At 43.8% G+C, this 131757-nt stretch overlaps 3 protein-coding genes across 6 annotated transcripts; 1 reads left to right on the forward strand and 2 right to left on the reverse strand.

Moving 5' to 3' along the window:
• Positions 1-609: 609 nt before the first annotated feature.
• On the forward strand, positions 610-21979 carry MEP1A (meprin A subunit alpha). The gene is made up of 14 exons (XM_035110629.2): positions 610-678; positions 767-791; positions 908-955; positions 5730-5770; positions 5873-5948; positions 7284-7401; positions 8363-8538; positions 11162-11383; positions 11549-11695; positions 13789-14004; positions 14994-15467; positions 17734-17907; positions 18675-18867; positions 21394-21979. Exons 1-14 carry the CDS (start codon positions 610-612, stop codon positions 21536-21538), a joined length of 2124 nt encoding a protein of 707 aa, XP_034966520.1. The 3' UTR covers positions 21539-21979.
• A 917-nt stretch (positions 21980-22896) lies between these two features.
• ADGRF5 (adhesion G protein-coupled receptor F5) lies at positions 22897-66335 on the reverse strand. 4 transcript variants are annotated; one of them, XM_035110330.2, is made up of 23 exons: positions 66001-66335; positions 60831-60976; positions 57940-58105; positions 55063-55182; positions 54323-54383; positions 52751-52921; positions 52160-52336; positions 51269-51387; positions 49136-49194; positions 46135-46280; positions 44389-44592; positions 41803-42018; positions 40612-40776; positions 40205-40426; positions 39654-39872; positions 38708-38872; positions 37987-38180; positions 36379-36555; positions 33670-35040; positions 32503-32544; positions 32348-32407; positions 30344-30428; positions 22897-28722 (listed from the first exon to the last, which is right to left on the reverse strand). In XM_035110330.2, the coding sequence occupies exons 4-23, from the start codon at positions 55153-55155 to the stop codon at positions 28640-28642; spliced, it is 4029 nt and encodes a 1342-aa protein (XP_034966221.1). In that variant the 5' UTR covers positions 55156-55182; positions 57940-58105; positions 60831-60976; positions 66001-66335; the 3' UTR covers positions 22897-28639. The 4 variants fall into 4 exon arrangements, with proteins under 4 accessions (XP_034966221.1, XP_034966225.1, XP_034966222.1 ...); XM_035110334.2 differs by having other exon boundaries at positions 38708-38860; positions 66001-66334; XM_035110331.2 differs by lacking the exon at positions 60831-60976.
• Positions 66336-86401: 20066 nt separating this feature from the next.
• TNFRSF21 (TNF receptor superfamily member 21) lies at positions 86402-125293 on the reverse strand. Its single transcript, XM_035110335.2, has 6 exons — positions 124901-125293; positions 115326-115977; positions 110614-111093; positions 102429-102694; positions 88922-89135; positions 86402-87812 (listed from the first exon to the last, which is right to left on the reverse strand). Exons 1-6 carry the CDS (start codon positions 124940-124942, stop codon positions 87583-87585), a joined length of 1884 nt encoding a protein of 627 aa, XP_034966226.1. The 5' UTR covers positions 124943-125293; the 3' UTR covers positions 86402-87582.
• Between the last annotated feature and the right edge of the window lie 6464 nt (positions 125294-131757).

Genomic DNA, 131757 nt, shown 5'->3' on the forward strand with positions numbered 1-131757 from the left:
AGTTCAGATTTAATCTTATACCGTAGGCATAGGATTCTGTTTGCTTCTGTGTTGTAATTAAAATATTAATTGAATTTTGATTTTACAAGAATTTCAAAATGAAACAAGTAAAATGCACCAGACCGCCAAGAACATACATGCATCTAAAAGGTCCTCATTAACTGCTTTGAACTCACTATTACTTCCTAACATGGCTGAACTAGATGATCCTCAGGGTCCCTTCCAACTCTACGATTCTATGATTCTGTGAAAGGGGGCCACTTTAATCAGAGTCTTTTTGTAGAAGATTTAAATTCCATTAATTTTGTGGAATAGGGACTGACAGGCAGGGAGATGGCAGCAATAGTCAGAACATATTTTGGCTGCCTTCTTCAGGATGGATTCCAACTGAAGTCTGCTTGCTTTGAGCATCCCTCACAGAGGTTCTGCAAAGCAGCGCAGAGAAGCCTCAACATCTCAGCTGCTTTGCTGAGATGTTTCTGATGCTGGTTTTGTTAACGTTCAATGAGGAGTGGGAGGATAAGCTCCAAGCCTCATTTAAAAGTGTTTCTGCAACAAGCTGCTTTGTGCATTGACAAGAAGGGACTAGAAGGTCTGTTTCTTTCTGTCATGGCTACTAGTACAGCCTTCCAGTTTTTCAGTCTCACTGTGCTTTTTGCACATTGCACCTCATTTTCAGTAAGTTTCGATCCAGCAACACTCCTCCCTCTTCATTGCCTCTTTCTGTGATTGCTAAACACAGTGAATAATTTTCCTTCTTTTTTAGGTCGACCGCTTACTACAGGATGATGGTAAGATGCCGGAACTCATTAAGACGCCCAGAGTAAAATATTTATTATTTCATTTTCTCTTTGTGTGGTGGGATAAAGAAAGTCTGAAACTTAATATCATTGCTTGTATTGATTAGAGGCTGATGCTGGTGAACTGAGAAAGGACATCCCTGAAATAAATTCAGGTGGGTTGCACAGAGACGGTTACCCCTTAGATAAACATACTCCCAGCCCCCCAAAACTTTTCTTTTTCACATAAAAAGAATTTTTGTACTTTGCTCAGTTCCTTTATTTTCCATCAAGAACATTGCATTTTATGGTGTTGTGGGTCTGTGGTGTGCAGTTTGATGTGTGTGTTGGGGTAAGATGCCACCTATATATTATCTTCATCATGTTCTCTTTTATATTTGTACAGGCTGTAAATTTCCCTCCATAATTTGTCCCATTGCGTTCTGTATATTGGTCTTCCTAGATCTTGTGCCCATCTTATCATTGTACATTTCACTTCTTCGTCCTTCAACTCCCACTCTAACAAATGACTATATAATTTTGCTAATAATTTACTTTCATTATCTAATAATATCTCCTGTAATTTAGATTTGTTATCTATGAAACCAATTTCCCTATGTTTACTCAATAGACTCTGCATCTGATGATATTGCAGCCAGCTCGAACACTTATCCTTGATTTCATGATACGGTTTCAATATTAGTTTCCCATTTTCCTTTATTAATAATTCCTGATATGTTAGCCATTTCTTATCATAACTTCTGCTACTTAAGGCCGTCATCTCCAAAGGTGATGTCCACCAAGGCGTTTTCGGTTCCAACAGGTGTTTATAATCCATCCAAATCTTTAATAATGCTTTTTTAAAAACGTGATCTGAAAATTCTTTTAGGTTTCCTTTCTTTTTATTTAATAAATATGTATGCCAACCTGCTAAATTTCTAAACCGTTCCAAATCCAAAATTTCTTTATTTTCCAATTTTATCCAGTCCTTAACCCAGCATAAGCCTGCCGCAGCGTAATGAATTTTTAAATCTGGGACCCCCACCCCCCTCTTTCCTTAATGTCAGTAAGTAACCTAAATTGAATTCTAGCTTTCCCCCCCTCCCATATAAATTTGCTTAGATCCCTTCTCCAATTCTCGAAAACCTCTTTTTTATCTATAATAGGGAGCATTTGAAAAAGAAATAACATTTTGGGTAAAACTGACATTTTGATTGCCGCAATTTTCGCTGAAAATGATAATTTTAAATTTCCCCATCTTTCTAAATCTTTTTTAAATAGATTTCCAGATTTTAGCATAATTATTTTCGAATAAATTTATATTATTTGTTGTTATTTCAATTCCTAGATACTTTACTTTCTTTACGATTTCCCACTCTGTTATTGCTTTTATCTCCTCTTCATCTTTTCCTCTTATATTTTTAACCAATATTTTAGTTTTTTTCAATTTATCTTTAGTCCTGCCACCTCTCCGTATTTTAGTAGCGCCAATTTAAGGTTTTTTATTGAGTCTTTTGGATCTTCTACCATTGTTACTACATCATCAGCGAATGCTTTAATTTTTAACAAATTGTTTTTAACTTTAATCCATTTGATGTTCTCATCCTCCTTTATTACTTTTAACAAGCATTCTATTGTTAGCACAAACAGGAGAGGTGACAATGGGCACCCCTGGCATGTCCCCCTTGACACTTCAAATTCATCTGATAGTTCCCCGTTGATGATTAATTTCGCTACTTGCCTTTTGTTATGTATTAAGTTAACTGCAGTACTCCTTCTGGCCAACGTGGCTGCAGTTCTTACCCTGCCCACTGTGACTGCAGTTCTCACTCAGGTCCACAACATGCAAATGAAGGATTGAGAGTGCTGTTCACGGATTGGGTAGCTAGGGGAAGTTTGTTACTGTTGCAAGTTACTGAGTGCTATATAAGCCAGTTGGCTAAGCTACTGTTCAGTCTGGACTCAGAGCTGGAATAAAGAGCTGGTTGTTTTGAGAGCTGTGTCTTCATCCTTCTTACCCACTATTCTACACCTTTTATATATTGCGTTTATACCTTGGAAGAATTTTCCCTCTATTCCTACTTTCACCATCATTTTTTTCATATAATTCCAATTTACGTTATCAAAAGCTTTCTCTGCGTCCAGGAATATAAACACTGCTTTTTTCCCAGGGTTCCAATCCAAAAACTCTATAAGATCTAATAAAATTCTCACATTTCTGCTCATGTTCCTTTCTGGTAAGAAACCCTGCTGATCTGTTCCTATAATTCTGTTGAGAGTCCCTTTCAGGCGATTCTCAACAGAATTCAAGAAGTTTACCTAGTGGACGTTTTCTTTTAGCCGTGGGTTAACTCCTTTCAGCTCTCCTCTGAATGTGTTTCTTTTTTTTTTTAAACATAATTTTTATTGATTTTACAAATTACAAAAGACGATACATACATGAACACCTTTTCCACCTTCTTCCCACCCCCCTCCATGGGTCCTCCCCTGCCACAGAAGTATCCCACGTAGGTGAACAGTCAGAAATGGTCCATTTTATGATTGGATTTCTGTCCTCCTCCCCCTCCCCTGCCCCCAAAGCCCCCCCTGCCACCAGGGAGCTCCAGTAAACCAGGGCAGTACGCAGGAGGTCATCCATCCAACCATCTATTGTCATACCAAAAAAAGAATAAAAAAAGAGAAAAGAGAAAAAAGAGAAGAAAAAAGTGACAAAAAAGAAAAAAGACAATACAAAAAAAAACAAAAAAAAATCTTTATTCCATTCATAATTGTTAAACCATATTTTGTGGGCTTCCCCACCCTCCCCCCTTCCCCGGTTTTCCTCCCTTTTTTATCATCTTCAACAGTTTCTTATTTTATAAAATACACCTTTATACCTTATACTACTTTTAAATTAGCTATTATCATTTTCACCTAATGTCCAATCACTGAAAAATCAAACTCCCATTTTTTCTTCCCGTGCCTAATTTTTACCCCCTCTATAAGCCTCCATATTTTCACCTTTTTCCAAAATCAATTCACTTTTAAAACTATAACTATTCCCAATCTAACCTTACATCCCCGATTACCGGCTCCACCCCCCCAATCCAGCAAGTTCCGTAGTCAGCAGTCCAGTTATAATCCTGTTAATCCATCCTTATAATCACAACTTCACTTTCCCTTCACCCCACCCCCTGTTTACAGCCTTTTGCCATCCAGGCCTCCATACAAGACCCCTGAGCTTCTTCTCTTCTCTGCTTATTTTTTCCCTCTTCCCTGTGGGCATTCTGGAGTTTCAGTAAATCCAATCGTGCCCCCCTCGAAGGGGAGGCACTCCATCCGACTTTTTGTAGAGTAAAATCATCATTTTTTTCCTGGTGGGCTTCATTTTGTGTTATATTATCACAGTCCTCATCTTCATCTTTTCCTTCCAAATCACAGTCCCCATCATTGTCATTCTCACACTCGTCTTCTTCAGTTTCAATAGCTTCATCCTCTAAGAAGTCATATTCTGCCATCACCATCTGGAATTGTTGCTGTAACTCTTGCTGTTGTGTCTCCTCTTGACATAGTTCTATTCTTACTTCCCACATTAAGGTCAAAACAGTCCGCTGGAACTCAGGCGAATACCTTTTTGTTGACATAGTTCAATCCTGTCAAGGTCAAAACTTGTCACATGGGGTGGAATATGGTCACAGTTTATTTTCTCGACTCCATTTTAACAAGCTGGCTGCATTCTTCAAGTCTTATTAAAAATAAAGTTCGAACTCGCATTTCAAAAGCATATAAACCAAAAAGGAATTTCCAAAAAGTCCAGAAATAAAGATAGAAATAAAATTTGACTTATAAATCCTGATCAGCTCACTGGGTTGTCTGGGCTGCCGGCTCCCGAGGAAAAGAAAGGTCTTTCTTGGTCTTAACCTCTTTCTGCAGGGCACTCACAACCACAGTCTCTCTCCCCTTTTACCCTGCATTTAGGGGAGATTCTCTTTGATGCCTTTGAGGGATCCTTTTAAGTTGAGATCTTCTATTTACGGCTTCGGGTTTCTATTTACTGTCTCTTATGTTGCCGTGGGGGGGGTGGCTTCCTCTTTCCCCCCCTCTCTCCCAGGTCCAAATTGTTTTATAATCCAAATCGTGAGGTTACTTACAGTCTTATTTCCAATCGTTTTATTTTCAGAAGAATCCAGCGCTCTCCGCTTTCGGCTTGAAGCTTCTCACCGCTAGGATAACGTTACCGCTCAAAATGGCCCCCGCGACTTCTACCCTCCTCGCTCCGGAGCTCTTATTAGAGCTTGCCGGAGAGTTGGGGAGTCCGGATTGGGGCTCTGCCGAGCAAAATTCGCCCCCGGGATGCCCTTCCCGAGGTTCTAAGGGGCGCAGCGTCGCTCTCGCTGCCCTCCCCACTCCTAGCAGAGACGGGCCGTCTCGGAGACGAGGCGGGACGCCGCCGATCGGCGCTGGCGCTGAACCGGAAGCCCTGAATGTGTTTCTTTTCTCCCATTTAAAAACATTTCAGATATTTTTGAGCTTTTCAACAAAAGCTGTGTGTGTGTGTGTGTGTTTCCCACACCCCCTTCTTAAGCAAAATAAAAACAAAACAAAGCAAAACCACTTACCTTTGAAAGGAAGAGTGGTACTCTGAGTAGGAAATGAAGATTATGAACACGCACAGAAATGGCATTTCCAGTTAAGACCTTCTTTAGTCCTTTGGAAGGAAATGTGAAGCAGTCAGGACCTGGCAGGGAAGGTTGGCTAGGAAGGAGGAGAAGCGCTGTTAGAAGCTGTGTTGCTAAATGATATGGCCATGTTGCAGGTATTACTTTGGTGAGCTTTGAATAGAGGTGTTAGTCATGTTGTCAGTCTTTATAGTAAGCATATTCAAAGAGTGAACACATTATTTTAAATATCTGATGAATCATCTTTTGCATTTTGATTAGGCCAACTCTTTTTTTATTCTCTTCCTTCTAGCTGCTGGACTCACCCTCTTTCAGGGGGATATTGTACTGCCTGTAAGTGTAGTTGTTGTTGTTGTGTTAAGTCGTACATTTTTCTTCTTATTTGTGTGCCCAAAGGTAAAGCATCTGATCTTAACCTTTCTCCATTTTCAATAGAGAAGCCGTAGTGCACTCAAAGATGAGGCTTACCGATGGCAGTTCCCTATTCCATTCATTCTGGCTGACAGCCTTGGTAATACAACATTTGCATCACTACAATACTGCTGAGGTTAAAACTTCTGAAGAAGTGTGCATGCACACGAAAGCTCATACCAAAATATAAACTTAGTTGGTCTTTAAGGTGCTACTGAAGGGATTTTTTTATTTTACCTGATCCATTGTGATTCCTCTAGCTGTGCCTCCTGCATTTGCACAGGGGTTGGGACTAGATGAATCTTGGGGTCCTTTCCAACACTACAATCCTTTGATTCTATGACTCAGAAGATCCCTATACCTGCACAAATAAATAACCCAACCTGTTAAGCAGTTCCTCTAACCAGGCACGTCCAAAAGGTAGATCGTGATCCACCAGTAGATCACTGGACATCTATGGTAGATAACTGGTAGATCACTGGCTCCCCCCAAAGAAGCTAAATAACTTTGGCTCCCCGAAAAAAAGTGCTGCACCCCCCCCCCCCAAAATGGGGCTTTCCTCCTCCCTTAAAAAGCCCAACAACTTTGACCTGAACCCTCCAAAACAGGGCTTTCCTTCCTAAGAAAAGCTCAACAACTTTGACCTGAACCCCCCAAAAGGGGGTAGATCACTGCCAGTTTTTAACTCTGTGAGTAGATTGCAGTCTCTTGGGAGTTGGTCACTCCATTTCCCTGCCTTTTACTTAAAGGTAATCTGATGTCCCTCTTTAAGCTGCAGTAATCATAGGAACATGGGGAGCTGTCTTATATCCTAGGCCAGGGGTCGGCAATGGGTGGCCTATGGGCGAGAAGTGGCCCATGGAGGCTGTTTAACCAGCCCACAGGCAACCCCAGAACCAAGCCGCCAGCTCAGCGAGTCCCAGCTCGCTTCCACGGTGCCGGAAATCACGGGCACGTTCGCTCGCTCGTGCGTGCATGCACACGATCCAGCGCAATCCAGTCCACGGAGGGATCTCCGTGGGACCGATCTGGCCCAGGCAAGGTAAACCTTGCCGACCCCTGTCCTAGGCAGATCCTGGGTCCATTGAGCTCAGTATTGCACACTGACTGGCAGCAATGGCTCCCCCAGGTTTCAGGCAGTGGGCCTCATCCCCACCTGGGGAAGCCACTAGGGGTTGGGCCTGGGACCTTCTGCATTCCAAGCACATGCCCTGCTACTGAGCTAAGGCCATCCCTTCCAGTTTTCAGAAAGATAAAGCTAGTGTAGATTTGTCCTGGTCTGGTGCATTTTGTTTTGTAGCTGTGTGATTTGTGCTCATACTGTATTCTGATGGCCATTGGCTATAAACAATAAAAATGATTGATTGACTGACTGACTGATTGATTGATTGATAGTGGCAAAACTGATTTTTCATAAACTGCTTTTTTTTAAAAGATCTGAATGCCAAAGGGGTAATTCTTAAAACGCTTGAAGGATTCCAGTTAAAATCCTGTGTGGATTTCAAACCATATAATGGGGAGCAGTCGTATATAATATTTCAGAAGTTAGATGGGTAAGTAAAAACACATTGGTGCTTGGGGTTTTTCTTTTTTAATTTTTTTAATTAAAAACACATTTATTCAGAGGTTGCACTTCAGCGTGTTCCACTGCCGTAAGACCACAGAATGTTTGCCTTATTTTCCAGAGACATTTAGGTAAGGGGCAGTGAATCAAATTGTTCCAGTTTCTTCCAAAGAGATGGAAGCTTATGAAATATTGGCTGTGAATCATTGCTAAAGAATCATTCTCTAAAGGCAGGGTGGGTCTTGTGTGCTCACAACCTCACAGAAAAAGAAAAATGGAGAGGAACGATAAAAGGGCAGAGGCAGAAGGAGGGCCAGGGAGTGAGTGAGTTTGCAGAGGACATAAAGAGGTCTCTCCAGCCCTTCAGATAGTCTGATATGAAGGGGATGTGCGGATGGTGGGAGGAAGCATGGTCCAGAGGAAAAAGAGTCTGGCTGCTGGATTCAGCCAAACAGGACTCCGCCTGCCAGAGATTATTGAGCTACCGCATCTGTATTGCAGGGGGGTTGGTCTAGATGACCCTGGGACCCATGTCCTGCTCTACAATTCTATGCACATTAAGAAGTGTGCATGCACACGAAAGCTCATACCAAAATAAAAACTTAGTTGGTCTTTAAGGTGCTACTGAAGGAATTTTTTTTATTTTACAATTCTATGATTCAACAAAGCCAGATGACAGGAGTTGGCCTTGATACAACCCATCACTATTTGTTTTGTGCTTTTAAAAACAAACAAACCTGTATTTTACATGCAATTTGGCCCTATGAATGCTTAATACAAAAAGAAGAGGGAATGGAAAGGAAAATGCATAATTAAAATTAATTTAAAAGGTGTAGTCAAAAGTAGTTACAAATTGTTATTGATTTCCATGTATAAAGAGTGTTGTCCAGAATGAAAAGCTGAAAGTTTATCCCTGCCAAGCACCTTTACTTTTCATTTTTGTTTTTCAGATGTTGGTCTAAAATTGGAAATGTAAAGGGAGGCCAAAATGTTTCTGTTGGTGCAGGATGTGACACCAAAGGCATCATATCTCATGAGATCTCACATGCTTTGGGACGTATCCATGAGCAGACACGGGCAGACCGAGATGATTATGTCAAGATATGGTGGGATCATGTGCGTCCAGGTTGGTGCTCAGGCCCTTAAATGAATTGGGATATTGTTTCTCCTGAAGACATTAAATTCCTCCTGCAGATGCCAGGTGAAATGGGGTAAAGACACATACTTTGGAGAACAGATGGGGGGTTGATTTCACCTCTGGTGCTATATATTGTTCCTCTGCGTTGTATGAAACTCCAAACATTCATTCAAGAGAATATACATATGCATGCTCAGCAGTTAGAACAGGCATAGGCAAACTCGGTCCTCCAGATGTTTTAGGACTACAACTCCCATCATCCCTGACCACTGGTCCTGTCAGCTAGGGGTCATGGGAGTTGTAGTCCCAAAACATCTGGAAGGCCAAGTTTGCCTATGCCTAAGTTAGAACAATTGAAACGGTTTATTGTCAAGAATTTTGAAGCTACTGAAATGGCTTTCCAATTGTCTATCTTCCTAGGTGGTATTATTATTATCCAGGATGGGTTACAACAATGTAAAAGTATAATACTGTATGAGATATTTTGTAAATGCCTTTAATTACATATATTCCTAAATATACTGTAATATTCACACATTAAAAGGTAAAGGGTAAAGAGACCCCTAACCATTAGGTCCAGTCGCGGGTGACTCATTTCGCTCTACAGGCCGAGGGAGCCGGCGTTTGTCCGCAGACAGCTTCTGGGTCATGTGGCCAGCATGACTAAGCCACTTCTGGCGAACCAGAACAGCGCACAGAAACGCTGTTCACCTTCCCTCTGTAGCGGTCCCTATTTATCTACTTGCACTTTGATGTGCTTTTGAACTGCTAGGTGGGCAGGAGCTGGGACCGAGCAATGGGAGTTCACCCCATTGCGGGGATTCGAACCGCCGACCTTCCGATTAGCAAGCCCCAGGCTCTGTGGTTTAGACCACAGCGCCACCCGCATCACACATTATATACCCACAAAACCAGGGTTTCTCCTAAGCGTAACTCAACAGACAATCGCAATTCTCTGATTATTATATATGTATGATGCACATGTTTTCAAGAACTAATTTGTTACTTTCATGGTCATTTGTTTTTTTTTAAAGTTTAGTGATTAACCATAACCAACTACCAAAAATTAAATTAAAAACAAAATTGAATGGCCCTGGGATCTTCAGATGAAGTGGTATACAATTATTATTATTTGCAACATTTGCAACACAATTAATCCCTATTTAGCTTAATTAAAGTACATTCATGCCTTGGCTAGTGACAATTAAAAATGAGAACTTTTCATTATCCTGGAATCATTATAGAAAAGTAATTCCTGGTTATTGGCCACAAGGGGAGTTGTAGCCCACAGCAGCTGGAGGGTACCATGTTGGCTGTCCCTGTTTTAAAATACTGTTTATTTACACCTCACCTTTTTCCTTGTCAGGACTCAAGGTGGCTTACAGCTAAAAATAAGTAAAGAAAGTAAATAAATAAAAATATTTAACTAACTGACCAATTGTGTCACAGATAGCTTGGTTCTGCCCCCCCCCCCCGTATAAATCTTGACTTTGCCCATGCCTCTATCTGAATAGACAGGCATTTAAACCTGGTTTGTATTTGAGCAAGGTGTGCAAGGGAACATATTTTATAGATCAAAATGAAGGCTTGTTTTCTCCTGCTCTGGAGGGTAGGACAAAAAACAATGGCTTCCAGTTACAAGGAAGGAGATTCTGACTAGATATCAGGAAGAACTTTCTGGCAGTAAGAGCTCTTGGACAGTGGGAGATTGTGGACTCCTGTTCCTTGGAGACTTTTGAGCAGAGGTTGGATGGCTATCTGTCATGGATGCTTTAGCTGAGACTCCGCCATTTCTGGGGGGCTGGACTAGATGACCCTCAAGGTCCCTTCCAACTCTACTGTTTTTATGATTCTATAAGAACTGGACTCAAATATTCATGGGGGCAGGGCGAAATGTCTTGTCCCCTGACAATGGAATTGATCTTTGGGTAGTCAAAATTCTCAGATCTTTTGAGCATGCCCAGTTGTGGGAGGGTCTTTCTAAATTGCCCAAGAGTTTGGTTGTTTGTGGCAATGAACATTCAGTTACAAGTGGCCTTGGACTGCTGAAGGGAGCCAAGATTTGTAGAAGGAGAAGTTTGGCTCCTTTCAGCAGTCCAAGGCCACTTGTAACTGAATGTTCATTGCCACAAACAACCAAACCCTTGGGCAATTTAGAAAGATTTGGAAAAACCCTAAACCTTGGTAAAAATATAGGCTGATGTGTATTAGATTCCTGCTTATAGGTTTTTCTTGTAAAAGCCATGTGCACTTTTTTAAACATTCTGGTGTGACATTCTCATGCCTATTCCTCTGCACTTGAAAAACAGTGCTTTCTCGTAAGAGGTAACAGCAGTGAGTTGATGGTTGATGAGAGATTGGAAACTGTGAACTCAAGCAACATAGTTCATGCTCTTAAGTAGCACACATTAGTTGAGGTCATAATTTTTCTACATATATTTGTTCAGAGGGTGACCCCCCCCCCGTCATCTTACAAGTCGAAGGTGGCAGCCATGGCCCTGATGAAATCATGGCATCCTGTTCCATAATCAAGTCACCTGGCAGAGCATGGATTGCAAGTCCTTTGAGCGCAACCAGAAAGTTAACTGTGTGGTGTTTATTCTGCATGCAGATCAAAAGTACAACTTTAAGAAAAGGGATGAGGACGATATCACAGACTTGAATACTCCATATGATTATGAATCCATCATGCACTATGGCCCATCTTCATTTAGTAAAAATGAAAGCTTAAAAACAATTACTACGAAAATACCAGAATTTAATAACATTATTGGCCAACGCTTGGATTTCAGCACTTCTGACCTAGAAAGACTCAATCAAATGTACAACTGCAGTAAGTCATGATGAGACAGTGAAGTTGAATTTGCAGAGTGAAACTGAATACATTGCCTTTGAGTAAAACTGATTAAATGCCTTTGTTAAATGGAAATGGGAAAGGCGCTTCTCTTTTGTTTCTAAATATTTCTTTCTGTATTTTTACTCTCCCCTCCTGCCCCAGCGAGAAGTGTCACCCTTTTGGACCAGTGTGATTTTGAGTCAGCTGATATATGTGGCCTGGTTGAGAAAACCAGTGGAGATACCAACTGGATTCATAAGAAGAGCAGCCCCAGAGAACAAGACCATACCCTCTCTGGACGCTGCAAAGGTAAACTGGGGACAACCCCATCCTTCTTTTATGGGACCAGTTCTGTGCTCCTTGATTTGATCACTGTATTATCTCCTGTTGACTCAGTGGAAAGTACGTCCAGTTCTGGGCACCACAGTTCAAGAAGGATACTGACAAGCTGGAACGTGTCCAGAGGAGGGCAACCAAAATGGTCAAAGGCCTGGAAACAATGCCTTATGAGGAACGGCTTAGGGAGCTGGGCATGTTTAGCCTGGAGAAGAGAAGGTTAAGGGGTGATACGATAGCCATGTTCAAATATATAAAAGGATGTCATATAGAGGAGGGTGAAAGGTTGTATTTTGCTGCTCCAGAGAAGTAGACATGGAGCAATGGATTCAAACTACAAGAAAGAAGATTCCACCTAAACATTAGGAAGAACTTCCTGACAGTAAGAGCTGTTTGACAGTGGAATTTGCTGCCAAGGAGTGTGGTGGAGTCTCCTTCTTTGGAGGTTTTTAAGCGGAGGCTTGACAGCCATCTGTCAGGAATGCTTTGATGGTGTTTCCTGCTTGGCAGGGGGGTTGGACTGGATGGCCCTTGTGGTCTCTTCCAACTCTATGATTCTATGATTCTGCGTCACAACTCTTGGCTTTGCCATTTTCCCGAGCTTCCGATCATCATGGCCCAAAGTGAAGTGGAAGACATGCCAAATGAGCCCTTAATCTGGACAGCGGTTCCGGTAGTTACATTTTATACTTCCTAAGAATAGCCTGAGACTAGTCAATTAAAGTGTGCAAAACTAACGTAAGGAGCATTTGCAACAGGAGCAATTGCTTCCAGCTCTGCACTTCTATGTTGTGTTCATCATTCAAGCGAAAAGGAATTGAACGAGGCCACTTAAGGAGCTGGAGTCCTGCAGCTTTAATGCAGCGTCTCCCTGTGAAGTTTTTGTGGTGTTGGAGAAGGACCACATTTGTGTCAGCAGCAGGGTGTCCTGTTCATTCCCCAAGTGAAAGAATTGGACTTCTTGATGCCAAATTTGCATCAATTTATTGTTTTGCATAGAACCTGTGTGCAAAAGAATAAAAGGACAGAAACCTGACTCCACAAAGGAGAAGCAAGGGAGAGAATAGTCTTGCAGGAGGAGGACTCCATTCTGGGTGATACTGGGAGAAGGGAATACAGGGAAGCTTCCTGGCGGCTCTTTGTCTGCCTCCTCCCTTTGATAGAATTCACTGAACTTCAGATCTGTGGGGCTACTTCCACTTCCAGAGCCTAGCCAGTGGCTTAAGCCCTACCAGTGGTGAGGTGGGGGTGGGGGCCTTTAGTCACCTGTCTCCCAGTTCGCCCCCCTCACATTGCAGCCAGTAGGGCAGAACTGACCACATCTGCTTGAGGGATGGCATAGTTGAGGAACCATTTAGCAAGGGTGGCAGGGGGACGAGGATTCTGTAGATTCTCTACTATTCCACACACACACACACACACACACACACACACACCCAACCTGACCTTGACCATGGCCAAGTCACTGCCTCTCTGTCAGCAAAGCAGCCCTTTTGTCACATCCAAGAGCCCTTGGATGGCTTTAGGGCTGCAGCCTTCATTGCATACAATTTAAGAAGAAGGAAAAAACACAGAACTTGCCAATATTTGTTGCATTCCTTTTGATAGTTAACTGAAGTGAATGAGGGTCTTGGAAGCCTTAGTTTGGTAAGAAGAATCTAACAGAGACCCTTAGCCCCTCAAAGAGCCATAGTACCCAGGACTCTTTGGAAAGCCAATGACTGCTCAGCCATTTTAATACCACGAAGCAGATATGCCCCTAAGTGGCCAGTTTTTTCAATTTTTTGGAACCCAGCTATAATAAAATTCTCAGAATTTGTAAGTGATAAAAAATTACAGACATTGTGATTCAGGTTGTACATAGCTCATTCAGTAGAGCATGAGAATCTTAATCTCAGGGTCACTGGTTCAAACCCCACATTGGGCAAAAGATTCCTGTATTGCAGGGGGTTGGACTAGATGATCCTTGTGGTCCCTTCCAGTTCTATGATTCTATGGTTCTAAGAGGTAGCATATGCATAGTAATGCATGATGCGCCTTCAGTAGCGCTAGCTTCTTCTCCACAGATGCCGGCTATTTCATGTACTTTAACACCAGTTTTGGGAAGAGAGGCGAAACAGCGATCTTACAATCCCGCATTCTGTACCCAAAGAGGAGAAACCAGTGTCTCCAGTTCTTCTTCAAAATGACAGGAAGCCTCTGGGACAGGCTTTTCATCCAGGTGATCAAGGATGATGGCACCGGAAATGTCCGTAAGCTGGTTAAAGTCAAAACATTTCAAGGTAATGTTGAAAACCAGTGAAAGATTTTTGGAGTGTTCTCAGCATACAGTGGTACCTCGGGTTAAGAACTTAATTCGTTCTGGAGGTCCGTTCTTAACCTGAAATGGTTCTTAACCTAAGGCGTGCTTTCGCTAATGGGGCCTCCCGCTGCCACTGCGCTGCTGGCGTGCGATTTCCATTCTTGTTGTTGTTTAGTCGTGTCCGACTCTTCGTGTCCGACTCCATTCTTATCCTGGGGCAAAGTTCTTAACCTGGAGCAACCACTTCCTGGTTAGTGGAGTTTGTAACCCGAAGCATCTGTAACCCGAGGTACCACTGTACCTTGTTTTAAGACCACAGCAAGATTTTATATCCTTTTGGCAGTGACTGCAATGGCCAAGGACTTTGGTGGGCATATATTTGGAGCAGATTCTCACTCACGAATAACTCCTGCACAGGAAAAAGATGTAGGAAATATGAGCAACATCCTTCATAAAGACTGTGCAAGTGTCTGTTTCACCAGATTTTCCAGGGTTTTGAAATGCACAGAAAAGGGTCCCTGCTTCAGACAACCACCTTCCATTTGGCCACAGAGGCAAACTGCTTCTTCCTGCTCTCCCCTCATCAGTTTACTGCCTCTGTTAGTGGCATCTGAAGAGAACTAACGTGTGTGAATTATTCTAGATTAATACAGCATTACTAAGAGCTGGAGTCAAGCAGCAATGGGTTCTAGGAAATAACTTGTGTTTTTGCAATTAATAGCAATTTTGCTATCAGCAAATACAGTAGGTTTTAGGGATAAATGATTCAGATAATTTCTGGTTCATTCCACTTCTGCATATTTTGGGGGGCAGGAGTCTCTTTTGGCCAATTTCAGCAATAATGTGCAGGTGTTTAGTTTTTGTTTTTTTAAGACGAATTCCACACCAATCTGTGATATGAGCGCCAACATGGTCATCTTTCTCATATGCCAACACAGAAGTCACAGTGTCTGTCTTTCCTTCCCATAGGAGACAGCGACCATAACTGGAAAATTGCCCATGTGACTCTGAAAAATAATAAAAAGTTCCGGTATCTCTTCCATGGCCTAAAAGGCAATCCTGATGACTCATCTGGAGGAATTTTCATTGATGACCTCACCCTGAGTGAAACCCAGTGCCCCAGTGCGGTCTGGCTTATTCGCAACTTCTCTCATCTTCTTAGAACTGCCCCCGAAGGCTATGCCATGTTCAGCCCCCGGTTTTACAGCTCTGAAGGCTATGGTTATGGCCTAACATTGTATCCCAGAGGCCAGAGTGATTCTGCTTTGGCAAACTATACACGGATTTCTTTTCACCTGGCCAGTGGAGAAAACGATGGTGTTCTCGAGTGGCCAGCTCTGAACAGGCAGGTGACCATCAAGGTGCTAGACCAGCATCCCAATGTCAAGGAAAGCAGGTCCATTGAAAGGAGTTTCACAACAGATGAATCACAGGTCCTGCCAGGTAGGTAGCTTCTGCCTGATAAGGCAAGAGGGCAGTGACTGGTTCAATGTTTTCCCCTCCCTGAGATGCTGGAATACAAAATGCCGGAGCTTTTGCTCAAGATTACAAGCAAATGTCACAGAAGATGCTGAGAGTAAAATTCTTTATTTGTGTGCTGTTAATTCAGCAAAGGATGAATTTGCTCTTTAACAATCCAGGGAGACAGGGAATGAAGCATAAACTGTGATTTAAAAAAACCTCATGGAAACAAGTTTGTAACTGGAACAAATCTTTGGTGTAAAATGCTTCCTTTAAGGCACATTGATACCTTCAGGTAATAATAATACTATGACATTTGAAGGACATAAAGCAACTGAAAGCAATATAATGATAATGATAATTAAGAATAAGAATAAGAATAAAAAGAATAATAATAATAATTTATTTATACCCCGCCCTCCCCAGTGAGAGCCAGGCTCAGGGCAGCTGACATCAATAAAGTTACAATAAAACGTAAAAGAAAGAAAGAAATTGATTAAAATGCAGATTAAAATACAATTTAGATTTTAAAATTGTTTTAAAATGCAGCCTCATTTTAAAATGGCCCAAATCAAAACCCAAAGGCCAGGCGGAACAGCTCCGTCTTGCAGGCCCTGTGGAAAGATGTCAAATCCCGCAGAGCCCTGGTCTCCAGTGAGAGTGCGTTCCACCAAGTCGGGGCCAATACTGAAAAGGCCCTGGCTCTAGTTGAGGCCAATCTAGCCAACTTATGGCTCGGGATCTCCAAAATATTGTTATTTGTGGACATTAAGGTCCTCCATGGGGCATACCAGGAGAGGTGGTCCAGGCTGCTGACAAATCTAAAAGAATCAGCAGTCACGACCCACCTCGATCCAGCTGTCTACGGAGCTCATCTGTTAGGGCGACCAGAGCTGTCTCAGTCCCATGACCAGGGCGAAAGCCGGACTGAAATGGATCTAGAGCAGATGTTTCATCCAGAAATCTACCCAGCTGTTCGGCAACCGCTCTCTCAATTACCTTACCCAGGTATGGAAGATTTGAAACCGGGAGGTAATTGGAAAAATCTAAAGGATCTAGAGATGTTTTCTTTAAGAGCGGATGCACCACTGCTTCCTTCAACTCGCCTGGGAAAGTCCCCGTGCCAAGGGACAAGTTAATGATCTCACCCAGGAGGGCCCGTACCTCATCTGGACACACTATGATCAGCCAAGATGGGCACGGGTCAAGGGAGCAAGTGGTGGGCCTTCCAGCTCGGAGGAATCTGACTACATCAGCAGGGAGTATCCGATCGAAGTGGTCCAATACTGGACTCAAAGACAGTCAAGGGGCCTCCAGTTCTGTTACTGTATCCAAATTGGCAGGGAGGTCACGGCAGAGCAGCAAGACTTTCTCTGCAAAAAAGCTCGCAAATGCCTCACAGCTATGGGTCGAATTCATATTTTAATTTGGCTGTTCATCTCAAGTTGTTAGAGATCTAATTATTCTAAAAAGTTACCAGACGTCCCCGTTTCCCAGGGATAGTCCCCAGATTTACAAATCAATCCCCTGACAAAAAAAACCCATCTATTTAGTAGGAAGTTGAAAAGTGTCCCTGGATTCATTGGAAAAAAATCTGGTCACCTTAGGGTATGAGCCTGCGAAGATGGGAAGGCAGGACAGCTCTGCTTTGAAAAACTGTCCGTGGTTGGCATGCGTTTCCTTTTGAAAGTGAGCTGGCTTCTGGTGTCACAGGGAAGACACTCAAACGGAAGGCCCACCAAATTTCTGGTGTCATGGGGACTCGTGACAAAGCCTCAAGTATCCAGGTCCCAGATTACTTTGGGGTTTTAAGTGTCAAAGGCAGCACTTCCAAGTCAGCCTAGAATCTAAATTGATTGCAATCCTTGCAGCTCCTCGCCGAGTGGATCACAGACCAGTGTCTGTCAGCCATCGGGGCTGATGCCTCCTGGACCGACTGAAGTTTCTGAATGCCCTTCAAGGGCAGCCCTACACAGGCAACATTGCAGTAGTCCAAAGTAGGGTATGTGCACATTGGCAGCTGAAAAGGCAGAGGTTGCTTTCCCCACTGCGTTTCAAGTCACATTTGATAGGAAACCTCCGAGGGAGCAAGTATGCCGGAAAGCCTGGGGAGGGCAATTTCCCATGGCTCCTGGTGCTCCTGGACACAATCACCACGACTATAGTCAGTAATAGGATTACCGACTTAATTTAGAATTTGTGTACAGAGAGCAAACAATGTTACTGCATAATTTGTACTATTTTGTAGAAAAAAACGATTCTTCCCGATGGGGAAAGCCTTCTCTTCTGGGAAAATTTGATCCTTCATGCAAATGCAGCCGGAGCAGAGATCGAGGATGGAGCAAATTTGTGTCCCATGCACAGCTAAGAAGAAGGAATTATCTGAAAAATGATGATCTTATTATCTTTGCAGAGTTTGAAGGTATGGAAACAGACTCTATTAGAAGATGGAAAGCAGAGTCTTTTCAGTTTTGACTTATTAAAAACAAAGAACAGGAAGTTATTCTTTCTAAAGTAAGGAACAGGAAATAACAGTAAAGTATTTGGGGGGCTCCATTAGAGCTAAGATTCAACAGAACCTAGTTTTCAGTTCCTGGGATCTACTCTGAAGAGTAATAGTAAAAAAAAAGTATAAGTGAACAGGTACATAATGTTTTTCATTCATCACTGAGTAGCCACATATCTGGGATTAGCAGAAAGAACCTCCAGGGAAGGGATATGAATTTCAGGTAGCTCCTTACAAGTCTCATTTTTAGAAATTAAGCAATGTGCATCACTGTTCTCATTTATATACATAGATTTTTATCCAATAGAGTGTGTATTATATATAACAAATGGCTCCAGCTTCTCTCTATGTTTGGGCTTCTCTCCCCCCACCCTCCACAATTGAGGACTAGGATTCTTACAAACAGCCAGCTAGTGTTTTATGAGAAAATTACGATTGTGTATAAAGGTTATTTACTTCTTTTCAACATTTAACAAAGACATTTAATTTTAGTCTGCATTGCTCAGCCTAGTTACAATTTTCATTTCATATCATTTTAACCTAACCTATGCATGCTGGGGGTTTTTTGCTGCTACTTTAAATAAAATTAAATAAATTAGTAGGTGTAAGTTTTCATTTAAATTTTGGTTGAAAAATATGTGCCATGTTTGTTTGGACCAGTCCTTTCTCTCTTTCTGAATAAGATCTAACACATCTCAAGAAGACGGAACACATTTTCCCAGAAATATGGCCTATGGATCAGAATGTCTCCCTGGAACGGAAAAAAAGATCAGCCTCTCTGGAAGACTGGCAGTCCTACCTGAGAGAACAGTGTGACCCAAATCCGTGCCAAAATGATGGCACTTGTGTAAAACTAAAAGGAAAAACAAGCTGCAGGTATCCCATGCTTTCATGACATTTCTTTCTTTCTCATTTATGTGCCACATGATTAGATCACAACACCAACAACAATTTCATAGGTCGACTGCACCATGGGAGCAGGGCCGGGGTGGGGGAGTGCTAGAGTCCTGTCTACTCAAGTTACATGGGACCAATTCCAATCTGTTACCTCCAGGGATGTGGACAGGCTGCTTGGACGAGTCACGAGTGAAACCAACCACCTGTCTCCTTGATCCTTGCCCATCCTGGCTCATAAAAGCGAGCCCTCTGTGAGGGAGCCTTTCCAGACCTGCTGAAAGAGGTGGTTATTAAACGCTTCTTTAAAAACCATCTTTAGATGCGGCCAATATGGCCAACTATCGCCCAGTCTCAAATCTTCCATTCATGGGCAAGGTGATTGAGCGAGTGGTTGCTGAACAACTCCAGGCACGCCTGGAGGATGCAGACCATTTGGATCCCTTCCAGTCAGGATTCAGGCCTCATCATGGGACTGAAACTGCCTTGGTCACGCTGGTCAATGATCTCTGGCAGGCTAGGGACAAAGGCGAAAGCTGTTTCCTAGTTCTGCTAGATCTCAAAGCGGCCTTTGATACCATCAACCATGACATCCTTCTGGACCATCTAGAGGGGTTGGGAGCTGGGGGCACTGTTACACAGTGGTTCCTCTCCTTCCTCCTGGGTTGTGTCCAGAAAGTGGTGTTGGGAGATGAGTGTTCAGACCCCTGGGCTCTCACTTGTGGGGTGCTTCAGGGTTCCATCCTCTCCCCCATGCTTTTTAACATCTACATGCAGCCGCTGGGAGAACTCATCAGGGGGTTTGGGCTGGGTGTTCATCAGTATGCAGATGATACCCAGCTCTACCTCTCTTTCAAATCAGAACCAGTGAAGGTGGTGAAGGTCCTGTGTGAGTTTCTGGAGGCGGTTGGAAGATGGATGGCGGCTAACAGATTGAGGTTGAATCTTGACAATATAGAAGTACTGTTTTGGGGGGACAGGAGGTGGGCAGGTGTGGAGGACTCCCTGGTCCTGAATAGGTTAACTGTGCCCCTGAAGGACCAGGTGCACAGCCTGGGAGTCATTTTGGACTCACAGCTGTCCATGGAGGCGCAGGTCAATTCTGTGTCCAGGGCAGCTGTCTATCAGCTCCATCTAGTACGCAGGCTGAGACCCTACCTGCCCGCAGACTGTCTCGCCAGAGTGGTGCATGCTCTAGTTATCTCCCACTTGGATTACTCCAATGCGCCCTACATGTGGCTACCTTTGAAGGTGACCCAGAAAGTACAGCTAATCCAGAATGCGGCAGCCAGACTTGTGACTGGGACTGGCTGCCGAGACCACATAACAGCCAGATGAACAGGGTATAAATAATATTATATCATCATCATCATCATCATCATCATCCTCATTTTTGCCTTTGCTTTTCTTGCAAAAATTCCAGCCCATTGATGTTGCACTTGGATAGGGAAGGGGCTTTCTTCAGCTGAGGGCTGCACTAAGCCATGGTCCTCTCTCCGAGAGCTGCATGCCAAGTGGGCATAGCCAAAGTATAAAAGAAATGTATATTATTATTATTATTATTATTATTATTATTATTATTATTATTAATTGGACAGATGTGGGCAGAAAATTTGGGCACAAAAGCCTTTTGTACTGCAGCAGGGGATGCATGGTCAGTAAAAAGCAGCAATTATTTTTATTTTTATTTTTTATTAAGGAACAAAGGAAGTGTCCCAAAACACTTTTTAGTATCACAAAGGGGATCTATTGGAGCAGTCTGTTAAAAAAAATTGCAGGGACCATGGGGGTGGCACATAAAACCTTGTGGCATCACAGGAGCAGTCAATAATTTAAGGGGGTTTCTTAATTACAAATTTATATGGGTCTTTCCAAACACACAAAAAGCCTTGGCCCATGGGGTGCCAGTTAGCCCCCCCCCCATGCAGAGGAAGGCTGCTCCGTGTGCGCTTTAGAAGCATAGGTACAGCTTTCTCCATGAAGCAGTGTCACCAGAAGCTACACCTGTTGAATTTTCTCCTACCTGAGATCTACAGATGAAGGGCGGTATATAAATTTAATAAATTATAACAGTAATAAATAGCATGCAGCTATTAAAGGCCCCAGGCCACCACCCTTCAGGCTCTTAATTTAGCATTTACCTCTGTCCCTAAAACCTTGACAGTCTTTGAAGCAGGTCAACATAGGCAATGGCAGTTGCTCTGGTTGCTCTGAACATGGAGACATGCATTAGGTCACAGCTCCTATTGGGATTGTGGTGGTGACACATTTTCTGGGCTGGGCTTTAAGACTAATAAGGGGCAGGGAGGCTAACCTTTCCTTGAGGCAACGCAGCAGCTCCAAATGCTCTTCCACTGGGAATTCCTGAGCTCACATCCATGTTGTCCCTGAAGAGTCTTCAAAGAAGCCTCCTGATTACACTGTTCATTTGCACTTCAGCTGCTCTAAATTGTCATGGGGAGAAAATCCAAGCTCCAAAATGGACATTTCCCCTTCTTCTTTTTACAGGTGTGCTACAAGCTACCTCTTCTTCTACACAGGAGTGAGATGCCAGGTGACACATGTCCATTGGAACACCCTTGGTCTGTTAGCTGCTGGAGCTATAGCACTAACCATAGTTATGGTTTCCTTATTACCGGTAGTTAGGCAATAGTCTTCCTTTTTTCAAGAGTCTGGTTTTACAGTGATTTCATACTTTCTGTGAATTTTGTTGTAATTCCAACTCACCAGGACTCAATCATCTGAATTATGTGAAAGTGATAACATGATAACCTCCTGTCACCTCAGCCATGTGCTCCAAAGCTGGAGGCCAAACAGGGAGGTGATAGAAGGTCCCAATTCCGTGTCTTGGTTTACCTTGACATAACAGATAACTGCCTTTAGAATCTCAATGCAGCATGAAACATGACTATGGCCTCTGTTGGAGCTCTGTTGATTTCCTTGTGCAAGCAGAGTCTCTGGAGATGCGAGACAGATATTAGGTGCCTGGTTTAGAAGCCGGAGGAGACCTCTCCAAAGTTGGCTTTGCATTCTTAGAGCGTTTGCACTGCACAGTTCTATTCCAGGCATAGGAATGTTGCCCACTTCCGGCCACTGCCAGCGCTGAAATCGGCGGGGTTTGCCTTGAGCTCCGAGGCAACCTGGCTCCGCGAGGGGGGGGAGGTGCGATAGCGACGCACCTCCCCAAAAGAGCCCCAGGTTGTGTGTCCTGGGGACGAAAGGCTCAGCGGCGCCCCGATTCTGCGACTCCTAAACTCCCCGGTAAGCCTTAGAGCCCCAGAGAGAGTTTGAGTGGTAGTCGCGGGGGGCCATTTTGAGAGTAATCGTCACCCTCGTGAAGTGAAACTACGTGCCGGCAGCGGAGAGCGGTGGATTCCTCGCCTTTTCTAAAAACAAAGGATTTGGGACCCGTGAGTAATTTATGTAAAACAATTTGGACTTGTAATGATTTGGCCACGGAGGAGGTGTAAAAGGGAAGTCGACCTCTTCTATTGAGAGACAGGTGAAACAGTAACCTGACCCCTGCCGGGAAGGTGAAAGGAAACATCTAATTTGCCATCAATTAGACTTAAAAGCTCTCTCCCTGAAGCAGGGGGGGGGGAGTGAAGAGTGAAGTAATATTCAAATTCCCTGCAAGTTTAAAGAAGTGTATTTAAAGGAAGTCCCCGAAGAAGCCTGTTCTGGGTCCCTGGAAGGATTAGCGAATGGACCATAGAAATGAAGTGAGGATTACAAATTTTATTTGCTTTGACTTGGACTTGGTTAAAAAGTAAAGAATTTCAATCATGGAAGAGAATTAAGAAGAGAAAAGATTCCCATATTGGGTTTAAAATGGAGTACTAACTATCCAAACCACATCCCTGTCATTTCCTGCCCTGCACTCTGCTGTTTTCCCACGGGATGGAAAGTGATAAGATGGCTGTAGTCTCAACATCCGACAAAGAGGGACTCTGGCTAAGGATCTCTAAAATACTTTTGGACATTAAAAAGGAACTGAACCTGAACGCAAACCCAACAAATAAGAAAATATTTGGACAATAGATCTGGAGAGGCGTTAGAGGATTAAGAGGATTTATTAACAATGAATATGGAAACAGAGCAGCAGACTGATTTGTACACTGAAGAAGAGGAGGAAAATGAAGAGAATGTTCCAAAGTGAGAGATGTGGAACAGAGGAAGGACTTGTTACAAGAACCACTCAAGGGAAAATTAGGATGGGCTTTTGCCCTCCCAGTGAGAGGGGGAGGACAGGGCATATTTGGGGAAAACCTTAAAGAAGTTAGAGGGTGTTGGGAGGCAGATAGAGGGAGGGAGAAACAGAAGGAGTGGTGTAAAAAAGCGGGTATGAGGATATGGAAAAGGGTGGGGATGGGTTAAAGGAATTATATGATGAATTAATGGATGGATGATATGGAAGACCCGATACTGGTCTGAATAATGGAATTTGCTAAAAATTTCCAGAGAATCTGGAATTGGTGGAAGGAGGGATGAAATTTTAATATTGTTATAAATGTATTGAGATATAAGAGTTAATAATTGAAGGATGATTCATTGTCAGCAAAAAATGAAGGTGAGGGGAAGTTATAGATTATAGATTTAAAGGAAAATAGAAATGATAGATTGGAATTATTGGATAAAAGGAGATAAAAGTAGAATCGAGATATGGGATATTATATAAAAGGTTTAGAAAATATCATAAATAGTTTGATGGAATATAGTGAATATATTGAATACTGTTAATTTAGCTGTGATAATGGACCCAATATGGAGAGAGTCGGGGAAGTCTTAAAAGGAAGTTATAATAAGATTTGATTGCTAGGATTTTCTTTTTCTTTTTACTTGTGTTGTTTTGTATTTTCTTTTTTTCTTTTTTTGTATTCTCTGTTGTTTGAGAAAATCTTTAATAAATATATTTATAAAAAAGGAATGTTGCAGTATCCTTTCTCCTTTCCTCCTAAAATGCTTTGCTGTTGGTGTTTATGGGTGTGTAGTCCTCAGCACCAAAGACAATGGGGAAAGGTTACTTGTGAATTATTGTTAACTCCACAACGAAGTTGTGACACAACGTGTGGTACAATAGTTACCTATAGAATGCCAAAGGAATGAAACTGAGTTTCAAACTGAGTACTAGGGATGAAAAGGGGGCCTAGCTCAGCGGTAGAACATCTGCTCTGCATGTAGAAGGCTTCATCGCCACAGCATCTCTAAGCAGAGCAAGGTGAGACCCTTGCCTGAAACCCTGGAGAGCCGCTGCTGGTCCATGTAGACGGCACTGGGCAGTACGGACCAGTGGTCTGACTCATTAGAAGGCAGCTTCCTATCATTACAGAAATGGATTCATAAGTTAACGGCACCTTTACTTTTTTAGGTTTTCATCCTTTAAAAAGCTTGTTTTGTGTCTGGTTTAGTTTGCACACTCTCTGCTTCTCAAAACAAGGCCTCTTCTCAAACCTTAACCTTTGTGACGTGGGTGTGACCCTCTTAGAAATAAACTGCCCGAGAAGCTGTCGTGGACATTCTGGCGTGAGAAAAGTTCACAAGGAGGTAGAAGTCACACAGTGTTTCCAGTACGCCTCCAGTTTGGATCAGGAATAGAGAATAGAATAAGAATGTTTTCTGGACTCCTACTACTCCGTCTCGTCTAGTGCCAGTTAAGAGCTGCCTCTGAATTTATCTGTGGAACTGGCTGTTCTGGCATGTAGAACGGAACCATCTGAAGCAGCTCCTCCTGTGAACTGCTGGCATGAAACAAAAGCTGGCAAGTAGTAATTCAGCAGCTATCTATAGTTGCTGTTTGAAAAGAAATGGTTAACGGAGGGCAAGGTGTTTGTTTAAACACAGTGCAAGCACCTTTTATTAAGTATGACCATAAATAAATATATATTTACATGTTTACAGAAAAGTTAGAAATTTCCCCTTCATTTTAGTAAAGCAATGATAGTCCTATTACTCTTTCTTAAGCAGGAGTCCTGCTTCATTCAACTTCACTCTTTCCTGCACAGGTCAGTGTAGCCTTGTCTCCAGGTGTCCCGTCGGCCCTTGTGGGCGCCACGAGAACCCCCTCCCTTGCCCCTTCAAGGCCTCCTGTCCACCTGCTATGTTTTGCTCGGCCTTGGGCTGCTCCTGGAAGCGGAGCCCCCCAGCAGCCTGCAGGAGACAGAGCCTGTGCTGCCCAGCGCCTGGGCCTTTGGGCAGTGCCAGGTGCCCCTTTGGAAACCGGAGGGAGTGAAGAGAGAGGAGATGAGCTGGGGAGGGGAAGAGGGGAAGCCACAGAGCCTCCCTATAAAATGCTACTGCAGGGGGCTCTACGCCATGTGGTGGTGGGTGCTTAATGGTACAGTAGTGCGAATACAATCCAGATTGAGACTCCAATAGGCAGCAAAAGGTGAAAACACATTATGAGGGGCCTGATGCAGATCAACCCCTTGGGCCTGCCATTTAGTGTTAAAAACAGCCCCATTCATTTCAGCCAGAACGTGTTTCGCATTTTGCAATTGGCTGTTGCAATGCAAATTGCTGGGGTTTGTCTGTGGTGTGCATATCTGAGCATCAGTTTTCTTCCAGTGAAGTTGGTATTTTATTGTGCTTTGTGAGAACAATTGCATTGTCTGGCTCAAGCTTAAACTGTGTTTGCTTCTTGAGCAATTTACTTGTGCTTTGTACTAGCAAGGTCCTCACAACCACCATTTTGTAGGAGGGTCCACAACAGTTTTTCTGATTTTTCAGGTGTGCCTATATGTACATATGAAAAGTTTGGGAGGTCCGGCTTCAAACATTGCAAAAAACACAAAAACAAACCCACCCAGAAATGCTACAATCCAGCAAGGAACTCGTTTGAGGTGCCTGTTGTATCTCTTTTGGAAATGCAGATTTCCAAAAAATACCAAGGAGAATCACAGAATCATAAAGTTGGAAGAGACCGCAAGGGCCATCCAGTCCAACCCCCTGCCAAGCAGGAAACACCATCAAAGCATTCCTGACAGATGGCTGTCAAGCCTCTGCTTAAAGACCTCCAAAGAAGGAGACTCCACCACACTCCTTGACAGCAAATTCCACTGTCGAACAGCTCTTACTGTCAGGAAGTTCTTCCTAATGTTTATTTCCCATGCTCTGTGCATTAGTATACAGACATTGAAGACCACTGATCACCCCCCTAGGCTCTTATTTAAGGATTTTCTCCTCCCACCACTAGGTTTGCGTGCTATTTGCTCCATTTGGTCCTTGACATTTGGATGATCATCTTCAGCATTTGATAGACTCCTACTTCAGGACCACTGTCTCCCTCCCCCACATAAGTCAGTTTAAAGCCCTCCTGATGAGGTTTTTTAGATTCTTGGCAAAAACATTCCCCCCAACCTTTCTGAGGTGCAGCCCATCACTTGCCAGAAGTCCATCTTCAAGAAACTGCAGACCATGGTCTAATAATCCAAACCGTTCCTGTTTGCACCATTTGCGAAGCCAGTTGTTCACTTCCCCTATTTTTCCCTCTCTCCCTGTGCCACGTCGTTCAACTGGGAGGACAGATGAGATGACAATTTATGCATTTAATTGCTTCAACTTCCTGCCCAGAGACTCATAATCACTTTTGATCTTCTGGAGGCTATGGCTTGCAGTGTCATTGGTTCCCACATGGACCAAAAGGAAACAGTATTTGTCAGTGGGTTTTATGATTCCTTGCAGCCGTTCTGTTACATCTTGGATCTTGGCCCCGGGGAGACAGCACACCTCTCGAGACGTCTTGTCAGGCCCACAGATCACTGCTTCTGTACCCCTCAGTAGGGAATCCCCTATCACCACTACACGCCTCCTAATAGGCTTGGTCATGATTCTTCCATGTGCTGTCCCTTCCAAAGTCACCTGCATATTCCCGAAGGACTGACTTTGCTGCTCGTCTTCATATTTCTGATCAACTGTGATGGGAGAGATCTTCAAATGGAGTCTGTTCTTCATCTTCCATGTTAAGGGAGAGCACTTCGAATCGAGTGTGTAGTTCTAAACCCTCAGAGTGATCCCTGGGCCTTCTGCTTCTATGAGTCACATTCCTCCATACATCTGGCTCCTGTGTTGGGGAACTGACCTCCTCCTCAGGGATGTCCCCTGTCTCCTCCTTGGTGCAGAAGATGTGCTCTGCTGCATCCAAGAAAAGCTCCAGCTCTTTAATTCTCTGGAACGTAGATACACAGGCCTGAAGTTGCTGGACCTTGTCTTCTAGTAGGGCAACCAACTTGCAATTGCTGCAGGTGTAGCTGCCTACATCCTTTGGCAAGAATACAAAAATTGTGCAGGAATTGCAGGTGACTGCAGTTGTTCTCTCACCCTCCATCTTGAAAAGCTTGAGGTCAGGACAAAAAAGAAGCCTAGGGCTCCCCCAATAAATGTTTGAGACTAACTCCCCTAAATCTAAAAAATGGCTTAAACAGAAGCCCCGCCCCCTCGGACCATGTGCTCAGGGAGAGCACACTTCCAAGGTCACCTGCAAGGTCACCGGCCAGAAACAAACACACACACAAGCCTGGACAGTCACACAAATCCAAGAGGCAGAAGCCTTGTGCTCCCTCCTCAGTCGCTGGAGAGACAAGAGGGCCTTCTTAAATGAGCAATGCAAAGAAATAGAGGAAAACAACAGAATGGGGAAAACCAGAGATCTGTTCAAGAAAATTGGAGATATGAAAGGAACATTTCGTACAAAGATTACCATAATAAAGGACAACAGTTGAAAGGACCTAACAGAAGCAGAAGACATCAGGAAGAGGTGGCAAGAATACACATAGGAATTATACCAGAAAGATAGGGAGGTCTCGTACACCCCAGGTAGTGTGCTTGCTGACATCCTGGAGAGTGAGCCAGACATCCTGGAGAGTGAAGTCAAATGGGCCTTAATAACAAGGCCAGTGGAAGTGATGACATTCCAGCTGAACTATTTAAAATTTTAAAAGAGGATAGTGTTAAGGTGCTACACTCAATATGCCAACAAGTTTGGGAAACTCAGCAGTGGCCAGAGGATTGGAGAAGATCAGTCTACATCCCAATCCCAAAGAAGGGCAGTGCCAAAGAATGCTCCAACTACCGCACAATTGCGCTCATTTCACACGCTAGCAAGGTTATGCTTAAAATTCTACAAGGCAGTATGTGGGCCGAGAACTCCCAGAAGTGCAAGCTGGATTTCGAAGGGGCAGAGGAACCAGAGACCAAATTGCAAACATGTGCTGGATTATGGAGAAAGCTAGAGAGTTTCAGAAAAATATCTACTTCTGCTTCAATGGCTATGCAAAAGCATTTGACTGTGTTGATCACAGCAAACTATGGGAAGTTCTTAAAGAAATGGGAGTGCCTGATCATCTCATCTGTCTCCTGAGAAATCTCTATGTGGGACAAGAAGCTACAGTTAGAACTGGATATGGAATAACTGATTGGTTCAAAACTGGGAAAGGAGTACGACAAGGCTGTATATTGTCTCCCTGCTTATTTAACTTATATGCAGAATTCATCATGCGAAAGGCTGGACTGGATGAATCCCAAGCTGGAATCAGCTTCTTACGGCATTGGGACCCGCATCACTGAATTTCTTCTAGCATCGAGCAGATATTAGAATTAACTTTCCAGAGAGTGCATGGTATACCAAAGAAATATTATGTTAAACTATTACACCGCAGTTCTTTACAGCCTATACAAAGTCCATGCTTCCATTATTCACCAATTCTTTCCATCCTTATTGCAACATCAGGGGAAACAGCTCCGATGTCTTCCAAGCTTCTCAGTTTAGCAAAGAATATGCCTTTGAAGTGCTTTCAGAAGCTGAAGAAGATGTTGGTTCTGTAGAAGAGACTTGATATTTTCCTGCAGCACACAAAGGCAAAATAATGTTCAAAAAATGCTGTTTCATTTTTAGGCATGTAAAGCACACACACCATAGCTGCCAAGTCTCCCGTTTTCCCCAGGAAACCCCCGTTTTTAAAGGTGTTTCCCGTTGTCATCCTGAATGGCGAAATATCCCGTTATTCCCCCGGATTTCTTCCGGTGCCACTCTGCCCATGTCTGGGCACCGGAAACCGGGCAGCGCCGGCACCGGAAGTTGCTTCTACACATGTCTGGACATGCGTAGAAGCGACTTCCGGTGCCGGCGCTGCTGATCCTGTATTTTTCTAACCGGGACTTGGCAGCTATGACACACACAAACCTCTGCTCTGCCACTGCCAATATGGCTGATAGAAACCAAATATAACAGAAACAAATATACCATGAAATTCCCTGAAACGAGAGGTAATCGGATAAAATAAAAATATTTAAGGAGCTAAGGATATCAGAAAACTAATAGTAACGACTGATATAGAAATAATTAACGAAAATAATCAAAGCCTTAACGGGATGCCAGCTACAACCTCGTTTCACTGCGATTAACAGTTTCCTCAGAAGGAAATTGAAAGGGCTGTATTTTCAATAAACATCATTCAAAAATAAAGAGTAAGGAAACACTAATTTTGCATATTCAAGGCCTAAGACGCAGGCAAAAAGGGGGTTTCAAATTAAGCTATAAACTGGTAGCTTTCTTTAAAAAACTCAAAGTCTGGGCTGCAAGAGCTCCATGATCTAATGTTTGGCAGAGATCATGGAGCTCTTGCAGCCCAGAATTTGAGTTTTTTGGAAAGTAGGGTGCTGGACTAGCTGGCCAGGGCCGCATCCAGCAGGCTCCCACTTTATACCTGACTGAAGGGTGGCTTCAATTAAGGCAGAGCTGTCCCTCTGCTCAGCTCTCCCAGCTACACCCAAGCTGCCCGCAGCTCCATGGACACACACCTCCTTCTCCTGGTAGCAGTGCTGACCACAGGAAGACCCTGAAATGGGTGTGTGTGTGTGTCTTGGGGTAGAGAGAGGATGGCGCTGATTGCAAGTCTGTCTCGCTGCTGTTGAGCGGCATACATTTGACCTGCTCTGTGCCCAGTTACTGCACCAGACTCAAGCTCATGCGGCCATCAGGGTCTGTTTGGAGCCCAGGCATTCTCCCCTTCCTCACTGTCTGCTGCCACTGCAGATACAGTGGTACCCTCTAAGGGTGGGAGTTTGGATTGCACCCTTATTCTGGCAACAGGGGTTGGGCTGAGCTGTTGAAGACCATCCAAGATAATGTTGTACATGGGTCTCCATTGCTGAAGTGCAGCATTTTGGGCACTGTTATCGCAGAGGCCCCCAACTACTTTTGGAGGCTGATGGTAACCATGCTTGGAAAGCGCCTTCCCCTCATAATGAACTGATGTGGTTACAGTCAGCCTGAACCATCAGGGCATCGCTTCCAGCAAGCAATGCTTTGCACATCTGGCTTCTACGGCATATCTGGCTTCTTGTTGTGTTAGCACAGCAATTGGCCTTGCAGTGCATTGAAATGGCATGAATCTGAAGGCCCAACATACAGAAGAACATTTGAAATTGTACAAGGAAGTTGGTGGCTGATTACATACTGTACCTGTTTTGCCAAACAAGTTGTTTAAAGTTTTTGAGAATGGAGAACTGATGGAAAGCATAGGAGCCGACATGCCTTGGGATGTTGACTGTAAGACACAAGCACATATTAGTGAAGAGCAAGCAGCATTTTCTATAGGACAGGCTTTTATTTAGTCTTAGCTTTAATCTGGCAATTGTAGAAAACCTCATACTTAAAACTAAGTTAACTAACTTAAAACTAAGGATTGTCAAAATCACAAGGGGGCCCTTGCACAGTCCTAGTGCAAACCATAAACACAGATAGGAAAGTGTTGGAGATAGCAAACATGTCCCTTGCACCAGAGTATGCATGGCAGAACCATATGGACCATGGAGAGCAGCTGCACTTTTAGCCCCACCCCAAATGTATCATTACAGAAAGTCCAAGACTTGAACTGCGCACACAGCCAAGGGTCCTGATCCCATGGAGCCCCCGCACACAAACAGGAATTTGCACACAGAGCTTTCTATACAACCAAAGAACGCCTGGACCATAGCACGCCAGGCACTCCTGTCTTCCTCTGCCTCCCGCAGTTTGGTCAAACTCATGTTCGTAGCTTCAAGAACACTGTCCAGCCATCTCGTCCTCTGTCGTCCCCTTCTCCTTGTGTCCTCAATCTTTCCCAACATCAGGGTCTTTTCCAGGGAGTCTTCTCTTCTCATGAGGTGGCCAAAGTATTGGAGCCTCAGCTTCATGATCTGTCCTTCCAGTGAGCACTCAGGGCTGATTTCCTTAAGAATGGATAGGTTTGATCTTCTTGCAGTCCATGGGACTCTCAAGAGTCTCCTCCAGCACCATAGTTCAAAAGCATCAATTCTTCGGCGATCAGCCTTCTTTATGGTCCAGCTCTCACTTCCATACATCACTACTGGGAAAACCATAGTTTAACTATACGGACCTTTGTCAGCAAGGTGATGTCTCTGCTTTTTAAGATGATGCCTAGGTTTGTCATTGCTTTTCTTGCTCGCGTATGAAATGAGCGCAATTGTGCGGTAGTTGGAGCATTCTTTGGCACTGCCCTTCTTTGGGATTGGGATGTAGACCGATCTTCTCCAATCCTCTGGCCACTGCTGAGTTTCCCAAACTTGTTGGCATATGAAGTGTAGCACCTTGACAGCATCATCTTTTAAAATTTTAAATAGTTCAGCTGGAATGTCATCACTTCCGCTGGCCTTGTTATTAGCAGTGCTTTCTAATGCCCATTTGACTTCACTCTCCAGGATGTCTGGCTCAAGGTCAGCAACCACACTACCTGGGGTGTACGAGACCTCCATATCTTTCTGGTATAATTCCTCTGTGTATTCTTGCCACCTCTTCTTGATGTCTTCTGCTTCTGTTAGGTCCTGCTATGCAGGAGCTAAATTAAGAATTCACTATGTAGGTAACTCACAGTGCTTTGGCATTCATGTTTACTCAGAGATGCTGAATAGTAGCCTAGCCTTTGGTTTAGGGTTAGCATGGGGGGAATTGGGTTCTTATGCTTTTAGCAGCTGTATGACAGGCAGAAATTCAACAGATCAAGCCGTTTCTAGTATGGAAATACAATTATGAGAAAAGTTTTGCCATGACAGTGCTCTCTCTTATCGTGTGTTATGCCATGCCTGCACAGGCCGCCATCCAAATGTTGCCACTGATTCTAAAAGGTTGGCAGCCCCTGCTGTAAACCATTATGCCTTAAACATAAGAAAGACAGTCCGTTACAAAATCCTGTCTGATGAGGATGATAGTGATGGTGATATGTTTTTTCCATTCCCCCATTCCCTCCCTTTTCCTTATTGTGAACAGTTTCAAACACATACTGTTTATAAAGGTTGATAAAATAAAGGTTTTCTCATTCATTGCTGAGGGATTAAAATTAGAGAGAGTCTATTACAAATTAGACAGTGCAAGATTTAAAACCATGCTTCCATTAGCAGTGGATTTCTTCTGCGTTTAGAAGAGCACCTTTGGCTCCAACCCACTATTTATTCTTGGGAATAATATTACCTTTGTGTGTTGTGAACTCCAGCTGGAGAGGGAACACTTATTCCACAGAGCTTCCCGTACCTGCACATTTGAAACAAAGGAAAGCCAATATCAAATAATCTCTGCAATTCAATAGAATAAAATAAAGCTCTAATATTTTAAAATTCATTTCCTACCTTCCTATCTGAGAGGATTCCAAGCAGCAGAATGAATAATCCCTGCAAAATATTTTCATATTAATATTATACACATTTGTAAAATGCCTGAATCTAAAGGCCAAAGGATCTGTCTTATGTACGGTAATTCCAAAGGAAGAACAGCATTTCTGAACACCGATTGCCAAAGTGTATGGGGGGAAACATGGATAATGGATTTGTGAGCCTAGGAGAAAAATAAGTGAGAAGTTTTGGATAACATTCTGGGGATTACAAACTAATCCCGATGACAAGCTTTAAAAGGTCAACAAGCAATATACTGGGGAAAGAGACCTCACATTGCAATCCTATGCATTTCCTATTGAGTTCAGTGAGACTTAGTCCCTGTTAAGTAGGATCAGAATTGTAGTATAACAGACCCTCCAAGTACCCCTATTTTCCAGGGACAGTCCCAGTTTCTGATTTGATCCTGGAATGAGACCCCCGGGTATAGGGCAGTATATAAAATAAATAAATAAATGAGCGCATATATAATGGAACAAGGAATCTTTCACAAACATTTGCTCCGCTTGCAATTCTGGATTCAATCTAGAGGTGACTTTGAACTCACAGTCACAGGTGTTAATGTGGGGATCAGTGCTCAATTTGGGGACTACAGTGCTTTAATCTCAGCATTTCTCAGGTGAGGAAATAAATACTTATAGTAGGTTTAATAGCAGTAAAGGAGAAACAGGCCTAGGTCATGGGTCATGTGATGGCACAGGCTCTAGGAAAGAAGACTGCAGCCTCTTCACTCCTCCTGGGTTGTATGAACAGGAGTGTGTGAATCTGCACTTATGTTGCTAGCAAAGTCTATTCAAACTCCTGAATTGGGGGGGGGGGCACCAAGGAAGAGGGGGTAGCAATCTAAGACATACCTGTAGAGCAAACAAAGATAGGGCCAGGTTCAGTTAATAGTTCACTATCACAGTATTCCACCAGATTTTAGCCATTTCCTCTCTAGGATGGGCAAGGGGAGAACAGGGCCAGGCTTAGCACAGAAGTCCAAATTCAGTGACATCGCTAGATTCTTACCACATGAAAAATAACAATATGAATCACCTTCTCGTGTGGAGTCCCAAGAAAGTGTTGACAATATTTTTTTATCAGTTAAGCATAGCAAACGGCTAGTATCTTTGATCTACTTACCTGAAAAGCATTGAAGAGAGTAAATAAGTAGTGGAATGCTCTAGGGCTTCCAGGGATGACTGTAGCAAGACCAAATAACCAGGTGAAGCCTAAGAGTGATGTCAGAACACCGATACACTTGGTGATGCGATGCAATGAGCTCCTTTCTTCGTTGATTGATTTTTCACCAATGGAACGTCTTTGTATTTTCGCTATGACCACAATGGTAACAATCACATTGACAGCGACAATGATCATGGCAGGAATGACTAAAGCCAAGAGAGCTCTACTCTCATCCCAGTTGAGTAAACAGACCTTTTTTCTTGTGTAATGGGGGTGGGTGCTGCTTACGGTGATAGCAGATATAACTAGTGGGCAAAAGTATCCCAAGCAGAAGCCGAGAGCTTTCATGATGGTCTTGCCTGCATTATGTAAGATAAAGACCACGTGGTAGAACACCATGAGGCCCAATGTTAGCATCCAAAAGAAGACACAGAGGTAGAAAAACTGAACAAAGAATGCTGCTGCTATGCAGAGCCAGGCCTGGTCCATTTCTGTGTTTGTGTCATACATTACTGCTACCACAAGGAACCAGATGTCTGCAATGAGGAGAGAAATCACTATGTTCAGTATGCAAACATGGCGCATGTAGGATATTCTTGCTTTGGTCACTGATTTCCACACGGCAAATTCTATGCCAATGCAGGCCACCAGGCTCAATATAGAAATGCTCACACCAATGTAAGACATGTAATCCAACGTGTCCCATGGATCATGACCGGGAGACATCAAAATGGAGAATGAAGTCAAGTGATTACAGGAGCAAGTGACATTGTCCCCTTTCTCTATGCTTTCACAGCCAGTATTGTCCCAACCTCCACCATCCTCTGAAAAGCTGAAATTCCAAAATACACATCGAGGATTTTTCAGGGTCTTGTTATCCTTCGAAAATGTCATAATGATCCTGAAATCTTGACTTAGTCTGCTGCTGGCATTGATTAGCGTTGTCATCACCAAACCATTTACTATGAATTCATCCATCTTTTTATACTGTGGAATAATAGGCCCCAAAGTTGAGTAAGCCACACTGATAATGGTGGAGATGGAGTCTTCAGTTTTAATTTTTGCTTCGTTAATTAGCACACTACCACTGAGGTTTGAGGGCTTGGAGAATGTAAAGCTCTCATCGTAGTCTGAAACCTTGCTTTTGTCAATGACCACACCTTTGAGCTGGAGGTTGTCATAGCTGATGGAAGGAATAGAATTGTTAATAGGTTGAAGGGAATCAGAAAATTGTTCCACTGAAGCCAGTAATTGAGAAGTCCCATTCTCAAAATCCTTCCAAGTTTTTGTTGGACTGCTGATAACCATGTCTACTGTGGATAAAAAATTCTGCAATAATAAGAGAATAAAGAGAGATTACTGAAGTCCAGTAACAAAATTATCAGCGTGCATTAGAAATTCCAATCCCTTTTCATTTAACCCTAATCCAACTACCAACTTTTCATATCATTTATTATTTATTTATTGAATTTATATATGACCCTTCATTCAAAGTTCACAGGGCAGTTTACAATATAAAAATCAAAAAATTCATAGTATGAGAACAAGCAAAACAATAACCCCCACCCACCCACCCTGTTTTAAAGGCCATAGATTGTTTCATTAGCCATTTGGAAGGTCAGATGGTTGAAAGCTCAAGCGCCTCTCATATTTCAAATACATTATTAGATGCAGATACCTATTTTATCATATTGTGATGCTGTCATATCCAACAGTCGATCAACCTATAACATCCACAGCAAGCCAGGAGGCTGTGCTGTAGACAGTCTGAGGTCCTGCACAGGTATTTGTTTCATGGTAAAAACTGAAACTTTGCCTCTGTTTGCTCATTATTATTTAGGAAAAGTATAGCTCTTGATTTAACTTCTGTAAGAATTATTGGAACAAACTCTTGACATTTCCACGTTGATCCTGATGCTTTCTCCTTTTCTTCTTTCCTGAGCTACTCTGTCATGCTCTTGTGAATAGGTGGGTGAATCTGAACTTATTCCTATGGTTTATCTAATAGCATTCAAATGAAAGCTTGACATAACTGAAATATGACATGAGATTCTCCACCATGAACCTTCCTTGACCTTGGTACAAACCTGAGACCAGCCTCATCTCAAAACATGATGTCCTAAAGGCACTCTGAGAAACATCCTCAAACCTTGCATAAATCGAGCTGCCAGGTCCAGTCTATTCAACTCCTGAACGGGAGTCATCAATATAACAGTAAGGCAAAGAGCAGACAAAAGATCGCCAGTTCAGCCACAGCCCACTAAGAAGACTTTTATGCAAACATTTTATTTGCAAGATGGGCAAGGTGAGAAGCAGGCAGAAATTCTGGGATAAATTCAAATGCACAACAAAACTAGCTGAATAATAATTGAATAATAATAATATAAGAAGAATTTATTATTTATATCCCACCCATCTGGCTGGGTTTCCCCAGCCGCTCTGGGCGGCTTCCCACAAAATATTAAAATACAATAGCCTGTTAAACATTAAAAGCTTCCCTAAACAGGGCTGCCTGAAGGAGAAAACAAGCTTTCGTCATCTTTCACGTGGCAGCCCTTGAGATATTTGAAGATGGCTCTGTCTCCTCTTTTCCAGGCTAAGCATATCCAACTAGTGCAGATGAAAAGAAAGGAGTTCTCAACTTCTGCAAAGTCTTCTGTAACTTACTTCCATTGTTGCCCGCTCAGCTGCTACCGGCACGACTGAAATCATATTCAAAATTTCCACAACAGCTTTCAGGTTTGCAACAGCTTTCATACTTTGCTGCTGTTGCTTGACGGTACGGTTCAGGTGGCTGAGGAATTCAGGCAAATTCTTCTTTTGCTCAGGACTAGACACCAAAGACTAGAATTGAAGTTAAATGCGTTAAACACAGAGTAAATTGCGCTTAAGGCTTGTTATTAAATAGAAAGCCCACAGATTCTCTTCAGCCAGCTGGAAGAGGCACAGAATGTTGTGCAATTAATTCTAGAAGGGAATCTTGCGTCACAAAAATGCAATTTCCTGATTTCCCGGGTGACTGGGATTTTTGTTTGAAAAGCTTTGGATGCCCTGGGTACAGAGAGGTGGAAACACTAATCAGCAGTATGCAACTTGGGGCACATCTACACTTGTGTTTTTAATGTTAGGAAAGGTTAAGGAAGAGTTGCGATAACGCAGAGGGACAAATGACTTGTTGCTTTTAACATTCTTAATGTGTTATTAAAATGTGACACCAGAGGGCGCTGCAGAGAAAGTGTTTTGACGAAAATAAACCAATTTTAAGTACAGTGCAGTACAGTGTAAGTATGCCCTGGGACATTTTAGAACAATAGATCTAGTATCATTCTAATAACGTTAAAACCGGTCAGAGTAGATACAGCTCCAGTGCCAAATTCATTTCCATAACATCCATAGCTGGATATCACATCAGGTGTGACCCAGAAATTACAATTAATGCAGAATGCGGCAGCTAGACTGGTGACTGGGAGTGGCCACCGAGACCATATAACACTGGTCCTGTAAGACCTACATTCACTCTCAGTATGTTTCCAAGCAAAATTCAAAGTGTTGGTGCTGACCTTTAAAGCCCTAAATGGCCTCAGTCCTGTATACCTGAAGGAGCGTCTCCACCCCCATCATTCAACCCGGACACTGAGGTCCAGCGCAGAGGGCCTCCTGGCAGTTCCCTCACTGTGAGACGTGTGGTTACAGGGAACCAGACAGAGGGCCTTCTTGGTAGTGGCTCCCTTTTCATCAGATGTCAAAGAAATAAACAACTATCAGACTTTTAGAAGACATCTGAAGGCAGCCCTGTTTAGGGAAGTTTTTAATGTTTGATGTTTTATCGCTTTATTATTATTATTATTATTATTATTATTATTATTATTATTATCCTATGTGCCTCACTTTTGGGCAAGTGCTGTATCCTAGCTAGATAAATATTGTGAATCTGTTCCCTCCAAATGAATGATTCGTACTTTGTGCCCTCTTTGTCACCATTTTAAAAGCTCTTAAACCTGCTGATATATCCCAGCAATGTTCTGCTTACATATGTGCTCAACTCGTTTTGCACAAGGCTGCTAATTTGAGTTGTTGCAGTGTATAATGTTTAGTTTTAAAAATCTATTTCGCTGAATAGTCTGGAGGCAACCTGTGCTACCTATCGCCCAATCCTAAGTGTTTTTACTTGCACATGACTTGGAAGGCAACTGGCTTCAGTTGAGCTGACTTCCAGGCAACGCAGCCCAAGTCTCTAAGAAGAGATAGAGGGCCCACACAAAGGGATGCTTTTACCTCTGCAGAACTGAGAAGGTCATCCACTGGGACAGCTAGGCAGCTCTTTCCCACTATTTCCCACAAATTATTTTTGCACTTATAGGTGATACTTCCTTTGACAGGGTGGTTTTTCTCATTCAAGCAAGGCCTTGTGAGCTCAGCTCCATCCTCTCCAGTGCCAATCTCTGAAGAATTGCATGCTACCTTCTTTGCTATGAAAGAAAGGAAAAGAGATTGTTTTATCTCTTGAAACATCAGGACACCATACAGTGTAGACAAGTATAATGTATGGGCAAGTATAAGGACATTTGGATCACATTTATACAAAATATAGTAAGCTGCAAATAAACACACACACACAAATAATAATAATAAGATGTGCATGTATACGTAGCAATAGATTATACCTTCCTCTGCACTTTTTATTTTATTGCTACTTCTTTTGTTCAATTGAAATACAAAATTAATACCAAAAAAGGACACCAGCCATTTACAAATGCAAAGTGTCTCTCTTCCGTTTTCCATTTTTATTGATGTGAGACACTTCGAGAGACAATACTTGTCTGAAGAGTGGGATAGAAATACAGTACAGTAAATAAATAAAATTAACTGACAGAAAATGCCCAAATTAACATACTTTATTTGCATCATTAGTAAACATTTTGCACAATTTGCAAATATAACTGGGCTATGGCAACTCTAGAGATATCATATGCCATTGCCCACATTTTCTCCTTACCTGGTAAAAGTTTTAGGACCATTGGTGAACTTTGAACACGCCCATCAATTTGGTTAGTGAACTCACAATACACTTGTAATAAATGCTCTGTAGAATTGCAGCGAGCTTCTGTGAAATTTACTGTGTGTTGGTAGCAGTCTTTTCCTCTTCTTTCTGTAGGAAAAGCTTTTGTATAGAATGAGGTAAATTCAGACAGCAAGTAGAATTAGTGAGAGCCGACTTGTGTGTCGGAAATGTACGTACCGGTAACTGTTTTTTGTCTGTGAACTGCTTTGAGAGCTTTGAATGAGGAGCTGCCACTAAATATTGTAAACATAAATAGAGCCATTGGCAGCTTGATTTACGTTTTGAATGGTGCAGGGTAAAACTAAGGTTGTGTGAGCACAAGTGACGCTGAGGTGGTCCATTTAAAATAATATAAAATTACCTTCTCCCTCATGCACACGTAGCACGTGCTCTAACTACTGTAGTTCTTTCTGTGCTCAAGGCAGGGCACTAATTCAAAAAGGATCATCACTGAGCTGAGTGAAGGATGGTTTAAGGGAGCTCCTGCTGAAAATCCAAGTTGCCATTTCTCAGGTAAACTCCTGCTCAGAAGCTGAAATGCAAAGAAACTGGAGGCAGCTGCTGCCTGCTATTGTCGCCTCCTGTTTTTTCATTGCCTTCCAGCAGAATTCAGTAGGTCAAAGAGTTTTTCTGCGCTACGAAAAACGTAACGCCGCTCTATGTTAGCCCATAACCCACATTAAACCTCTGAGCAAGTTGGTCTCTAAGCTCTTCATCGACTGTCTTGAAAAGTTAAGTCTGGATTGAAGAGAAAACGTTAAAATAATTTTAGCTTCACAGCCTCTGCCGTTCACTGGCACCTCTGTCCAGAGCACACACTCCACTGCCATTTCGGTTGCCACACACCTGCTTCTCTCCCACCCGGCCAGTGGTTGCTTACCTGCCTGAACAAAGGGAGGCCTTTGTTGAAGAGAGAACTTCACAGTGTAATTTCCCTTCTTGCTTGTACAGCACCTTAGAACCCGAGTCCCTGGACAAGGAACGGATGCATTTATGGGATCCCTTATAATGTCTTTTTTCAGTGGCAAAGGAAACACGTTGATTTGCATGTGTGCAGAGCTGTTCAGAAATCTTTGGGAAAAGGTGCAGGTATAGTTGCCTAAAAACAATCAAACCAGATGCTCTTTAGCCAACAGCAGAAGCAAGCAAGTAACTAGATCTTTCTAAATTAGCGCATTTAAGGAAGTTTTTAATGTTTGAAGTTTTATTCTGTTTTTAGTCTTCTGTTGGGAGCCACCCAGAGTGGTTGGGGAAACCCAGCCAGATGGGCAGGGTATGAATAAATAAATACAGTAAATAAATATTATTATCATTATCATTATTATTATTAAACACAATACAGGAACACACATGGTGGAAATTGTATTGCGAAGGTGGTTTCCATTGCTTTATTTGTTTTTGGTTCTGACGGTGGGGATGCACTTCACTCACCAGCCCAGTCCAGATTAGCGCTGTCGACTGTCAGCACAGAAGTTGCCCCCTTTCCCTTCTGCCTGGTGCTGTGCCACACGCTGTCAACCTGCTTAGTGGAGCTTCCACTTTGGATTTGCCAGGTGACGCTGTCAAAGTTGCTCACATCACTGTTGCAGCTTAGAGAGAAACGGTGTCCCTCGGAAATCTTGCCATTTGTTCTAGAAGATATGCTCACATTTGCTGGTGAAACATAAACATTGGGGATTTGATTGTGAGTTCATTATTTTGTTTATTTAGGTAGATTGTCTCCCACTTTGCACATTGTCTCAACATGGCTTACGGTAAAATAGCAGAAACATAAACATCGGAATAGCATACACACATACAAATAAAAGGAGAAATGTCCTTCTCAAAGAGATGCTTACCCACTCGAAAGTATGTAACACTGATAACTTTGTGTTTGCGGGCACCATTGGTCGTGTTCAGCTCACATGTGTAATCCGTCTTGGTTGCAGACTTGTCTGCTGGGCATTGAGATTCATTAGCCTGAAGGAGGTACTTGGTACAGTTGTGAGTGGCAGTGGTGGTCCCTGCAAGGAAGGGAAATGAGTTACAATCAGGTCAAAGCACTACCTGCAACTGATGCTGAAACTGGTCAACCCCTCGACTCAAAGCAAAGCTGAAGAGTTGCTTCAGTGTCAGTGTCTCTGGGTGGTCAGAGTACGATGTCACCCCCATTTAGAAGTTGGCCAGGATGTTATCAGCTCCTACTCCCAGTAGAGACTTTGGGTCTAACATGTCCTACAAACTTATCCAAAGCTACCTGTTTTAATTCCAGAGGGATATTTTCAGGGATACGCCAGACAATTGCTCCCTGGGCCGTCTTAAGCATATCTAGTAAGGTCAGGTGCAGGGCCGTTTTAAGCATATCCGGTGCCAGGGTACAAAGATCCCTTCTGCCCCCCCCCCCCCATTTCCCACATCATACATTCAATACATTCAATACACATTTAAAGCACATGATTTCCCCCATAGAATCCTGGAAACTGTAGCTTCCCACTCACAGAGCTACAGTTCCCAGGATTCTCTGGAGCAGGCATGTCCAACAGGTACATCGTGATCTACCGGTAGATCACTGGATGTCTGCAGTAGATTATGAAGGGACCACGGGTCTCTAACACCCAGACAGACAGTAGTTCCCACTGTTCTTTTGCTAACCTTACGCCTAGCAAACAAACAAAAATCCTTAAAGTGTTTTACAAGGACTCACAAGGAATGCTGTGCCTGCAATCTGAGGTGGATTTTGGGGAACATGAGCAGTTCACCTGCACTGGGAGCTGAGCAATGGAAGGTGAGTGGCCAGGGTGGGGGTGCTACTGGAATTTTAAAGCCCAAAGTCCACCACTGCTGTGATTCACCACTCTGTGGAGCTGGCAATGGCGGTGGAGAAACAGGGCAGTGCAGGAGGAGCCTGACTCTCGGCAAATGTACAACTTCCAAGACAATAACACCAGAGAATGAGAGGGCGAGAGTGAGAGAGATGCATGTGTGGAGTTGGGCAAAGAAAAAGGTTTTAGGCGCACTTGGGAGCCAAGAGAGATTCTTGCGCTTCATACCTGAAATATTTATTGCTCCATTTGTTTTCCAGTAATAAGTGAAGAACTGCATATCTCTGTCTGTGCAGCAACTCAGTTCTTTAGTGCCCCCATTGCATACAATCACAACATCCTCTGAGGGCACAATTTTGATGGGAGAGACTGTTATATTAGTCCCAGCAACATGTATGACTGACACATTGTGAGTCCATTCCATAAAGCTGCAACGGTAATAACCTGCAAAAAAGACAAAAATCTTGTATTTAGCTCCATAAAGCAATGTGCTCGAACATTTCCAGATCCAAATGTGAACCTTCCAGCTTGTCTCATCTCCATGATAAAATTAACTCAATTGAATCAAAGCATTAAATGAGTGGCAAAACTTTTACATTTACATCCGTCATCTGAATGTCCAAAGGATCTGAAGTCAGCCATGTTGTATGTGGAGCAGCTCCCCAAAAGGCCAATTTTAGACTGTATTAATGGTTTCCAAGCTTTGGTTTCTCTCTAGTCTGCTTTGGTCTGTTCTGCTCTGGGAAACTGCCTTCTGTTCTGGGCGTTTTCCTTTAAGGAGGAGATAGACCAGCGGCTCTCAGTGGACAACCTGAAAATGGCTGGTGGTCTTGGTGGACCATTTAAGGGGTTTTCTGCTTGTTGCACAATTGTAATGTGCTGTGCTAGATGCTACATTTTAAATGATATTTTATTACTTCTTTTATTTCTTATACAGTAAGACTGCAAGGTACTCACGTTTTCCTTGTGCCCATTCAGCTTTATGCGTTTGGCAAAATAAAATAAAATAAAATAAAATAAAATGGGGCCGGCCTGGCCACATACCCCATAGCACTCCATGTTTTGACTATATGTTTTGGCTGAGGGCACAATCCCCATAAGGTAAGTTGTGGGTAAGTTGTGGGTGTACGGTATTATATTTTGATGCATTGCAATTTACCTTCCACGGTCACCTGGTGCTATGGAGATGACGCCCACTTTCCATTAATCTAGGTGCTAATATCTGTACAACTGCAGTGTTTAAAGGTCCACAAGGATCCTTTGCAAGGGAGGAAGATGGGATAATACCTCATCTTCTTGCCCCCCCCCCATAGCACTGTCCTCCTTTCTAATCCACCCCCGCAGGTGTAATGGGCACCAGATGCCTCTGCCTGGAGGGGTGGCAGGCTCTCCCTTGCTGGAGATTTTCAAGCCAAGGCTGGGAAGCCATCTGTGGAAGAGGTTCAAGCTCTGGATTTCCTGCATCCCATGGTTGGGCCACACCGACTTGCATGTCCCTCTCCAACTCTTAGGATTCGATCAAGTGAGGTTGCTCCGTAAATGGAAAAGCCAATTCTGAAGCTACCCCACTCGCTTCACCACATGAGTTAACCAGCAAAAAACCCACAGTTCCTTCCACAGAATGGAGATTATAGGTAACATATAGGTAAAGGTAAAGGGACCCCTGACCGTTTAGTCCAGTCGTGGACGACTCTGGGATTGCGACACTCATCTTGCTTTACAGGCCAAGGTAGCCGGCGTTTGTCCGCAGACAGTTTTTCCAGGTCATGTGGCCAGCATGACTAAGCCGCTTCTGGCGAACCAGAGCAGGGCACAGAAATGCTGTTTACCTTCCCGCTGGAGCAGTACCTATTTATCTACTTGGACTTTGACGTGCTTTCGAACTGCTAGGTGGGTAGGAGCTGGGACCGAGCAACGGGAGCTCACGCCGTCACGGGGATTCGAACCGCCAACCTTCTGATTGGCAAGCCCAAGAGGCTCAGTGGTTTAGACCAGGGGTCCCCAAACTAAGGCCCGGGGGCCGGATGCGGCTCAATCACCTTCTCAATCTGGCCCACGGACGGTCCAGGATTCAGCATGTTTTTACATGAGTAGAATATGTCCTTTTCTTTAAAATGCATCTCTGGGTTATTTGCGGGGCATAGGAATTTGTTCTTTTTAAATATATATATATATATATATATATAGTCTGGCCCTACACAAGGTCTGAGGGACAGTGGACTGGCCCCCTGCTGAAAAAGTTTGCTGACCCCTGGTTTAGACCACAGCGCCACCCGCGTCCCTAACATAAATACTGCTAACTCACTAAAGAAACATTAACTAATCATGAGAGATCAGGTCGCATGGCCCCTCCTGGTACACCTGAAACCATGGGGGGGGGACAACTATTTTATGGCCAGATAACTAGATGTGCATGACTCTTGGGAAGGGCAAGAACACCTGCAGAATTGATTTAACAAGACACAGAGAAAGCTGTGGAGCCCCAGTCACGGCTACCTCCCTTCTCTGAATCTAGGTTTCGATTGCATGTCACTCTGTATGTTACAATCCTAGAATATTATGGTCATTGTTGTTGGAGGGAGGAAACTGCAGGACATCCAATTCACTACCAGCCTTGTTTGATACAGAATATTGCAGTGTTTGCTTGGTGTGGTTTTATTCTTTGGAGGATTGTCTTACAGAGGGTAATAATCTGTATTTGTTCCCCATGTTCCTAGTGTACAGACTACTTCCCCTGTCCTCACTTTGGTAGGAGGTCTGACTCAGAATAGCAATTCTTACACTCGACTTAAAAACTTTTCTATTTAGAATTACCGGCATCTTCCAATTTAATGTTTGTAATTTTCAGTGTTGATGTTGACTTTCCATCTATAGTGTCATTTTTAAGAAGCTCCCTGCCACGGATAAAAGTTTCTGGGAAGTGCCAAGTTGCACCCGAAGAAGAATTTGACTCGCATGTCATTGTTACCGTATCACCCTCAAAAATGTCTTCAGGAGAAATCGAGATGTTTGTTCCACCTGCAAGGCAAAAAGAGAAGTTCTCAAAACCAACAGAAAGAAACCACTGCCACTCACCTAATGCATCAACTATTCATTTCACAGCTCCACTTACTGTTGTTCTGAATGCAGCCAGGAAAGCTTTGGAAAATTAGTTTGCAGAGTCTGGAAAAGGCCTTGACCAAAGGTGGTTGCAGCAAAAGTGAGCATGTCTTCCTTCCTTCAGGACTGTCATGGAGTTTTATAAGTGGGATTTTGCAAAGTGACCAATGGCCGTTTAGCTGAGTGGGTTTAAACTCTCCATGTCTGGAATGAAAGCAGCACCAATGGGCAGGTGCTTCCCACCTTCCAGGGCAAATGAGGAATCTCGATTCCCATTTTTCACTGGCAGAGCATCAGCTGTGATTGCAACCCAAATACATATTCCTGATGTGATACATTGACAATCATGTATGATGTCTTCCGTTTGGGGCGCCGTAGAAGATGGCTGAAAATAACATCTCTCCGGCTCCCACAGGGTAATGAGAGGCTGTAATGGGAGTAAGCAGCCTCCCGAAATCTTCCTGGGGGGGTACAGGAAGATGCAGTCTCATCCGCAGATGCCCATCAACCAGCTTTGACTTCGGAAGGAAGGAGGGGCTGGGGGCACTGGATGGAAAGCCCCCGTGGGAGTCTGGATCTCCTGGACGCTGATTCTATGAGAAAACACCCCTCCCAATTTGGTGTCATCTGCAAACTTGCTCAGGATGCCCTCAAGCCCATCATCCAAGTCATTGATAAAGATGTTGAATAAGACTGGGCTCAGGACAGAACCCTGTGGCACCCCACTAGTCTCTACTCTCCAGGATGAGGAGGAGCCATTGATGAGCACCCTTTGGGTTCGGTCAGTAAGCCAGTTACAAATCCACTGAATGGTAGCATTGTCTAGCCCGCATTTTACCAGCTTCTTTACAAGAATATCATGGGGCACCTTGTCAAAGGCCTTGCTGAAATCAAGATAGGCTACATCCACAGTGTTCCCTTCATCTACCAGGCTTGTAATTCTGTCAAAATATGAGATCAGATTAGTCTGACATGACCTATTTTTCAGAAACCCATGCTGACTTTTAGTGATCACAGTGTTCCTTTCTAGCTGATCACAGAGCTCTGTAAAACCAGAACATAAAGCTTCCATCAAAAAGTTCCTAAGACACTCTGCGGCATGCCCAGAGGCTACTGAGCCCCCGTGACACAGGCTGTGCACATGCTGTAACTTTAAAATACACTTTCCCCTCAGAAAATTCTGAGCAGTGGAGCTTACTCCTCACAGAACTATGGTTACCAGCAACTCTTTAGCAGACTGCAGGGATCAAAAGTCTTTGAGGGAAAGAATGTGCTTTGAATGTGCTTTAAAGGCAGGGTGTACACAGCCACAGAAGTGCAAGGGGGCTCAGCTTCTCCCTCCATAATCAAAATGGGGTGGTCTGGAGTGTGTTTTATATGTGTATTTATTGTAGGAGAAGAATGGCATTTCTACCATTAAAATGATAATATACATCTCAATAAGCAGGCTTTTGACATTACCATGCACTTCCATTGAAGACATCTCAAATGATGTGGGTACAATATTGTAGGAACGATCTAAGGCGTCAGCTGCATCTCTATTTGCACTTTCTGATAGCACATTCACTGCTGATGTTAATTCATATTGAACCACGACGCTTCCAGGTCTATGCAAAAAGGATATCATACATGATTATTTCAGATTCATTATTAGTATATGGGTATAAATTGTAAGATAAGAGTGGGAAAACAACAGTGACCTTACTGTGGGGGTCTGCTATAGACTGCCAAGCCAGACTGAAGACTTAGATGATGCCTTCCTAGAGCAGATTACCAACATTCAAAAAAGGAGAGATACAGTAGTCATGGGAGACTAAAACTATCCAAATATCTGTTAGAACTCAAACTCTGCCAATAATGTAAGGTCCAACGAATCCCTCCATTCCTTGCTGACAATTTCATTTCTCAGAAGGTGGAAGAAGCAACAAGGGGAGCATCTATCTTGGACCTGGTCCTCACCAATAGGGAGGAACTGATTGACCAAGTGGAAGTACTCTGAAACTTGGGAGGAAGTGATTCTGTCCTCTTGGGTTTCATGTTACATAGGCAAGAGAACAGTGAGTGTAGTAGGACATGCACTCTGAACTTTAAGAAGACCGGTTTCAAAAAGCTTAAGCATCACTGTGTGAGAGATCCCATGGTCAGAAATACTCAAAAAGATGGGAGTTTCTTAAAGGAGAAATATTGGAAGGCCCCAATGCAGACAATACCAACAAGAAAGAAAAGTGGGAGGCATCTAAGGCAACCAGTGTGGCTGCATAAGGAGCTACAGATGAGCTGAGTTGTAAGAAGGGCATGCATAAGAAATAGAAGAAAGGGGAAATCACAAAGGAGGAGTAGACATGTGAAGCCAACAGTTGCAGGGAGAAGGTCAGGTGGGCTAAAGCTCAGAATGAGCACAGGCTTGTGATAGAGGTGAAAAATCCTTTTTAAAAGGTTTCTTTGGCTATGCTTGAAGCAAGAGGAAGAACAAGCAAGTGGCAGGTCCTCTGCATGGAGAAGACAGAGAAATACTATTGGGTGACAGGGAGAAGGCAGAACGGATCAACTTTGCATCTGTCTTCATGCAATGCAGGGGGTTGAACTAGATGACCCTCAGGTCCCTTCCAACTCTACAATTCTATGATTCTATGTAATACATAATGAACAATTTCATGATGTTTTTAACATTTTAAAAAGATTTTTATAGATATTGGGAAGTAAAAGGGGAAACTAGTTTCAACTACAGCTTCTTTGCCACCTTATCTACCAGCTTAACACATCTGCTACAAGACAGCGACTCTAGCAGAACACTGCTAGTAGCAAGATATTTGGTTACAGTTCTCTCATACAAAAGGAAAAATGGTTTACTTCATGATTACTGAAAATCTGTTCTATTACCCGATTTATAGCGGAAACTTGTTGAAACAAACGTACTGTTCCATCTATTTTAGCCAAGGAATTCTTGCAAATTATATCTGTTTATATGTATTGAATTTTTAAGTCCTTTTTTAACTTTATTTACTCTTGCTTTATTTTATCCTGTCTTGCCCAGTGTTTTTGTAAATTGTGTTGCATAAGATTATATTGTGGGCCTTTGGCCGTAATAAAGATTTCATTCATTCTTATCTACCAGGCCAATGGAGAGGAAAGCAAAATATTAAAATCATAAAAGTCTTTAAAACTGAAATAAAATTGTCCCTATCCTATTTTAAATGCTAGTGAATATTCACATTTTTTTATTGATACTGATGATGGGCAAGTTGCAGCCCCTGCCAAAAGTTATTTTAATTAGCCTCTGGCGTCCCAACCTCATGCTAACCATGATGTGGAATAAAATTTGTAGGTGCTGAGGTTATTCTACACTCAAATAAATATTACATTTTGCTTTGGCTTGCCCTACAGTGGTACCTCTGGTTATGAACTTAATTCGTTCCGGAGGTCTGTTCTTAACCTGAAACCGTTCTTAACCTGAGGTACCACTTTAGCTAACTGGGCCTCCCATTGCCCCCGCACCACTAGCACGCAATTTCTGTTCTCATCCTGAAGTAAGTTTGTAACGCTTCAGGTTACAAACTCCGCTAACCCAGAAATAGTACCTCCGGTTAAGAACTTTGCTTCAGGATGAGAACAGAAATTGTGCTCTGGCGGCGCGGCGGCAGCAGGAGGCCCCCCTTAGCTAAAGTGGTGCTTCAGGTTAAGAACAGTCTCAGGTGAAGAACGGACCTCCAGAATAATAGTAGTAATAATAATAATGAATTAAGTTCTTAACCAGAGGTACCACTGTATTCAAGCTGAAAACAGCAGGAAACAGAGTGGCTGCTCAGAGCAGCAGAGCGGTCTCTGCCTTCACACGAGAGAAGTCTTCAGCAGTCCTTTGCTCCCTGACACAGGATATTCCCCCAGGACTGTTTGCTTTAGAGCAGGAACAGATTTCGCTTTCCAGCTGGTGACAATAGATATTAATCTATAATTATGACTGTTTGCATTACATTTCCTCCTGCTCATTAGAAGGCACAAGGTCCATATTTTATTATATGTTTTCTGCTGGCCCACTCTATGCTATACAGTCGTACCTCGGGTTACGACCACCTCGGTTTGCGAACAGTTCGGGTTACGAACTGCGCAAACCCGGAAGTGTTTTCGCCGTGCGCGCGTGCGCAGAAGCGGCGCACACGCGATCGCGCGATCTGCGCATGCGCAAAGTGCGGAAATCGCGCTTTGCGCATGCGCAAAATGGCGGCGCCCATTGCGTTCGGTTTACGAACTATTCGGGTTACGAACTGCGTTCCGGAACGGATCACGTTCGTAACCCAAGGTATTACTGTATAATGATTTCAGGCTATTTACTTTTTTCTCATGGTTTTGTATATGCTTAGTATTCAATAATTTGACTAAAGTACAAAGATCAAAGCATTTTTTAAAAAAATTCTCCTGTAATCCATGTGAGTGCAAAGGGAAAGAAGGTGAATGTTTTCTATACCTGAATCCTGCAACTTTTACACTTCTGAAGCCTGGCAATGATTTGTATCCCTTGGTAAACTGGGGAAAAAAACAATATAAATTATGACATCTTTATGAGACAATTAAAACCTCATAGGAAACTGGACAGTTTTATTTATGAGACAATTAAAACCTCATAGGAAACTGGACAGTGTTATTTCACTACTTTATTACCCTGTTACTGATTTTATTAATCTGTTTATGGATGGCCCACCTGCACCCAATTTGAAATGATCCATTAAAGATTAAAAATACTTTCACTGAGCATCTTCAATTAGAATTTTTTTTTGAATAAATCATTTCCAAATCGGCAAGGCCACCAGGCCATATCAGGATCCCAAGGTCACCATCAGGAGTGTGTTGGGGGCTCAATAGTTTTTGGACCCTTTCCGAACCATTTTGAAATGGATAACCTTCACCCACCTCAACTCACTAAATGCGCCCCGTTTAAGATCCTCATCCTAAACACCCTCAGGATCAGTGCAGTTGGCACAGGGCTGCTGTAACATGATAATAGCTCCCAGTCAATAATATGGCAGCTGCGTTTTGCACTAATCAGTTTTTGAGCAGTCTTCCAAAGCAGCCCATGTAAAGATCCCTTATGATATTTTTTGAAGATATTAAATCTATCTTCAGCAGATAGCTTTTAGAATCATCTCAGCAGGTATGTTGCACTATAGCATGTACCATGAAGTTTTGACCTATGAAAACCTCAGGACTGCCATACCTCAAGGATCACCTTGTAGAAGGTGTTTCAAGAGCTGGGAGAGGATATATGAATTGCAATTTACCTCTCCAGGTCTCACATGCATGGGCTGAACAGAGTTTTAGACGTCCCATCCTTGGCAGCAACAAGGAGGCCTGTCAGAATAGGCAATGAGTGCTGCCTTCTTTTAATTAATTCCAGCCACAAATCAAGCTGGCTTTCCCCCTTTCACTGCTTAACATTTAATTGGACAACTGGAAAGTAAGCTCAAAATATGATTTATTTACTCAATAGTCTTGCATTGGTTTTCAGCTACAGCATCAGTAAAAACTATACAGGGAAAATACTTATATTTACAGTAAAAACAGTCTCAGGCTTGTGCCTGGAACTGGAGCAAGTGCAGGACACGTCTGTCCTCATGGCTGGGGGAGGAGAAAGGAGGGAGGGGTGGGAACAGGAGAAGAGAGGAAATGACATCACACAGAGCCCTCTCTGCCATTTACATTGTCCGTAGTCTGAGTAACTGCCTATCAGCTGAAAACCAATGCAAGTCCAGTTGTGAATGACTCTGGAGTTGCACGTTCATCTCGCTTTACAGGCCGAGGGAGCCAACGTTTGTCTGCAGACAGTTTTTCCGGGTCATGTGGCCAGCATGACTAAGCCACTTCTGGCAAACCAGAGCAGCGCACAGAAATGCTGTTTACCTTCCCGCCAGAGCGGTACCTATTTATCTACTTGCACTTTGACGTGTTTTCGAACTGCTAGGTTGGCAGGAGCTGGGACCGAGCAACGGGAGCTCATCCCGTCGTGGGGATTCGAACCGCCGACCTTCTGATCGGCAAGCCCAAGAGGCTCCATGGTTTAGACTACAGTGCCATCCCGCGTGCAACTCCAGAGTCATTCACAACTGGACTTAACTGTCAGGGGTCCTTTACCTTATGCTAACTGGCAAGAATATGTGTTTGTTAACTGCTAATCTTGCACATGCATCTCCTCAGATGAACCAACCCAGACCCTGCAGTCATTGGCTGTGGCCCTTCTTTGTGTGGCTCCTCTGTGAGATGCCCAGAGGGTGGCAAGACAAGAACAGGCTTTTCTGTGGTGGCTCCCCATTTGTGGGATGCTCTCCCCAGGGGGGCTCTCCAGGCACCATCATCACATACTTCAAGGCACCAGACAAAATCATTTCTCTTCTCCCAGGCCTCTGACTAATTAAACAATCTATGGCCATTTTAATGGTGGCGGGGAAGGGGCATCATTTTGTTTGCAACAATGTATTTTTGGAGTTTTATATTGTAAACTGCCCTGTGATCTTTGGAAGAAGGGCAGTATATAAATGTAATAATAGTAGAAATGCAATATATCTCTGCCAAATGGGAATGATTTGCAGAACCAGATCAAACATACCGCTTTCTCCAAATCACTTTTGTACCGCTTAAACATGCTGGAGGACAGATTTCTCAGATCATCTTCAAAGTCTTTGTTAAGCCGGACAGACATTTTTAGAATGTATATAAACGGAACACCTAGTGCAGAAAAGAAGCGGAAAAGTAGTATTACTAGTAGTAGCAACTACTGCTGCTTACTACACATCGATAAATATTTTTTTAAAAAAAATTAACCATAAAATTCATCTGTCCTCAAATCTTAAATATCTGTTCGTGTCTCATTGTTTTGCACACAGTAAAGAAGAGAGACCCTAGACTAAACGGCAGGACTGGAAGCCCATGTAATTGCATGTAGAGGGAGAGCAGCTTGGCTGCAGGAATAAGATTGGAAATGAAATTGGGGAGAAGGCTTCAGAGAGTGTAGCAATAAGAATAAAAGAGGGCAGGGAAAAGGAGAGGCAAGTCCTGCGGAAGACCTCTCTTAGTTAGGAGTTCCATAATACTGTACATGGTGCAGGCAAGAGAGACCATTGTGGTTGTTGTGCCATCCTTAAGAAGCAAGTTCCACTGAATTCAGGGTTTACTCCTGGTAAGCGAGTATAGGATTGCAGTCAACCTTAGAGATAATTCACATGGTAAATCAGTGACAAGTCAGAGGCTCAAATGTTACAAAGAGCACTGGGAAGCAGATTAGATTCTAAAGTTTGAGTTCTAAAGCTGAAATGAAATTTCATGAAATGGCCCTGCCCTGAGGGAAAGGGATAAAAGTGTTTTCAATGAAATGTCAAAATCCAGCAAATTTCAAATTCTGCTGATGTCAAAATCAGATGTCATAATGTGGAATACTACTTTTTTCCTAGCTGCCACATATGATTGCCCTCATTTACTGTCCATCACCCCCTCCTCCTACCTGCAGATTGCGGTCGACAGTAGGTCCCCCGAGGAGGCCGCTGTGCAAGGCAGGTGCAGCTCTCGCCCGCCGGTGTAGCACTGGCACAGGTTGGAGTAGCTCTGCATGTCCTGGCAGGCCATTCATAGCCAGACTCACAAGAACAGTGGGGGCCCTTAGGGCCATCTGAGCTGCACACTAAGGTGAAAAACAAGAAGGCTGCAGGTGAGACAGAGTATCTTGCCGAGCAACGTCTACTTCCTCATTATAATTTACTCTGTGCATGACACTCACACTGCACAAATAGTTCTTTGAAGGTTGTCAACATTATTTGACCAGGCAGTTGGACAGTTTCTTTAATATTGGTGAGATATGGCTAAAACTATAGTTGCAGAGCTCACCATCTCTTTTTACAATGTAGAAAACTCTACAGTACAGCTGTAAATTACTCTGGAAATATCACAAAATGCCAGCTACATTTAGTCTAATTCAGATATTTTTTTAAATCTAGCCTCTTCTCATTGGATTCCCCCCCTTTCTTAAAAACAAAACAAAAACCTAAAACCAGAGAAAGCCAATAGAAAATGTGGAAACTAGTGACGTATAACCCACCTGTGGTAAAATCAATGCTTGAAATGTTCACAGCTGAATCGGAAGCATTTACTGAGATTGGGAAGCTAAGGCTGTTTAAATAACTTCTGAGGGCCTCCAGGAGGGAGGAATCGGGAAGACTTATCTCAACAGCAATCGTGTATTCTACAGGTGAGATGCCTAATGTCACATCTGGAAAACAATTTGATAAGTTAGGCATGTTATAATTAATCGGAAACTCCCTGTTTCCTTCTCACAAATAGTTTATATCTCTCTATACATAAGACAGCCTCAGGATCAGGATCAAGGAGGCCTCGCCTGAGAATACATTTGTGGACCAAACCCCACTGGCTCTTTGTCCAGGAGGCTGCTGGCTTTCTCCTTGTGCCAACAAATTTCCAAGATTTTGAGCCTGAATGTGTTTATTCCCATTCCCATTCTCCCTCTCCCTCTCCCTCTCCCTCTCCCTCTCCCTCTCCCTCTCTCTCATGTGGGATGAGCCCAAGATCCTTCAGCCCTTTGATGAAGATTTTTAAAATGATTATTCAAATGAGGGAGGCATAAAAATCCCATAAAAGCCCCATAAAAATAATGGCTGCAGAGGCGCAGGATAGCAGTTTAGAGAGGCCAAAATACCTCTGGCCAAAGACACGGTATGCTAATGCTAGACAACGCTGAGCCAAGATGGGTGAACTGGAGTGCTTGGTCTTAGAGGATGAAATTGGCCTAGTGGACATAATGGAAAATGGAGACAACCAGTAGGACACCGTTATCTCTGGATATAAGCGCTATAGGAAGGACAGAGAAGGACGTATCTCTCTGCATGTCAAAGAGGACATTGAGTCCCGCAAGCCAGGAATCCCCCAAAGGCAGACTCCATCACAGAATCAATTTGGGTGATAATAATTTAGTAACGAGGACATGCTATCATCCTCTTGATGAAAATGCTAAGGGAGATATTGAGATGATAAATGAAAATGTCCAAAGGAGGAAATGTTGTGGTATTGGGTGGTGTTAACTATCCTCACAGAGACTGGCTACAGAGGTGTTCCTGTCGGAGAAATGTGTAAAGGCTTCAGCTACCTGTACTTGCTGGTTGAGGTTGTGTCACATTGACTTGCAATGCCTACATACCGTTAAATGTCCTTTTGACTGACAGTTGGAGTGTGGATCCTATTAGCTGTCCAGCCTGAACTACAGTAGGGGGTTGGGTATTGAACCCCACTTTTCCCCCAACAATCCAGTCATGACAAAGCGATGACAGTTCTAGATGTGGAAAGTTGCCAATGGAACACCTTTTTATTTTTATTTTTAAGGGATCCAGAGGTGATCCTGGAAATTACAAGTCAGTCAGCTTAGTGTCTGTTTGCAGGAAAGTATAGTTAAAGTTAAAATAACCATGCATAAACCTGTTCATCTTTGATGCTTCCATTCTTCCTCCTGAATTGTACTGTGCTCTTAGCAAACAGTTCATCTGAATACCTTCATGATGAAAAGGATGTCTTGTGTTCAGGCCAGAGTACCCTGACTGCATATCTAAGAATAAAGATTCTACCCGCAAGCAAAACACGCTGTTGAGAAGTATTAACGTACCCATCCGTTTCTGCCTGTGCAACTCTCTCTGTTCCTCTCCTCCGTTACCTTTGCTGTAAATCTGAAAGAGATGCATCCACAACATCACAACATTAGGAAAATTGGTTAAGAGCAATACAATGGGGGGGAGGGGTTCCAAGAAGAACTAAAGCCACTCATCCTAGTAAACCGATAGTCTCAAAAGTCAGAGTGTGCTCAGAAAGAAGCAACATCTGAAGAAATGTGGGACTCTGCCTTTTCAGAGCTCTCTGAAGGAGGAGTCAGAAAGCCACGGATGGTGAATAAGGGGTGGCCACTTCAAGTCCTGATACGGTTTCCGCAGGGGCTCTTCCCTTCCTTCCCACTGTGGTATGGCTGGCTTCAGCAGTGTAGCCACAGGAGGAAAGCTCTGGCCAACCCTGCCATGCTTTCCAGAGTCTTTCTGCATTGAAAGAACAGCCATGTGCTCATAGATAACTGTAAGCTCCTGTGGCTCAGTCCCAGCTCCTGCCAACCTAGCAGTTTGAAAGCACGTCAAAGTGCAAGTAGATAAATAGGTACCGCTCCAGCGGGAAGGTAAATGGCATTTCTGTGTGCTGCTCTGGTTCACAAGAAGCGGCTTTGGTGGCCACATGACCTGGAAGCTGTACACCGGCTTCCTCGGCCAATAACACGAGATGAGCGCCGCAACCCCAGTCGGTCACGACTGGACCTAATGGTCAGAGTTCCCTTTACCTTTACAAACAGTAAACATTACTCACAGGTGAATGGATGAATGAGCCAAAATTAAAATTTTGGGAAGCTGTGCTGACAACTATGAGGGTGCAGAACATGGTTATCTTCCAAGGCAGCATTTTCCCTGTGTTTTGTTGCTGTAGAACCTACAAGGAAATCAAAATATGGTATTTTTTTATTATTTTTAAATAAAATTAACATAGTTTCCCTTCTAAAGAGTCAGTCCTATGAAGAATAGGCTGTAGAGAAAGTTAGCATGTTTTGTTTTTTTTTAAAATCCTATATACACACTGTTCCTTCATTATGCCGCTGCTGCTGTTCTGTGGCAAATTCCTTTTTCTTATTTTACAATCTTCCTGTTTGTAATCCTTCTTCCCTTTAAAGCCTTCCAACATGGGGGACAGGATCCCATAGCATTAACTCAAGGCACCCCACAGCCACCTTCTGGATCCCATCAGCCCAGGGAGAAACAGCCCCCCTGCAACTCACTGCTCCCAGCCCCCGAGAGCCAGTCGAGCAGAAGAACATGGTCAATGGTATCGAAAGCCACCAAGAGGTCCAGAAGAACTAACAGGGACACTGCCCCTTGTCTGGTGTAAGCCATCCATCGGAGCAGCCGGTGCTGTTTGATGCCAAGATGCCAAAACCAGGCCAGAAACCAGACTGAAGTGGCTCTAGAAAACGAGTGTGATGCAAGAGGAGAGGGCAAAGGAAGCCAGTCAGTGGAAGAGACCAGTGGTGCCCCATATCTCTCTCTGCAAAGGAGCCTGACAGTGGTGGACCTTGAGCTCTCACATTTCAGCAGCGCCCTGGACAACACCAAAATGCAGCGCGCCCGCCCCTACCTCCCATTCTACAACATAGTTTACCGCCTGTGAAGCTCTGCACCCAGTGAGACCAAACAGTTCACGCTCCTCTACATCCACCTCTGAGCCTCACTGACATGTTGCGTGGAGCTGCAGCATGTGCTTAACTGTCATTGTTGCAATACAGGAGCTAATTGGTGCTTGTGGGACACCTGTGGCTCCTCCCTGGTAACACTCAGGGCTCTTCCAGACATCCTTTTGTGCCATGTTTCTAGGCACAGGTCCATGCTTTAAATCTCTGCTTCTGATCACTTGCCCACAGTGCTTTCCCTGCAAAATCCTGCTTTTTACCACTGAAAACAATTCCACAGAAACCCTGAATTGCTGTTTGTCCCAATTCAGCATTAAAGGGTGGGGAAAACAGGGTGGGACAGGAAGCAGGGGTGTAGCTAGCTGCTCTGGCAACAGGTGTGGTGGGGGCGGGGCAATCCACCCATGGGGCAGCGCAATATGCACATGGGGGCGCCGTGGCGATCCACACATGGGAGCAGGGTGGTGATCCATTTTGGGCAGTGCGGGGGCCCGATCGACTGCATCACTCCCAGGAGAGACATGTGGCTTGGGAGCACTGGAGGCCAGGCCCAACAGTAACTTCCGTCACCCCCTCTCAAGGATGACACCAGGGGCAGACCGCACCCCCCTTCCTACACCCCTGGCAGGAAGCGCTCAAACACAGGCTGGGGAAGTGTGGAGCTGTGCCTAGGAAACACGGGGCAAAAGGTCAGTGTGGATGAGGCCTCAGTAAGTAAGAATCTGGACTCAAGTGATGCCCAAAGCACAGGAGGCAGATCTGATTTGGGGGGGGGAGACTTTGACCGGAAACCCCTCTCCTCCAGTCCAGAAGCCCTTTTGCTCTCCCTTGCTGCAATATTGCAGGGCACCTAAGCTCTTGGGAGGAATGTCAAAGCTTGCTGCTGCCGCTGCTGCCACCTACTGCCACAGATTATATTACCACACTCTTGATTTCTGGCACACTTGATAGAACATTTATGCTACTCAAGTTGCTCATTGTGGTGTTATGTTGGTCACAAGAAATGGTGCACTTAAAAAAAAATCAGGTAACATCTTATCATATTTGCTTAAGGTTATGAATCTCAAATAAAATTAAAACATGTGAATTTTTCTTTTCATTCGTTGGCAGAGGAGGTACATTTTTTTGTGACCAATGTAACAGGTGCGCCCAACATAAATTTTGTTATCTGAAGGTCTTCTTATTCTGCTCCTAGAATAAAAATTATTGTCAGTTCACCAAATGAGAAATATTATCAAAACACTAAAGTGTCATTAACCTATTATCTGTTTTCTTGGAAAGGTCTTTAACTGAACTTTAGAAAACAATTAGAGAAGTTCTGAGTTATCTTGCATGTCATGCTTCTGATTGTTTTACTCATGTGTAAATTGCCATTTTGAAAATATGTTGCCATTTCCCCCCCCTTTAAAATGATACACAACACTTTAACTATATATGAAAAAGAAAATTGGGTCTGTAGATAGATGTTTTCATGGAATTAACGTTGGCCTTTTCCCTTTCCCCCAAAACATACCATTCAAAGCAGTGCCTCTTCTCCAAAAACTGTCCTTGCTGTGTCTTCAAAGTTGGATTTGGATTCATTCATGGAGAAAGACAAGACTATTGCTCCTTCTTAATGTAGCTCTTCTTCTAAAGCAAAAGAACCCCTCATACTCTCAGAGCAACTCTATGCTTGGCTGCCCAGACAAGTCCCATTAAGTTCAGTGAGACTTATTCCAGGAGTGCCTGGCGTGCTCTGGTCCATGGGGTCACAAAGAGTTGGACATGACTAAACGACTAAACAACAACAACAAAGTTCATTTGTAGTAGATTTCAGACTCCGTGACCTGGGGCTGAGAAATGGTTCCCAATGAGCAAATACTCTATTTAGACACTAGTCAGACTTTTCACCTTTCCTCCTGGAGTGAGCCTAGTAAAGTGATGCTATAGCTATCTCTTAGGTTTCCATCAATCTGATGTCTTTCCTCCTTCCCAAGGCACATAAGATACATTCCTGCTTTTCTTACCTGGTCAGCTTTCTCTGGACGCAGCCCTTCTATGCAGATCTGGGATCTGTGGATATTTCTTTCCCTGTGCAGTCCGAGGCTCTTGCTTTGCTGGTTACCGAAAGGAAGTTATGCCCAAGGCAGCAAGTTAAAGAAAGTGAGCTGCGCGTTGCTGCGCAGGCAAGATCTGGGCAAGGGAGGAAGTTGAATTTCACTCTCTGTTCAGTGAGATTTTCAAAGTTATTTCCTGATGCCATTCACCTGATCTAAGCCTTTCGGTTTATTTTATCTGAGGAAGCAGGTGAACATGTTCCACAGGCCTTTTACCTCTGAGAGATGCATTTGTCATGTTTGTTTGTTTGTTTGTTTGGGTTTTTTGCACTAATGAAATGGATGAGAAAACGCAAAGAGAGAAGCTTCAGCCTTGCCTTGCCTCTAAGCCTCCTAAGGGGGACTTCTATTGCCAGATTTGCTACTAACCATTACGGCAAATATTTAAATTAAGAACTAATATATTGTTGGCATAGTTTAATTCTCTCACAGCAACAGGGAAGGCACAATAATATATAGCAGCATTTCTTTTTCAAAGTTGCTGTTAAAGCCCTGCCTTTTAGTGGGACGCAGAGAGCAAAGCAGGAAGCCGGACTGAACACTCAGGTCCCATTAGCCAAGCACTTGCTAGACGAAAAGTGCCTTATCCAAACACAAGGAAGTAGCACCCAAACCTCACCTTGCACACCACAGATTCAGCTATCCAAAAAGTCAGGGGTGTGTGTAGTACTGTAAAAAAAAAACCACCCAAAAAAACAAGCAGGCTTAAACAAGCCTTACTTTTTATGTTGTAGTCATCCGTGACAGCTGTTTTGCCAGAAACTGGGGGTGGGGGAAGAGATTGGACAAATGTTTTTTTTCCCCTTCTTTATTTGCCTTCTACAAGGTTTCAGGGGTTTTTCCTGGGGTTTTCTGGGCAGGGCTTCTATCCTTTGAGGTCAAAAATCCATGGTGAGGAACGCATTAGAAACTTCCCCATAGGAATGAATGGAAATCATTGACTAGTTATGTGAATGCTCGCCTAACAAACCATTTCCTGAGAACACATTGCGGAGAGAGAGAGAGAGAGAGAGAGAACCCCACAAGCAGAGAGGGAGAGGACCCCACAAGCAGAGAGTCACTGCAGAAAAGGCCCCCTTCTCGTGTTGCCACCCAAAGAAGGGTCTCAGAGGTTTCTATGGGGAGAGGCAGTCCTTGAGGTCTTGTGGTCCTGAGCCACTTGGAAGGCAAGGGACGGGGCTGTTTCCTGGCTTCCCACTTTTCTGTGGCACTTGCAGCTGGTTATCAGGCATCTGTGAGTCCAATGCAGGACCCCCTAAAGCAGGGGGCTCTGAGGGGCAGGCCGAGGGCAGGGCCCCCCTAGGCAGGAGGAAAGGGGAGGCAGAGAGGAGTGGAAGGAGTCTTGATTTAAAAATAAATGCTTTGTGCATCCACATCTAATCTTGCCCCTTTCTAAACGTTGCTTGGTGTGTGTTTTTCTTTTTTTTCAATCTACCAAAGAATAAAATAAAATAAAATTGGGATTATGGGTTTTTCTCAGGATGGTGGAGGGCCTGTGTGCTGTGTCCCGTTGATGTCGGGATGGGGGCACAAAAATAGGGGGTTGAAGAGGATCATGTCCCCATTTTCATCTGAGGAATGTTGGAGGGTATGATACAGCTTATTATGACTTGTAAGAAACAAAGCAATAATCAAGGGGAGGAGCTGTGAGAATGAGAGTCAATCTCCACTGACCTTTACAGAGAAAGCAGCTTAATATAAACAGCAACAACAAAAAATATTAAGTATCGAAGTGTCAACTTTGCAGTGATAAGGATTTAGAGATTAAAAAGCAGGCATTGACGTATTTCCTGCTTCAATGTGCTAGAACAAGAGAGCAGTTGTCAGTGGGTCACTCCACCATAGGGCGACTCCCTGGTAGTTTGGGGCTGGCATCGCCTTCCCAGGTAGGATGCCAGGGGTCTCCGCCTACCCAAGCCCAGCGTCCAATCCTGCCTGGGGAGGTGTTGCCAGGGGATGGCCAGGTAAGGGGAGGGACTGTCCGGCTCACACATGAGAATTTGAATCTTACCTCCAAGCACCAGTCGGTTCCAGAGATTCTCCCACCCTCCACACCCTTCATTCGTGTTCTTTTGCAGGTTAACCTTTTCTCTACAGGTTCACAGGCGTTGCTACGTCAAGGCCGCTGTTGAAGGGTTGGAAAGGAATTTTCCTGCATTGGCAGGTTTCGCCTTTCCTGTAGCAATATGTCACAACTTTGGCAGTGTCAAGCCTTGGACGGAATTATTTGGCAATTTTCCTAGAGGGAGGGGCGTGAGGTGGAGACCTCACCCCCTTTGCGGTAACAAGAGTATTGGGGGAAGCCTTGACCATGCCAGTAGGCGTCATCGCTTCCCCCTTCCAGCGGCGGCGAACGGGGGGCAGGCTCTCTCTGCTTGAACATATGTTCTCCAGAGCCAGCCCCAACCCCCATACATGTGGATAACCCCGAAGCCTCCCAGATCCCCGGCTTGGGACTGGGAAGGATAACGCCCAATGCCTGAGCCAAGGTCTCCCTACATCTGAATCTTAATAAAGTTGTGGCCAATTTGAATCCCATAGCATGTTGTCTTGCGTCTTTATTCCGCTCAGGGGTTACATGGGGTTTGGGGGACTCCGCCTGTCCACGCAAAAAGCAGCTCAGTGGTTCTGCCCTTTGCATGGGGCACAGCAGTGACCTTTCTGCACATGGCCTGAGTTGCTTTAGCTTGGGGCTTTTACACACACACACAATTAGGAGTGCAATTTCAGATTTAAAGGGAATGCCCAGTGCCTGATACACACACACACACACACACACACACACACACACACACACCTACCTGCAAACTTTTCTGACTGCCCCAAACTCCAGAGCAAACAGCAAAGACACAGTGCTTGGAGAGGGAGGTTTAGATGAAGACACAAGGAAGTCCCTCCCTGCTCATCAGATCTGGCTTTGGATGAGTGGAGAGGAGGCTGGCTGGATCTAGACACATCAAGGAAGCATTTCAGTTAATCATGTTGCAAACTTTGTACAGTATGAGAAATTGGGTTGGCAAAAATGGAACTCCACAGCGCCATATTGTGTCATAGTGTTAGAATGCATAAACGACGCCTATAAAGCGGCTTTTCTTTGCTAATGTAGCTGAGTCCGCTATAAGCTCTTCCCTTCTTCACCTCATACTTGCACACATCATTTATGGGGAGGGGGGAGCTGGTGCTCACTATTTGCGATTCAAAAACTGACCAGTTGGGCAGAGGTGCCTTGATGAGGCTGCCTGCCACTGGTAAGACCGGCCCTTGTCCAGTTAAGGATGCCAGGAAATATTTGGCACTTCGCCCACCTGGGGATGGCCCCTTCCTAGTTCATGAGGATGGGTTGCACATCATCAAAGAGTGTCCACCAGGTTCTTAGGGCAAGTGAAATACTTGGCTAAGCACCGGAGCCCTAGAAAGTCCAATGGCAGGATGCTTCCTACTCATTGCAGCTCATTAACCTTTCGAAAACCCTTTTCCTGTTATTGTCGGCAAAGTTGCTGAAAAGACATCAAGGCAGCCAAGCCCGGCAAGCCTTGGAGGAAGCAGCGGAGAGGGTCGTGCAGGTATAGATTGTTCCACATTTACATACAGCAGAGACTGAAGCAGTTTCCTCGACAAAACATTAATTCTGCCACACCTAGAAACCACATTATCTGAGAACAAATTAGCATGCAGTTCCTGACAAGTAATGATGGTCAGGCCTGAGTTAATGGGGCTTACTGCCAGGCAAACATAGGATTACTGCAGTTTATTGCAACAAGGGCAGGGGAGACCTCCAAATAAAACTGTCCAGCTTAGACAGCCTTTTAGAAAGCTTGTATAAGCATAAGCATCATAAACAGTTGGCCCTGGTTTGCAGGCCATTTATACAACAACCCTAGGGACAATAGTAACTAGACCTAAACAGTGGGGACTCATCCACCCTTCCTCTCATCCTGCTGTTTTCCCTCGAGGAAAGCCTCTCTTTAGTGCTCAATCGGAGCAAAGAGCAATTTGGGTTTCCTCTGGATTGACCTTTGTTCTGATTTAGCACTAAAGTGTGGGTTTTCCCTGGGAAAGCAGTGGGGCAAGGGGAAAACTGGTCAGACCCACACTTTCTATGCACAGGACAAGTGGCAGTGTTAGTCAATCCGGAGAAAACCCAAATGGCTGTTTGCTCTGATTGAGTGCTCAAGAGCTGTTTCCCCAGGGGGAAAGCAGAGGAAGAGGAGGAAGTGTGGCTAAGAAGAGGCCCATTGAAAAGAATGGGACAAGTCTCCTCAGTGAGTCTCCTCTCAGCATGACTCTGAATCCAACCCAATGAAATGGCAATTCAGTTATTCTGCTGTGGACGTGCCTGTTGGTCCTGCTCCCAAGGAATACCCGCCTTTCACCCTAGCACGGGGAATGTTTTGGCAATCATTCTATGTTTGTTTTTATTGTTTCATTTGAGTTGTGGCGGTGTATCGTCCTGTCCGTGGGATGAGAGTGATGCACCCTCTAGTGTGGACGGGGCTGAAGAAGAATTTTAGCCCACCTCAGACACCAAGCGCACAGTAAGTGCAGCAGAATGAGAGACCCAGAGGTCCGTGCCTGGCCTCTGCTTCGCCTGTGTGTGGCGGCTGCTGCGGCAGCTTCTGGCAGAGTGGGCCATTGCTAAAGGTAAGGTCCGAGTGGAGGGAGCAGCATAGCTGCCAAGTTTTCCCTTTTCTCGCGAGGAAGCCTATTCAGCATAAGGGGAAATCCCTTTAAAAAAGGGATAACTTGGCAGCTATGGGGAGCAGAGAGACGCTCAGAAGGCAGAGTGGAATTCTCTCAAGGGCAGGAGACAAGCTGACTCTGGAGGCCTGTGTCCAAACCCCTTCTATTTGGCCAGGGGTCTATTCACTGGCCCCTTCCTTCAGGCGATTCTTAAGATGATGCCAATATATTTCCATGATCTGAATCCTACGGAGATATGGAAACAGCCTCCAGACAAGAAAATTAGATTCCGGATATCCTGCCGAGAGATTGGTGATAGACAAGCTGAGCTCCTTCCATCTGTTGAATTCTGTATCCCAGTGGGAGGAAGGATTTGGGCAGGCAGGGATAAGCAGTACACAGCCAGAAGGGGATTTATCAGAGGCATGGGAATCGCCATCCTCCACAAACATGGTCACATCACACAGTCTGCATTCATTCGAGCATTTAAAAGTGGCCTCATGCTGCTTTGAAATTATCAAATAATGTGAAGCTGAGCACATTCATTTTGAAAAGTAAACACAGGGAACCCTGTGTTAAATGTGGACTTCTATATACCACGTTTCTTAAATATTGTTTTTTAAAACATTTTTTTTAAATGAGGTTTTTGTCTCAATTAATTTTTCCTGATATATTCATAAAATATAAAAAGTAGATCCAGAGGAAAAAATCAGTAACAAAGCCAAGCCACTATTGAAAAAACAATAGATTAAAAATATTAATAATGAACTATGCATATATCTCCAAAATTGGATTATATTCTACACTATTCAACAGCTCATGCTTTTTACCTGTTACAATATGCATTATATACAGAACACATCCATTTGCACTTTCTCTGAACCTTTTAGCCTCCTAGCTTTGCTCATGAAATCTTCTCACTGACTCCTTATATGCCGCTCCTGGACCTTGATTTGTAATTTCTCTAACAAAAATGTTTTTCTGCACCCCAAAGCAGCCGTGATGCTGGGGCCTGTTTTTCCAATCTAGATGAATGGGTTAAAGAGAGACAGGAACTTGACTGCGGTTCCAGCCTTTTCCTTTGTGCTTTAACAATCAAAGGAAGCTCAGCCTTATTTGAGGAATTTCCCATGCCTCTACTTCAGACATTAGAAAATGGCTTTGTTAAACTCATATCAGATATGTTTACAGAAAGAGACAAACAAGTGGGGGGGGATACTGGACAGGATAACTATCTGTATACATAACAACTATTTGAACAGTTAAAAAAATAAAAAAATAAAAATGATAAGCCATGGAACAGTTTGGGTGCTACAGGTGCCCAACCATCTTCACGGAGAAATAAGTAGGCAAACCTCCCCTTCTGTCATTGTTTTATAGGATGCCCAAGGGGAGATGCCACCATTTAATACTAAGAGGCTGAAAATGCTTAATGACGATTAACTGCACTACAAGAATGATGCAACCTTAAACAAAAGCTCCTTCTTTTCACTCAGCAATGAGATCTGGTTACCTGCATAATCTAAAATGTTATTTTTGCAAAGACAGTGAGAAGTATCACTTACAGGTTTCCCATAGGCATTTAGTAAGAACGGTTTGACTGTGCCACAGGCTCCCTCAGGAGATTACGGACTCCTTCCTTGGGGGTTTTCAGCAGAGGTTGGATGGCCATCTATCATGGATGCCCAAGCTGAGATTCCTGCCTTGTAGGGGGTTGGACTAGATGACCCTGGGGGGTCTCCCTTCCAACTCTATGATTCTATGATCTGGGTGGCCACTGTGAGAACAGGATGCTGGACTAGGTGGGCAAGTTCTTCTTCTTGTTGCCAGCCACCCCAATCTCTGAGCCGTGTGAGAGGCCAGGGCTTCTAAGCGCTTCCGCAGGGTTTGTGTTTCCTTTGGGAATGAGGCACAGCAGAGACTGTGATGTCCTTATGGCTTATTGACACATATATACAACCTGAGCCTACAATGGAGTGCACGGCATCAGCACCCCAAAGGTGCAGCCTTGGAGTCACACAGAAATCACGCCTTGATCTCTGCTTGCTGCTTTGCTTTTAGGTCACATCGCTGCAAACCCTGCTCTAAAACTCAGGCTTTGTTTTTCAAACTATCTGAGAGTTAAAGGGGGGACCCCACCCATTTGGCATCTGGCACACATGTAGGGCTGCCCTATCTGGAAGAGCAGGGAGCCAACTTGGGCCCCAGGCTATGGGTGCCTCGGAACCTGACTTCCGGTGGCATTGCAAATCGGGTTCCGAGACCTCTGAAAGCATCTCTGGACGTTGCGGTGGGGGCCCTGCAGTATGGGTGATGAGCACCCACAGCAACATTTTTGTGGATGCTCGGGCACCCAGAGCCCCCTATAGTTGGCGCCCCTGTTGAAGAGCAAAAAGGGGGACAGGCTAAGTCACTGCCAGCCCAAGCACCCATGCCCTTCTTTCCCTGGCTCGGGCTGGCAGCGGCTGCAGTGTGCAGAGCAGCCCAAGCCCACCAACTCCAAAACCTGGACATTTCCTTAAAAATGTAAAAATCTGCCCAGGTGGGCATGTTGACTCCCCAAAAGAGGACCTGTCTGGGTATTCCTGGACACATGGCAACCCCACACAGAAGCCCCTTTGTTCTCTTCAGAGCCCATCACCCAAGCAATCACTTCAGCAGGAAACCAGCCTTGCTGGATCCCGGGGTTCAGGAAGCCAGCCTGGCTTGATTAGCTTTTAACACTTGCTGGATCCAGAGAAGAGTGGAGTCTGGCACCCACAAACTCGGGACAAGTGTCCATGACTCCACCCCAGGGGGAGGGGATTAGTCAGTCTACTCAGCCTAAGGGCCTTCCCCTTTGGGTCACACCCCAAAGATCTTGCCACATAAGAGTATGTGCAGAGGACTTTATTTTGCCCCAAAGAAACCACATCCTGTTTCTAAACAACCAGATTTGGAGTGGGGGGGGGGTGAGGACCACATCAGCAGATCTTGCCTTGTGCCACATGAGATTCTCACTCAGTACTTCCAAGACACTAACCTGGCCTGTAGGGAACAACAAAAAGAACAATGTGTCCCAGCCCATGTACAGAGAGTCTTGTTGGCATTATCTGTTCTCAGCTATAAAAATAGAAGAGGGAAGGAAAGGAGAAGCGGGAGTGCTGGCCTCTCTTCCTTTAAAATTGGATTCATCAAGGATTAACCTAGAACAATTAGCTGATAGTGGGACATTTCTAGGTCTTTTGGAGAGTTGCCTCCTTTTATCGTGATTTGAATGATATTTACAGTTGTTTCTCCATTAATCCTTACCTGAAAGAAATGCCACGGCAGCTTTCACGGAGGTCCCAGCTAATGGATCTCTACTCCTTCTTTTGCAGGCTGTAGGACATTCATGCCGCTGTGCATCTACCGGCTCTGTGTGCTATCTGGTTTCCCCCACCTTCCCTTCAAAAACCCCTGAAATCAACAAGGTACATCGGATTCTCTTCTGCGTTCTATACAGGTCCAGGGAAAAGGGTCAAATATTTTGAAAGCTGTGATCAGAGAGCAAAGCTTCAAGTTTTCAAGTGTGCAAAACATAAAACATTCAACAGAACAAAGGACCACTTCCTAACCCCACCGCCCTTTCCTGTGGTCAGCAGGAATCTCACTCGTGAAATGCTGTAAACAAAGCCAATGAAACTGGGAGGCTAAGAATCCCTAAAGTGCCCACAGGAACAGCTCAGGAGTTCACCACCCACCTTAATTCAGGTTCCAGCTTGCAACAGCAAGGGGCAGATCCAGGGTGCCCATTATGGTTCCCTGTTACTGCAGTGACAGGAAAATTAGGCAAAAAGTTGGCCTTTAAAAAAAGAAAAAATATACAATTCTGGAGAACTCATAAAAGCTAATTTATGACATTTATGTGGATCTTAACACAGCTATTCTCCTAATTGGGGAAAATTAGTCAGCTATAAATGACAAAAAATAACTTATTTTATTTGTTGGTTCCTGCAGCCAACAAAAGGGAAATAATTTCGTGTGTTATTGGTTTTATAGCATCCCATAAGTGTTCTTTAGGGAAATGTTCTTTAGGGAACACATGCATTTTTATTATGAAATGGCAGCAAGATCAAATAATGATGGGTGAAATGTCATCACGGAGCTTTCATATCTTCCCAAACCCAGTTCCTGTTCAGAAGAGCTTGCTTCAGGGGCTGGGGCAGGTCTGGGCTGGCTCTTTGACAAGCCAAAGGACAAAAGCCCCATGACTGCACCAAACCAATCGCAAGACTTCAGGTAACTGAATCCATAGATTGTCCTGTACTGTCATATTGTTCTGTCCGTGCAAGCTTTTCAGCATTCCAGAGGGAATGGGCTCCTCTCCCCTCACAACCCCACCAGAGCCAATGTCAGGGGGTACAGGAGCCCCCTTATGCTAGCGGAAGTCCTTGTGTGGGCTCCCACTAGTGAGACTTATCAGTTGAATCCCACCCAGAATGACAAAAGCCCCCCAGCAATATAGCATATGATGCTACTAGCCCATTAAGAATTGCATTGCTGTTGTGTGAAGTGTACTTTGTGTCCCATGCTTATGTCAAGCGCAAAGGAGAGGCCAAAGGGCCTTTGGGATGCTGGCCCTGGATCCCAAAATCTGTTCTTCCTTACCCTTTAATTATGTCTGCTGGCTTTCTGAAAATAGTGTCATATTTCTGGTTGAATGGAGTATAAAGAGAGGGTCTCATTCAGCAGCATAAACCTTAAAACAATTGGCAGAAGAGATAATCCCAAAGGGAAGGAAACAAGAAAAGGAATTTACATGTCAACATACCTATACACCTTCCCCACACGAACACCCACAAAGTGACTTGACTTCCAGCCTTTCTTGTTATGCTACTTTATTTTTCCAATTGGCTTAAACGCATTTCATTATTTCTTTAATCTCTTCTTCTATCTTAACTTTACTCTCCTTTCACTCTAATCATTTTCTGGACTCATGCAATAAAAGTTCTACTTTTTCCACATAGCTTTTGATGTGTTCCTTAAAGATAGCCCACTCCTTATTCACTTTTGTACCACACCTCCTCTTATCCTCCCTGTTAATTCGGCAATATGAAAGTATTCCATCATTTTAGATAGCCAGTCTGTTAGTTGGGACAAACTAAAACTATTAGTTGGCAATTAATAACCTTGCTGCCGTAGTCGCATACATAAATATTGGTCTGATCATTTTTTTTATTTCCTCTGACATGATACCTAGGACATGAATAATCTAAAAATGGCAGTACCATTTTATTTTATTTTCACATTAAGTCCTTGTGTTCCTGTCAGGGAAAAAGGTGGGTTAATGATGATGGTGGTGATGATGTAGAAATGGTACTACTGTTTTTAGAGGTTGTGGGAATGGTTTTATTGTTTTCAGAATCTGTCTTTTTGTATTTTATCTCATTTCTATCTTATTGTGGACTATTTCAATGTTTAAGCCTGTGAAACAAGCAAGCAAACAAACAAATCTTTCCACTGCCCTATGGATATTGCATGAGAAATGTCAGGGCTACATCAGAGGCCAAGAAGCAAGTTGGTGGCTGATGTCAAAACAAGAATTGATTAAACTTATTTAAACTTCTTAATAACTGATTTCATTACTTTCTAATGTTGTTTTATGATTGCAAGTTAATGTTGTGTGCTTAGTAGGATATGTTTTATACAGAGAAATAAAAAATTTAAAATAGCATTACCTGACCTTTTCAGAAGGGAAACTTAAAATTATTTGGTTTTATGAAAGCCGTTTATGTGCTTTTTAATCAATCATAGATTTGCCAAGCTAAATATTGTCCAATCTCAAAAATAATAGCAGATTTGAATTTCTCACACCCCAAACCATCTTTTAAAGACCTCTCACTAAATAAATTTGCATGAACTAAATTTCACCCCCTAAAATGACACGCCCTCTAGGTGCAAATGGTGACTTTCAGTTTTGGTTACAGGAACAGTATTACAAGGACTGTTGAGAGGCCAGGACCATCACGCCAGAATCTGAAGGGGAGGAATGTGTCACCTAGATGTTTACACAATGTCAAGAATTTGCCATTCCACATTCCAGACATGCACTCCTATGTGAATGCTACAACTGGCTCTTTATTATTTCTGAGAGCTCTTCCTGTTATAGGAAAACCTGCATCCTCTGCTTCCATGGAATTAACTGTTGTCTGTTTCCGACCAGACTGGATTTTTTTCCATTCCTTTCCAGGCCCGGTTATTACATTAAAGAAGGTAAATGATTTTGCAGCTTGGATGAGTACAACGGGGCCCATTCAGAATATATCGGTTGCTTCGCAGTTGAGGAAATCAAAGGAGTTCTCTCCAGGCATTTGTCCTCCATTGGCTTCCTGCTGCCCTTAGGGATCCTCAAGATTCAGCCTTAAGATTCAGCTTTTTAAAGACCAGCAAGGGTTTTGACAAGACTCTTGTTTCCAAAATTGACTTCAGTTCTCCACTTGGGTGAGAGGCACAGGCTTCCTGTGAAAAGAAGAGGCTTTGCTTGTTTCAGGCACAATATCCTCTGCAGTTAGATTTGGACCTGAAAGACTAAGGAGAAGTGCAAGGCCAACAAGTTATACTGCACTGCAGAATCACATCAGCCAATAGGAACTTTTTTCCCCCATGCCCATAGATTGCAGGTTTTAGCCTTTAAAAAAACTATAAGAGCTAGAGTGATTATTTATTTCCCCCTTCTTAGCAACTGACTGAGTAACTATTAAGAACACCCTGGATTCTGAAATTGAGCACCCACAAAAATCCAATATACTGTACTGGAGATGAAACTCATTCTGTTACTTTTAATTAAGTTTTATATACACTTGGTACCCAACATTTAGCAAACAAGTGACAGTTTCATTTCCTTTGACATGGGTTTGTCCCACAGAGCATTCCTTTTCCTTGCATTTCATTCATCAGACTGACTCCCTTTTGCCAGGGAGACTTTAAAGATGCTTTGTGTTGGCTACATGGTGCTCATATTTTCCTGTTCAATTCAGATGCTCCAGGGGTTTAGAGAACTGCTCATCCACTCAGGGTACTGCTGAGGGCACACCACTACCCTGTGCTCCCTTGGAATCGTTGATAGAATCTACACACATATAAGAACCATATAAAAATACATTGAATTTGGACTAGCTCACTGTTGCCATCTAGTGTCACATTTGTATATTGCACTTTCTTCTTCTTTGGTGATAACTCATAGTGAGATTGTCTTTCATGGACACAGTTTTAACAGTGAGTCTGTAAGTGACTGTAGTGGCCAATTCTGGATCCACATGTCCTTCCACAGTGGGGACATAGGTTTCCAGACGGGAGTTGATCATGGTGTGGATTTGCCAAGCGTGCCTTCCTCTTAGCACATTTCTCCCTTTTTGTCCTGAGTTCGAGCATCTTCAAAACCCAGGGGTCAGCAAACTTTTTCAGCAGGGGGCCGGTCCACTGTACCTCAGACCTTGTGGGGGGCCAGATTATATTTTGGGGGAAAAAATGAATGAATTCCTATGCCCCACAAATAACCCAGAGATGCATTTTAAATAAAATGACACATTCTACTCATGTTAAAACATGCTGATTCCTGGACCACTCCTTAGGCGTGTCTGATAGGATGGTATCCAGCTGAGAGTAATTTTTTTCTTTAATGTCTTCATCAGCATCCAGTGTTCATCCATAAGCCTGTTGACTTTTGGTGAGTTTTATTGGAAGGGTTAAGAGTCACTCATTAATGCCAGTAGGGACTTCTGACAAGAGCTTCACAAGATCATTTTTGATAGCAAAGCCTACTCCATGTATTCGACGTTCTTGTTCACATTAAAAACCTTTTATTTGCAGCTGTATATCTGAGTCCTCTCAGGATTGGGTGGCCACCTCTGTAATTTCCTACAGGGCTCAGTAGCAATGCCATTTTGCTGAGGGGCACGGCAACCATTTATGATGGAGCCCTGCCATGGCTGTCCTCCTCCTCTCTTGCAGGGAATCCACACAAGCCCCCTGGGCCTGGACAGAAGGAAAGGAGAAAGGGGGCTTTGTGCTGGCATGGGGGATCAGTGAGGCCCATAGCTGGTCAGAGGCCAGTACAGCTGAAAAGAGCTACCCCCCTGCCCACTTTTTATGCAGCCATTGGCTAAAACCAGACTTTTCCCAGGACGAGACACCAGAGAGGTGCTAATGCTCTAGATTTGCTACGTGGCCACCACCTACTGGTGCAAAGTGTCCACTGTAAATAATTTGAACCGCAGAAGGTTTATACAGAATGTTATGATCCCTTCCATATTTTTAGGCTCTGCAGGCTACCCTGCTGCTCATGCCGTTGAATCCACAGTGTGATAAACAAATGGCCACTACAGTGGTACCTTGGGTTGCGTACTCAATCCGTTTTGGGGTGCCATTCGCACCCCAAAAAGTACGCAGCCCGAGCGGTGCTTCCGCGCACATGCAAAGTGCCGATAGAGCGCTTCTGTGCACGCGTGAAGCACGCAGAACACTTTTGTGCATGCACGCGCAGCGGAACCCAGAAGTAAACATTCTTAAGCATTCTTAAGCCGAAAGTACGCAACCCACAGCGTACTCAATCTGAGGTATGATTGTATTAGAAAGGGACAACTAGTCCTTTCCAAGTCTTTCCACGTGAATTTGTTTTTTGTGGAAAAGGGACATTTGTTCCAGATTAAGTCCCTATATTTTCTTTAAGTCTGGTGTCAGTGCAATGTTTTCTTGATAAGAAACTACCTACTTCTCCCAAATCCATTCCTGTGGTACTTTTTGTGAACTTCCATTTAATTGTTTACAAGCTTAAAAAATTCTCTGCTGTAGCCCTCCACTGTGCAACCCCAAGGCTGGAACAGGCTCAATATTTCCCTTGCTGTTGTTAATGTGTTTCTAATTCTCATAAAGTTATTTTATCAATAATCAGTAAAATATTTAAATGTGTGGGTGTGTACAAAATAATCTCTCTAGTTTGGAAAACTCAGCAGTGGCCAGAGGATTGGAGAAGATCAGTCTACAGCCCAATCCCAAAGAAGGGCAGTGCCAAAGAATGCTCCAACTATCGCACAATTGCACTCATTTCACACGCTAGCAAGGTTATGCTTAAAATTCTACAAGGCAGGTGTTATGTACTGAGCTGAATCCTAGAACAATAGGATTCAGAATCAGCGGGAGCTACCCAATCCAACTCCAGGTGGAAGTGAATCCGCAACCTGATTGGCCTGCTGGAGCAGCCAATCAGGCGGCTGGCAGAAGTGAATCTGCTACCTGATTGGCCTGTAGGAGCAGCCAATCAGGCTGCAGGCAAAAGTCAATCCACAATATAATTGGCCCACAGGTGTAGCCCTGAAGTAGCCAATCACGCAAGGCCCATTGTGTAAATAATGTATATAAGCAGATGGTTTTGGGAAAAGAGCCATTCGTCTTCTCTTCTCCTCCTCGATGACTATGAGCTGAATAAAGAGCATGAAATTCACTCTTGACTCCGAGTATATTTCAGCAGGCTTAGGCAGTATGTGGACCGAGAACTCCCAGAAGTGCAAGCTGGATTTCGAAGGGGCAGAGGAACCAGAGACCAAATTGCAAACATGCGCTGGATTATGGAGAAAGCTAGAGAGTTCCAGAAAACATCTACTTCTGCTTCATTGACTACACAAAAGCATTTGACTGTGTCGACCACAGCAAACTATGGCAAGTTCTTAAAGAAATGGGAGTGCCTGATCATCTCGTATGTCTCCTGAGAAATCTCTATGTGGGACGAGAAGCTACAGTTAGAACTGGATGTGGAATAACTGATTGGTTCAAAATTGGGAAAGGAGTACAACAGGGCTGTATATTGTCTCCCTGCTTTTTTAACTTATATGCAGAATTCATCATGTGAAAGGCTGGACTGGATGAATCCCAAACTGGAATTAAGATTGCTGGAAGAAATATCAGCAACCTCAGATATGCAGATGACACAACCTTGATGGCAGAAAGTGAGGAGGAATTAAAGAACCTTGTAATAAGGGTGAAAGAGGAGAGCACAAAATATGGTCTGAAGCTCAACATCAAAAAAACCAAGATCATGGCCACTGGTCCCATAACCTCCTGGCAAATAGAAGGGGAAGAAATGGAGGCAGTGAGAAATTTTACTTTCTTGGGTTCCATGATCACTGCAGATGGTGACAGCAGTCCCGAAATTAAAAGACGCCTGCTTCTTGGGAGAAAAGCAATGACACGCCTAGACAGCATCTTAAAAGCAGAGACATCACCTTGCTGACAAAGATTTGTATAGTTAAAGCTATGGTCCGTATAGTTAAAGCTATGGAAGTGAGAGCTGGACCATAAAGAAGGCTGATCGCCGAAGAATTGATGCTTTTGAATTATGGTGCTGGAGGAGACTCTTGAGAGTCCCATGGACTGCAAGAAGATCAAACCTATCCATTCTGAAGGAAATCAGCCATGAGTGCTCCCTGGAAGGACAGATCGTGAAGCTGAGGCTCCAATACTTTGGCCACCTCATGAGAAGAGAAGAATCCTTGGAAAAGACCTTGATGTTGGGAAAGATGGAGGGCACTAGGAGAAGGGGACGACAGAGGACGAGATGGTTGGACAGTGTTCTCGAAGCTACGAACATGAGTTTGACCAAACTGCGGGAGGCAGTGGAAGACAGGAGTGCCTGGCGTGCTCTGGTCCATAGGGTCACAAAGAGTTGGACACGGCTAAACGACTAAACAACAACATACTATATTTGCACTAGTCTGTCATTGCACTGCTTTTATTGACTGTTTCCCAAGATCCTAAATGCTGGAGGGGGAGAGGAGGGGGGGGCAGGAGGAAAGAGGAGGGCTCTCTTGTTTGCAGTAGATGACTTGGGTGGTAAGGGGGGGGATTCACTTTATTGGTGGAATTTATTACACCAATATATTATAAACATGCTCCCTTTTTTCTAGTTATAGAGTTGTCTTCCCTCAGGTGCACATCTCAGGGTTCTGCTTACAAAATGCATGCCATTTTGAAGTCCTGAGAGTTTTTAAGCAATTTCCGAGCAATTCACAGGAGTCTCATCATCACCCATTGCAAGCTCTGCTTCACTGAACCGAGAATCAAAAATAAACAGGAAATAAACTGAAATGTAGGATATGATAATAAAAGAATACTGTATTACATTTCAGGGTTTGTTTCTGTGTTTACATTGATATCACAATGGAGCTGGCTGACCTTTTTGTTCCGTGTTTTTGCTGTTTGAGGCTGCCTCCAGATGGGGATAGAAGCCAAGGAGACAGAGAGCGAGGCACTGTTGGTATCTTTCCTCTGGGCACTGCATCAGTCAGAAAATATAAAATAATATATCACTACTTGGTGCTAAATTTTCAATAAACATTTTCTGTGACTAATGTGGAACGCCTGTGAAGAGAACAGAGAGTGCCTCGTCTAGTAGAGGAGAAAAACGGAGGCAGCTGGGCAGCTCAAAACAGATTTACTTTTCCTTCCCTGGATGAACCCTGAAATTTGTTGAATGCACCAGTGTCCATCCAGCTACAATTCTGTTCCTACTCCCTGGGAAGTTAGCAGGACGGAACAGGACAGAACCAAAACGTTTGTGAATCATGCATATTAGCGGGCAGCACTGTCAAGCTGTGTGACTGGCATACCGTAGAATTCTGTCTGTATAGACATGCACGCACACACACACACACACACACACACACACACACACACACACTTGATAACTTGAGGGAGGTAGCATTCACAGTATAGATTAAATGAATATAATGAAAAAGTATCTGTCTCCTTGCCACATCAATATACTAACATGCTTTCCTTCATAGCAGTGTAAATATAGAACCTGTTGTGACGTGGGGTTTGTGATTTCAGCTCTCTTGACATAACATGCTGGAGACAGTTCTCTAGTAACAGCTCTTTATTAAAGTGAACAAGACTGACTGTGAGGGCAGGAAGGCTACATTTATAGGGACAGGGAACTAGCTAGAAAGGGATACATTTTGGAGGCAATCACAGTGCTGCCTTTTGGAGGAAACCAATAAGATAGAGGATCCAAATACAGCAGATTAAATGAACCAATAGTAGCTGTACCCTCTGGAACCAAAAGGCAGTTACTTTATCCTAATGCAAATACAGACAATAATAATACAGATATAAAATCCTTTGAATCAATACACAACATAACCCTTTGCAGCAAAAGTTCATTTGCTTCCTAGGCTCCTCTGAGGTTATCAATGAATGGGATATCACCTTCACTGTTTGTTCTACCAAGGGGTACTGGGGGGGGGTCCCCTCATTCCTCTGCTTAACTGATTTATATTTAGAACCATTTTTAACAGGAAGAAAAAAAGATTAGGACAGAAGATGGAAGACCAAGAAATCAAGATCTGTGGCGGTAACATTGATTAATGCAGAATAATTTTTTTAAACTGAAGGGTTTTAAACCCTGTCTGAAGGGTTTCGGAAGAATTGATAATATTGGATTAATGTAAAGAAAACTGATTAATAATTTGTATAGATCATACTTAGAAATAAAATGACTGGTAGGAATATCTAGATTTCAGATTAGCTATAAAATATTTGAGGATAGTACTTTTCATTAAAGATGAAGTACTACAACAGCTGAAATGAGAGATTCATTTCATATAAGATTAAGGCAAAATTGTAGCTTTTAAGATGGAACTATTAACTAGAATTATTTTTCCTTTGCAATATATACTTATAGCAGCAACAGAAAAAAGAATGAATGTATGGCAGTGACTAATTGATCATTTTGTTTGATATAACAAGAAGCTGAGGTTAAAATCAAATATGATGAGGAAAATAATATCTTCATGGAAGAATAGGCAGGATTTAATAGTAAATTCTCTACTTTTCATGGTTTTGTGCTGAAGGGCATAAAGAGATGGATGTCTGCAGCATTTGGGGATTTGAAACCTTGCTTTTGATGCATTGATCATGTTTATTATATGAATGATAAAAACAATCTTTTCTATAGCAACCAGAGGGTTGCTATAATGCCTTACTAAATGCATATGGTATAGTCCTCTTGTTTGCTTTTTAATAAGGATATCATGATAGTCCTACAGACCTTTTTGGGTACCAAGATAGACAGAGGGGGTCCTCTTGGTAGTTTCTCCCCCCCCCCCCCGTGGAGGCTGGGGGATGGCCCTGGAGAGGGCCTTCTCTGTGGTGGCTCCTAAATTGTGGAACTCACTCTCCACAGAGGTCTGTGTAGCATCTTCACTATATAGCTCCCAGGAAATGCTGAAGACACACCTCTGTACCCTGGTCTTTGGCACACGAGAAGAAAAGGCTAAGGATCTGGAGTGCAGTCCCTAAGGCAGTTGGGTGGTGCCTTATATGCCCCCTTCCAGCAACTCCTGCAGCCAAGCGGGTGCCAAACGTCTTGCTCTGCTTTGCAAGGCCAAGAGGCTTGTCTTCTGGGCAGCCCAGGACCTCCAGACACAGGGCCCAGCCTGGCGCCCCAGAGAAGTCACTGCAGTGCAAAAACAACACTGGAGGCAGCAGTTATGTGTTGCCAGTCTCTACAGCCGCAGCGGGTGCTGTGATTCTCTGGCGGTTTGACTTCGCCCTGGGAGGGGCGCCCCATCGTCCCTCAAGACAGATGGATGTTGCCAGAAAAAAGTTGTTTTAAAATGTTTTTAGTATTGTGCTTTGATTGTAATCCATCTTGGGACATCTGGTTGAAGGTCGGGTAAATACAGTGGTGCCTCGCTAGACGAATTTAATTCGTTCCACGGGTCAATTCTTATAATGAAAAATTCGTCTAGTGAATCCCATAGTAATGCATTGAATATATATATATATTTGCCCATAGGAACGCATTAATTGAATTTCAATGCATTCCTATGGGAAACCGCGATTCGCTAGACGAATTTTTCGTAAATCGAATTCGTCTAGCGAGGCAACCTCCGCTAGAAAAATCCTTTCGTTAAGCGAAAATTTCATCTTACAGGGCATTTGTTAAGCGAGGCACCACTGTAATAAGATTGAAAAGAGCTGTTACCTTCTTAATAACACTAGTCAAGGCATGTTTGGAATTTTATAAGATCAGTGTAAGAATTCTGTTGGAGATACTTGGTTATTTCACTTACGTTGCTTTTATTTTTATGGGCTTAGTTATGAAAACTAAAAATGGAAACTGGCATAATGGAATTTTAAATTTGGGCGTGCAACTGGTTGTGTTGTATTTAGTATTTTATTCATTGAGTCAACTATTGGTTTAAACTCAGTTGGACTTTAGTGATGCTCAGTTCATTTTGTTTTATTTCTCATGTCATTCTTTAAGATCAGCAGATTTTGGTGCCCTCAGAATTGTGTGGTGCTGGCAGCCCAGGAGGGACCTTCTCTTTCAGCAGTGCTGAAGAGACACCTGTCTGTCCTGTTTTCAGGACCCACCCTAGGCCTGTAATTTGCTTTAAACAGTTTTAATACTGGAATTTAAATGGTTGTAACCTGTCCTGGGAAAACAACAACAACATATTTATTATTTATTAAATACATTTGTATACTGCCTAGATTTGTATACACCTAGATCTCAGGGCATTTCACTGCATTAAAATACATAATGAAAACAAGAACATATAATGCTCAGTTCCCTTATTTTGTCTTGTGAGTAGATATCTTATTGGTGCTTCCACACATGGAATTAAACAAGTACTTGCTAACTTGGCATTAATTGTCCTTTCCATACCGAGTGAAAGCCATCCACTCAGATTTGGTTAGACCTATTTTAGAACCTGCTATACAGTAGTTCCATTTTTTTAAGCAATTCGGGTAGCCTCAATTTCGTACTTGCTCCACAATAAGCAGTGCTTGCAGTCCTCGCAGTGCTCCAGACTGCTGTGAGAAGTTGTTGCAGGAGTTTAATATGTTCAGGGAAGTTGTGTCCCTTCTTGGCAACAGAGCACTGGTGAAATGTCACAGTTGCTGCCAGTGCAAATGCAACTTCGCCCTGCGCAGGGGAATCAAGTTAAAGGAGCTTTGTGAATGACTTGCCCGCTGTCTGTGTGGCCTTTTCCTGTCAGTGCCATTCTAGAGCCATTAATATTTTGGACAATGGCCCAAGCCAAAAATGTCAGGGTCAAATTCTAATATTGTAGATGTCTGGTCCATAAATCTCTCTCTGATAGTTTAAGGTCAGCTTCCAGTCCAGATCACCATGACCCACATTCTATTTCTGGAGACATCAGATTCTAAGATAGCAAAGGCTTGGCTACTGAGCCAAAATCTTCAGCATTGAGTTAGATGCAAGTCAATGCCATCTTGTAGAGGACACGTTCCTTCTTTTTCATAATTTTTTAATTAAAAAGGAGAAAGGGAAAGAAAGGCAGAAAAAGAAAAAGTCAGAAAGACAGAAAGAGAAAAGCAAAGCAGCTTTATCCCTGTCCTAAATATTCTTCTCTAAAGTGACATGGCTGGCTGTGTGCCTGCTCTTCATTTAGCTGTTGCCAGGCCTGGCTGGATGCTGAGGCAGAGCCAGAGCTACAGGGGAACCAGCCAGGTTTTTGCCCCAGGTGAAGCCCCCAAGGGGTGCCATTGGGGCTCCCACACTGTGTGTATGCTCCCACAATGCGTGTGCAGGGGTCTTTGACCCAGTTTCGCCCCTGCACTGAGGAGTCATGCCTGGATACTGAGGAGTGGGCACTACAAGAAGGTGGGGGTCAGGACCGGCTTGGAAGTGAACTGGGCAGGAGAAGCTGCAGGATTGGAGAGTGAGGAACAGGGGCAGGAGGAGGGCGAGATGGGTCTGTGACTGGAGAGTCAGGGACTTCCCCACCTCCTCCTTCCCTGCTCCCACCTCTCCTGCTCTACTGCCTCCAAGGGCCAGGTGAGGATGGAAGCAGGTGACTCACAGGTGGAGTCTGCACTGCTTGCACACAGCTCGGATGGGGGAGATGCACAAACCGAGGTCGGGGGCAAGAGAGAGGCCTCTCTGTTGCGGCCACTGCCTCACCAGGTGCACATCTAGGAGTAGCTGAGAGACAGAGGACTGATGGACATGCCTTTCCCTAACTTGTATGTTCACTTTCCACAATGAAGAGTTGGTTCCTCCCTCTGGACATTTCTTACTTGTCAGGGCCATGACTACTCTATATGCATTTCAGTCATCAACTGCATATTCTTTCTCACATTCACAGCAAAAGTGTGCTTTTAGAACTGCCTGAAAGTAACTCATGCCTAACTCACATATAGGATTGCACTCTAAAACACAAATATTTTGGTAAATATGTTAGGATTTAGGCAATATCTACGATGTATTTGACAATAGCATTAGTTTGGAGGAAAATCTTTAGGAGCAAAATTAAACTAGCTCTGTCTAATCCAGTGACACCCTGGCACCTTTCAAGCCCTCTAGATTCAGGTTTATTTATATATTGGATGTGTATCCAACTCTTCCTCCAAAGAACTTGAGGTCCAAAAGGTAACTCGCATGACTAACTCACCACACCCTTCATTTTGTTCTTCAGGATATACAGACCTCATCCAGACCTTTTGCACCTTATCCCGTGTCCTCTGTGCTCATTTCACAATGTTAAGATCAGTTTTGCAAATTTCAGATTCTGAGGTACAAGGAGAACCAGGCCGCCTGAGTTGTGTCAATTCAATACCTTACATTAGCCATCCACATTTCAAACTTTCATCGGTATGTCAACATGTCCTCATTTATTTTAGATCACTTCGTCAGGATCTCTCCATCAGAAGCAAACAGGATGCTTTTTGTGAGGCAATGACCATGGAAAAATATTGCTGGCAGGTGAAGGCAGCCTTGTTACTTGGCACCAGCTGGGCCTGCAAACAAGAGTTTTCACTTTCCGAGCACTGCCTTATTTACTGAGAGCTGAACAGTCACTTCCTCAATCAGAAAGTTGTATTTTTAATTCCTCCGGGCTGCTTTTTACTAGCAATCTGCTAGTTATCATATGCTTCCACATGTACAGTGCAAAGACTCCAGCTGCCCCAGTAAATATTAGCATTACTGGCAGACTCCATAATTAGGTCAAAGTCTGACTAGCTTAGGAGAAAGAAGCCAGGCCTTGTTCCTAGAGGGGGTCCCTTTGGACCAAAGGGGGGAAACCATCATCAAGAGGGGGGCAGAACTCAGTCAGCACTGATTCTACGCAACCCGTATGTGGTTGACTTGAGCTGCTTGTAAGTTCCATAGAAGACACAATGCAGTTTCATGTGGCCCACAGGGATCCATGGGCTGAATCAAACCATTGAGCATAAACAACATACATGCTAAGAATGGATTTTGCATTGACCTGGGCAGGATTCTTCCCATCATAGCTGCCAAGTTATCCCCTTTTTTAAGGGAAATTCCCTTATGCTGAATAGGCTTCCTCGTGAGAAAAGGGAAAACTTGGCAGCTATGCTTCCCATGAGCCCAGGATGGAGCAAGAAGGAGACTCCACCACACTCCTTGGCCGCAAATTCCACTGTCAAACAGCTCTTACTGTCAGGAAGTTATTCCTAATGTTCTTGTAATCAAGTAATCAAGTTATTAGAACTTGTAATCAAGTAATCAAATTATTAGAAATATATTCACTCTCCTAGGGGCCAAATGTTTCTCTTTTAATTAAAGTATTTTCTTCTCTTTATTCTAGTAAACTTTGTGACCTTTTCAATATTAATGCTCAGTAAGCTGTTTTGAGAAGCAGTGATTGGAGACTTCCGGTTGATCGCGGAGCTGCCATCAGTCAAAGGTCCGTTCAGTGGAGCGGACCTTGGTGCGTCAGGGACGGGGGACACCGCTCCAGCGCAGCGGACCCCTCAAGAACCACAAATTGAGCTTTTGGGGGGCATGGTCATCTGACAGGCGCAAAATGTGGGCTTCTCCCTCCCCGGTAAGGTTCTGTTTTGAGCCCCCAAGAGTGAGGGAGTCGGAGCCCCGGCGCATTGGATAAAGACGCTTCCTCTGACAGCGCGAAGCTGCAAGACTGAGTGGAACCAGCGGTCAATTCTTCCAAAGCAATCTTTAAATTTAAGGATTACACGTGAGTACTCTATAAAAAATTGAAGGATTAGGCTACGGGTGGAGATTTAAATACGGAAGTCGATCTTCCCCCACTGAGAGAAGTGAGAAGCAGTTACCTTTCCTGAAGCCAGAAAGATTTTTAGGAAGTATTAAATTTCCAAAGATTGGACTTAAATTCTCCCCTTGAGGGGAGAAGGGCTAAACTTAAGTAAAATCCCTGTAAATATTTATTTTGGACTGGGGAAAGCCCCCTTGTACGCTGGAGTCGGTACTCTGGAGGGATCAGCGAGCCACCATTATGACATCACAAAAGATCAAGTTGATGTAAAACAGCATCGAAAACCAGTATGGAACATTGCTCTCCCAGTGAGAGAGGAAGAACAGGATCCATACTTGGGTCAGAATCTAAGGGAAATAAAAATTGTCAAAGGATTGAAAAATGGCAATTCTAGTGGTTGGCATTGTGTAGCATTTAGAGAATTAGGGGGGCAGCAGGGGGGGAAGAAGGAAGTGTGGCTGTTAAGTTGTGACAGAGTGTGAGTGGGGTGAGAAAGAAAAATGGATATTATTTTCTGATTGGTAAAGATGGACCAAAACTGGATTGCTCTATGGAACTTGCTGAACCGTCTGGGAGATTCTGAGTCCAGGGGAGGTGGGGTAGAATTAGATGTAAGTGCTTAAATGTTATTAGGATATAAGAAGTAATGTTTGAATTTATGGATATTTTTGGGAATGAGTTTTAGGCTAAGGGGTGAAATAGAAGATAGATTGTTGGGAAATTAAGTGATAATGAAGAGGAAAATGTTAATGAAATAGAGGAAGATGAAAATGTATAAGTTTTGGGAAATGGTTTAAGATACAATATGAAAATTGCTAAAGAGGGATTAAAAATGGACCCCGTGAGGGGGGAATCGAAGTCCATATAACAATGTTAAGTATGTTAAATGTTGTTGTTGTTGTTGTTGTTGTTGTTTTGGTTTTCTTCTTTTCTTTTTTCTTTTTCTTTTTTTGTATTTTGTATTTTTTTCATTCTTAAATATAGAGACATTTTGTGGGAAGATGGAGACCAAATTAAAATCAAATCTTATGAACAGCTGAAAGATAAAGTTGATGATTGCTTACAATATTATCAGATTAATGAAGTGTTTAAAATGGATAGGAAAGTTGGTTTTCAATTAGAAAAATCCAAATTGAAAACGGAATTGTTAGATTCAAAATCAAAGAAACTTTCTAAAATGTATAAATTGTTGTTGGAGTGGCACACGAAAGACAAACAAATGAAGTTGGTGATGATAGACTGGGCAAAGGATGTGGGGCATAATATTATGATGGAGGATTGGGAAAAAGTGTGGAAAAAGAATATTAAGTTTACAGCATGTAATGTTTTGAAAGAAAATATGATGAAAATGATGTACAGATGGTATTTAACACCGGTTAATTTAGCAAGAATTTATCATACACATGATAATAAATGCTGGAAATGTAAAACTGTAGAAGGAAGTTTTTACCACATGTGGTAGACTTGCCCCATAGTAAAAGACTTCTGGGAAAAGATTTATAATGAGCTAAAGAAAGTGTTGAAAAACACATTAAGAAACCAGAAGCCTTCTTATTGGGCATAGTCGGGGGGGAAATTCCCAAGAAAGATGTTACTTTCTTTTTGTATGTCATGACAGCAGCAAGAATCTTGATGGCCAAGAATTGGAAGACACATGAAGTACCAACAGTTGAAGATTGTCAAGATTGGCAAATGAAAATGATGGAATATATGGAACTGGCTGAACTGACCGGGAGAATCCGTGACCAGAGAGAAGACTGCTTTCCTCAGACCCTTCTGTTTTCTCTTTGTAGCTTCTCAAAATAGCTCCTGTGTCTAAATATTGCTCTTTTCATCAGTGTCTTGGACTTTGCCATGACAAGTGAAGCATCTGGGAGTAAATGAGGAGGGAAGGTAACCTGGAGGGATGACAGCTGCCATCTGCATCACTTCCAGAAACTCAAGAAGAGTCCATGGGGAGGTATTTCTGGAGCAAGGACCAACCTCCCTTAAAGGTTACAACTAATTGCTGCTGCCTTGATCTTTGCTGAAATGATGAGTCAGTGCTTTCTACCCCCTTTCGATCCCAGAAGAGCTGCTTCATCCTGTGAATATCAAACAGCTGGCAAGAGTTTCACAAACAGTGCAGCTGGAAGGAAGTCTTAAAAGAGGCAACATCCCCATTTGAAAGTGAACTTGCCAACTTCTCTGCAAAAAAATAAGCTTTGCAAGCCCCCTTTATTAACAGCCCCCCCCCAATATTTAATCAGTGACATGCTCCTTAGATCGGATATTTGCTAGTCTTAGTCAATTTGAAGTTTCCACTGAATTTCACCTACAGCACAAGTTGAGGAGATTCCTGTTTGCTCTTAATGTTGAGAGAAACTGTGAGTTTTGATCAGACCAAAGACACTTCCAATTGGAGTCCTGCACCTTCCTAATTGCACCCATTCACCTTAAAATAGCCATGCATGCAGATGAATAGTTTATTAGTAGGCCTGAATCATCTATATCAGAATTTCTGGCTAGGTGATTAATTAGTCAAAATCCAAATTAAAGCCAGTGGGCACTATAAAGTTATCTAGTTTATATTCTAAGTGACAATTTTGTTGGTGCCCAGAGATGCAAGTGTCTCTTTCTGCTAATACCCTTTCATGGGTAGTCTTGGAGATGACCTACTTGGCAGCCCCTTTATGGATGAGGACCAGTTCCATGTGCACTTCAACAGCTAGGGAGGCCCTGGTCTATAGCATCACATCGCTTAGTTTGAGTCACACGCTCATGCCAAATTAATTCCATGCGTAATTCGGATTAGAAAATAGAGGCAGCCTTTTGTGCAAGAAAAGGGCTGATAGTAGGATTTATAAGTAGGATTTATGCCAGATCAATTAACAGGGTAAGATGAATTTTTGCCATTATGAGTTTTGCTGTTCAGATAATACTTTTCTGCTAGCACTGAATGGCAATGCTTTTTGGAGTCTATCTTTAGACTCCTACCGGTACCTCTGAGATTCTCGGCATCTCCTATACTGTATTGCTGGAGGAAATCATTAGTTCACAGATTAGATTATAAATGTTTATTGGAATGCTGTAAAGCTGATGTTCAGGATCTTTGAGATGAATGCAACAGTGTTACAACTGTTTCATTCTGCAAGGTCCGTGGAAAGTTGCTTTTGCATCTACAGGTAGTGTCACTTTAGATAGAAATCGAGCTTGATTCCACAAAAAATGATCTTCTGAGTATATTGTACTCCACAGCAACTTGATCAGAAGGGTATAGCTAGGTTGGCAATGTAACACAGAAAATGCCTCTTGGAGTCTCAGGCTGCTTCTCAGGCTGTGAGTGCCTGGAGGCGGTTGGAGGATGGATGGCGGCTAACAGATTGAGGTTGAATCCTGACAAGACAGAAGTACTGTTTGTGGGGGACAGGAGGCGGGCAGGTGTGGAGGACTCCCTGGTCCTGAATGGGGTAACTGTGCCCGTGAAGGACCAGGTGCACAGCCTGGGAGTCATTTTGGACTCACAGCTGTCCATGGAAGCACGGGTCAATTGTGTCCAGGGCAGCTGTTTATCAGCTCCATCTGGTACGCAGGCTGAGACCCTACCTGCCTGTAGATTGTCTCGCCAGAGTGGTGCATGCTCTAGTTATCTCCCGCTTAGACTACTGCAATGCACTCTACGTGGGGCTACCTTTGAAGGTGACCCGGAAACTACAAGTAATCCAGAATGCAGCAGCTAAACTGGTGACTGGGAGCAGCCGCTGAGACCACATTACACCGGTCTTGAAAGACCTTTTCATTGGCTCCCAGTACGTTTCCGAGCACAATTCAAAGTGTTGGTGCTGACCTTTAAAGCACCAACCTTGGCCTTGGTCCTGTATACCTGAAAGAGCGTCTCCACCCCCATTGTTCTGCCCAGACACTGAGGTCCAGTGCCGAAGGTCTTCTGGTGGTTCCCTCATTGCAAGAAGCCAAGTTGCAGGGAACCAGGCAGAGGGCCTTCTCGGTATTAGTGCCCGCCCTGTGGAACGCCCTCCCGTCAGATGTCAAAGAGAAAAAGAGCTACCAGACTTTTAGGAGACATCTAAAGGCAGCCCTATTTAGGGAAGCTTTTAATGTTTAATAGATTATTGTATTTTAATGTTTGTTGGAAGCCACCCAGAGTGGCTGGGGAGGCTCAGCCAGATGGGTGGGGTATATATAAATCATCATCATCATCATCATCTCTGGGTATTCCCGCCTGCCTCCCAACGAAGCTTCACTTCTGACCAAGTCACCAGTCTTTTTACGTCCACTGAACAGGAATTCACCAGGACTGCAAAAGGCAGTCTCTAAAGCAGACAGACGCACTTGGCAACTCTTATGTTCCCATTGGTGGCAAAATTAATTCAGAGCATGCTTGCTGCTTTAATTAATACTCAGGCGGAGTATGTCAGGGAATACCTTTATTTTAGGAAGTGCAGGAAAAGCTGTGTTTTCTAGGTTCATATACAGGGCCAGGACAGAAGCATGGGGAAATGATGCTGCTTGCTTGCCAACCAAGGAAGCCTGACAAAAGGTCCCTGTGACTCAGACACAGGAAACCATGAGAGAGACTTTGCCTCCACATTCCATCCAGTTGTGCTCACTCTGCTCTTTGTTCAAGGATTGCAACATCCATTAAGCCCATTAGCAGAACCTCCAGCGCCACAAAGTATTTCTGGTTTCCTTGCCATGATTAGCAGCACAAGGAATGTGTAACTGCTCAAACCAAATTCAGCTAGTTTAGGACTAAACAGGTTTTTTTTTTTTAATGGAAACCTGAACTCATTCATGGTTGCAGATGTAGAACGTCTTCAGGGCACAGCAGAAACATTTCCCAAAGGATCTAAAGCAGGTTGGTCCAATGCAGCCGTTGAGGCCTTTCTGGCAGCCCCCTGCAACATTTGCCCCCCACCCTGGCTTCCCCAAAGCAGATCAGGCGATGCTGGACTTGGGGAAGGAGGTGTCTCGGACAGGGTCCTGGAGTCCCCCTGCCTCCTTCCCAAAGCCTAGTTAGCACTATCCCAGCTGTGAGGAGGAGGTGAGAGAGACCCAGGACTCTGCCAGAGCCTCACACCTCCTTCTCAAAGCCTTGCTTAGCCAGCTCTGGGAAGGCAGCACGAGGGCTGGTGGAAGGGTTGTCAAATTTTGGCCTATGGGTTCTGCGTCAAAGTACTCTTGCCGCCCACTTGCTATGAAAAGTTGGGCCATCATGATTTAAAGCATCCATTTTCATTATTTTTGTAAACATTTTCATTCAGAATGGGTTACACCATGCTCAGTGGGGCTTACTGCACAATGAACTGCCACCATCATGTTCCTACGTTTATTTAAGATGCCATTTTGTGGGAGGTAAAATCAGGAAATCCAAGTTAATTCCAGTCTTTTTACTACAACCCCCACCTCTCTGTCTTGTGTGGATTCATTACTGACCCAGCCACATGCAATCTTATGCATATCTACCCAGAAGTAAGTCTCTCTGAGCTCAATGGGACTTGCTCCTAGGTAAGTGAGTACAGGATTGCAGTCTCAAGACTGGACAAGTTGGGGGGGGGGAGAGAAACAGGACACTTACTCATTCAAATCCCAGCCACTACATTGAGAACTCTGTTTTCAAGGTATCCAACAAGGATGGCGGTTAAGACAGAAACATCATCACATAGCAAACACCTATTTATTAATAAATTAGTGTACCAGAAGGCAAATTTTCTTTCAATGTCATCCTCTCCTTGAAGGTAGGACATTCTACCTTGCAATATCCTCTCCAAAGTGAGCATTCCGATGGACTGGTTTATTACTGGCATAGTAGTTGCAAATATAATAGAGGCCTATTTCTTACAATGCAGCATTTTTAATAAAAAGTGATGTCTGTGTGGAGGGGGGGAATGCAAAGACCAAGTGAGGTATTTGAAACCTATTGGCCACATCCGTATATATTGATTTAAAAAAACACACACACACAAAGACAAAAAATTGAAGCACAAATCAATAAGTCTTGTAGAATGAGAAATGTGGCACTGCCAGGGTTCTTGTTTACCTTCCAGAGTCCAGCTCCAGGTGCTACTCCAAAAATGACCCAAATTACCAAGCCCACTGAAATCCTAAAATGGCAAGGCAAAGTACTCCTCTTGAGTTGAGTGGACAAAATTACATTCATCTGTAGGCCAAAATGTCATTATCTTGAAGGCTGGATAAGTTACATGTAACATGTTTTGGAGGAGTCACCCACCAATATCTGCTTTGTCCACGTGGAAACCATAAAAGGCGCTCGTAAAACATCAACAATTGGAATCATCCAGCAGTATAGGTGCTTTTTCTTTATATCATCTTAAGAAAAGCTGATCAAACTGACAACCGTTTTTCACACAAGTCTCCAGTTATGAGCAGGGCAGTAACCGAGAATTAAAAATACCTGCCATGAGAAAAAATATATATATGTATATTTCAAGTTGGAGTTAAAAAAAAAAACCACACATACAACATCAAAAGCAGAACAAAAATCACCCCAATTGATGATGAGATTAGAAGTAGATGAAGCCGGTCCAAATTCAACAGATAAAATTGAAAAGATTATCTGTGGTTGTTGTTTTTAAGTCGTTAGAACGACAGGTTAAAATGTTGTAATTAAGAGGGGAAAACAAGACCTTTTAATTCAGATAATAAACATGAAAGGGTGCTCATTGCTCCTCCCTCCTCCGGCAAGGAAGAAAAAGCAAACCTAGAAGAAAATACTGGCCACAAGTTCTACAAAATATCCTGCCGGCATGTGGTCTTTAACAGGCGCCAAGCGAGCGCAAGTAGCAGCCAGAATATGTGTGCAGCGTGCAATCATTTGGTGAGACTAGAGCAAATCAGGCAGGTGGCTATAAACCGAATCCAGGAGAGTCTGGCTTGCTTCCTGGCTCTTGACACCAGCAATTTCGAAAAGCCTGTCCAGCTTATCTTCTGCCTGTGGGATCTCTTCAATGGCATGCAGCTCTTCCGGGTTCAATATGTGAAGCATGTCGTCAAAGATGGGCTGCAGGTCACAGGGGTCCAAGCGCACCTGGCGCAGCACAGTGTCCTTCTTTTCTGTGGAAAGAAAGAGCACGTCCTGCTATTAACCCAGGATTTGCCAGAAGTCCCTCGGCCACGGCCACCTCTGCAACTGCAAATTGGAGCCTCAACACAGAGCCAAGTTACACTCCTGAGATTGGATCCAGGCTCTCAACGTGCTTAGAGCAGACACTCTTTAATCAAAGGAAATTTTCTATACTATAAAAACTGCCATATTTCGCTTTACCACTGCTTTCTGCCTAACCAGAAATCTTTGTGTAACAGAGAGTGCAGCAACAGGTGAGCTTAATGTTTTGAAAAATGGAGACCACCCACTTCTTGCTTATCCCAGAGTCCTAAGGGCAGCCTGATAGCTGCAAGTACCTAACAGAGGCTAAGGATGAAATAGTAAAACCTCCAAGAGCACAACCAAGCAGAACTGAATGGAAAGACTTTGTGCCAAACCCCTCCAGCCTGGAATAACAAGGGTTTGCACTGATCTGTAAGTCTGGATCCAACCCAACAGGGAAATCTGCACTCTTGCAGCACCACACCAGCACCACCCCATCCCTAAACTTGCTAGGCAAATGCTGCTCATTCATCCATCCATATCTGGTTCATGTAGAATCCTGCTTCCTGCCAACTTAAGGGCCTTTTTGCAAGACCCTGAGCTTCTTATTTCTACCATGTTTTCCTTTCAGCTCAGATTCCAGCATTTTTGTGGCTAAGGTTCTTCCAAACCCCTCTATCATGGTAGCTCAGCATCCTCTTGCCTGGCCTACGGAAAATGGTACCCCAGATGACCCACCTGGGCCATACAGGTTTGTTAGGATAAAGTAGTGGGAGGGAATTGTGTATGTTCCCTTGGCACCTTGAGCAATGACAGGAAAAAATGGGACTAACAATTGCAGTTATTTTAAAATGTTTGGCATGGCATAAAATCAACAACAAAGCTGCTTTGTAGATAACTTGCCTTATGGGTGATAATCATCAAAAGAAATGTTTAGAAACACAGACTGCTGTATTTTGGGCAACAAAATCTAAGTCTGCATTCCTAATACATTACTGTTGTTCCATTTACTTTGAAGTCTAACAAAAAACACTACAAGCATAAGACGAGATTTCAGACTGGCAAAATTCAGTACCTTTGGTAATAAAGGAGCCTGTTCGGCTCAGAGCAGAGCAGCCACTGGAAGTTGAATCACACCGCAGAAGTGGTTCTGACTCATCCACAAAAAAGCACTTGTTCTTCTCCAAGGGAGATGGATCCACGGGGATAATGGCTTCATCTGGCTTTGGAGCTGGGCTAGGACTTAAAGGAGCAGGATTTGCAGGAAGAGCCGATTTGTCAACTTCAAGCTGAAAGATAAGGACGCAAAATGCATCGAACATGAGGAGTCAGCAGTATTACATCTCTGCAGTACAAGAGGTCACACCCTGCAGGGCTGAGAAGAACGGTCAGCCAATCCACTTCTAGGGGAACTGAAAACAACCCACTTGCAGAGAATTATTCGGCATTAACATGAATAATAATAATAATAATAATAATAATAATAATAATAATTTATACCCCACCCATATGGCTGGGTTTCCCCAGTCACTCTGGGCGGCTTCCAACAGAAAAATGAAATAAAACAATCAATTAAACATTAAAAGCCTCCCTAAACAGGGCTGCCTTCAGATGTCTTCTAAAAATCTGGTAGCTGTTTTTCTCTTTGAAAAGCTTATTAGCTAAAGAAATTCCCCACTCCACAACTGAGTGTGGGGCCAATAAAAGGAGCAGGACATTGGCAATCTTTCCTGTGTTCATTCAGGGGCAGAAAAAATGCAATGATTGATCTTCATGATGAAGCAGTTACAGCAACAGGGCTGACTTCAGAGCACACACACAAGATGAGTCAGCGCAGGTTCTCACTCACTCAAGTTTAAAATCACAGGCCAATAAATGCTGGTTTTGAGCAGAAGTGGAGAACCTTTCTGGCCTGGAGGGCCAGGTCATATTCTGCACCCACCCCCGCAGTCTAACTTTCACAGCTGCATTACAGGCTACTTTTTAAGGCACATAATGACACAGGGTTCAATATTTTTTGTGACGCATCTCATGCGTATAAACATTTCAAATATAAAGGTGTGTCCAGCCCATTTGAATGGAGAACACACAGGCAGCACATAATTTGTCTGTCAACCACAGAAAGTGAACGTTGTGCGTGTTCTGAAGTCATCAGAGACATTGAATGGTTTTTGCAGTTGTTTGCAGATCTAAAAATAAAAGTAACATTATCTTTTTTTTAAATTAATTTTTATTGATTTTACATAGTAAGATTTTACATAATAACAAAAACCATACACATACATAACATATTTTTCACATTCTCCTACCCCCCCTCCAAGAGCCCTCTCTTCCCACAAGAGAATCCCCTGAAAGGTAGGCAATCGAATGTGGTTCATTTTATAGTTGGGTCTCTACCCCCCTACCCCCTTCCCCCCAGAGCCTCCCCCTGCCACCAAGAGGTCCCAGGATGGCAAGGATAGGAACAGGCGAATATCCACCCAGCTATTATCCAACTTTAGCGTTCAAAAACGATAGAAGAAAAAATAAAACAAAAATAATGACAAAAAACAGGGGGGAAAACCACAGCATAAAAAGTATGATAAAAATAAAAACAAAACACACAACATCAAAAATTTAAACCTTCTCTAATTTCCTAAACATTATCTCTTGGGCTTCCCCAGACCCCCCCCCCCTTTGTTGATTTTCATTTGCCAGATCCATCTTTACAGTTTTCATTATTTACCAACCATTCTAATCTCATTTAATTTAAAATTGTCCATTTAGCCAATTAATCTTCTGAAGACCAGCTTCAGGGAACTGCAGGAAGGGAGAGTGTTGTGCTCCAATCCTGCTTTCTGCTTTCTGACAGGCAACTTCAGCCACTGTGAGAGAGAGCAAGATGCTGGGCTGGATGGTTCCTTTGTTGGGCATTCACACCAACCGAGTGTCAGCAGCAGCAGGGACAATGAAGTACCCAATCTCCGCCTTCGCAAAGACGGGCTGCCTCGGAGCTCGAGACAGACCCCACCGGACGGCGCTGGCGCTGAACCGGAAGCCCTAAAAGTAACATTATCAATGCCCGTGCACATTGATTCCCAAAGTGGAATAGCCATTTTGACATCAGAAGGCAATACCCAACGTACCAGAATGTTACGGTTACGTTTGGAGTTTGCAAAACAAATGATTAATGAAAAATGGTTACTTTTGAATACATAGCTGGACTAGAGCAAATAGCTGATGTTTTCACAAAGGCTTTGCCAACAGCTATGCACCTTAAACATGCACAGAAAATGCTGGATGTTCCTGCTACGCATCATTGGTCAATGGTGCTACTCAGAGATGTGTGTTTGTAGCCCTGATCCGAATGATAGCACACCTGTGAACTTTTGATAATTTGAATAATTGGAGGCGGAGTTTCCTTGCTGCACTGAATGTGGAAAGGTGATTGGGTAATTGATTATTTTGAAAACTGTATTAAGTTACCCAAATGTTTCATGGGTTTGTGTAGCGTGAGGTATAGAGGAATGGTGCTAAGAGGGGTGTATTGTATGTATTGTATATATTCAAAAAATAAAAAGCAAGCAAAGATACTGTGGACAAGTTTGTTACTTCATTGTCCCTGCTGCTGCTGACACTCGGTTGGTGTGAATGCCCAACAAAGGAACCATCCAGCCCAGCATCTTGCTCTCTCTCACAGTGGCTGAAGTTGCCTGTCAGAAAGCAGAAAGCAGGATTGGAGCACAACACTCTCCCTTCCTGCAGTTCCCTGAAGCTGGTCTTCAGAAGCACAGCTGCATCCTTCTGCAGAGGCAGGGCAGATCCATTGCAGCCATCCATAGACCTCTCCTCCTCCAGGAATCTCTATGATCCTCTGCAACCCGAATGAAGTCCCTCCTGCTTAGAGACACTTGCACCCTATGGGTGGAAATTGGGAGGCAGGCACGTGTGCACTTTGCACATGGCTGGGGGGTGGCTACCTGGCGCCATCCTGCTGCTTCCTTCCACCTGGCTCAACACAGAAGAAAACACCCCCCCCCAACCCTCAGCAGAGCCTCTCACAGAGGTGCTGGGATTCAAATCTGCTCTCAGAATCCGGTGCTTCTTGGAATTCTTCCAAGCAAACTCAACAGAAGTGTTAATGAACAAACCACATCCTTGCTTTTAAAGAAATATACTTTTAAGTGAATTTTAAAGAAGTGGACACAGTAAAAGTAGGGGAGGTAAGCAAAACTTTGAATTATTTAACCCCTAGATGGGCAAAGAGCCTCTTAGGATCCCCTGTGAATGCCAGCAACCTACCTAACGCTCTGAAATCAAGAGCAAGTCTATTGCAGCCAGGGCTGAACGCTGACTACCTCACAGAGCCTTGCTTTAAAGGGGGGAGGGTTCCCAAGAACAAAAAGAAGAATAAACACATGCACACACAGAGTGCGCTCAGCTAGCCAATTCAATTCACAATTTGAACAAAGCAGCATTCATATAAAAATGTCTTAGAACTCAAGTGAACTCAGCTGAGCACGTGCAGGTCCCACATGCAAAAAGAGGGAAGTAGCAACAAATTTCCTACACAGCAGCTGTTTGGGCTTTGATATTTGGTAGCTTAGATGATTGGTAGCTCCGTCCTCTTCTCTTCTTCCCCCTTTGAATGAGCGTCCTTGCGCATGGTTTTGTGCTGGAGCACATGTAATGGAGGCTAGGTCTACAGAGGCAGCAGAATGAGGTGGAAGGGTATTCCCTTTCCGGGTGGGAAATTAGCTTGTTAAAGAATGTGCTAGGCTATAATCTCTTTGCCTGTTACAGAATACAGACCACTGTGTGAGAGAGAAGCCATGCTCAGAGACAATGCCAAAGGCAGAGGCTAAAATGCTCCTGTGGCTACATGTACCTCCAGCCATGCGACCGGTGATGTTTTTAATGGAAGGTGTTGGGGACAATGGATGTTGGCACCAGATATGTGCTTCACTTCTGAGCTATGGCCTGTGCATATATTTGAAGGAAAGAGAATTAATAGGAACTAGAATTGTATTAAACCAAGAAGAAAAGCCACTTGCTCAGGCTCAATCATGATCAAAGCCTTAAAAATGCATTTCCGCCCATTAGCTACTGCCTTCCTTGCTGGAAATAGGAATGCACAACCAACTAAACTGCTCACCCCAAAAGGGGCCTCCCGCTGCTGCCAGCGCACGATTTCTGTTCTCATCCTGAGGTAAAGTTCTTAACCCGAGGTACTACTTCCGGGTTAGCGGAGTCTGTAACCCAAGGTACCACTGTCCCGTCCCTAAGGTCCAGGAACTGACACGGGGCAGGGAAGAGAGAAGCAGGTGCTCCTCAGCAGATACTGGAGGAGTGCCTTTTCCTGCTGGGACCACTAGTCACAGAGCCCCAGGTGGAAATTAACATTATCCATGACATTTGAGCCCCAGGTCGCATCCCCAGAAGAAAACTCTGCTCTACTTGGGCTCAGGAAGTATCTGCCTGCCTCCTTTCCATTCCCCAGAGTCAGAAGAAGGGCCTTTCAGTGGTGGGACTCACTGGACCAAGGTGAGCACAGGACTTGCTTGCCTCCCTCCAGCTGGCAAGCATTCCATCAAGAGTGCTAGGTCTTGCAAACATCCAAATACTTATTGCTTCACTAACTAGAGCAGTGATGGCGAACCTATGACACGCGTGTCAGACGTGACACGCAGAGCCCTCACTGCTGGCACACGCCCCATCGGCCCATTCGCGCTGTTGTTTCTTTCCCTCCATTTGTTCTCCGGCTCCTCCTCATGCTACATCTTGTCTTCGCTGTTAAAACCCGGATCCTTTTTTTGTTGTTGTTGTTGCTGCTGCTGGTAGCCAGAGATTGGTTTTTAACCCTTTCTGTGCTGTTTTTTCTGGCTCTTTGGCAGACGATGATTGGGTGTAACAGTGTTCATTTTTTAACCCATTCTGTGCTGGGGGTTTTTTTGCGCTTTGGCAGACTATGTCAGCTGTGTGTTAGTTCCAGTGAAAGTATTATTCATCATTCATCATTCACCTCCCAAACTTTGGTCAGCAGCTCCCCCCAAAAAGCTCAACAACTCTGGGCACTTTGTGATAAATAAGGGGTTTGGTTTGGTTAAATAATTAGTTTTTGGTTTATTAAATACAGTTATATATTACAATTATACATTTTTGTTATTTAAACTATAAATATCGCGAAATTATTTTTTTTCTCTCGAAGTGACACACCACCTGAGTTATGCTCGGTTTTTTGGCAAATATTGACACACCAAGCTCAAAAGGTTGCCCATCACTGAACTAGAGATAGCTTGCTACTTTTTTGGTCAACCCAACATTCATAGCTGTGGCATTCCTGGCAGTTTAAGTCAAGAGAGATTTTTGACCCAAGACTCTTGGGTGATCCTTAATATTGCTAACCACCAGTAAAAAGGCCAAAACACAAAATGCAAAATCAGTATATATTTCACAATCAGTCATTGCTGTTAAACTGAGTAGGTTTAACAACAATAAAAACACATTCATTCAAGCAGTCGGCCCAATCTCCACTGGGCTCAGAAGCAGGTTTCTAAACTGCTTCTCAGCACTGTGGCTTCCCTAAAATAAATTGCAGCACGGAGCATCTGGGCCCCAGAGTAGAACCGGGTTGGCTTCCTGGTCCTTCCCAAAGAAATGGTTGACTCTGTGGAAAGCAATGCAGCTGACTGGGCTTGTGTCAGGAGCAGTTCTGTTAAAGGAGACAGAAGGAAATGGGAAATGAAAAGGGGTCATAGGAGGACAGAAGAGGATGCACAGGAGAGCAGATACTGTTACCCTCAGTTACTCAAGGCAATTAGCTCCCATGACTGCTAATAAAATATTTCCATGAAGCCAGAATAATCCACCAGGGCTCTCCAGACTCTGTGTGTCTCTTTCTAGGCAGTCTTTAGGCTAAACAATCAGAACTCAGTCATGCAATGGTCACTTTGCATTACAGATATCCAAAATTGCACCTGCTGGCTGCTAAATCCCACCAGCACCACTGCGCCACACACACACACAACCAGCGGCTACTTGCGAGGTTGTGCTGCCTTTGGTGATCCAGATTTCACAGCAGTCTAGAAGGCTAATCCTGCTTTAACCTACATTTCATCATTGGTGCCTCTGAGAACAAGCATGGCTAGAGATGCTGTCTGAAGAGCCAATGCAACTGTGCTCATTGTAAAATGAACCTCAAATCTGAAGAGCACTTTGTCTTTGAAGGAAACATTTTTCTACAGCCAAGCTATACAGATGCAGATTCTGTAAGCAGGAATTCTCTGGGTTCCAATAACACTGAAAAATAAAAGGGAAAGTGCTCCATATTTGCCAGTATTTGTAGGTAGAAAAATTCGTAAGTAGAGTTATTTGTAAGTAGAGGTACCACTGTATCTGAAGTTATCATAACCAAATGGACACTTTCCATGGGTTCACTTTTTGTGGTGAGCTTACAAAGGTAAGACCTTGCTGTACTTCCCTAAAGCTATTAAGATGTGTGTGGAAGTGACTGAAAAGACTTAAGTACAGCTTACTAAAGAGATTAATGACCCAATTCCATTACTTTCTAGCATAAGCCACAACTTGCTCTGCTAGTAAGGGATGAATGCAGAGCTGTAAAAAAAAACAAAAAAAACCCTTTCAACTTCCCAGCTGTCACAGCTGCCCAAGAACAACATGTCCAATTTTTTGCTGCTGCTGCTGCTGCTGCTTGAGAACTTACATGAAAGCGACATAGTCCTGCAAGATCATATATACCGTGTTTCCCCTTTTTTAAGACACCGTCTTATAACTTTTTTTCCTCAAAAAAACACAGGGTGGCTTAGTTTCGGTGGGGTGTCTTATTTTTTTATTGCCGGTATGGTATTTATGGCTCAGGGCGCCGCTGGGCTCTCTTGAGTGCTCGGTGCTGCAGCAGCCACTGGTTCCGGGTGGCGGGGCGGCAAGCGTCTTTGACCAGGCCAGGCGGAGGCCGCTGGCTCAGGCGCTCCGCCCGCTGCTGCAGGGCGCTCCAAGCTCCTTGGCTGGGCCAGGCAAGGAAGAAGCAGTGAGCCCAGCGGTGGCGGCAAGCACGGAAGCAGTAGGGACGCTCTTGGAGCGCCGCTTCACAGCTGATCGCGCTCCTGCAGTGCCGGCCGCATGGAGTGACTCTGTGAGTGGAGGTGCCTGTGGGGGTTGGTTTCCGCGGCGTGGAAGTATGGCTTATTTTCGGGGTATGTCTTATATTTCTCAAATCCTTAAAAACCCTGCCATGGCTTACTTTATGACTATGTATTAAAAAAGGGGAAACAGGGTATTTTCTCGGGCATCTTGTTCTCCTACTTAGCTGGTTTCCTTTCTCTTCTGATCATTGCACCACTTCCTTTTGAAGGTACAGTAGTATGATATTAATTACCTAAAGGGATTCTTCTAGTGTGACAGACAAACAGAATCTCCAGAATGCACAAAGGAAAGGAACTAAGAGCAGAATCTGGCAGAGATGGAGTACACTTAGTTCCCACTCATTTTATGGGGAGAAACGAGGACATTCTTAACTCTGCTATTGCTAAGATAAATAAAACTGTGCTGCAAATCTTTAGAGGCATAACTATTTTGCCAACACAAACATGCTTTGCTAACACATGCATCATCACATAAAGAGTTCCACCAATTTTGCTGGACTTCTATCAACCAAATGGCCAGGATACCCTTCTGCAGGGAAAGCAACAAGGAAAAATGAACAAGAGGTCCAGATACATATTTCAGTTCCTTATGACCAACCTTCCGGGTAGGTTCCAGGTTCCAGGGGGCCTTGACATTATACATCAGGCATCCCCAAACTGCAGCCCTCCAGATGTTTTGGCCTACAACTCCCATGATCCCTAGCTAACAGGACCAGTGGTCGGGGAAGATGGGAATTGTAGTCCAAAACATCTGGAGGGCCGAAGTTTGGGGATGCCTGTTATACATTATAGACAGAGGAAGGCCTCCCTTCTCTGGAACTACAGGAGACTAGCCACAGCTATTTGTTGCAGCAGCCCTGGCCACAAGCTCCCCAGGCAAATCAGAGATTAGGGGTGGCAGCAGTGGCTGCCCAAAAGAATCCCAAGGAGAGGGAAGAGGAGGAGGCGGCTGAGGGAACACGCCACAATTGGTTCCTTACCTGCGAAATTATGGTTTTTTTCTCGAAGTGACACACCACCCGAGTTATGCTTGGTTTTTTGGCGAATTTTGACACACCAAGCTCAAAAGGTTGCCCATCACTGCTCTAATACCAAACTTTGGTGGTTGGGAAGCAAAACAAGACCACCCAAAACAAGCCAGTCATTTCTGCATACTGAGGGCCCTTTCCCCCTCCTCCCAGATACACAACCTGACAGTACCAATATTCCACGACTTATGTCCGTTTAAAAGAGAGGGGAAGAATTAGGGAGTATTAGTCTATTTGAACCCGTCCTGGCGATGGGGACAAGGGTCTGGGAACACAAAGAGCCACCTAGCCTGCCAGCCAGCCTGATACACTCCAGGGGACTGCTTTCCTTTCCTTCAGTTTTATGGCATTCATGCAATAATAGTTTTTAGAAGCCCAATTTATGCAGAAAAAATGTCATGCAAATCTGCTGACTGTACATGTACTGTAAGCAAAACACTCGGAGGCTGTTATGAAACACTGTTGGCTTTCTGCCAAAGACTCAGTCAGTGCTGTACACACTTGATGTTCTTGGACAAACTGCAGCTATGGAGAAGGAAGGGCTGTAGCTCAGCAGCAGAGCACCTGCTCGGCATGCAGAAGAAGGTCCCTCTTGGCAGGGCTGGGATTATCCCCTCCAAAACCCTGGAGAGCTGATGCCAGCCTAATATTGAGCTAGAGATGAACCAGCAGCCGAGCTCAGCAAAAGGCAGCTTCCCCTGTTCCCATGTACTGCACCAAGTGGTTTTTAAACATGCCAAACCAGAGGACTCAAATGAACGTTGTCCAGGATTGTGCACTGGGACAATGGAATGAAAAATCCAGATCAGACGATGATGATGACGACTTCTTCTTTTTTAAATATTTATTTCAAAACCGGGGGGGGGGGGACCCATAATACAGTGGTACCTCGCAAGACATAATTCGTTCCACGAGTCGTTTTGTGTTGCGATAATTTTGTGTTGCGAAGCACGGTTTCCCATAGGAATGCATCATGCGTTCCTATGGGGGGGAGCGCAAAAAAAGGTGCCGACTCACCCGACACGGCCAGAAGTTTTTCATATTTTAAGGGGAGGGGGAAGCAGGAGGGGGGCCAGGGAGAGGCTCCCTCCCTCCTTCCCCAGCAGCCGTTTGCACGCTCAACCAGACGGCCACTCTCCCGTTCGTGTGCCTGCCCTGCTTCGTCTTGCGAAGCACAGCCATAGGAAACTTCGTCTTGAGAGTCTCTAAAAAACTTGCAAAACGCTTTCTTTTTTAAAAAAAATATATTTTTATTAATTTTCCAATTAAAACCAATTATATCACATTCATTATTTCAAATTATACACATATATATCAATCAAACCGAATGTTATGCCAAATCATCTAAAAAATTTTTTGGGGGGGTTCCCATGCTTCAAGAAATTGGGGATTCCTCGCAACCGTCCACTGCCGTCTTTTTTCTAAAGTTCAAATCGTCTCTCCAAGTTCATAATACTCCAGATCTTTCCCTTACAGTCATATAGATGTTTTCCACTTTCAACCGATTGTTTCCCAGCTGCTGAGATAAATATCAAACAAGGTTTCACAGATGTTCTTTCTCCTGTGTGGGTTAATCAGTCCAGCCTCCCCATAAATCTTCTTAGTCTGGAGCTCCCTGTTGCGTCAACACGAAGCAGCGCCATCTTAAAAAGCTCAAATCACTTTCGTTTTCTCTCATAACCATGCAGATTAACGATCTTTATAAAATTTACAGCCTTTCCAGGCAGAAGACCCAAACATCAAACCATAGACTCTTGGTAAATTAATGGATCTCCTTGCCCTATAGCTGAACTTAGCTTCAGGTCGCTGCTCCCATTCAAAGTGCGTCACAGCTCATAAATCCTCCGAACGCGTCCAGGCACTCCTTCCGGGGGGGCTTTTCTCATCGGCAACTCCACATCTTTAAAAAATATGCTCAGTAACAACAGTTTATAAAGTTCAACTCACACAGTCTTTTGCTTCTCTTTCACTCCAAACAAGCCAGGACATCGCGTCTGGGAAGGTACGAAGTAACTCATATGAAGAAAAATAAAAAAAATCTCACTTCCCTTATCGCTCCGTCCCCATCAATCCTTCTTCCAGATGAAATACAGCCTTTGACTCCTCTCCCTCAGCAGCATAAATTTCTCAGCAGTAAACAGCGCTTCTTCCCCTCCTTCTGAAGTATGTCCATAGATTTAAGCCTAATTATCTTCTTTAACCATGGAAATCCCCGCCATGCAGATTAGCGTCCGGGAGTCCTGGCCCTCGTAAGTGCTTTTCAGCCCAAGCTCCCCCCACTCCAAAAACAGTCGGAGTGGGTCTGGGGGCATCGCGGGCCAGCGGCCCCTCTCCGTAACCCCCGGAGAGGGTAGGGGGTTGCCATTTACTCCCCTAGCAACCGCCAAATTCCTTACGAAGGTCAGAGGGATGGAAAACAGGTCCGCCATTCCTGCCGGCGGAAACCGGAACCGTTCGTGTGCCTGCCCTGCTTCGTCTTGCAAAGCACAGCCATAGGAAACTTCGTCTTGAGAGTCTCTAAAAAACTTGCAAACGCTTTCGTCATGCGAGTTTTTCTTTGTGCGAGGCGTTCGTCTAGCGAGGTATCACTGTACAAACTTCAAATTCAAAAATACAGACATTGAATTCATTTTCTAACATTGATCTATTACATAAATTGCCTACCTTAAAATAAAAATATGCATCAATACACTAAACGTCTCTTTGCTATATATAAATGCAACACAGAAAATTTATATTTTAGATAATATAAATCCCCACAAACCCCCCACTCCCCCGTGTGTGATCTCAGAATTTTACTTCTTTCATCTTGTTGTGTTATTACTATTTGTAATTGTCCAGTTAATTCTATTATTCTTTTCTTATTTACCCCTGTGTGTTTTACACATTATCTATTATTATTTCAATTCCGGAACAATATTTTTTCATGTATTCCTTCACTCCATCCCATTTTTTTGATTATTTTCTGATTTGTATGGCTTCTAATAATTGCCATCAATTTTGCCATTTCTACAAACTCGCAGAATTTATTTTGCCATTCTAACACTGATGGGATTTTCTCCCCCTTCCAGTTCTTTGCAATCAATATTCTGGCCGCTGCAGTCACGTAAAGGAATAAAATTCTCTTGTCTCTGAGGATGCCATTGGCTATTAATCCTAACAAAAAGCCTCTGGTTTTTTGGTAAACAAAGTCTTAATTTTTTCAGCTCCTCATATACCTCATTCCAGAATCTTTATATAATTTTGCATCCCCACCATGTATGATAAAAAAGTTCCTCCCTCCCTCTTGCATCTCCAGCATATATTTGATTGCTTTTTTATCAATCTTAGCCATTTTTTTCGGGTTGAGATACCAATGATAAAACATATCCATCATATTCTCTTTTATCACATAACAGGCCGTGGAGTTCGTATCAACCTTCCAAACCTTCCCCAGCTTTCCATTTGTATTGTATGGCCAAAGTCCTTCGCCCATTTTATCCTTATTTCTTTGGTGGTTTCATCCTTCTGCTCCCACTATAACAACAGATTGTACATCCTAGAGATGGTCTTCTTCCTAGGTTGAATAATTCATTTTGTAGTTTTGATACCTTTTGTAGTTTTGATACTTTTTGTTCAAAACCTTTCTTTCTATCCTGGTTAAATATATGTGCTATTTGATGGTATTGTAACCAACTATTGCAATAATTGCTAATCTCCTCATAGGATTTTAGTTTTATATCACCATCTCCTTCCCTTAATAGTTGTTGGTATGTGGGCCATGCTGTTTCTGTATTTCCTTTTTTCACTGCCATAGCCTCCATGGGCAACACCCACTTAGGCATCTTAGGTTCAAGGAGCCATCTATTTATCCATATTTTATATAGCAACTTCCTGACTATGGTTCAGGAAGTCTTTATGCACAGCCACTTTTTCATACACCAAGTACGCATGCCACCCATAGCGGTTATTCCAACCTTCCAGGTCTAGGATTTTTGAGTTATTTAAAGTAATCCAGTCTTTAATCCAATCAAAACAAGCTGCTTCATAATAATTTGCAACCAGAAAAGCTAGAAATTTGCTCCTGTCTAGCACCAATGAAAGCCAAGGCCAATACCACACCTTGTAAGGGTATGTTGCAACCTCTGGCTCCCTTGCAGAGCCCAACAAGCCCTGTGCTTTGAACTGTGAACCATCTGTTTCAAATCCATCTGGTTTTTCTAAGAAGCAGTAAGAATTTGTCTAAATTTACTCGTTTTACCCCATTCCATTTTCATAGCAGGGACATAGTTGGAAGAGACCGCGAGGGTCATCCAATGCAGGAATCTCAGCCAAAGCATCCCTCCCTCACAGATGGCCAACCAACCTCTGCTTAAACACCTCCAAGGAAAGAGAGCCCAGCCCAGCACATCACAAGGCAGTCCATTTTCCTTGTGTGTCTAGGTCTTTTCACACTGCTAGCCTGAGGGCAGGGGCTTTCTTCATCTCATTGATATGTAAGCTGTTCTGTGAAGCTTTGAATGAATGAACGAAAGAATGAATTCTTAAGATACAAGTTGAAGTCTGCACCCACTACTATATTCTGCAGTTCCTTTGAGTTCCCACAGAAACGTAACAAAGAATTATATTCATGACATGGTTTAAGGTAAGGTGATGTTGCATGAAGCTTCCAGACACAAATATTTGATGCAAGAACTCATCTAGCACAAAACACAGAGACAACAGCTGTATGTGCCACAGTTGAGAAGAGGTATGGGGGAAATGCTTAGCTTTCTGCTGCTTAAAATTAGAACGGGAACTGCAGCGCACAACATGGTGAGACAAAGGTATTCATTATTTAAAACAATGAATCAGAAGCCCAGCTTGGTGCACAGATGACTCTGCTCAGGTTACAGCTGAGAATCCTGCAGCCACAAGAACGAAGCCTAGGAGAGCAAATTTCAGACAACACAGACTTGAGGAGGCGTCACTCACAAAGCACCCTGTTTGGGGGGGAAACTACCCCACTGAAAGTAACACAATAACACACACAAAAAAATTTGATACACAAAGTGTATTTACTAGGGAAAACAGGAACAAGAACAAAATCTCAATGTTGTCAGAAAAGCCTCCGGCCTTGGACCAACAACCCACATATTGCATTAGTCAGGTCTTTCTCCAGAGAGAAGATTTCCAGCAAAAAGGAAATATGAATGCCCATGAGTAATAATAATAATAATAATAATAATATTTATACCCCGCCCATCTGGCTGTTCGTAGGCCTCAAAATCAGCAGCAGCAGGGACCAAGCCTTAATTCACTAATGCTGCAGCTCTAATTCCACTTACCTGAAAGTAAGTCCCGTTGAATCCGATAGGCCTTACGCCTGGGCAGACATGGTCAGGATTGTGCTGGGCGTGAGCTAACAGAGCCAAGCATTACATGTGTACCTTACCTGTGTCGTGTCTTCCATTAGGCCCCTGATCTTCTCCACCACATCCGTGCGCCGGTGCTGACGGAGAGCACTGATCAGCTGGGCAAGGCTGGCTTCAGAGCCCCTGATGGTCCAGTGCTGTAAGGCTGCATAGGCCCTCTCGTGGTCTGCAGAATAGCTGCTGGTGAAAGCAGCCACCTCCCGCTCGCTTGCATTGCACAGGAACTGGTAGATCTCCTTCCACTGGCTTCCAATTTGGGCAGCCACCAGCTTCAGAATGTCAATGCCTGTTTGACGGGTGATAAACCAAAAGAACATTGAATTTTGCTTAGTATTCCCAGGCGTCAAATTGTTGCATATTCAGACCAAGCAACAAGGTCCCTCACAGGGGAATTTCAAAAGCTATTTTGTAGTCTACTAGTTAACATTTTTCTTGAACCAGAAGGTTCACTGAGATGCAAACACCAATACTCTAGCTTTCTTAATAGTTGAGGGTGCCACCTTATGTCCTCCAAAAATGTGCCAAGTTGGAGATCCTATAAGTAGCCCTGATCATTGCCTCATGCAGTTATGGGCGATGCCACTTGGGTTAAGGTACTATGGTTCACCTAAATTTGGAGGGTTTTTAAAAATGGGTATTATTGCTTGTGCTTCTGCAATTCCCATACTGCAGAGGCGGGCAGACATTGAACTTTCAAGATCTACTTTGTGTTTTACTAGAACCCCAAGTTCTATCCCCTGGAGCCTGGCAGTGGTGAGTTGGGCCCATGGGGAGCAACATTCCCCAATGACTGAAAGGATAATAATAGGGAGAGTTTTGGAATTTGAAAAGGATGGATGACCTGGGCCACCTCTGGAGAAAGCTTAATAGAAACTGTCTCACTTATCTATCCATACAGAACCTCAGGGCTCTACGGACACCCAGAAGGCACTATGTGAAGTTCAGCAGGAGAGAACAGGAGGAAAATATCTCTTGTAACCTGTGGAACCCTTTGGGCCTCAACATCCCTTTCCCATATGCCCTAAGTGGTGGAAAGGCTTCTTTAATTTGTCTTCATTGACAAAGGCTGCCAGCCAATTTTCTTCTGCTTTTGCATATATATATATATATATATATATATATATATATATATATATATATATATATAATAAATTCTTTATTGTTTTAATATTTTAAAATACAACCTTGGTAGCGAAAAATGAAAAGTGCATGCACAATATACAAAAAACACAAAAACTCACACAAAGCTTGCCAGACAAAAAAGAGAAGAAAAAAGATGAAAAGAAAACTATAAACCACAAAAAGAAAATATTCCATCAAAAAGAAAAACCAGCTCTTCCAATTATTCTCTCTGTAATTTATGTTATTCTTATTTTATCACACATTTATGAATACTATATCTACATATCATTTCATTTCTTACACTTTATATCAGGTTCAGCCTAAGTCTGCTATTAGGATTTCAGAAATTGCACTTTTCAATAAATATTATTTAAACATCCTCCATTCCTCCTGTGCCTTTTGTCTCGTTTGTCCTCTTATTCTTGCTGTTGTTTTTGCCAACTGTAGGTATTCTAGCATCAGCATTTGCCAATCTGTTATACTGGGTATATTTTTGGATTTCCAATTTGGAGCCACTAGGACTCTTGCTGCTACTATCCCATACATTAATAATTTCCTTTTTGTTGTTTTATATCTACTGGTATTATATTTAATAGGAATACTTCCGGGTTTTTTCTAAATGTATGTTTTAGTAGTTTTTTAAGTTCTTCATAAATCATGTTCCAATACTTACAAATGGTGGGGCAACTCCACCACATGTGTATATATGATCCCTTTTCTCCACTAACCTCCAGCACACAGACGAATCGTTTTTATACATTTTGGCAAGTTTCTCTGGTGTTTCATACCACCTGTACATCATCCTTAGTATATTCTCTTTTAGGTTATAACAGGCAGTAAATTTCATATCCTCCTTCCACAATCTTTCCCATTGTTCTACTAGGACATTATATCCGAGATCTTGGGCCCATTTTAATCATGACTGATTTTGTTTGTTCTTCCTTAAGCTCCCATTCTAACAGCAGATCATATAGGCATGAGATATATTTTCCTTTCCTCTGAATCAATTCCATCTCAAATTTTGATTTTTCATTTACAATTCCCAATTTTTTTATCTAAAATAAACCTTTGATTTATTTGGAAATATTGCAGCCTGCTTCTGCTTCTCAAGGCTGCTTCCCTTTGGAATGGAGCAAAGGACAAGGAGACTTTGTTTGTTGCCACCAGGAGCACGGAAGCCATGCACCACATAGAAGCATTTGAAGCCGAAGGACCAAGATACAGTATATCTTAAACTGAGGAGGACTGAAGATGATAGCCATGATTTCCTTTCCACCTTCAGCACTTGGTTACAACTCAAATGTATTTCAGAATTACTCTGGCATTTATGCTGATGCCAGATTCAGAGAGACTGCACAGCTAACTCATTAGTATCAGGAAATAAAACTTTTTTGTTTTTACAAGCAAGGACCCTTCTATTCAAAGAGCAGCTTTGTTAAGAAAACAAAACTCAGGGACCAGGTACCTTGTTTAGTACTGATGGAGAGTTGAAAAATACAATACGCAACATTAGAGCTGAAGTCCCAGCATGATAAGGCATTTTGGCTGCAAGTCTCTCAGAACACAGCTGTGAAAACTGCCCCCCTTGCAAACTGGCTGCACAGAAAGCATCTCTGCGATTTCAGAATGGAGTTCTTAATCAAGTAAGCCAGCCTAGGCCATTGGAGCCTCGTCTGGCTCATCAGTCTTCCCTTCCTCAGGCAGACGGCCTTGTCCATGTCCCCGGGGGGGGGGTTGCCCTCCCACCACCCTTGTAGAACATTGCATGATCCTTGGGAAGAATATATGCAGGGGGGTCTCTCTTTGGATCTGAGGAATCCTGTGTTTGTCAGTGACTCTATCAAGTGGGGGTGATCCACCTCCATTTGCCCTGCCAATCTGCTACCATCAGTGGAATTCAGTGGGTTTGAGAAGCGTTCCCTTACAGCAGGCATGTCAAACTTGCGGCCCTCCAGATGTTTTGGCCTACAACTCCCATGATCCCTAGCTAGCAGGACCAGTGGTTGGGGAAGGTGGGAATTGTAGTCCAAAACATCTGGAGGGCCGCAAGTTTGACATGCCTGCCTTACAGTATTGCAAGAATCTCCTAAGGGAACTCTTGCCAAACTCACTGAATTCCACTGACTGCAATAATCTTCTGACATTGGAAAACAAACCGATTTATTGCAGCATGATATTTTGTAGTCCAGAGTACTCGCAGATGCAAGCAGTGAGCTCGAGTCCATAAACTTATGCCACAATAAATCTACTACTCTTTAAGATGATTGTTTTCTCCGCAGTCTAACAACTCCCTGGAATATGTATCACAGCAGGCATCCCCAAACTGCGGCCCTCCAGATGTTTTGGCCTACGACTCCCATGATCCCTAGCTAACAGGACCAGTGGTTGGGGAAGATGGGAATTGTAGTCCAAAACATCTGGAGGGCCGAAGTTTGGGGATGCTTGTATCACAGCAATCTTTACAATACTTTGGTAAGTATTTGGTGGTATCTGATGAAGTGTGCATGCACACGAAAGCTCATACCAAAATAAAAACTTAGTTGGTCTTTAAGGTGCTACTGAAGGAATTTTTTTATTTTGTTTCGACTCAGACCAACACGGCTACCTACCTGTAACTAATACTTTGGTGAGTTAGGCAGACTCTCACATCAAGGGGGTGTGAGACTGTGGCTTGCATAAAGTCACCTTGTGAGTTCATAATAGTGCTGAGACTTGAAGCGGGGGGATTGCCAGCTGATAAATAATTGCTCTTATTCACTATATTACATTAGGCCTTCAACGAGCTTGAGACTTCCTCACTACAGAGTCTAACACCAGCCCAACGCAAGCCAGTACCTCTGAACATGCGTAGAGTGCCTTTCGCTAACAAAAAGCTAACTGGGCTCAGCACACAATAACCCAAACATGGACAGAATCCATCACCACATCATATACACAAATCACCTGGAAGAGCTTGCAAGGAGGACTGAGAGGGGGCCAAGAGGAGCAGAACAAAGGCAATTTATAGCTACAAACTAGTTTTGAGTATTTGCAGACTGCCTTTCTCATTGAACAGGTATTGCAGATCGGCTTTCCCCTTATCCCCAAATCACAACAGTTGGCAAAGTCACAAATCCCAAGCTTTCATTTTTACGTACATGAACCAAGTCTCATTAGACTGGGTGGCACTTACTTCTGAAAAAAATTAAAATGATCGTTTTGTAGTATAGAAACATTTTCTATGCTACTACTTTCCATGAGATTATAGGTTTATAGATCAACTTGCATGCACACGAAAGCTCATACCAAAATAAAAACTTAGTTGGTCTTTAAGGTGCTACTGAAGGAATTTTTTTTGTTTTGTTTCAACTCAGACCAACACGGCTACCTACCTGTAACTACAACTAAACCAAGGTTATGGAACTTAAAAAATAATAATCACATGTGCTCCAATTAATTTCCTCCTTTATCTAAACTCTCCCTGTTTTCTTTTCCAGTTAATTTCCATGATTCCATCCTCCTTTCCTGTGCTGGCTTCAGCCCCCCCCCCTCTTTTTTTGGGGGGGGGGCGCTTGGGAAACATGTCCTGTGTACCCCTGTACATAAACATCCTCATTGCCCCACCAGCCCTGCCCAGTCCAGCTTTCTCCTTCAGGGCTCAACTTGCATAGCTGCCTAGAAGGGGCAAATTAATTACTAGAAGAAAAAAATAACAAATTGAAATTGAAAAAATATGAGGAAGTAAAACATCACCGAACAGGGATGGATTCAGTACCACCAATTAAATGAAGTGTTCAGAACAGATAACAAAAAAGGTTTTGCAAGAGAAATTTCAATATTGGACAAAGAATTATTACAAAATAAGACAAAGGTAATCTCTAAAATGTATGAAACTTGACTAGAGTGGGAGGTAAAGGATGAACAAGTAAAAGAGGTAATGACTAAATGGGCAATGGACCTAGGCAAACCTATGGTGGAAATTATGGGAAGAGAATTGGAGATTTACAGCTTGTGAGGCGATAAAGGAAAATTTGTTAAAGATGTTTTATAGATGGTGTTTAACACCAAGCAAAATGTTTAAAATGTACAGTATAAACAAAATCTAAATTGTATTGGAGGCGCAATCAAGCAGCGGGGACGCTTGTTGTGGACCTGTGATAAAATCAAGAGCTTCTGGGATTTGGTATATGAAGAGTTGAAGAAAATATTTAAACAAACTGTTGTTTAAAAAAACAGAAGCTTTTCTATTGGGAATATTAGATTCAGATATCCCTAGGGAAAACACAAAAATATTCCTGTATGCAACATCAGAGGCAAGAATCCTTAATTGCCAAAAATTGGAAAAATGAGTCAGCACCAACAAAAAAAGAATGGCCAGTAAAATTATTTGATTACCTTGAGTTGGCTAGAATGACAGGTGCAGTTAGGGATCAATCTAAACAAAAATTTCAAAAGAATGGGGGAAATATAAAGATTATCTTAAAAATCAGTGCCCTCAAATTAATACCTGGACTTGTTTTGATTAACTTTTGCAAAACAAATTAAGGTGTAAAAGTCTAAAATGGAAAAGAAAAGTTGGAAAAAATGAAATGAGAAGGAAACAGCTTATTAAATATGAAAGTAGACCCACATTGAGGATGAAGGAAGTCAATTAGAAGAAAACAAGAAGCGAAATATGGTTATATGTTCATTATTTGTTTATTATTTGTATCTATATTCGTACTTGTATTTTAAAAAAGAAGAAGGGGTGAATCAAGGGCAAAGCGATCAATCAAGAGCAACAGACTGAAACAACTAGGAAAAGCCGCCCTTTCTGGCAGCGTGCACCACAGGGACCTGTTTTGCTAACTTCGGTTTGGTTTACCACCTCCTGGGGAGGAGTAAGGCAACAAGCAAGCAAAGGCTAACAGGTAGGCTCTATATCGTCATTAAGCATTAGCCAGTTTGGAGGCAGCTATCGGCAAATTCCAGAGAAAGAATGCACTGGCAGGGTGACTCAGGTGAAGACCCTGTAAGTTGCTTGAAAATCTATATTCCGGGAACTAGGAAGTTCACGTTAAACAAGGAGCCTCCCCTAGATATGTGGATACAGATGAAGGGATGCTCTTAAAATGTCAAATGCTTTTTATTGCAATGATAACAACACAAAATGCATTACAAGTGGTCAGAATCCCACCAGAGGCGGAGCTAGCTGCTCCGGCACCCGGAGTGATGCACATATTGTGCACCCGGGGGGGGGGGGCTAGCCACCCGCGGCGGTCACCCCGGGGGGCACTGAGGCGATGTCAACCACCCCCCTCAGGGATGACACCCAGCACACACCCCTTCCTCCGCCACACAACACAAAAGATCACTCCACCACAACAGTGAAGTCTATGTTCATTGAAAAAGAAAAAGAAAAGAGTACAGCCTCTGGAGAAGGATTTGAAGTTGAGGGAGGTGCAGTCAGCACCCCACTTTCATGTAATAACTTGGAAAAGCTGCGTGTTGCTATTTGCCAAAAGGAACTGGAGGCAGAGAGAAGAGCCTTGGCTTTCTGATCGCAGAATTCTCCATTCACATTTAATGCCAGGGGTGGGGGCGAAGCTGCAAGTGGACATGCCAAAGGGGCACAGAAGTGTGCTAGACGTAGAATTTTCTTATTATAAATTTTAGAAAGGAAAGCATTAGATAGATTTCCACGCCTGTTTTTGTCAAAAGGCACATTCTCTTAGGGTTTTTGGGTGGGGGTCACATGCCAACTGTGGGCAGGACTAAAACTAATGGCAATGGGGGTATCACGGGGGGGGGGATGGGCAGGAGCATAGCCTCTCTCTCTCTCTCTCTCTCTCTTTCTCTCTCTCTCTCTCTTCTCTCTGAAGTTCCTGCTGCAAATATATAAAAGTGGTGGAAGTCTTAAAGCCATCTGTGATGTATAATCACTGATTCTGTATTTAAGTTTTGTGTAAGTTTTCCATTTATGAATGTTCCCCCTTCTATCTGTCCAATACGGTCTCCACTTCCTCTTTTTCTACACTAGTTATGACTAATCCTTGCCCAAAGTAAATAGTTATCTGTGGCAGAACACAGTATTGCTCTCTCCTGCACACCAACCCTTTCCTTAAAGTGGCACCTCTCTTGCTATGTAGCACAATATATTTTTGAGGAAGAATAAACCTGCTGAGGAGTCCATAAATTTGTGGCATAGTTTAATGGAGGGCTGGCTAACCTTTCCTGACCCAAGAGCTAAATTTTACCTTTGCCAGCATTGCAAGGACAGTATACCAGCAGCTGGGGTAGCCAGAAGTAGGGGGAACCACCCCCCACAAGCCAAACAAGCCCTCTCCCTTCAGCTGATCTCCACCCAATTGTGCAGCAGGCACTGGGCTCTGCCCACCCCAGCATGGCCGACTTTATTTCTTTTTCCTAGGAATGGGGCAGATTGGGTCCCTGAACTGGGGCTTAGCCACCTCTGAAGACAGTAATTCAAAGTAGTCCTGGGGACGTCTCTACAACCTTGAGCATATTTCTAATCAGCTGAATAAGAAAACGAACTTGGAAGCCTGCATACATTTTTCGGCTATGGTCTATCAACAGTATTATGATAGCCATTCTGGGCTTTCTCACTTTAGTCTCTGCTCAAGACAATGGAAATGTTATGCATTCATACTAGTATCCCTATTTGAAGAACCGTGCCTTAAGTAATGCAAGATAATTACCACATCACAGAGGCTCAGGAGTTAATAGCCAACAGCTTTTAAGAATACAAAGTTTGTCAAGGCACACTATTCCACTTCCACTTTAAGTTTAGGATCAAACCAGAGGCAACTTTTAAGCCGCCGTTTTGGAATTGCCATGCCTCTTTCCCAAAAATAGCCATGGGAGATTCCAATCTCTAGTTCTGGGGCAGGTGGAGGTGGGAAAGATCCTGTCCCCATTGCTTGCTTTCCTACTCCGAGCTGCCATCCCACCTTGTCACAAAGCTGTTTTTCCCCAAGTGAAAAATGCCAGCTTCAATAGCATGGTCTTTAATGTGCTGCAGAACTCTTGTTTTAAGTTAAACAGAATGAACCATTTCAGTTATGAACAGAATTCTCTAGGTGGAATTTGCTCAACATCACTCACCATGGCCATTGCAGTTGTAGATCCATTTCTCCCTGTTCTGAGTCAGAGTGGGAGATTTTCTCAAAGCGGACTTTTCGACAATGGCACTGGGATCCTGCCTTGGTCCTTTCTTTAGAGTTCGCGAACTTTTACGGACACTGCACACAACGATCACCACCAGCACAAGCAGCAGCAGCAGCACGATCATCCACGGCAGGTGCTCGTTGATATCAAAATGCCTGTGGGCAGCCTGCCTTGGAGAGCCTCTCTTGGGGGGGTTATAGGGAATGCTGGATTTTACACTGCCACTCATTTCCAGCGCTGGCTGTTTTTTCAGGATGGAAGGGGTATGCTTGTGATTCAAAGGCGTAGCATATCCCACAGCAGTCACATTGACAACTACAGTCTCATTCGTTGAAGTTCCACTGTAGCTGTTGGTTGGCTCCACCATGTCAACGGACACGTTTGGGGTAGAAAAATTGGAAACTGGGGCATTCACACCTAAAAAACAAAATGCAATGTTAGAAGCAAAGCAGCAGGTATAGAACCCACCCACTCTTCCTGTAGCTCTGGCCCAAATGCCCTTTAAGTATGATTCCTAGAGGGCTTACAAAGGGGATTCTCATTTATGTTATGTGAGTGCAAACAAATATACATATAACAGCATCCATAGGAAGAACTGGGTGGAAGGAGCAAGCTGAACCTCATGACCCATACATTGGTGTCAACAACAGCCCCAAATTTGTTTACCCACAACCACTTCAAATTTGGTGATGACCTGTTCCTCCAGATCAGCGGCACAGCCATGGGCACCCGCATGGCCCCACAGTATGCCAACATCTTCATGGCAGATTTAGAACAACGTTTCCTAGACTCCTACCCACTCAAACCTCTCTTGTACCTACGATACATTGACGATATTTTTATTATCTGGACACATGGACAACAGACCCTGGAAACCTTCCACCAGACATTCAGTGACTTTCACCCCACCATCAACCTAACAATGAACCAATCTATGCAAGAAATACATTTTTTGGACACTACTATAAAAATACAGGATGGACGTATAGACACCACCTTATACAGAAAACCAACTGACCGACAAACATATCTACATGCTTCTAGCTACCATCCCAAACATACCAAACAATCCATCGTATACAGCCAGGCCCTACGTTACAACCGCATCTGTTCCAACTCTACAGACAGAGAATCTCACCTAAGAGATCTACAGCAAACCTTTTTAGAACTAAAATATCCACCTGATGAAGTTAAACAACAGATCAACAGAGCCAGACTGATACCTAGAGAGAACCTGTTGCAAGACAGACCCAAAAAAGAAAATAACAGAACACCACTAGTCATCACATACAGCTCCCAAGTTAAAACAGTACAACGCATCATCAGAGATCTACAGCCTCTCCTGGACAATGACAGCTCCCTTTCTCAAGCTCTGGGAGGAAGACCTTTCATTGCCTACAGACAGCCACCCAATCTTAAACAACTCCTCACCCACAATAATACAACCACCAGACTTAACATGGACACTGGTACCAGAGCCTGCAATAAACCCAGATGCCAACTTTGCTGCCACATACACCCGGACAACATCATTACTGGCCCCAACAACATCCAACATACCATCTCAGGACTATTTAATTGCTCATCTTCTAACATTGTATATGCCATCAAATGCCAACGGTGCCCTTCAGCTCTCTATATTGGACAAACAGGCCAAACCCTACGCCAAAGGATAAATGGACATAAATCTGACATCAGGAACCATAAGACTGAAAAACCAGTAGGAGAACACTTCAATCTCCCAGGACATTCTATACAAGATCTCAAAGCAGCTGTTTTATTACAGAGAAATTTCAAGAACAGACTGGAAAGAGAAGTTGCTGAATTGGAACTCATTACCAAGCTTAAAACCATGGAGCCACCTGGGATGAATAAAGACATCGGATTCTTATCTCATTATGCATGATCAAGCTTTCTTTAGCTCCTCAGCCCTTGCTCCCCCCCCCCGGACTAATTGCAGTCATCAGCAGTCGTTAACAGCCATCTACAGGTTTACCACTCCCATCAGCCCATCACCCATTCCCACCCACCCCCACCACCCTCTGTATATATATAAGGGTCTGGCACTTCTGTTTCAAGTGTATCTGAAGAAGTGTGCATGCACACAAAAGCTCATACCAAAATAAAAACTTAGTTGGTCTTTAGGTGCTACTGAAAGAATTTTTTTATTTAGCCCCAAATTTGGTTTAATAGTGAATACGCTTCTGTTGCAAAGGGCAAGAGAGATAGTTCCAGGATGGAAGATCTGTACGTGGAAGCCTGTCCCTGAGGAGATTCTGAACAATTTTTCCCCAAACAAGTTTGCGAGCTGCTTTGATGATCTCAAAGTGGGGGGGAGGCTATAAATAAAGCCCCAAATTTAAATGTCACAGGCACAATTACGCTTTCAGTTAAGTTTTGCAATATTCAAAAATGTTTAGAAGACCAAAACTAAACAGCAATAATCAAATCAACACAGTGTAGCCATTGTTTTTTCTCTTTGTTCTAGATTAGGCATGACCAGATGTTATGGTGAAAGCCATTGATAGTTCATTACAAAGAAAAAGTGTCAGAAATGAATTAGTTTTCTAAACATGCTATGCTGAGACCAAAAGAATATCTTGTTCAAGTCCGCCCACGTCTATTTGCTTCTCCTCTTTCAGCTTGGCAGCCACGCTTTGTCAGAATGTATCGCATAGCAATGGACCAGCATCTTACTTTAACAGTCTTGATTCAGTCCCTCATATTTTTGATACAATACTTTGTATCAGATCCTATTTCAATGGCTACATCTCAGTGCTACAATGGATCCACTGAAGCCACTTTTAAGTCCCTGACTTCTTTACTCCTCTTTCTGCAGATCCTTAAATTTATTTTTTACATTTCCTGCATATTCTAAATTAACGTAAGTTATTCATTTATTCATTTATTTTAAATATATACTCTTATAAAAGTGCAGGTTCTTACAATAATCCTGCCAATGTTCTTATCTGTTTACAGTTTGTAGAAATTCAACAAACCATTTCCATTCTCAAATAGAAGAGGATGCCTCAAATAGAAGAGTATGGTTCCCCTTTATCACACACACAGCCCAACAAGATAATGACAAAAAATTACCATTAGCATACAAATCAGTATGGCTAACCTGACCCAAAAATACCCACCCACCCCACTCACACACGAAAACAAAGACCATCATAGCCAATCACAAATGAACAACCACACCCTTGGCCAACCCCAATCTCTCTCACCACCAAAAGAACACAAGCGAATAAAGGAGAGCCTACACAAACAAAGCTGACATCAAGCCCTACATATATTAAGCAAAACAGAAACATCATCACCTACTCTCACCCCCATCCACTCTCCCATTCTCTACCTCGTTTTCCTTCTTTCTTCTTAATGTCTTAACAAATAAAATTGATTTGCAAAAATTATACATGTTAAAATATGAGAGACACTGCACACACCTTTGTAATCCAAGAAATCTTTAATAAAAAACATTTTTTTAAAAAAAAAAACCCATTTCCATTCTTTTATTAGAAGTTTCTTATCATGATTTATTATTTTTCTGGTAAGTTTCTGCGAAACTGATCAGTAGCTTATTAATACTAAGATTAGCTGTTCCTACATTATGTCAGCTAGAAAGTTAACAAAAATACATTCTATCCCCTCAATACAACAGTTTATGTATTGAAAAGGGCTGGAGGTATCTGATTAACACTGGAAATATTCCAATTGCATGTCAATCCAATTTTTAGTTCACTCCAAAGAAATAGCTTATATAGACTTAGATCATAAAATTATTCCAATTATGATTTTTACGCTACAGCAAACATTTGGAATAATGGTGTTTTGATCCATAACAGTGAATGGACATTGAGTACAAACTGATTCCACAACCCCTGCTATGCAAGGGCTTCTAAGGTTGCAGTTTTGATTGTATCCAAAGGAGGGATGCCCACCTGTGTGTCCATGGAGGCGTCTACATAACAATATATAAATTCCAAAACAAAATGGAACAAGCCACCATTCAAATCAGCACCTGCTCTCCTGACTGCTGCAAAGCAACAGAATCGTGAACAGGACGGTGCTAGTCTGAAGTGTTTGGGATAAAAGAAGTTCTTATTTGATATAATCCTAGGCATATCTACCCAGAAGTCCCACCAAGTTCCATGAGAGTCCCTGTGAGGGTTGCAAGCATAGGAGGGTTATAAGATAAAATGCCTCTCCCATCTTCATGGCTTCAGACTGCTCAGAAAAGTCCTGGCATGGTATGCTAAACACAGAACCCCCACGAGGGCAGAAACAGATGCTGACCAGTGTGGAGCCAACCCAAGAGACAATTGCACTGTTTAGGAGCTGGGTGAAGGGTGTCTAATACCATGTAATGTATCAGCTGGAGGTGCCTCTGTACAGCAGGCATTCCAAAATGCAGCTAATGTCTTACCAGCTCCTTTCTCAGAAAACCACAAAAAAAAATCGAAAGAATTTCAATTCTAAAGGAAAAGTGATACAGAGAAAAAAGGGGGGAAGTGAGGGGATGGGGGAACAACAAAAATGTGTATAATAAAAATATATATAAATGTATACAAAAATGTAACATACTATACTTCTTGCCCAATCTTGCATGCCCTAGCTACAGATGTTTGGCAATGTTGTACACTTACCTTTGGGGGGGAAAGTAGAAGGAACTTTGTAATGTTCTTCTCCCTCTTCCGGTCGTGACAAAAGCCCAGCTCCAGGCAGAAAAGCTGGTGAAAGTCCACAAATGTTGTCTCTCTCTTTTGTCCCTGGTTTGATCACAACCATGTTTGCTTGTGAGCAGTCAGTGAATGTTTTGCATCTCAGCACGCTAGAAGGCACATCAGAGAAGCTGCCACGAGGGCAAGGTTTACACTTGACATCTTCCGTTTCAGTTCCTTTCTTTTTTAGGCCCCACCCAACACGGCACACGGAGTAAGGTTTGCAAGCATCACCGTCTTGAAATTTACCAGGTGGACAGATGCACTCACGGTCCGTCAAAGCAGTGCAAGGGGTTTTCTCAACCGTCGGCGGCTCACACAGCTTTTTACATGGATGGCAGCTCTCTATCCCATTTTCATGCTTTGTGAATGTTCCACTGGCGCATGGGCTGCACTCTCTTAAGCTGGTTGCTGTGCAGTGCTTAGACACATAGGTTCCTGCGGGACATTTGTCACAAGTCAGCTTTGTGTTAGTGGCATGATCCAAGTGGCTGTAGGTGCCAGAATAAAGTCTTATGGCATTCTGTTCGGGTGTCAGCTTTGACTGCGCAGCAGTGGTGCCAAGGAACATAAATCCCTGAAACACAGACATAAAGGTAAGTTAGCTACAGACCAGAAGGCAGCTAACAGCAAACCATATCAGCTTTACTCTATTTAGGTAACTGCATTTGAAAGACATGCTTGGCTCTCTTGCCTGGAAGAGTTTTGGCCCATCTACCAATCCATGAGCCAAAGTTTACTGCCCTGATCTCTAGGCAGGTCATCAGCTTCTGAAGGGAGAAATACGCAAGCTGCTAAAAAGCTGTCAACAAAATGTCTTCTAATGGCACTTTAAAGATTTTCCATAGCATCCTGACAGACAAGTATAGACTCTGTGGAGTTCTCTCTTACAGGCAGCAGTAACCCATTCCCCTCTGAATTGCCTTTTGGAAAGCCTCTGGCAGAGAGGACGGGCAGAAGACTCTCTGAGGAAAAGCTGCCTTTGGCCCTTTGAGCTGCCCCCACCCCAGGAACTGTTGTTCTCCTCCTGTAGCCCTAAAACAGAGGACTTTGAAAAGGAAAAGAGCCTCTCCAAGTGTCCTCATCTGCCAGAGAACATTAAGCAGCCAATGGAAAAAGGATCCAGGAAGTTACAGGCCTGTTAGCATAACTTCTGGGTAAATTGGTGAAAGGATCATTCAGTTCTGTGACAGGGTCAACAAACACATGGAAAGGAATGATCCAATAGAGCGGAAAGACACAGTATACATACTTGGACTTTCAAAAAGTGTTAGATAACGTTTCTCAGCAAAGACACATGGGGTTTCCATTATATCTTCCCAAATAAGTTTCGGCACAAAAATAATTTCAGCCCTAAATACTAAACTACCACAACTGCCTGTGAAATTTAAAACCTACAAGTTTATGAAACAAAAGGCCACAGGGCTGTTCACATCCTAGCAGCTACGCAACTGCACTGGAGATTTCCCAGAGATTTAAGAGTAGAATTTTTATACCAACAATGGAAGGTCATTTTGTTGCTTTTGTCATCAAGGCCCAATAAAGATGTGATGTACTTATGGCTCATAGATGGGGAGTGGCCCAGGGTTAATATTCTGCCAGTATTAACCCTGATTAATGGTTGCCCAGACATGGCATCTCAGGCAGGGCAGGAAAGTCCGGGGAAACCCACTGAGACGGAAATGTAATAAGGAGCCCTTGATGAAGTAGTGTTACAAAAGCTTTTCAACAGCAGAAAGGAACATAGGAAGCGGCCTTATAACATTTCCTCTTCTCTCCCCAGTACAAAATGCTTCCACCCCAGATATTCACTTCATCCTGCCCCACAGATGGCCTGCCTTCTTCACCTTGTTCTCCAGTAACAACCAACAACCACAACCCCTTAAGAGTCTTTTCTGCAGCCACTCCTTCTCCCAAGGGCCTGAGTTGAGTGGGCTTGCTCACAGCAGCAAGGATATCTTTTAGGCAGCTTGGGAAGGTGGGGCCAACCACTGGGATCAACCTCAAATGGTCCTGGGATCCACCACTCAATCCCAGGAGATGTTCTGCCCACCCCTTGAGTACAGATTGCTGCACTAGGGTAGGAGAAACCTGGGCTCAATTCCCCTGCTAAGCCAGTTAAGTTCACTTTTGGACTTTGAAGGTCTGCCACTGGAGAGGCCCATGGCATGGCAGACAGGCTAGCACAATGGCTGGCCCTGCAAACCGCCAGGCACACTCCTTTTATACCTGCTCCAAAGTGGCAGGGGAAGCTCCTCCCTGAACACCCCACTAGCTTAATGAAAAGGGAAATTTACTCAAAGCCGGCCACCCCTGCATCAACTACAATCTCACTCTGACGGAAAACGTAGGTAAGCACAATCACAACCATGGCTGGATTGGCGGGTTCCTGGGGGTGGTTGCAGTGGGAGTGCTTGCCATTTCCCCATCATTTTTTTGCTTTTCAGCTTGGGTGTGTGTGTCCCCCCCCTCTTCCCAGAATGAGCACACAATGGATGCAGTACCACCAGCGCACTCATCCTTCACTTCTGCAAAACCATGGATTTGTTTACAGGTAGGTAGCCGTGTTGGTCTGGATCGAAGTAAAATAAAAAAATTCCTTCAGTAGCACCTTAAAGACCAACTAAGTTTTTATTTTGGTATGAGCTTTCGTGTGCATGCACACTTCTTCAGATACAGTGAAATGGAAGTTTCCAGGCACTTATGTAGAGAAGGGGTGGGGAGGGGTGGGGATGGGGAGGGGGGATCACCCAGAAGGGTGGTGGAAATGGGTGATTGACTGACTGATAGCTGTTGATGACCGCAAACGACTGCAAATGGTTTTGCATGAAAAAGCAAGGGTTGAGATGGCTGAAGATCGCTTATCATGTATAATGAGATAAGAACCCGATATCTCTGTTCAAACCAGGTCCCTCCATGGTTTTGAGCTTGGTGATAAGTTGCAATTCAGCAACTTCTCTTTCCAGTCTATTTCTGAAATTCTTTTGTAGTAAGACAGCTACTTTGAGATCTTGTATAGAATGTCCTGGGAGATTGAAGTGTTCTCCTACTGGTTTTTCTGTCTTCTGGTTCCTGATGTCAGATTTATGTCCATTTATCCTTTGGCGTAGGGTTTGGCCTGTTTGTCCAATATAGAGAGGTGAAGGGCACTGTTGGCATTTGATGGCATACACAATGTTAGAGGATGAGCAATTAAATAGTCCTGAGATGGTATGTTGGATGTTGTTGGGGCCAGTAATGGTGTTGTCTGGGTGTATGTGGCAGCAAAGTTGGCATCTGGGTTTATTGCAGGCTCTGGTACCAGTGTCCATGTTAAGTCTGGTGGTTGTATTATTGTGGGTGAGGAGTTGTTTAAGATTGGGTGGCTGTCTGTAGGCAATGAAAGGTCTTCCTCCCAGAGCTTGAGAAAGGGAGCTGTCATTGTCCAGGAGAGGCTGTAGATCTCTGATGATGCGTTGTACTGTTTTAGCTTGGGAGCTGTATGTGATGACTAGTGGTGTTCTGTTATTTTCTTTTTTGGGTCTGTCTTGCAGCAGGTTCTCTCTAGGTATCTGTCTGGCTCTGTTGATCTGTTGTTTAACTTCATCAGGTGGATATTTTAGTTCTAAAAAGGTTTGCTGTAGATCTCTTAGGTGAGATTCTCTGTCTGTAGAGTTGGAACAGATGCGGTTGTAACGTAAGGCCTGGCTGTATACGATGGATTGTTTGGTATGTTTGGGATGGTAGCTAGAAGCATGTAGATATGTTTGTCGGTCAGTTGGTTTTCTGTATAAGGTGGTGTCTATACGTCCATCCTGTATTTTTATAGTAGTGTCCAAAAAATGTATTTCTTGCATAGATTGGTTCATTGTTAGGTTGATGGTGGGGTGAAAGTCATTGAATGTCTGGTGGAAGGTTTCCAGGGTCTGTTGTCCATGTGTCCAGATAATAAAAATATCGTCAATGTATCGCAGGTACAGGAGAGGTTTGAGTGGGTAGGAGTTAAGGAAACGTTGTTCTAAATCTGCCATGAAGATGTTGGCATACTGTGGGGCCATGCGGGTGCCCATGGCTGTGCCGCTGATCTGGAGGAACAGGTCATCACCAAATTTGAAGTGGTTGTGGGTAAGGACAAAGTGGCAGAGTTTGGTAGCAAAGTCCGCTGTGGTTTTATCTGAAATGGTGTTCCTTATGGCTTGTAAACCATCATTGTGTGGGATGTTGGTATATAGATATTCCACATCCATAGTGGCTAGTATAGTATTGTTAGGAAGATTGTTCAAATATTGTATTTTCCTCAGAAAATCTGTGGTGTCACGTACGTAGCTGGGAGCACTGATAGCATATGGTTTCAGAACAGAGTCCATATAGCCGGAAACACCCACTGTAATGGTGCCAATACCTGAGATGATGGGGCGTCCTGGGTTTCCTGGTTTGTGTATTTTGGGTAGAAGATAGAAAGTTCCTGGCCGAGGTTCCGCTGGTGTGTTTGTGAGGATCTGTTCTTGGATGTGTAGGGGTAGCTCCTTAATAATCTTGTTCAGTTCTTTTTTGTATGCTTGTGTGGGGTCTGAGTCCAATTTCATGTAAAAGGCAGTATTGGAAAGTTGTCTGTGGGCCTCTTGGATGTAATCAGTTTTGTTCATGATGACGACAGCTCCACCCTTGTCTGCCTCTTTAATTATAATGTCTGGGTTGTTCCTGAGATTTTCTATGGCTCTCCTTTCAGCATGGTTTAGATTTTGTTGTAAGCGATGGTGTTTTCTGGTCACATCCGTTTGGATTCTGTGGCGGAAGCATTCGATGTACAGATCTAGTGTGGTATTGCGTCCATCAGGAGGGGTCCATGTGGAGTCCCTTTTTGTGTAACTTCTTTTCGGTGGTAGTTGGTGGTCAATGTTCTGTTCATTGATGCGTTTGGAGGGTGATGGTTGTTCCCCAGTAAGTTGAGAGGTGTTGTGTTGTGGGGATGTAGTTTGTTCTACTTTGTCTTGTTCTTGTGTGTGATGAAAATACTCCTTCAGGCGTAAACGGCGGAAAAATGCTTCCAGGTCCCCGCAGAACTGAATCATGTGTTGGGATTTGGCAGGGCAGAATGATAGTCCCCGTGAAAGGACGGATTCCTCAGCTGGGCTGAGTGTTTGCTGTGAAAGATTGACAATGTTGTTGATCTTGTTTTGATTGGTGGCCTGTAGGTTGGAAAGGTTGCAGAGTTTTTTATTTTTCTGGTTCTTCAGTAACTCCAGTTGAGAGTGGTAAATGGTTTGTTTTTCCTTGTGGAACTTCTGCCAGGCCGGGTGATTCCTGATGGAGTTCTCCAGTGCAGAGAGTTCCTCCTTTATTAACTTCTGTTTGGAATACAGAACGCTGATAAGATGTTTCAGCAGTTTCTTAGATAAAGTGTGGCATAGTTTTCTGGCATATTCTGTGGGATAAGTTGATTGAAGAGGGTTCTTAATTCTAAGACCCTTAGGTACAATGTCCAGGTTTTTGCATTTAGATAGAAAGAGGATGTCAGTTTGTACCTGGGCAAGTTTCTTGGTGAGGTTGATGGACTTCCATTTCATGCGGCTCAATGTGGTGCCTTCCATAGTTCTGGTTACAGGTAGGTAGCCGTGTTGGTCTGGATCGAAGTAAAATAAAAAAATTCCTTCAGTAGCACCTTAAAGACCAACTAAGTTTTTATTTTGGTATGAGCTTTCGTGTGCATGCACACTTCTTCAGATACAGTGAAATGGAAGTTTCCAGGCACTTATGTAGAGAAGGGGTGGGGAGGGGTGGGGATGGGGAGGGGGGATCACCCAGAAGGGTGGTGGAAATGGGTGATTGACTGACTGATAGCTGTTGATGACCGCAAACGACTGCAAATGGTTTTGCATGAAAAAGCAAGGGTTGAGATGGCTGAAGATCGCTTATCATGTATAATGAGATAAGAACCCGATATCTCTGTTCAAACCAGGTCCCTCCATGGTTTTGAGCTTGGTGATAAGTTGCAATTCAGCAACTTCTCTTTCCAGTCTATTTCTGAAATTCTTTTGTAGTAAGACAGCTACTTTGAGATCTTGTATAGAATGTCCTGGGAGATTGAAGTGTTCTCCTACTGGTTTTTCTGTCTTCTGGTTCCTGATGTCAGATTTATGTCCATTTATCCTTTGGCGTAGGGTTTGGCCTGTTTGTCCAATATAGAGAGGTGAAGGGCACTGTTGGCATTTGATGGCATACACAATGTTAGAGGATGAGCAATTAAATAGTCCTGAGATGGTATGTTGGATGTTGTTGGGGCCAGTAATGGTGTTGTCTGGGTGTATGTGGCAGCAAAGTTGGCATCTGGGTTTATTGCAGGCTCTGGTACCAGTGTCCATGTTAAGTCTGGTGGTTGTATTATTGTGGGTGAGGAGTTGTTTAAGATTGGGTGGCTGTCTGTAGGCAATGAAAGGTCTTCCTCCCAGAGCTTGAGAAAGGGAGCTGTCATTGTCCAGGAGAGGCTGTAGATCTCTGATGATGCGTTGTACTGTTTTAGCTTGGGAGCTGTATGTGATGACTAGTGGTGTTCTGTTATTTTCTTTTTTGGGTCTGTCTTGCAGCAGGTTCTCTCTAGGTATCTGTCTGGCTCTGTTGATCTGTTGTTTAACTTCATCAGGTGGATATTTTAGTTCTAAAAAGGTTTGCTGTAGATCTCTTAGGTGAGATTCTCTGTCTGTAGAGTTGGAACAGATGCGGTTGTAACGTAAGGCCTGGCTGTATACGATGGATTGTTTGGTATGTTTGGGATGGTAGCTAGAAGCATGTAGATATGTTTGTCGGTCAGTTGGTTTTCTGTATAAGGTGGTGTCTATACGTCCATCCTGTATTTTTATAGTAGTGTCCAAAAAATGTATTTCTTGCATAGATTGGTTCATTGTTAGGTTGATGGTGGGGTGAAAGTCATTGAATGTCTGGTGGAAGGTTTCCAGGGTCTGTTGTCCATGTGTCCAGATAATAAAAATATCGTCAATGTATCGCAGGTACAGGAGAGGTTTGAGTGGGTAGGAGTTAAGGAAACGTTGTTCTAAATCTGCCATGAAGATGTTGGCATACTGTGGGGCCATGCGGGTGCCCATGGCTGTGCCGCTGATCTGGAGGAACAGGTCATCACCAAATTTGAAGTGGTTGTGGGTAAGGACAAAGTGGATTTGTTGTTGTTGTTTCCTTTTAAGACTCATGCTGGAGATTTTGGCAACCAGATTGTTTTTAAAGAATGGGTAATAAATCTATGCCCCAGCATCTATCACAATAAAATAGTCATTTTTCTATGCACACAAGATTAAAATGAATGATAGCGTGGTGGCAAGAACCACGCAAAGGATAAATTGGACTTCAGAAAGGCTCTGCCTGTGAAATTAACCCCACCCAGTGGACCAGAATGTGGTCTAAACCCCCCTTTAAATCCATATCAGCAAAAAGGAAAGAACTCAATCTGAAAATCATCTACAGGTGGTACCTAACACCGCGGAAACTAGCGATAATACACCCAGGAACCTCATCAAAATGCTGGAGAGGATGCACCTCAGCAGGCACATATTTCCACATGTGGTGGGAGTGCCCCCAAATCCAACGATTCTGGACAACAACCATAAGAGAAATAGGTAAAATAACCCAACAAACATTAGAATTTACCCCAGAATTGGCCTTGCTAAACATCTTCCAGGACAATAATGCCCACCTGCACCACAAGGAACTCATAACCCACTTGCTCTCCGCAACCAGAAGCACCATAACCAGACACTGGAAAGACCTGTCAGGAGTAAGCATGGACCAATGGTACCAAACAGTATGGGAAACAGCCCTATTAGAAAAATTAACCAATAAGTTGAAACTGACATGGGGACAAACAGAAGAAGACGGCTTCACCCCGGTATGGTTCCCCTTTATCACATACACAGCCCAACAAGACAATGACAAAAATCCACCAACAGCATATGAATCAATATGGTTAACCTGACCCAAAACACTCACCCACCCCACTCTCACACAAAACAAAGGCCATCACAGCCAACCACAAAGGAGCAACCATATCCTAGGCAAACCCCAACATCTCTCACCATCAAAAGAAAACAAATGAACAGTAGAGAACCTACACGAGCGACACTGACAGAACCCCCCCACCTATTAAGCAAAATAGAAACATTGTCACCCCACCCCACCCTCCCCCCATCTACCTTCCTTACCCTCTCCTCACCAATGTCTCAACAAATGAAACTGATATATAAAAATGCTAAGAGAGACATTGCACATATCCTTGTAAACCAAGAAAACCCTTAATAACAATTATTTTTAAAAAAGAAAGGTTCTGCCTGTTGGTCAGGAAAACCCCGAGAAGATTGTTCGCTATTTTTTTACAAAGCTTTTGTACAAAAGGTGTATCCTGATGGCAGTTTCAATTCTTTTTGCTGGACTATTTGAACACAATCAAAATATGCACAAGTTGTACACACACATTACAGAGGGATTCAGTTGCAAAGATATACATGTGAAACCCCAAACACTTATGCTTTCAATGTACCCAGAAAAAATATCATTCCAAGTTGTGTGGTGGCTAGGAGAGCCCTGGGTTCAAATCCCCACTCTGCCAAGACACAGTCTATGTGATAGTCACATTCTGTCAGTCCAGCCTATTTTACAGGGTTTTGAGGAAGATATAATGGGGTGTGTGGAAAGAACCCTGCATGCTGCTGCCTTGAGTTCCTTGAAGGAAAGGTGGGATATAAATTAGGTTACTAAACATGAAAGTGTTCTGCTATAACAGTACTAAACAGGGTCAGAATAAATCCAGTTCCTTGGCACCTGGACTTTGTGGTCAACAAGCGATCTTTAAGGGGTGCTGCATTTGAGGGCTCTGCCCACTGGCTGCTCCCACCTCAGCCAAAACGTGGAGAAGGTCCTCTTTTACCTACTTTACTCCAATGCCAACCCCAGCAGAAGCTTCCCAACGGTACTTCCAGCTGCCTGCATTATGTTCCCTTATGCGCAGGAGCAAATCGGGGAGATGGATTAGCATGAAGATTCCCAACTCCAGGTGTTCCTTCCTTTTGCTGCTGAGAAGGAAGGAAGGAGGAGCCCTTGGCTTCCTTGGCTCCGCTTGCCGCAAGAGCGCAGCTGCCTCCGCCTCGCCGGGTCCCCGGCCTCTTTCCCACCCTCGGGGAGATGGCCGCCGCCCCTCGCTCCATCTTTCTCCGCTGCCGCCCCCCTCCAGGCCCGGAGTCCGCCCCGGGAACAGGCCCGGCCACTCGGGCAGGATGCGTCCCTCGCGGGCGGACCGCAGTCTTGGCCCCGGAGCCCCGCGGAGCGAGCGCGTCCACTTCCCCGGCTGCTCGGCGAGGCACCCCGCAGCCAGGGTTGCCTTGAGGCAAGGGCCCGCCCTGGTTCCCAGCCGGGAGGCGGCCTCTGACCATGTGCAGAGCGCCTCTCCATCCCCAGAGGCCCTCGCTGGTCGGGGGCTGCTCCGCGTCGCCTCCGCCCTCGCCCTGCCCTGCCCGACTCACCGCGACGAGGCTGGCGACGAAGGCGGCTCCGGGGGCGCCCATGGCTGGCGGCGGCGGCGGGAGGGGGCCGGCGGTCCTCTAGGGGTCCATGGAGGCTAGCAGAGCCTCCGGCGCCGCATGGCCCGCGGAGGGAGCGCGCTCGGGGGGTCGGGCAGCGAGGGCGCGGCGCCTCAGCGAGAGGCCGCCTCCGGGGCGACGAAGGGCGGCGGCGGCGGCGGGGCAGGAGGGGCCGCCGGGCGGCGCAGGGGCGGCGGCAACGGGAGCGGGGCTGGCGTGGGCTGCGGGCGCGGCCGGCTTCCCATAGCGACCCAGCAGAGGCCACGGACGCCTAGCTCCTGCGCGACTCCCTGCCTGCTGCTCTGCGCCGGCGGCTGCTGCGAAGGAGGAGGAGGAGGAGGAACGGGCGGAGAGCAGCGAGAGAGGGAGGGGCTCCGGCCGCTTCTCTCCCCTCCCCCATGACGTCACTCCGCGAGAAGCCCTGCCCGGCGCCTCTGACGCAGCACAATCGCGTTCCTGTGTCGTCATGGGCCGAAACTGGCCCGCAAGGGGGGGGGCGCGGCTCGGGGCTTCCTTCCCGGATGCCTGGGATCTGGCCCCAAAGTCATCTCCGTGAGAAAAGAGGCGGGCGGAGCATCCCGAGAGAAACCTTCCGCCTGAGGCTGCGGGAGAGCAAGAGCCGGACCCCCCCCCCCCTGCCCGACTCTCCACGGGGAAGCTGCTTACTCTTACATGGCAATCCATGGCTCTTCTTTGCCACGATAAAGTGACCATGAAATGTGTTCAGTTGCCTTTCCAGATCTATGGGAAGAATCTCATACCGTCAGAATTCTATGGAGGGAGCAAGAGGGGGAGGGGGGAGCAAAATGGGGGGACGTAGGAGTAGGATCGGGATAGTTTTTGGCGCAAAAATCTTGTGCCCCCTTTTGACTTCCTAAAACAGGTGTTTTTGAAACAAAATAAAAAAATCCTTCCAGTAGCACCTTAGAGACTAACTAAGTTTGTCATAGGTATGAGCTTTCGTGTGCATGCACACTTCTTCAGATACACTGAAACAGAAGTCACCAGATCCCTACATATAGTGAGAGGGTGGAGGTGGGGGTATTACTCAGAAGGGTGGTGGGAATGGGGGATTGGCTGGTAGGAGTGGTAAAGCTGTTGATGACTGTTAACGTGTTTTTCTTTCGGCTTGCTTTCGGGCTTATTTGAATGTTTCTCTTAAAGCCTATTGTTCATTGCTCAAAGTCTTGCTGTTTTTCCGAAATGGGAGATTGCTTCACACCTACAATATTTTATTGTCTATTGAGGAAAGGTGGTACATGTTCTAAGTTGCTGTTGATAAGATTATCCGAAACTGTAAGCAGTCTGTAAAAAGCTTATTATTTCGAATTTGGAACTGTAGTTAATTTAAAGAGAGCAGTCAATGCAACTTATTGCTTAAGGCAGTGGTTCCCAATTAGAGGTTCAGGGATCCCACAGCCCCATCTCTTGCCTCCCCCAACTAATTTTTTGCCATCTTTGATTTTTCGATGTATTGGCCAAAATTGGTTTTGAAATCACACCATGATAACGATTTTGACCCGGCAATACGCAGCAATATATCTCTCCTTGTGAGAGGGAGAGCAAGGCAGCCAATGTCGAGGCACCGCTGATATCAAACGATGATCTCAGCCTTAATGCTGCTGATCTGAGCTGCCTTCCCTGAAGCTGAGGGAGCCTGCAGCCTTCCCTCACGGTGAGGGAAAACAGGGCAGCTGGTTGCCCTCACTTCAGTCAGCAGGAAAACAACAGCAGCCACCATGGAGGACGTAGATCTTCGCTGGCTGCCCCACTGACTTGAGGTACCCCCACCCCCTCCCACTCAAACCATGCAGTGGGGGTGACTCCGCTTCCTCTTCTCCCCCCACCCATCTAATCTCTGTGACTGCTCCTTCCCTCATCCCCACACCTGATCTCCAATTTCAGACATTGTGATATATTGGAATATCGCAATGTTTAGTTGCTAATACATCACAATGTTGAAAACCAGATATCAAGTGGCCCTTGTCTGTTTTGTTTTTTAGTACAGTGGTACCTTGGTTCTCAAACTTAATCCGTTCTGGAAGTCCATTCCCAAACCAAAGCGTTCCAAAACCAAGGCACACTTTCCCATAGAAAGTAATGCAAAATGATTAATCCGTTCCAGACTTTTAACAACAACCTCTAAAACAGCAATTTAACATGAATTTTACTATCTAATGAGACCATTGATCCATAAAATGAAAGCAATAATCAATGTACTGTAAGGGGTTGCGGCACTCATCTCACTTTATTGGCCATGGGAGCCGGTGAACCAGAGCAGCACACGGAAACACTGTTTACCTTCCCGCCGAAAGGTATCTACTTGCACTTTGACATGCTTTTGAATTGCTTGGTTGGCAGGAGCAGGGACCAAGCAACGGGAGCTCACCCCGTCATGGGGATTCGAACCACCGACCTTCTGATCGGCAAGCCCTGGGCTCTGTGGTTTAACCCCCAGCATTACTGTACTATAGTTTACTGTACTATAAAATAAATAAGACAGTATTGTAGGTGATAGTCACTGTTTGGATGGGGGCTTTTATACATTTCCACAGTCAGTCAATCAATCAATCAATCAGTAGCTGAACTGGGTCCCACACAGTCACAAAAACAAATTAACTGAAAAAGCTCAAAAACAAAAATGCAAAATAAATAGCAAAAAAAAGCACCAAGCTTAATCTGTTCCAGAAGCCCGTTTGACTTCCGAAATGTTCAAAAACCAAGGCGCAGCTTCTGATTGGTGCAGGTGCCCCAGAAACAATAGCCAACAGCCACATTGGACGTTCGGCTTCCGAAAATCATTTGAAAACCAGAACACTTAGTTCCAGGTTTTTGGCGTTTGAGAAACAGGTTGTTTGAGAACTAAGTTACCACTGGTTACAGGTAGGTAGCCGTGTTGGTCTGGGTCGAAGTAAAATAAAAAAAATTCCTTCAGTAGCACCTTAAAGACCAACTAAGTTTTTATTTTGGTATAAGCTTTTGTGTGCATGCCATAGCTGCCAAGTTTTCCCTTTTCTCGTGAGGAAGCCTATTCAGCATAAGGGAAAATCCCTTAAAAAAAGGGATAACTTGGCAGCTATGGTGCATGCACACTTCTTCAGATACCACTGTATACCTTTGCTTATCAGGGGCTACCCCACATTTTCAAAAAATTGCTTTGCAGAGGTAACTACCATAGAGTTAAAAATATTTTTCAAAAGTAGGGGTCCGTGGCTTGACTTTTGAAAAATCGGGGGTCCTCAGGAATTAGCTAATTGGGAACCACTGGCTTAAAGAAATGTTCACAATGGAAATTGCAAATAAGTTGTGAAACTTCACACCTTTCCTAATTTTCTATTAACCCAGTGAGAGATAGATTAAAGCACATATTAGGAATTTAGTAATTAGGCAAACTGAGATGATCATAAATGTTTTTGGGAGGTTTGGGGGTTATAAAACAAATTTAGAAATGTCCCCAGACTGCACTCAGCTCTCACCTGTGGCTCCTAGAAGCTGTTAGCCTGCGACAGCAGCCACACTCTGGGAAACAGCTTTGACTGGCCGACTAAACCAGGAGAGGGTAGCCAATGGGTCTCAAACCCTCAGTGAGTTATGGACAGGCTCCGGTGGATTGAGTGGATGAGACCAATAGTGGGTCCAATGGCCAAAAAGGCAGTTTCTGCATGTGCTGCTGCCAAAAGTGTTGCTCTGCTCTCCTTTGGACCCCATCAGTGAGGCCCAGAGGAGGGTCTTGTCTGGGCAGCCCAGGACCTCCAGACACACTGGCCAGGCTTGCACCCTGAGGAGGTCACTTCAGCAGTTTGACTTCACCTCCAGAGGTACACTCTATTGTCTCGAGACAGGTGTCAACAACAACTGATTGGGACACAAGACAAGGCCTTTTTGGCAGGGGTTAGTTGCTCCCTCCCTCTCTTTTAAAATCAGGAATGCTGTAATTTAATGCTTTTGGGTGGTATCTAATATTAATCATAGGTCAGATGTGACCATAGTCAGAGTAGACCTATTGAAATCAGTGGACTTCCTCTGTAACGAATAGTGGATATTGCCCTGTTTCTAACTTTCCTTAGTCTTACTATATGGTACTGTTTTTAGTGATTTTGGATTGTTGTGTGTGTTTTGGAAATCTAGTATGCTGCTTTGTTTTTGTTTTTCAATAAAGAAAAGTAGGATAGAAATATGTAAGTAAACAAGCAAACTACTAAATAAAATAAAGCTGTCAAAATGAAGTGGTCTAGGATTGGTAATGGTTTAGCTAGAAATTGCACTACTAAATGAGAACACTGTGACTTGTTTTATTTCTTACAGTATCCCTAGGTGGCAATAGCAGCCCAGAAACCACAAACATTCTTACAGTCTTCAGGAATGGCACCAGCAAGCCTCTCACTGGAAGTGACTGAACATGTCCTCAACCCGCCATATTTTAAAGAGCTGAAATGACCTTCAATCAGAGGCTTCTACTTTTGAGTCTTGTATATCTCCTGTGCCTATTTACATCTCAGGAGTGTCACCCAATGGACAGGGATGCCGAAAGATTCATTATTTAGGTGTCAAGAGTGTTGTTGGAGGGCTGAAGATTAAAGGCCCCAAAACTGTTAGCTATCACTCCTCAAACATTTCCAAGAACTTGCTCCACTAAAGCTCTAGATATTATCTTGAACCTGAGTACAGTTGAGGAGGTGGCAGCAAACACTTAATAACCGACATCTCATCGCATTTCCTTGTGGAGAAAAATAATTTGCTTTGAACAATGCAAGGAAAGCCCCACCTTCCTGTGTATAATTTACTGCAAGACCAGTTCTACATCTTTCGATTAACATGTTCCTATTAATTCTCTTAAAAAATGGAGGCTGCTAAAGTTCTGTGATCCCAAAATGGAGATTAAAGGAACAGCTTTGTATTCTATATATAAAAAAAGTCTGGTGTTGCCTTCATATAAGGACTGAGGTCGTTTTGCCCCCCCCCAAAAAAAAATTTGAGGGGGCTGCCGCCCAAGTTGATGAGCATTGCCATTCAAATGGTGTCCTTGCACTGCATCCTGTGATCAATTATGCAGGATGGGGCTTGCCTGGGCCCCCCAATATTAAAATTGCCCCCCCTGCTTTGACCAATAAATATGGGTGGAGAAAAGGCTACACGAAATAAAAATTGTGCATCTGCTCCTTTCCCCTGCCCTTTGGGGATTTCCAGTGTGATTTCTGTATTACCCTTTAAGTGCCATAAGAGGCCAGCCTGCTTGTCTTCTGTTTGAAAGGTATACCTAGCAAGAGTTGAAAGTTTCCTTCAGAAAGGTAGGATGTATTCACAGAAATGCTCTAAAAATGGTGGCAATCCCCCCCCCTTGAACCTGGTTATTAAGTCAGCAGATCTGGAAAGAGCATAAAGGGCCAGAGTTGCTATCATTTCTTTTGAGATGTTCAGTGTCAAATACAAACTGGCATGGGCAGCCTATGACTGTCAAAACTGGTTACAGGTAGGTAGCCGTGTTGGTCTGACGTAGTTGAAACAAAATAAAAAAATTCCTTCCAGCAGCACCTTAAAGACCAACTAAGTTTTTTATTTTGGTATGAGCTTTCGTGTGCGTGCACACTTCTTCAGATACACAAAACTGAACTGCCTATGGCTCACCTCTACTGGCATTGCAGGATGTGAGCTCTGAAACATTAACACTGAATATTGCTGGTCTCAGCAGATGATGTCTCTAACTTCATGAAGCCAAACTGCCTCAGAAATGGGGCTTCTGCTTCCAAGTTGAAGACGATGGCGCACAGCACACAGCTGTCCCCTGCTCCTTCCTGGGAAGAAAACCAGGACAATGGTATTGAGGAAAGGCTACAGCGTAACTGCCCAGAATGGTCTATGGGAGATGGCAGGATGGCTCCAGGAGAAAGATGGCAGAGTTTTCCTTCAAGGCACAAGTCTCTGCTAGAACCATGCAGAGCTTCTAGACACGGTTCAAAATGAGAGCGAACAGACTTTGGAGCAATCAAATGAAGTGGGAACAAGATACAGGGAAATAAATGTGAACAAGCTGTGGTGGTGCACAACACACCCGTGTGTCTTTGCAGAATAATGGGACGGAGCTCTCAGCTGTGCTGGAGGGAATGTGGGTTTGGAGGAACCCTGGTGGGAATGGCCAGCAGTGGGAACCACCTGAGCCTCTGCTGAGTGAGGTCTACCTGTAAATGGAGCTCCTGAACTATGCTCCTCTTTCATTTTCATGGACAAAAACAGTAACTTGATAAGTCCATTAGAAGGAGGCAGACAGATTAATGGTACAAAAGCTTGGGACCTTTGTCCCTCTGGAGGAGTTAACCAATAAATTCTGGACTATTAAGAGGTAAATCAACACATAAGGCATTATGTGGTTTGGAATCCATTTATTTTGTACACCACAAGGCCTGGAAACATGAGGCCTTCCTACTGGAAAATAACCTGGATTGCTTGATTTCTTATCTTTGCCCCCCCCCCCCCGGTAGGTCATGTTTTCTGCCCAGATATTTTGGGAGGGGAACTCAGCACATCCACTTCTGCTTTTGAATGGATTATGTAACACCTCAGCTTGCGTATTTTTAATATTAAAGAGGTTTTGAGCAATCCTCGAAGCAATTTTTTTTTTATTCCAGTAGCACCTTAAGAGACCAACTAAGTTTGTCATTGGAATGAGCTTTCGTGTGCATGCACACTTCTTCAGATACACTGAAACAGAAGTCACCAGATCCCTACATTTAGTGAGAGGGTGGGGCCCCACTCAAAAGGGTGGCTCATCCCAATGACAAAGTTGGTCTCTAAGGTGCTACTTG

The sequence above is a fragment of the Zootoca vivipara genome, chromosome 3 (assembly GCF_963506605.1).
Source record: "Zootoca vivipara chromosome 3, rZooViv1.1, whole genome shotgun sequence".
Lineage (NCBI taxonomy): Eukaryota > Metazoa > Chordata > Lepidosauria > Squamata > Lacertidae > Zootoca > Zootoca vivipara.

Bases quoted from the DNA above. Each gene is read 5' to 3' on its own strand.
- TNFRSF21 (XM_035110335.2), bottom strand. From the start codon at position 124,942: ATGGGCGCCCCCGGAGCCGCCTTCGTCGCCAGCCTCGTCGCG. The intron at 115,978-124,900 runs GTGAGTCGGGCA...TCTGTGTTTCAG, and splicing joins TCGTCGCCAGCCTCGTCGCG to GGATTTATGTTCCTTGGCAC. The intron at 87,813-88,921 runs GTACTGAATTTT...TTCTTTCCACAG, and splicing joins AGGCTCCTTTATTACCAAAG to AAAAGAAGGACACTGTGCTG.
- MEP1A (XM_035110629.2), top strand. From the start codon at position 610: ATGGCTACTAGTACAGCCTTCCAGTTTTTCAGTCTCACTGTGCTTTTT. The intron at 956-5,729 runs GTGGGTTGCACA...TCTTCCTTCTAG, and splicing joins CATCCCTGAAATAAATTCAG to CTGCTGGACTCACCCTCTTT. The intron at 17,908-18,674 runs GTATGGAAACAG...TTTCTGAATAAG, and splicing joins TATCTTTGCAGAGTTTGAAG to ATCTAACACATCTCAAGAAG.
- ADGRF5 (XM_035110333.2), bottom strand. From the start codon at position 55,155: ATGCTGCCTTGGAAGATAACCATGTTCTGCACCCTCATAGTTGTCAGC. The intron at 52,337-52,750 runs GTGGGTTATACG...TTTTCACCTTAG, and splicing joins AAGCATTGATTTTACCACAG to TGTGCAGCTCAGATGGCCCT. The intron at 40,427-40,611 runs GTAAGCATCTCT...ATGTTTCACCAG, and splicing joins TGTTACATACTTTCGAGTGG to CAAATGTGAGCATATCTTCT.